This window comes from Xenopus laevis, chromosome 7S (assembly GCF_017654675.1).
Source record: "Xenopus laevis strain J_2021 chromosome 7S, Xenopus_laevis_v10.1, whole genome shotgun sequence".
NCBI classification, from domain to species: domain Eukaryota; kingdom Metazoa; phylum Chordata; class Amphibia; order Anura; family Pipidae; genus Xenopus; species Xenopus laevis.
This window is the reverse complement of record NC_054384.1, coordinates 92,784,457-92,903,681: the sequence shown is the minus strand read 5'-3', so window position 1 is coordinate 92,903,681 and position 119,225 is coordinate 92,784,457. Positions and strand designations below refer to the sequence as shown.

Below are 119,225 nucleotides of genomic sequence, written 5' to 3'. Positions count from 1 at the left end.
ATATAAATTACAGAAAAGTCCCGTATCCAGAAAACCCCAGGTCCCGAGCACTCCAGATAATATATCTCATACCTACTGTATATCACTATACACATACAATTTATACTAGCAAAATAAAACATAACCCTGTTTTCAAACTCTCTGCAGTTTTCATATAGATTTCAGCATTAGGTGTGTAAATTCTGTACAAAACTCTGCATCAATTGACTATAGCAAGATATAATAACATAATCTTTCATTTTCTAATAATACTGCAGAGCTGCAGCAGGGGAAGTGAAATGACTTCAGTAGAAATTCTCATCTTCCCCGTGCGACTCCTGCATTGCTTACACAGTCACTTCAGGTTCTGCCTGGTCCCCTGAGTCTTTTATCCTTGTACTGTGAGTACATGTGAACTGAATATTTAAATATACATTCCCCTTCTTTGTTGATATAATGCTTGACTGACTGTTTCGTTGTGTTTATATAGTGCACTGATACAACATAGAGCTGTCATGTAAATGACGTGTCTGGGACTAAATTTGAGAAGTCATGTGGCAATTCCAACTCACTTCTTTAGCCTTCTATCATCTGCAGTATTTATACAAAGGAAGTGGGTTAAACCAAAGCTGTATGTTCTGTATTTCTATTAATGAATGAGTAGGAAATAGTGTTTTTAGTCTTAAACATAAAGCATTTACATTAAGGAAAAATATATCGTAAAAGTGGTTTAGTGGGAAGTAATGGTACAGGTATGGGACCTGTTATCCAGAATTTCTGTAATATAGACCACCATTCCTTAAGTCTACTAAAAAGCATTGAAACATTAATTAAACCCAGTAGGACAAATAAGGATTAATTATATCTTAGTTAAGATCACGTACAAGGTACTGTTTTATTATTACCGACAAAAACAAAATTATTTTAAAACATGTTCATTGCTTGATTAAAATGGAGTGTATGGGGTATATTTATCAAAGAGTGAAGTTAATCCGCTAGCGTGAAACACCGCCTTTCTCCATTCATTTCTATGGGATTTTTAAAGGCGTATTTATCAAATGGTGAACTTTCACCCTTTAAAAAACCTTTAAAATCCCATAGAAATGAATGGAGAGAGGCGGTGTTTCACGCTAGCGGATTGCGGCGATCTTTAACTTCACTCTTTGATAAATATACCCCTATGAGAGATGGTCTTCCCGTAATTCGGATCTTTCTGTATATTGGCTTTCTGGATAACGGATCCCATACCTGTAGAAGAAAAGGATTTTCACCTCACTATATATTTCTGAACTTTAATGTATGAAAGCAATGACAAAGTGTCAGGGGTCTATCGGCTCAGAGTGCAGGGAAGTCCGGACCAAGGGATAAAGTTACTAAGCAGCGAAAATTTGGCAGCGATGGCTTCGCACCCATCGCTACACTTCGCCAGGCGAAAATGTGCTGGGACAGTGCTAATTTACTGAGATGCAAAGTTTCGTCCTGGCCGACGGACACTGGCGAATTATCGCTAGCGTTACTTCGGCAATGCCAGCAAATCAAAATGAAGATGTACTAGCGTTCAATTCTGCCTAGCGCAAATTCATTAGAGGTCTTGTGCTCAGGCTAATTTGTATCTGGCGGGAATTTAAAGTTGAATGGACGTCGTTCTGTTACATGACACTGATAATGTCCGGGGAACCTTAATAAAGTCAATAGAGTTGTTATAATGCCCTACACATGAACCCACTGTAATATAATGTTCCGTATGTTAGAAAAAATATTTTTTTAGGACTTTTGCAGCCTATCACCCTGAAAAAAAGGAAAAGACGCCAGCCTTTTTGGAACTTAGTTTTTCCACTAGAGAAGTGACGCCTGAGCCCGTTAGAAAATCGGCAAATCATCACACTGATATCACACGTCAGGCGCAACGCAATGACGTCAGTTCGCAGCGCTGGGCACCGCCATCTTGGACATGGAGCGGAGCGCTCCTGATACAAAGCTACCACATAATCCTGACATTCCACTAGATCTTCACTCACCCACAATAATATATTAAAACCCTGCAAAAGGCTCCTGTGGAAATGCTCCCTCTTTTAAGGTGGCCCGTCAAATGCATCCCAGTTTTGTGCCAGATGTAACACGTAGGTAATACCCATAGCGATCAACCACCAATCTTTCCCCGCCTATAAGAAAGTTGCTAAGATGGAGCAGAAGTACACTTACCCATACTAATGCATGTTTGTTAAACATCAATTTAATCAGGGATCTGCTATCCAGAATGCTTAGGACATGGGCCTTTCTGGAAAACGGATCTTTCGGTAATTTGGATCTCCATACCTCTCATGCTTTCAATTAGGATTAATTATTTCTTAGTTGGGATCAAGAACAAGGTACTGTTTTATTATTACAGAGAAAAAGGAAATCATTTTGATGGAGTCTGCCTTTTCAGAGCTTTCTGGATAATGGGTTTCTGGATAATGGATCCTATACCTGTATACAGAGCTGAGTTAATGCCCTACAAATGTGGTTGTATCACTTCCAGTCCCATAGTCTGTGTAGGTCTCCAAGTAGTAGCATTGTTACTGCAAATTGACCCGATCTTGGCTTCCATTGAGCATCCTTAGGAGAATGTTAATGTCTGTTACTCATCCAGAAAAGCACACCACCTCTTTTAATATGAATGACTTGACCATTAACAGACTCATGAAAGAGAAACAGAATCAGAGAGGGCCCATTGCCAACTCAGTCTGGTGGGATTGAATTGGCAGCTTTTATGATTATGGCCATAACTGCTGAATTATGTAATTATAAAGCAGCACAGAGAATCAGATATAACAATCAAATAACAATACTATAAAAATAGATACCGTGAAGCATAGAGCAGCACTAGTGATGGGCAAATTTGTCCCGTTTCGCTTCGCCACGAATTTTGTGAATTTCCAGTGAAAGTTGACGCCAGCAAAACGGCAATTTTGATGCCGGCGACAATTCGCTGCCATCAAAATGGGCACCGGCGTCAACTTTGATGCCAGCGCCCATTTTGACCCCGGCAAATTGTCAATGGGCGTCCGTTTATTGTCACCGGCGTCTAAATGGACGCCAGCATCGGAACCATCGCCGGCATTCGCTGTGAATTTGCGCCTGGAGAATACATTCGCCCATCACTAAGCAGCACACATATTGTGGATCTTTCCATTTCCCAGTACTTTTTCCTAATGGAGAAGGGACATTATCTTGTGGTTGGAGCTAATTATTGCATATTGTATGGTGTTTTTTTTTTTATTGAATTTTGGATTGTGTTGCTGAGCAATAAAAGAGTAAATCTGAACTTGGTGTTGTGTTTTTAGCTGTTGGGGAGTGCTGGGAATAGCTGGAGAGTTAGGCTTTGCATATGCTTTAGCAGCTGCTCTGTGTTTTTGAACACTGGAGAACTGAGATGTTACTTAAGTAAACAAGTAAAGAAGTTTAATGAATAGGGCCTGGCTTCTCATCTCCTACTGAACAGCACTAGGTGGCATCATATTCCAAGTCTACTTGATGGATACCAGACTGTTGTTTGCTGATAGATTCTGTGAGCTTAGCTCTGGAACAAGCAGAAATAGAAATGATCCAAAATGAAACATTAATCAAGACAGAAATGGGCTAATCAGCTGTTTAGCTAAAGTGCCATGGCACAAAATGTCACATCTAGAAGCAGTAAAGCAATATAACTGAGTTAAGTTCTTAATTAGTAATGTCACTCTGCGTCGGAAAAAAATATCTTCTGCCTGTCCTTTCTTGGAAACCCCCTACTTGAGCACATGAATATTCAGCTTTCAAGCCTGGGAAGCTACTCCCTGCTACACCTCCTTGATGAAGCACAAAGCTCCTCTTTCTATCTTCCCTCTCTGCCTTACTCTCCTAGGGAGTCTATAACAATTATATTCCTGCCACTCACTAGCCTCATACGTGGGGTCCCTGCTCCCCGACTTCCACACTAGAGGATCAGGTCCAACTTGGCTTTACTGGACCTTGGTGTACCCAGGCTCCCTGGAAACATCTGATGGGCCAGACACCAGGAGCCAAAGAGAAAAATCCACCCCTTCTCATTCACTATACCATAGGAAGTGGTCACAGGGCCTCCTGGCCAATAATACAACTATGCAAATTACAAGTAGCTACATGGGCATCCACCCAGCAACTAGGGAGATCAGGAAGTGCAGGGACAGTGCATTCCACAACCTCACTGTCCTCGCTGTGAAGAACCACCTACACTGCTTCAAATGAAAGTTATTTTACTCTAGTCTGAAAGGGTGGCCCTCATGGGGTGGGGTGATATAGTTGGATGGCTCTATGAAGTAGTAGCTACTCATTGTGGATGGCAGGTTAGAGTAAGCAGAGTCTAATAAAAAGGCCTATGTCTAGGTAAGAGCAAGATAGGGAGAGCCAAGGTCAGGACCAGGAATAGCAGCAGAGACAAAGGAACTACACAACAGGAACCTGACAGGGGCTGAGGAACAAGGAAGGAACCAGGCTGGGATCCAAGAAAAAAGCAGGAAAAAACTGGCTGGCTGGATCGGAGCTAGTGAGCTTAATGACCAAGCACCTGCTGTATTGTAGATATAGGCAAAGCTTATTTACGGTAGGCCCTTGATTACTAGAACCTGGCCTTAACAAGACTGGAGGTTGAGTCTGTGAAGATAAAGCAGGTAGCACACGCTTATCTGAATTACTAGTAAATTGAGACCAAAATCCTCCAGTGTTTCAACAGAGAAATGTATAATAACCGACAGGTTCTGACAAGTAGACATTCAAACAGCACTATCTGTAATTAAAATGATAACAGAGTCAATTTTCCAATACTTTTCCCCATGTCCATGTGTTTATAGCCAGCATTTCACCAATTTGACCCCTGCAGCCCCCCCCCCTTTGTACAACATGTAGGGGCAGATTTAGCAAGGGTCAAAGTGAATTCGAGGAAATTTTCAAAGTAAAAAAATTTGAAATTCAAAGTAATTTTTTGGATGCTGCGACCATCGAATAGGATACTACGGGGCAGATATACATAGGGTCGAATATCGAGGGTTAATTAACCCTCCAAATTCGACTGCCGAATGTAAATCCTTCGACTTCGAATATCGAAGGCAAAGGATTTACCGCAAATAGTTCGATTGAACGATCAAACGAAAAATCGTTCGATTCGAAGGATTTTAATCCATCGATCAAACGATTTTTCTTCGACCAAAAAATTGCTAGGAAACCTATGGGGACCTTCCCCCATAGGCTAACATTGCATCTCGGTAGGTTTTAGGTGGCGAAGTAGGGGGTCAAAGTTTTTTTTAAAGAGACAGTACTTCGATTATCGAATGGTCGAATAGTCGAAAGATTTTTAGTTAGAATCGTTCGATTTGAAGTCGAAGTCGTAGTCAAAGGTCGAAGTAGCCAATTCGATGGTCGAAGTAGCCAAAAAAATTTGAAATTCAAAGTTTTTTTTTTATTTTATTCCTTCACTCGAACTAAGTAAATGGGCCCCTACGACTTCGAATTTACTTTGAATATTCGACCAAATTAAACCTGCCGAAGTGCTATGTTAGCCTATGGGAACCGTCTACAGCATTTTTCTACGTTTTTTGAAGTCAAAGTAAAATCGTTCTATGGTACGTTAAAATCGTTCGAATAGTTCGATTCGAAGTATTTAATCGTTCGATCGAACGATTTTACTTCGACCGCAGAATACACACATTCGATGAAAAAATTTCGAATTCGATATTCGCATTCTAAGTATTTTAATTCCACCCTTGATAAATCTGCCCCCAAATGTCACAAAGGGAGTATCTCTTAAAACTGCAGTCCTAGAGTCTGAATGCATCACATTGACTGCGACTGCATTCCAATAATGCATTCCAGTAAGCTTAGGATGTTGCAATGCTACTAATGGACATTGACTAGAAATAATATTGGGATACATGAACATTGTGTTATTGTGCTTTTCCATTTGTGGACACATTTTGTGGATCATGCAGTGTGCGGTACAGGGCTGTGACTTGGCTATAGACATAACAATCTACTTAATCCATCGCTTGAAAAAAAAAAAGTACAAACATCTTAATTTCGGTGCAGTTTCCCACTGCTTTGTATAATAAGTACTGTTATCACTGCTGCAAGAGATTAAAGGTCAGCAGATACATTCCTTCCCATCAAGATTATGGACACTATGTTATCATTACAGATCTCTGTCCTTTCCCATTCAAGTGTCATGTGATCACCCCCTTAACCTCTTCTGTTTGTTTTACAAGGAGGCTAATTCCCAAATCAGTTGTTTGGAAGGTTTTCTCTTGTGTTTTTATTGCACTGGATTTATTTATCTAGTGCCTCGAGGGGACATAGCACCTTACAGAGAAAGGGGAAAAATGACCCTTTAATCTTTTCTAAGGAAACTGAAGCCTTGTAAAATGTTTTGGTAATATAACTTTAAAAAAATGTCTCATTTACTAGTTTTCTGCACCGGACTGGGTGCTAAAATTGCACATTTGGGCCTTATAAAATAAGAGCTTGCACCTGTGTGTGCTTGTGCCCACCACATTATGCCTGTTGAGCTTCAGTGGGTTTCTTTTTTCCGCTATTAAAATGCATATTATTAAAAGGGATGTAATGTTCCACTAAAACACTATTTCTTATGTCACAGTTGCGTGTCGCACCCAAATGCATGCAATTCACATATAGGGGCCAATTCACTAAGGGTCGAATATCGAGGGTTAATTAACCCTCGATATTCGACGGAATTAAAATCCTTCGACTTCGAATATCGAAGTCGAAGGATTTAGCGCAAATAGTGCGATCGAACGATCAAAGGATTATTCCTTCGATCGAACAATAAAATCCTTCGAATCGAACGATTCGAAGGATTTTAATCCAACGATCGAAGGAATATCCTTCAATCAAAAAAAGTTAGCCAAGCCTATGGGGACCTTCCCCATAGGCTAACGTTGACTTCGGTAGCTTTTAGATGGCGAACTAGGGGGTCGAAGTTTTTTTTAAAGAGACAGTACTTAGACTATCGAATGGTCGAATAGTCGAACGATTTTTACTTCGAATCCTTCGATTCGAATTCGTAGTCGTAGTCGGTCGAAGTAGCCCATTCGATGGTCGAAGTAGCCGAAAAAAAACTTTGAAATTCAAAGTTTTTTACCTTTGAATCCTTCACTCGAAATTAGTGAATCGGCCCCTTAATATTTTTAAATGTTTTAATTCATTCCGCCAGGTCACTTACCTCATTTACATGCCAAAAGAGGGGCTTATTTCTAACATAGTTTTTATTTTGGCAGCTTTTTTGTGACTTACACAATACACAGTCTTGCCCCACATTTCTTATACAAAGGAAACATACAAGGAATTCTTGACTCAAGGAAGGTGTCTGTTACAAAACCCTCCCAACATCTGAAAAATTGACAAATATATTAGCCACGCTAAGTGCAGCAATTTTTTGACCATGTCCATTTTATGGCCACACCTCCTAATCACCATGTCCATTTTACAACATTTTGGCAGGTTATGAAAGTTTGAACGCAAACATGGGAGTTTAGGGTCATGTTTTATTTGGTATAACAGTTTTGCTAATGAAGCTGAAATTGCCCTTTAAGCCGTGAGTCAGTTTCCCTAAGAGACCTGCTTATCTTAAATTGTTACTACTGTTTCTTTGCTTATCTTAAATTGTTACAAATCTGTCTGCCAGAAAGCCTTTAATTGTAATTACTGTAAGTTTCAGAAACTTTGTATCTATTTCTGGAGTCAGTGCAGGAAATCAAAGAGAAACACAGGAGTTTTTAATAAAAAGCAGGCTTAGCTGTCAAAATCAGAACTGTCCTGCAGAAAACTGGACTGTTGGGAAAAAACAGCCAGGATTGCTTTCAACATCCCCATGTTGGCTTCTGTATTAGTGATGGGTGAATTTCTCCCGTTTTGAGAAACGGGCAAAAACTTTGTGAAACGCCAGCGACAACTTCGACGCCGGCGACATTGGATGCTCATTTAAATCAATGGGCGTACGTTAATCGGCGTAACCATCTCTGGTGTCAAAGTTTTTTCGATGCCTGCGAATTTTGCGAATTTATTCGCCAGCGCCGAAACGCGGAGATTTACCGCGGATTCACGTCTGGCGAATAAATTCTCCATAAATTATTCAGACCTGTTCTCCAAAATGCTCCGGACCTGGTGTTTTCCTGATAAGGGGTCTTTCTGTAATTTTGAACATCATGCCTTTATTCTGCTAAAAAACATTTAAACATTAAGTAAACCCAATTTCATTATTTCCCCACCAATAAGGATTAATTATATCTTAGTTTGGATCAAGGTAGAAGATACTGTTTTATTATTAAAAGGAAAACAATTTTAAAAGTTAGAATGACTTGACTTGGAGTCTATGGGAGATGGCCTTCCCATAATTTGGAGTTTTCTTGATAACAGGTTTCTGGATAACAGATCCCATACCTGTAGTGGCATGTTGAGATCTGTCCTTAGGATATTGCGATGATATTAATGGACATTTACTTTTTTGACAGAAGTGACAAGACGGACCTACTTAGAAGAATACACAATGTATAGCGGTACTGAGCACTCCACCAGGGGCAGCAGAGAGCCTCAGAAGTTACTATTATGTCTATGGAGCACATGCAACTGATATGTCAGCTAATATCATGCCAATAGGGTGACAATGATCCAGTTCTGGATTTATTGAAACCTAATGCCTTTTTTCTTAAGTTTAATATGATATTAGGTCTCAAAACTGGCTGGAGTGGATCATTATCACCATAATGATTGTCAAGATTGTAAGCTCTATGGGGCCAACTTCCTAATGTGTCTTTTACTACATAGCATTTAAGTTCAGTGTCCTTATATAGAGTTTGTGTACTCTGTATATTTATTGTATCTATTATATGACTTGTCCTCCGGTTGTGTACTTTTATATATTATACTTTTATACATATTCTTATATATATATATATATATATATATATATACTTTAAAGCATTTAACAGCCCTTTACAAATAAAGTTATACATACATATATGGGGTTAGTTGACATCTCTGCTTTAGGCTGATGACACAGAGAATTCTGCAAATACTTGCCCAGAGCTTCTTAAAGCTAAATATTTTTTTCACTTTTAACTTTTATTATGATGTAGAGACTGACGTGGGAAATTTTCATTTTTTATTATTTGTGATTTTTGAGTTATTTAGCTTTTTTAAAGGTTCATAATTTTTTTCACTTTTAACTTTTATTATGATGTAGAGACTGACATTGTGGGAAATTTTCATTTTTTTATTATTTGTGATTTTTGAGTTATTTAGCTTTTTTAAAGGTTCATATTTTTTTTTCACTTTTAACTTTTATTATGATGTAGAGACTGACATTGTGGGAAATTTTCATTTTTTTATTATTTGTGATTTTTGAGTTATTTAGCTTTTTTAAAGGTTCATATTTTTTTCACTTTTAACTTTTATTATGATGAGACTGACATTGTGGGACATTTTCATTTTTTATTATTTGTGATTTTTGAGTTATTTAGCTTTTTTAAAGCTTCATATTTTTTTCACTTTTAACTTTTATTATGATGTAGAGACTGACATTGTGGGACATTCTAATTTTTTATCATTTGTGATTTGAGTTATTTAGCTTTTTTGTGATTTTTATTTAGCTTTTTTTGTGATTTTTGAGTTATTTAGCTTTTTATTCAGCAGCTCTACAGTTTGCAAGTTCAGCAATCCGGTTGCTAGTGTCCAATTTACCCTAGCAACCATGCAAGGATTTGAATTAGAGACTGGAATATGAATTGGAGAGGCCTGAATAGAAAGATGAGTAATAAAGACTAGTAATAACAATACATTTGTAGCCTTACAGAGCATTTGTTTTTAGATGGGGTCAGTGACCCCCATCTGAAAGCTGGAAAGCGTGAAAAGAAAGAAGAAAGCACATAATTCAAAAACTATATTAAAAAAAAAGAAAAAATGAAGACCAATTGAAAATGTGGTTATAATTGGCCTAAAAGTTATCCTAAACCTTTAAGTAATTGAGCCCATCAGATTTCTTGTTTGGAAACCGTTTGATACAAAACTATATTTATCTTTGATTATTGCAATAAACTGAAACATGTAGCTACAGATTTATATTTGTTTCCATCCTTCGGTTGTGGAGTAGAAACTGCTATAGTCATGAAGAGGATTCTTCTTCCTAAATGAAATGTGAAGTGGTCAGCATGAATAATCCATTGGAAGTTGAATGAGAAGTTCACTCTGTGTGGGCTAGGAGCAAACACTATAGAGAGAAGCATGTGTCCACTTGACCTCTCCATGGTGTTGACTCTCTAGCCTTTTGCATCTCCGTGCCATGTTTGTGTAGCTGTTTGTGAGCCCCTTTCATTCTGCCCAGCTTTGTTACTGCTGCCAAAAGTAGAAGTTGCCTAATAAGAGTGGGTTTGTGGGGCGGAAAGCTAAGTGTGAAACACAGCCTCTCGGGCTTAAAAAGGACTCTGTCAGGATTATGTAGTACCGTGGTGCATATTTGCCCCAGTGCAGTGACATGGAGAAATTAGCTTTGATTTGTTTTCACGCAAGTAGAATGAAAGGAAATCTCATTATTTACTGAAATGGGGAAAGTGTGGATCATGGTTTTACACAAAGCCTTTGTAATAAAGCCAAATTGGACCATTCATACTCATTCAGCATCACTACTCTTCTGATTTACAGTAGGCAAGTCTCTATCCTACTTGCTTCAACTGAGCCACTCTGTATAGATGAACCAACAACACTACATTTAACAAAAACTTTATTTTAGGATATTCAATAATACAAATGTCATCAATGTTCATCCATAATCACAATTTCTGTATAAGAAGTCAAATTGAGACAGTAACTCTAGAAACACTTTCCCAGCTTTTAAAGGAGAACTAAACCCTAGAAATGAATGTGGCTTTAAATGCCATTTTATATAATGACCTTATTGCTCAAGCCTAAGGTTTCAGCTTGTCAATAGCAGCAATGATACAGGACTTCAAACAGGGGGGTCACCATCTTGGAAAGTGCCTGCGACACTCACATGCTCAGTGGGCTCCTTAGGGATCATCACAAATTATAAAGCAGAAAATGAGGTTGGCCTGTAATATAAGCAGATGATACAGGGCTGATTATTAATCAGTATGATCACATACTATCCTCAACCATTGGCTCATTTGCCCCTCTACAGGTTAACCGTACACCTGCTCAGAACCCACAACCCTGGCTGAATTGACAAACCAGAAAAATAGATTGTATAATGTGAGAGCCCTTGATCTTCTGAGGATCTTACTAAATACAACAACATTAATGTCTTTTACAATCTATATGTGAACGTGGCCTGTAATGACTTACATTCTAGCCTGAGGGTAGTTAACCCTACCTATACACCTGCTAGTTTTTAGCACCCCGAAATGCTATAACATGTAGCTTTGTCAATGGGTCTTTTTTACCAGTACTTCATGCAACTTACAGTAGAAATTAATCCTTTAATCTTTTATGAAATAATATGTATTGGTTGAACTGAAGAAGCTGCTCGGATGAGTAGTGAAACGTCTTCAATGATTAATCAGCAAGTCCAGTTACTCTAGATTTACTTCTACTGGATATAATATGTATTGCATGTTACTGTCAAAGAAAACTGCCAAGAACAAATTCTGAATGCACAATTCTCCTTGTATCAGGATATTTGGAGAGTGCGCTGTTTGGATTTAGATTACTGAGCTAAACCTTTTACAACAGTGGTTTGCAGACATTTTGGAGTCAAGTGCCCCTTTGAAGCAGTGTATTTCCCTGAGTCCTACCATGGCTATTAAAAACGTATATGAAAACATCACAGTGTCATCCATAGTTCCAGGAATTACTATGACAGCATTTACTCTAAAATCTCACTCTTATGGACCTTGAAACTGGACTTCAGGAGAATTTAAAGGAACAGTTCAGGGTTAAAATAAAAACTGGGTAAATGGATAGGCTATGCAAAATAAAATATGTTTCTAATATAGTTAGTTAGTCAAAAATGTAATGTATAAAGGCTGAAGTGACTGGATGTCTAACATTACAGAACAGAACCCAACTTCCTGCTTTTCCGCTCACTAACTCTGAGTTTGTCAGCGACTTAAGGGGGGGGACAGTTATGACCCATGTGAACCCCCCCCTCAAGTCACTGATTGACTACTTCCTGGTAACCAATCAGTGGAACCCAAGAGAGCTGCAAAGCAGGAAGTAGTGTTCTGGCTATTATGTTAGACATCCAGTCACTCCAGCCTTTATACATTACATCTTTGACTAATTAACTATATTGAAAACATTTTTTATTTTGCACAGCTTATCTATTTATCCAGTTTTTTTTTTACACTGAACAATTCCTTTAATAGAGAAAAAAATAACATTCTTTCCAAATCTTTGCTAAATGGCATTTATTCTGGGTTTTGACTGATATGGATTGACATTTTCTTATTGTAGAGAATGAACTGCAGTTTGACTCTTAAATCATGTATTGTGATAGTACCAGTATGAGTGCCAGTATAGTAAGCCAGGGAAGAAAATAATTAACAGGCAAAACAGATGCCGTGTTGGCAGAGTAATGCAAAACTTGGCATTGGCTTCAATTATGATACCGCTGGCATCTTTCTTCTTTATCACCTTCTTTATCAGAACCATAAATGCAATTTTGCCTTGTTTGATTTTTTTTTACAAGCTGTGGTATAAATTCCCATGTCGTTATCAAGGTCAATGAGAATAATGACTAAAAGAAAAGAATAGCAAAGGAAAAAAAAAATTTTTTTGCAGCAATATCAACTATGAGCACATCAGTGCAATAAATAATGCATTGATATACATGAGTTTTAACTCATTGTGCAAAAACATATAGATGCTGCCATGGCTTATACAGAAAAAAAGTCATAAGAAGAACAACAGTTATGTGATGATTAGCTGATGTGATGATGGGCGAATTCGCAGCGAATTTCCATGTTTCGCCGCCGGCAAACAAATTCACGAATTTTGTGAATTTCACAGGAAATTCGTGGCGAATCGCATCCGGACGAATTCGCCCATCACTAGTGATGATTTTGCCTTTTGTAAAGTAAACATTTGGGGGCACATTTACTAATGGTCGAATATCGAGGGTTAATTACCGAATTTCCTACGATTGAACGATCGAAGGATTTTAATCCATCGATTGAACGATTTTCCTTCGATCAGAAATTTGTTAGGAAGCCTATGGGGACCTTCGACATATGATAACATTGATGTTATGTAGGTTTTAGGTGGCAAAGTAGTTGGTCGAAGTTTTTTTTTAAAGAGACAGTACTTCGACTATCGAATGGTCGAATAGTCGAATGATTTTTAGTTCGAATCGTTCGATTTGAAGTCAAAGTCGTAGTCGAAGTAGCCAAGTCGATGGTCGAAGTAGCCAAAAAAACATTTGAAATTCAAAGTATTTTTTCTTCTATTCCTTCACTCGAGCTAAGTAAATGTGCCCCTTTGTATTGCATATGATGGCTCAATGAGTCCATCTGAGCCTCAACAGATATTCCAAGTGTGTCTCAACACCACAAACAGAGTCGCTTGTTGTATGCAAAAGCTCATTTAGACAAGCCACAGTCATTTTGGAACAAAGTGCTTTAGACTGATGAGATAAAAATTTTGTTATTTCGTCACAACAAAAAGTGTTTGCATGGAGGAAGAAGAACACAGCATTCCAAGAAAAACACCCAATGTCAAATTAGGTGGAGGTTCCATCATGCTGTGGGGCTGTGGGACTAGTTCAGGAACTGGGGCCCCTTGTTAAAGTCGAGGATCAGATGAATTCAACCCAATATCAATATCAACAAATTCTTCAGGATAATGTTCAAGCATCAGCCACAAAGTTGAAGTTACGCAGGGGTTGGATATTTCAACCAGACAATGACCCTAAACTCACTTCAAAATCTACAAAGGCATTTATGGAGGGAGAAGTACAATATATCCCCCAACTTGAATATCATGGAAAATCTATGGGATGATTTGAAGCAGGCTGCCCATGCTCGAAAACCATAAAATGTAACTGAACTGGAGATATTTTGTATGGACGAATGGTCAACAATACCGCCATTCAGAATCCAGACACTCATCAAAGGCTATAGGAGGCGTCTAGAGGCTGTTACATTTGCAAAAGGAGGCTCAACTAAGTACTGATGTAATATCTCTGTTGGGGTGCCCAATTATGTCTAATTTTGTTATGATGCATATTGCATATTTTCTGTTAATCCAATAAACTTTATGTCACTTCTGAAATACTACTGTTTCCATAATGTTGTATATTAAAAGGAAGTTGCTACTTTGAAAGCTCAGCCAAAGATAAACAAAACTCCAAAGAATTAAAAGGGGTTCCCAAACTTTTTCATATGACTGTATCTTCATTTACAAAGAGCTAGCCATGCAGATCCCTTGCACCTCAGCCTCTTGGCATAAGACAAGAACTCAATGGAGGTAATTTATCAACACTGGGCAAATTTGCCCATAGGCAGTAACCCATGGCAACCAATCAAATTGCTGCATTCATTGTTCTACTTGCAGCTGGCTATAAAAAGCTAATCACTGATTGGTTGCTATGGTAACTGCCCATGGGCAAATTTGCACAGTGTTGATAAATGAGCCCCAATGTGAGGGGTAATACCTGCCATTTGTAGGTGTATAAGTATAGGACTCCCTGACACCTTGAGTCGTGCTGGACTCCTGACTTGCATGTTCTGCATACCAAAGAAACTCGTGCCCCATTCTGGCAGTGCAAAGTGTTGTGCTTATTGGTTCTAGGCAAGTGACAAAGTACAAAACAATGTGCTTTGTATCCATTTTTGTACTTTGCATGTATGTAGTAGAGATAGAACAGTGAGTAAATAGTAATGCTATACCCCTGCACTGAAAATAACTCTAATTTAGAATCAGGCAGAATTTCTAGGCAGAGCTCTAGCTTGCAAAATGGATGCAATGACCTTTAATAAAATTATTATATACTAACAGCCTGTCAAGTGCTTTTAGCATGAAACACAACTGGGGGTCATTTATCAAAACTGGGCAAGTTTGCACTTGGGCAGTAACTCATGGTAACCAATCAGATTGCTGCATTCATTGTTCTACTTGCAGCTGGCTTTAAAAAGCTAATAACTGATTGGTTGCTATAGGTAACTGCCCATGGGCAAATTTGCCCAGTGTTGATAAATGAGCCCCAATGCGTCAGAGGGATCAAGGCACAGAGTAACCATCCTTTGGCGCTTGATCTTAACACCCTGATGATAAGACTGGACAATGTGTTTTTTTGTTATGATACAGTGCCTTACTTTGCAACACTGAACATAGATTGAGAACAGACCCATGGGTGTACAATAATGGTCAAAGAAGGAGCACATATGCAGGCAGTATTTGGTTTTTGCATTATTAACATAAACTTCATACAACACACTAGAGATCCAGCAGGTACCATGAATGAAATACGTCTATTCTCAAGTGTGGTGAAACTGCCCAAATATACAGTATGATTTACTGTGAAACATGGCAGTTGGATATTCAGGAGCTCATCCCACGTGTGCCCAGGATTAAATAGTTTACAGATCAGACAGTTTTGCAAAAGGGATATGGATAGGTCTGAACAGGTGTGTTGTAAAATAGAGCTCTATTTGATATCTGTGTTTTGGAGAATGGCGTTATCTGAAGTTCTTTTACACAATGATTTATAAATACTGGAAGCTCAATCTTAGATCAAACAAAACACCTTGTAAATATTTAATAGAAATGGCCAATAAATCAGACAAGGATTTATAAGCACCTCTGGCTGCAGAGGATTATTGCTCAATAAATAAACTTGCATTTATGAAAAAAATCAAGGTTCTCTAGCAGGTGTCCTGAATATAAAAATACACAGAAGGCTTATAGCTACAGAAATGTGCTCTGTGGAAACATCGGTTAATGCTGAAGGTCAACATTAAAACTTCGAATTTCGACGTTTTTTTTGGGCTACTTCGACCTTCGACTACGACTTCGAATCAAAGGATTCGAAGTAAAAATCGTTCGACTATTCGACCATTCAATAGTCGAAGTACTGTCTCTTTAAAAAAAACTTCGACCCCCTAGTTCGGCTTGCCTAACTTTTTTTGATCGAAGGATATTCCTTCGATCGGTGGATTAAAATCCTTTGAATCGTTCGATTCGAAGGATTTTATCGTTCCATCGAAGGATTTAGCCTTCGATCGTTCGATCAAACTATCTGCGCTTAATCCTTCGAGCTTCGATATTGGAAGTCGAAGGATTTTAATTCCTAGCCGAATATCGAGGGTTAATTAACCCTCGATATTGACCCTTAGTGAATCGGCCCCCAAATGTAACTCTTATTAGTAGGCTGAAAAAAATGGGGTAATATGCAGCCCATAGCTGCCCATTTATGGTTTATGGACCAGAAGAGGTGTCAGTTTCGGCTCATGCTTACAAATCTCCCCAAGCTGCACTGTACAACTTAAAGGGGATCTATCATGAAAATTAAAATTTAATATAACTCCAGCATACTGAAATAAGAAACTTTCTAAATACAATCAATTAAACATTCTGTACCATTTTTGAAATAATCAAGTTTATCTTCACTATCCCTCTCTCAGCATCTGTTTCTCTCATTCTGTCTTCATTCAGGAGTTGGGTGAATGACCCAATATATCTTATCATGTCTCTCTATATGCAGAATTTGTGCAAAAGGCAATTATTTTTTTAGATTTTCTTTGTACTGGAATCAGTTATTTGAGTGATCTCTAATTCATCTGCTAGGAATGGGAGCCCCCCCTATAAGATATATGGGATCATTCATCTGACACCCAACTCCTACATGAAGAGAAAATAAAGAGAAACAGATGCTGAGAGAGGAATAGTGAATTTAAACTTGATTATTTCAGAAACAATGCAGAATATTTAATTGATTGTATTTAGAAAGTTTCTTACTTCATTGTGAAGAATTTTATATTACATTTTTACTTTCGTGATGGTTTCCCTTTAAAGGGGTTGTTCACCTTCGAGCTTCGAACTTTTAATATGATGTAGAAAGTGATATCCTGAGCCAATTTGCAATTGGTTTTAATTTTTATTTTCTGTGGTTTTTAAATTATTTAGCTTTTTATTCAGCAGCTCTCCAGTTTGCAATTTTAGCAATCTGGTTGCTAGGATCCAAATGACCCTAACAACCATGCACTGATTTGAATAAGAGACTGAAAGGTGGATTGGGGAAGCCTGACCACAAAGAGGAGTAATTAATAGTAGCAATAACAATACATTTGTAGCCTTACAGAGCATTTGTTTTTTAGATGAGGTCAATGACCCCCATTTGAAAGCTGAAAAGAATGAGAAGAAGAAGGCAAATAATTAAAAAACTATAAAAAATAAATAACGAAGACCAATTGAAAAGTTGCTTAGAAATAGCCATTCTATATCACACTAAAAGTTAAAATAAAGGTGAACCACCCGAGAATGTTAATGAAATATGTCTTAGTGAAATGCAGCTGTTACTTTGCCTTACTGTTTCAGTTGCTTTTTGGCAAAACAAATGGGCCTTGAGAATTTGCATATTTTAAATCCATATCTTTCATTATACTGTATATACAGTATGTTTGGTAGATCATTGCACACTGGTTTGTGTCATCTACAAAATACAAATACTACAAACTCTTCGAGTTACACTTTATTCAGTGTCAAACTGGGTCTGATTGACAGCCAATGTATGCAAAGTGTTCTTATACAGACAGTGATGCATCCAGAATAAATTAAGCTTATTGCAATTACTTTTGTATACTTTTTGCAGTCTTTTGTGAAGTGGCCTCATTTGAATTTATGACACCTTATGAGCAATTTAGATTACGGTAGGTGTGCTTGTTCTTTTTTTTTTGCTACCGGGTTTTAGATACTGGTGATAACAATTGCTCAAAAGTAACAAATCCAGGCTAAAGCAACATACTTATTAATAGTGATGGGCACATATGTCCGATTTTGCCTCGCCACGAATTTCGCAGCTGACGAAAAATTTGCAAAATGGTTATTTTGACAATGGTGACAATTCATCAATGGGCAGGCGTTTATTGTTGCCGGCGTCTAAATAGGCGCCGGCGTCAACATTTTTTTTGACTCCGGTGAATTTTCCTCCTAAATTCGCGAATGTATTCGCTGGTGGCAAAACAGGCAAATTCACGCCTGGCTAATAAATTCACCCATCACTACTTATTAAGAGTTATATGGAGAAGCAAGTATAAGCCTGTCTTCTGATAATAAATGGAAGACAGGTAATGGGTTTTGTACCTTGGATATGTTGTACATCACTTGGAAGCTCTTGAAGTGTTGGATACTGGAATATTACCTGGGAGTGTTCTAAAAATTTTGGACTCAAGGGCAATTGTCCACTGGAAATGCAAGAAACCAGGCGTTGCCTTATTGTTCTGTCTTTACCTGTAAATAATAATAATATTAATCACTTGGTATTATTACTATTATATACATTTCACAGGGCTGTTACAGACGAGTGTTTTTAGCTATGTTTTTCAATGGGGCTGTACTGTGCATGTAAGCGCCGAACACAGGGAAAATGCAACATGCTGCGTCCCAACCTGCATTCGGCGCTTACATGCGTCTGTGTGAGTACAGCCCCATTGAAAAGTATTAAGTGTATCTACTCCTGTGCAGCTCAAAAACGCCCATGTGTAAGGGCAGTTACTGTAGATAAACAGAAATTGTGGAGCCCATCAGTTTGGAAACCTCTTTGTCTGATATATTTTTGTATGACTTGTGTAGTTTGTGGATGACCCTATAAAGGCAGCAAAGACCAGCTGGAGGCACGACTTAGCTTAACATTTCCTCATATCATGGTTTAACCCTCAAGTCAGTTTAAATAAGGTATGTGAGTATGTGATTAAGGATAAGACAAGGCTTATGCCTATGATTAGTGCCTCGTTTTAAAGCTTCTAACATTATAATGGCATGAAATAGCAAACTACCAATTGCAGTGACTTATTGAACAACATTTGCATAAATAAAACCCTCTCCCAGACTGTTTATACTCCCCACTCAGCTACTCTGATAATCATAAAACCTTTCATTAAGGCACTTGCTGTCAGTAATCTAGTCAAGTGTATCAGACAGGTGGGAAGCAGTGGAACTGTCTGGTATTTGTAGCTATTACTCTTATGTGTAATTAGTTTAATGGAATTGCACTTGGAGAGCATTTTTTAGGAATCCTTTGGGAAAAAGGAAGGTACCACCAGCAGCAGGTGTAGCTTTTGAGGGTTTAGCCCATAATTACTGACATGGTTGCTTTATCATCTGGTGCTTTTCTATACCATGTCCAACAAAAAATATATATACAGTATATTCTTGCTTTGTTCTAAGTGAAAACAGCACATGTCCCATTTCCACAAGCTTTCTAAAACAAGGCAGGGTTACATAAATTAAAACTCATAAATTAACTTGACACCTCTTGGATATTGATATTTGATAAGGTTTGTTCTGATTTCAGTGCCCACCTGCTCCCAGGGTCCGGCGAACTCTGACACGGTCTGCAGTCAATTAATTAACCTGTGATCTTTTCTCCTGCTCTTAATGGCAAGTTAAGAACTATGAACCAAAAACTCATAAAACAGGGATAGAAAGCTGAGATTTATAGGCTGGGCTGTCTGCTCCGCTGTGAGTAGAAAAAGATGTTTCCTTTACAGGTGGGATAAAAAAGAGATGCAGCATGTTAGAGGCAGGGAACGGAAAAGGAAGTGTCGGTGACATGAAAGACTGTGCCCAGAAAATTTATATCTCGTCCAGCTAAAGGGCTGAGTATCAAACACCTTGATATTATTTATGGGTTCATGTGCTGATGTTTAATCTCTTGTGGAACTATAAGTTACAGTTCTTTAGTTTTAAAGAAACAGAGGAAAAGATTCTCATTATACAGGTATGCGACCTGTTATCCAGAATGCTCGGGACTTCCAGATAATGGGTCTTTCCATAATTTAGAGCTTCATCCCTTAAGTCTATTAGTAAATAATTTAAACATTAAATAAACACAAAAGGCTGGTTTTGCTTCCAATAAGCATTAATTATATCTTAGTTAGGATCAAGTACACAGCACTGTTTTATTATTACAGAGATAAAAATAAATAATTTGTAAAATTCTGCATTATTTGGATAAATGGAGTCTATGGGATATGGCCTTCCCATAAGGCGGAGCTTTCTGGATAATGGGTTTCCAGATAACGTAACCCATAGCTAGTGATGGGCGAATTTGCGCCGTTTGGCTTTGCAGAAAAATTCGCGAATTTTGCGAGAAATTTGCGAAACGGCGAAAAATTCACAAAACGGCGCCGGCGCCGTTTTTTATGCCGGCGCCCGTTTTTTAGAAAAAAAATGTCAGCGAATTTTCGCAGGCGTTTCGCGAATTTATTCACTGGCGGTGAATCGCGCAAATTTGCCGCGAATTCGCACCTGGCGAATAAATTCACCCATCACTACCCATAGCTGTACAGCAATGGAGAAATTCCCAGTATTTCAGCATCATTGTATGTAGCAAATTTTTTTCTTACCCACTTTAAGTTGTAGCTCAGTTCTCACTGCCACTGATGAATTCAAGGTTCTCTAATGCTGGACATAAACCATTGATTGCAGCATTTGTAGCAATGGCTGTTGAGTAAATGATGGAACCAGTGGATTTAGCCTGGGTTCAGTCTTGAATATGGCATCCATGTTTGGATTGGACACAGGTAGGACAGTAACTGTATATTCACAATTGGGCTAATTGCATGAATGTGATCACCCGTAACAACCAATTAAATATTTACTTTTATTTTCTAATTTACAGTGCTAAAAATAATGACTGTAATCTGTACGGTGTTATCTGACAATGATCTATAAGCACCTGATATATTTATAAACTATACTATTACTAATCATGTACAGTTGTCCCATTGTACTGAACTCCTTGTATAAGTGATTATAAAAAAAATACAATAACAGAAACAAAAACCTGCACAGATGTCTTGGCTCTTCTAAACCCCAGTGTATCTTTCACTAATGATATATAATAATAACAATCCATCTTGTCTCTTTTAATAGCAAGTGATCACCAACATCTGTTGTTACTGTTGAAGGCTCAATGCTGTACATCGTCAATGTAACCTGTGTACAACAGCAGCAAATAAATGGCAAAAGATTAAGGGCATCTGCACCATGATAATGTGAAGTGGAAATATGAATGTAATGCAAAAGGTTATTTTCTGCACAGAATATTCCATTTTCTTTAAAAAGAGCTGCCAGTTAATGGAAGATTAAAAGATTAGTCAGTGGATCCAAGGAGGTATAGTTTCCATAACAGCAAAAGCACTGCAGGTTGCCCAGCCCCCAATTCTATAGTTCCTTTATTTGTACAGGTATGGGATTCTTTATCCAGAAACCTCTTATACAAAAAGATCCAAATTATGGAAAGACCATATCCCATTGACTCAATTTTAATCAAATAATTCAACATTTTTAAATTGATTTCCTTGTGCCTTGTACTTGATCTTAACTAAGATGTAATGGATCCTTATTGGAGGTAAAACTCTTGCCTCCTTGCATTGCCCAAACACCGTCTTTTTACTTCATCCCTGTTAGATCATTATAATTTACTGTTGATTTATGGAATAGAGGAATAGGAAATGCCATATGCACTAAATGTTCTTAATTGAGCTTGAAGTTATATAAAATACCCCAAATTTGTATTTGCATATATGTCAATGTACTTGACCTTCCAGGGCAGAAAAGTCTCCACCAATCAGGCTTGTAGGTTTTTTTCTGGCCCCCATGAGCGTTGATTTGGCTTTGTTACATTTGTACAGCTGGAGCTGCATGTTATTTCCAATAACCAGGAACTGGAGAGAAGCAGACCAATTTATAACTATTCATCGCCAGTCTGTTTTTTTTCTGCTCTAACATGATACAAGCTACAGTGCAGATTTATCCACCGGTGAAAAGTCTTTATACTGTAGATCATTTTTGACACTGTAATTCTCTTTTCAATGCATGGGTTTATTTAGGCTGCGTCCTTAAAAGATCGGAGACTCAAGACTGTAATTTATCAACGTCTGCCTATTGTTTGCGCTACATTCATTAGTGTCACCCGCTCCTTCACATGCAAGCTTTTCCTTGGATGCAAATGTGCATTTAATGATGGAAAATAAACCACAAATGGCAATAAAAATGTATATTGTTATCTTGTCAATGGAATACCATTTTCTATACATGGTGTATTTTCATCTATTTAAACATGAAACCATTACAACCATTGCTAAGTGCCAATGTACAGGGGGTTACATCAGCCAGAAAAGTGTATATAGCATGCATTTCCCAGAGACAGTTCTTGGGTATATGTACAGTCACATCTGGTATAATTATCCATGCTATGGGAGGGAGTCAAGATAAAAGGAGTCAGTTTAACCATGTGCTTTTTTCCCTACCAGTTTGGATTATTAGAACTTTGTTGGGTGATCCTCTATCTATATATGTAGAGAATTTGCGGAGAATGTATCATCTGTTACCCCCAAAGGAAATTGCCTCTAAGGTATGGAGACTGGGTAAGTGTAATAGTTGTCACATCTGCCCATAACTGATCAACAGTCTCACAGTTTTACATCTGTGCCTTGTTGCGTCTGGGTTGGGACACATCATGGATCAAAATTTCATCTAAATGATGCAGCCAGGGCCGGACTGGGCCAACAGGACACTGGGAAACCCCTCCCCCCCGAAGACTGCCAGGAGGGCCCTTCATTTTGCAGCCTCAGTTGACCCCCAAAGCTTCAGTCCAACCCTGGATGCAGCTATTTGTATTGTATTATTTATCTCTAAAGCTTATGACACAAGGAGTGTTTGGACTAAAGACTGAAAGATGAAAGATGAGATGGTCAAAACAAACCTGCACTTTCATAGAAATTAGGGTGACTTGTATAAAAAGAAAAGCATTTTATATTCTGCTCTTGAAGGAGAAGGAAAGCTGAGATCCACGGGGGGTGCAAAATGTTAGGGCACCCTCCAAAGATTGTAATGACTTATCTGATACCCCAAGCTGGTGCTCCTGTTAGCTGAAAACTGCATTGGCCCAGGGCCCTTGCAAGCAAGTAATCCTCTTCCTCCCTTTTCCTTTCTTCAAAATCCAGCAGCTGACGCATGCAAAGTAGAGTAAAAAAAAAAACAGCTTTTATTAAAGGCTTTTATTAAAGTCCGACATTTAAATCTACTGTGCATGCGCGCCTGTGCGAAGAAAAAGGAAGGAAGAGGCCCCGGGTATCAAGTAAGTCATTACAATTCTTGGGGGTACCATAACATTTACCTCCCCCTTTTGATTGGACCTTTACTTCTCCCAGGATTTTACATCTGGCCCCAATGGGGATTGTCGCATGGAAAATTTAAAGAACTATATTATCTCCTGCACATCCCCAGTGTACCTGAACCAATGTGGGTGTGGTTGGGCAGCTTGCCACCCCTTAAAATCCTGCCTCCCTAGGCCTGGGCCTTGGTGGCCTTTCCACAAATCCGGACCTGCCTTCTCCTTTAAATGTTTAGTTAGCCAAGGATCCTGTATGTGCTGCACTGGCACATGGTAACATTATTGGTCTGTGGAATCTAACACAGACTCCAGGACACCCAAGCTCTGGGTCCCAAGCAGGTCCGGACTGAGAATTAAATCAGGCCCTGGCATTTCAGGTACACAGAGGCCAAATCAGCCCACATAGAGGCCCAAACAGCCCCCATCAGCCCACTAAATACTGACTTTCAATGGGACCTTATAGTAGCCCCTCTGGCATTTGCCAGAACCCACAGATTGCCAGTCCGGGCCTGGTCCCAAGGTAACCATTAGATCTTTCACCAACCTGGATAACAATATCATAAACCGACATGCATGAACTGAGGTATATGGGTGGGGTAAGAAATGGATGGTCACTAGGAACATAGGTGTTTGGGGATGGTGAAGAGAGATGTCTGTACTAATTTTTGCATAAAGACCCGGTTATGGAATCATTTCTAAAGCTACTTAAGGTAAAGTCCTACCATTTTGAGGTAAAACAGAAAGGTCATTGGGTCCCTTAGAACCCAAAATACCTACTGGAGATTAGAGACAAGATGGAAATGCAAGTGTATAATACTTGCTAGCTATTTTGTGGATATACTTTACATCAGGGATGTCCATCATCCAGCCCTTCAGCTGTTGCCAAACACCCTTGATTTATGTGATTTTTCCCCACCACATATGAGGGCTTCAGGCTTCTTACACTAGCAGGGCCCCTTCTGCCCTGACTATCTTTATATTAATATTTGACACCCAATGTGTTGGCTGGTAAGATGGATTTCTGCTTTTCTTTCACATTCTCAAATAGTATATTACCCAAGAGCTTTCCCACATCTGTTATGAATTATCAGATCACTGGAAAATTAGGACAAATCTGAAGGGTCAGCGAGTGAGGAAAGACCTAACTGAGACCAACTGCTTCAAGTCATTCATGCCATTCTTTTTGCTCTTTTCTTACCCTAATAGTTTTCACTGTACAAACGCACATCAAACGCAGGCACTGTGCCAGATTTAAGGCAGAGGAACGAGATATTTATAGGGCAGAAAGCACTTGCTGAGATGATATGAAACCAGGTGAGAAAGGATTTATGGTTAGATCGCTCTACAAATCAGATCCAACTCACAATGTAGAGAGGAAAATGTCTTACAGAGATTTGTTGTTCAGCAAATTAGGGCACATATTGGTATGTACAGACCACCACAAAATAAACCATTGAGTTCTTTCTCCTAAAGCCACATGCATACATATGGGCTGTATTGCAATGTGTTTTGATAGTCAGAGTGCATTTTTATAGATCCAAAAAGACAAGTAACTCTAGGGAATGTAAATGCCCCAAATACATTGTCTATAGGACCATATTTAAATTGGTTTGCAGAGTTTGGTCCAGTTCATAAAGATTAATCTGCAAATGAAATTTTGATAGGACTCTGAGTGCTTTTCTTTCCTATTCCTAATTATAGAGAACTTATAGAGCCCTAAAATATTACTGCAATGTTTTCATCTGTTCAGACCTGGCAAAATCCCCTTATTTCCTGTGGGAGGAACTTCTTTTAGGCAAAATTAGAGAAGAAATCATGGGCTTTTTATCATGTTTTGATCGTTCTGCCAAAGCTGTTTAAATGCTATATGAATAATCGGATTTCAGTTTTACCTTTTGAAATTTTCAAGTTTTAACAATAGCCATTTGCATGTGTAATGTTTGAAACTCATAGGAAAATTAGATTGTCAGCTCCATTGGGGGAGGGGCGTTGGGGTAGGGTATCAGTAAGGGCTTATGCGTTCTGTTGCTGATATAATTATATGAGGAAAGTTCTATCATGTGAGGAAACTGGCATCAGAAACACCTGTCAAAAATGAGAACAAACCCAACATTTCGACTCAACAGCCTTTGTCAAGAGAGAATTCCCCTTGATAAAGGCTAATTTGGTGAATCGTTGGAGTTCTCATTTTTGGCAGGCGTATCTGCTCCTTGTTTCTAGTGATGGGCGAATTTATTCGCCAGGCGCGAATTTGCGGCGAATTTGCGGCGAATTTGCGCGATTCGCCGCCAGTGAATAAATTTGCGAAACGCCCACGAAAATTCGCAGCAAAAATTCGGCAAAAACGGGCGCCGGCGTCAAAAACGGGCGCCGGCGTCAAAAAAACGGGTGCCGGCGCTGTTTCGCAAATTTTTTTGCCGTTTCGCTAATTTCGCGCAAAATTTGTGAATTTTTAGGCCTATGACTAAGTGCTGGGTAAGCATGAAACGCGTCAGGCGTGGAGAAATTATTGAGTTTATTGTTTCTTTCCTTGCCTTGGATAAACAATTGGGTGAAATGTATGTATATTTAACAATACTGTGCATTTATATATGTTTTTGACAAAATATTGTTTTGATTGACATATTGGCTTTATCTAGAGGAATCTTTTTTGTGATACCACAATTGTTTGCAATAACATTTTTTGTGTGTGTGCAAACCCAATATATAGAATAGTGTGTATTTGGTTACTCAGTGTGGGGCACCTTTGGGTTTTTGCACCTCATGTAACATATTATAAATATTTCCTTTATTGGTGTGCCTTCCACTGACCTATACTTATTGGGGAAAATATGGCATTCTTGATAAAGTGTAATCACTCTAGTTTTTATTGTTAATATTATTGCTATTTAAGCTATTTATGTTCATTTATAATGATAATGATCTATGTGATGTCATTTTCTCACCTCCTTTTGTTTTTTGTGTTTGTTTCAGCACAATTCAGTGCTGCTGGTCGTCTCTAGTCTAAGGATTTCTTTTTACCATGCACCATGCTTAAATACTGGAATGGATGCAACCAGTAAGAACATATAATATATATTATTGCCCCATACATTATAAATGCCACAGACTTATCCAGTACTCCCTCAACCGCCTTCCTTTCTATCCTCTGTTCTCTCCTCTATTTGCCTTTACCCTTGATCTGTTTTTTCAGTTGTTGTCATTGTTTACCTGACATAAGAGCTCTGAGAGTCAATATTATTAGAATTATTTAGATTTAACCGTTTGGTTTTTGTTCTCTACATTGTAAAGGCCAACAAAATCAATTAGACTCTATGTATCGGCTACTTCTAAAGAAGGAAAACTTAACAGAGATTAATTGGATTCCCCATCACAGATTTGTTGCATGTATGTATATTTTTATTTATATAGCACTACTTATGTAGGCAGCACTGTATAGTAGAACAATAAATCAAGAGAAAAAATCGAATACCATAATTAAATACAAATGAATACAAATTACAGTTGCATTAAAGATTACCAGATAAAACAGGGAGGAATTCCCTGCCCTGTAGAGTTTACAATCTAAGGGGTCATTGGTTATAAATGTTCACAATTTACTGAACATGTCACTCATTTTACTGATATCTGTTGCAGACAATTTGTTGTGAACTAATAATATATTTTAATTAAGTACAAATAATTAAGAACATGGGGTAGGCAGAAGAGGCACCTGCCTAGGGTGCAATTATAGGGGGCGCTGGGCAGGTACCTATTACAGTGTCTTATACCTACCCCTAGTCCATGTTCACTGCCCTCTGTTGCTCTCCCCCCTCCCCTCTGACGCTTGCTCTTTCCTCCCTCCCCTATCCTCACATCAGCTGCTGCCCATGCATGCGAAAATCGTGGTCGATGCATGCGTACATGGCGGGGGGCAAAGAGCTGGCCGGGTTGCTTAGGGCGCCCGGTCGGCTTGACCTGCTCCTAATTAAGTATCAAATTGCTTTGATTTGTTGCATTGAAAATTATCTGACTTTTTTGCAGCCATCTATAGGGAGTAGGGAGTAGTGATAAGCGAATCTGTCCCGAAACGGTGAAAACATTTGCAAAACGTTAAAGTCAATGAGGGTCATTTATTAACATTGGGCAAATTTGCCCATGGACAGTAACGCATGGCAACCAATCAAATTGCTCCATTCATTCATTCATCTTCTTCTTTAAAAAGCTAATCACTGATTGGTTGCTATAGGTATCTGCCCATGGTCAAATTTGCCCAGTGTTGATAAATGAGCCCCATTGGGTGTTAAATTTTTACGAGCACGACAAGTTTTTCTCACTCCAAATGCATTAAAGTCAATGGGCATTTTCTCTTGTGGCGACTTTTTTGTCTCAGCGACAGTTCTGTCTTGGTGACTTTTTTGCTGTGGCAAAAAATTTTTAAGGTGGATTTTTGCAAAAAAATTTGCAGATGGTGAAATGCAGAAATCTGCTGCAAATCCATGCCTTGCAAGAAAAATTTCGCTGATCACTAATAGGGAGCATATTAAAGTGTTATAGGATACAGGAAAGCCCAAATTTGGTTAAAACCACCCACCCGATTTCTGGTAGATTCTTCACTACAATGCCTTCTACCAAGTTGGTATAAAAACCCAGCCAAGTAGATTTTGATTTCAACCATCTTCACATTTTTTATATAGTTCATATCTTCCAGATGCCTTATCCAGATCAGAGATGAGTGAAGCATTTTATTGGATTATGAAATTCTACACATATCTGTGCCTGATTACTAGAGTAAAACATATTCATAGCCTATGAGTAAGTGCCCCAACAGGCACGAAACGCATTAGGTTTTTATGTCCTAATAAAAATTTTTTAATTTTTTAACTAAATTGCTTCTTTACTATTGGAGGTCCTCACATCTTTTTTGAAATATGGTTCTAAAACATATTCATCTTCGAATTTATTACATTAATCTCCCTATTTCAGTAGACTCTTCTTGCCCTTTGCCTTTACATGTAGGGATGGGGCCGTCTGAATGAGAAAACAGAGACAAACTGGAAGCTTAAAAAAGGAGCAAGTTGTTGCTAATATATTATATTCAGGAAAACACCTTGGTAGCTAGATAGAAGTTTAAAATATATTCTTTAGGTCTTCTCCCAATGCATCTGCAATTTCTGTGAGTTCCAGCGAATGCGCAGTTGTCACCAGGGCAGCCATCAGGGGGGGACAGGGGGAGAGTTGAATGGGGCCCGAGGGTAAGGGGGGCCTGACCACGCCACACTTACTTGATTAGCCGGGCCCCCCATCTTTCTGAGAGCTGCTGACTTCGGGAAGGCATGGACGTTTAAGGGGCCCTGGCCACCAATTTTCTCATAATGTGGGGGGGGGGGGGCTGGCCACCAATTTTTTTTCTCATGAGGGGTCCTAGCCACCAATATTTTTTAATGGGGGGGCCCTGGCCACAAATGTTTTTTTATCGGGGGCCCTGACCACTAATATCTTTTTATTTTTTATTAACATGTGGGAACCCTAGCCACCAATATTTTTTTTGTTTTTTTACTGTGTGGTGGGGGGCGGACCTGTGGGGTGGGAAGACCTGTAGGTGGGGCTTGCGGTGGGTCGAGCCCAGGGAATTTTGTGGTATGGGGCCCTGCGATTTCTGATGGCAGTCCTGGTTGTCACAAAACAGGAAACTGCTCCAACTGTGCATGCGCCAATCAGTCCCGAAGATTACTGAAGAGAAGAAGGTGGCACCCGTGAACTTCGCTGAAGAGAATATGCAAGGGCTAAGTAAAGAATTAGGGGCATTTGCCTGGGGTAGCAGCTACGCTGGGACGGAGGAGGGAGGGGGGGTCTATGTAGGGTAGAGGGGTAGGGGTTTTTTAATGTTAGGGTTTGCTTCTCCTTTAAAGTCAATGGGCATCAGAATATTTTTTTCTGGATGCGCTGGATTTTTCACCAGCAAATTGTCGCTGCAGTTTCGTGAATTAATTCACTTGCGGCGAAACACGGAAATTCGTGTCTGGCGAATTTATTCGCCCATCACTACATCAGACAAATAACTTAGATAAAATTAGATTCCTGCTGCAGACACCGGTGACATCTTCATACCTGAATGTATCAAGTGGTTCCAAATGAATACAACCCTTACAGATTGTGACATCACCACATGGCATCATATGAAGGGATTCATTATTCATTGCTAAGCACAAACATGGGTTTGTTCTGCAGTCGGCAGTGTCAACAGAAGGAATCTACAGTCTGATACTGTTAAAATATATGCAAATAAGTCAAATAATGTCTCGACATATGGTTTGTTCAACTGGGAATTATTAAGGCTGACATGAGCTCATCTTTCCAACTGTATATTTACAAAACCATCACCTATGCTAGTTTTCTCCCATCTGTCTTCCACTACCCCCCCCCCCTTCCAGACAGACACACACTACTTTAACTTTAGCCCTCCCCTCCTATGATGTAATTACTCCGAGGCTCTGAATGGCCCTACCAACCGGCTCCAGTATCAAATGAAACCAACTGTTCTGCATAGACTCGGCTCTCCAATCAACTCTGGGGGAAAAGAGGAATAAGCAGTTGAGGTGTGTGCTGCCCAGATCAAGCTCTGCATGTGTGTGTGTGTATGTGTGGCACACTCCTAGAGATGAAGTGAAAGAGGGGAAAACTTTAATTTCCAAGTATTAGCAGGGCTATGGGTGATTTACCCCAAATGACAGAAATTTAGAACAACTGCACTGGACACTTCAGCCAAAAACAGATGTCAACACAATGGTAAGTGACACAAATAATGTTTTGTCTTATTTACCCTTTGCCACATACTGATTGTCCTGATTTTTGCCCCCAATTTTAACCCTTTGGCTACTTCAGGCAGCTGTTTTTTTTTATTTTTTAAAGGTACTGCGTCACCTCTGGGGAATTCTGTGCCCTGTTCTATAAAATTAGGTAAAACAGTTAAATGTGTTTCAGACTAATTATATATGTCCCATTGGTTGCTAAAGTTATACTGCAAAATGACTGATCATGTTCTGAAAAGCTAGGGGGTTATTTACTAAACTCCAAATGCAAAAATCACAAAAAGTTTGTGATTTTTTTTTTATAAAATCGGACTTTTAAAAAATCACAATTTTTTCGGAATTTATTAAACCCGAGGATGGAAAAGTCAGAATCTGAAAATCCGGCATCTCAGACCTATCGACGTTGCATATGGGAGTCAATGGGAGAAGTCCCAATGATTTTTTTTTTTTTAAATAAAATTTTTATTGGTTTTATACATTGCAGACCACAAAACGAAAAAAAACAATCTCATGTCAGCATTTCAGAGAGAAACAAAACATAAAGTTGTAGTGGGTCTACGAGCAAACCACCCCAATGATTTTTTGATGTGCGCTTTGTTTCGTGCAATACCCCGAATTTTTTTGGGCAAAAATCTGAGTTTTCGGGTGAAAAATCCAAAATAATAGTGAAAATCAGATGAAAAATACGAAAAAAATCGCGAAAATCAGACTTTTTTCTGCAAAGCAAATTTTCGGGAAAATTTAAAAATAAAATAAAAAACCGGAGCAGATTTGATCGGAGTTTGTAGCAGAAAATATTGAAATAAATTCGGACTTTGATAAATAACTCCTTTTATGTAGAGGGTCATTAATACTTTCTGTTCCAGAAAGGTATTTAGAGCATAATAAATTAAATGTCATATTTCCCCTTTATTCTTTTAAACCGTGCTAAATTACCTATGCACATAAAACTAATACAGATATAGGCTTTATTAAGCATAATGCTTGGGACCTGGGGTTTCCAGATTACGGACTCATTCCTTAATTTGGATCTCCATATCTTAAGTCATTAAATAAACTCAATAGGATAGTTTTGCCACCGGCAGGGATTCATTTAACTTAATTAGCATCAAGTGCAAGGTTCTGGTTTATAATTACAGAGACATAGATAATCATTTTTAAAAATTAAAATTATTTGTTAAAAGTGGACCTTATGGAGGAGTCACTTACCGTTATTTGGAGCTTTTGGGTTTCCAGGTAAGGGATCCTATATCTGTACATCCCGAAAAGCAGGTGCGTTTATATCTGTATGTATGTATATTTTTATTTGTATAGCGATGCTTGAGAGCGAAGCACTGTACAGCAGAACAATAAATTAGTAGAACAAACAGGGGGGTCATTACAATAATAAATACAAGTACAAAATACAATACAAATAAATAAAAACAATACAGCTACAATAAAGATTAAGAGCTTAGTTTCAAGGAGACAAGAGGATGGAAATCCCTGCCCTGTAGAGTTTACAGTCTAAACGTGTATTCATATAACATGAATTCAGTATTGCTGTAGTATTAAAAATGGAGAATTAGAAACTATTATTATTATTAATAATAAAATGTATTATAATTAGCATGTGCAGTATACACATCTCCAGCTGTTACTGAGAAATATTTCAAGTTGTGGATGTATTGTAAACTTATGTAGTATTCGCCGTATTTAACTGCCCATGGAAGCATTAGGCAAAACCACAGACATTATCACAGCTTTGTCCGATACACAGGCGTGCGCTCAGATATACATCTTGCAGCCTGATCAGCAGACCATAGATTATTGTTTGTTTAGGGCTGACTCTTACCGAACATTCGTTTTTGAACTGCAGTAAAACTTTATTAAGTCCTCCCGTTGAAGTCTAAAGGTTTAAGCAAAGTCTGCTGGTGTCATTTATACATTAACTTCAATTACGTGGGGTAAACAGCTCTGTACACGTTGGGCGGATACTTGGAGAAAGGTGTATAGTGTTGCTTGTGCAACTACAATACTCAGGTTCTTTTATACTGGCTATTGTATTATTTTATAATACCCTTTAGACCCATCAGGCAGTTCAGGAATGAGCAGTGTATTTATTTACATAGGGCTACAAATCGACAAAGTTTACACGTATGTATATTTATTAAACAAAGTGTTACAGAATAAAAATATTATTGGAGGGCCCTGTTCACAGGAGCTTACAATCGTGCACATTTGAGATTAAGGATAATATAAAAGACCTCAGTTTATAATGCTGAATCATGTCGGACCGGTGAATAGATGTTTGTAGATTAAGCAAAGGCTACATAGAAGTCTAGATACATATTTCCAAGATCTTTCTGCGTGGGGACCAAGAACAAGGCCACACAGTGCCCTTGTAGGCTTGAAATGAGTAAAGGTGGTCATACACGGAGAGACCTGCTCGTTTGGCCAAGTCGAGCGGATCTCTCCCCGACCTTGAGGTGGGCAATATCGGGCTGATCCGATCGTGGGTCCTAGGGCCCAACGATCGGATCCTAAAGGTGGCTTTACGGCCGGTCGGATCGCAGGACCGCATCAACGAACAGATGCGGCCGCGATCCGATGGGATTTTTAGTCCCATCCGATCGAGATCTGGCCGACTTTCGGGGAAGCCCGTCGGGGGGCCTCATACACGGGCCAATAAGCTGCTGACTCGGTCTGTCGGCCTGTGTATGGCCACCATAAGGCTTTTTGTGAAATGTTATTGCTTTAAATAAACTTGCATCTGCATTTATCCAGTCTGTTAGATAAAAGACCTCAAGTATATAAATATATAGTGAATAAAGTACCCCACTTTGTAAAATACAAGGATATTCTAAGTTACCGAGGAGTTTCATGACCATATAAAAACACGAGGCCGAAGGTGACTTCTAATATCCTCATATTTTGCAAGAGGGGGTACTTTATTTATTATAATACACAAGTTTCAGTGAGTCATGTGACAGAAATGACATCAGAACTCACCGTTTATAACTGATGACATCAGAACTCACCGTTTATAAGGATATAATTTACAGGATATTCGTGGCCTTTGTGTATTATAAATATAGAATATAAAGCAAGCATTACAATAAGTATTTTGTCATCTGTGAGAATTCTTTCTGGGTGGGTTTAGACATAGCAGCACTATTTCCCAATCCATTGTGAAAGCTCACAGGTTAGAGAACACCTGCTCGCCTGCTGTCCATGCATTACAGGTAAACTCCGTTATCATATTGCAGTCCTCCCCAGAAAACTAGAGCTGCTCCTTTTGTAAAGTGGAAATGAATATGCTTTAAGACCATTAGCAATGAACTGTATTGAGTGTCAAATATGCTTAACTCTTTATTGTCTGGTCAAACGTTTGCAACACTGAAATGAGACAGACTTACACGTATGGCAGTGTGTATATCATAATGCAATCTTAAAAACAGTGGCAAATCTTGAATCAGCTGGAATCATGTAAATTTATAGAAATCAGATATTGTCTTATATTTAAGGTGTTGTGCATGTAACAATTGCGCATGAGTGTCCATAGAAATGTATAACAGGGCAAGTGCAGGAGTTTCTCAAGCTAAGGAAAGTTTTTTCTTTCTGAAGGTCTTTCCAGTCATCAGTGGTCTCCCAGCTGCTAAGTACAAGTCCCGGCTTTTGCCTCAATCTTCTGGGAGTTGTAGTTAAACAAAAGATTTGTTTTTCAGGTTAGGAGAATGTTTACAAACACAGTGTAGATGGCACTGTAAATGGCAATATAGTTTTATCCTCCACCTTTTGTAGAAGTTCAGATATCCATTAGTGATGGGCGAATAAATTCGACTGGCGCAAATTCGTGTTGAATTTGCACGTTTCGCCGCCGGCGAATAAGTTTGCGAAACTCCTGCAAAAAAAAATGTTTTTCAACACTATTCGGACACCCATTGACTTTAACGGCGACGTCAAAATTGACGCAGAAATTTTTCTAGGATTTTTGGTGCATTTTTCTGCAGAATGGGAGAAATTCGTCCATCACTAATATCCATGTTAAACACATTTCTGTTGGTTTTATAATCTCGGATTGTGGTGATAGGGGGGTCCAAGGCTTCGGGGGGGAGGCATTTTTTTATCCAGCTTACACATTTTAACAATTTATAGCCGTCCTAAGCTATTATTCAATTACAATGACCCAACAGCCTTCAGCAGAGGATGCTGGAAGCTGTAGTCCAGCTGGTGAACATATCAATGAAATCCTTGCTTTAAAATACCACAGCTGACATATCTTCATATTATAAAAACTCCCCCACAATTTCATTCCCTTCCCAGGAGTCACAAATAAAACTTTGCTGCAGGGGCCCGTGGTTCCCAAGCTGAGAAGTGGCCGGGGGGCTTTGCCTAAGAGCCAGTTAGGTTTTGAGGAGTTTGAATACAGCTATGGTTTCCAAAATATGTCCTGACAAAATGTTTATCAAATAAAAAAGGTCTAACAGCTACTGCAATAGAAGAAGCCAAACAGTTGCTGCTGGGGGGCCTTAGAAATCAGAAGGGGCCCAGACTGATGATCAGGTAACACATAAATACATTTTTAAGCAGCTGAGTTACTGGTTATACATTGTGCCATCACCTTTTCTTGCACCCAAGAGAGGAAAAACTAGTTTCTTTAAAAACCATGTTTTCTTTAAAAAATCAGGTTTGGGAGCGTATAACTGTTCCCTGTAACTAAACTTCTGAAGTGGATGGGAGTCTTTGTTGTGCTTCTAGGAAGGACACTCATTTACCGAGTGATTTCACAGCAGTTTAATCAGAACAATGTTGTGTAACTTAGTAACACTAGAGAGGTCCCAGAAATGATCCTGTTTCCTGCATATAAATTCCGCCGGCGTGTCCTTGCATTCGCTTACCCCCTGAGAAAGTCTACTGTAAGGGGGGACCGGCCGTTCACATTCAAAGGGTTCCACCCTCTTAAATCTTGGCAATGTTTCTAAACCTTGAACATGGCATTTTTCTTGCCTGGGCATTGACTCCTTTCAGAGGGAAAGAGAGTGACAGTTATACAAGTGCACCGGCCCCCCGTACACTGAGATCAGCCTAAAGTGGCTGGGGGTCCTGTAATGCAATTCAGGGAACTGTTACTGGCAGCGAGACGGGTCAGTGTTGGAGAAGTCTCTATTATGTTTGACCATCAGGGGAATGTAATAAAAGTCGGTAACGGAAAAACTATTTGCAATGCGAAAAGTAATGCCTTTGCGCCAACAAATTTTGCTTTACGCAAATTTAATGTAGCTTTTGCGAACCTGGAAACTGTTTAGCGAATTTTATAGTTTGCACCAATGCGCAGTAAATGTAATAAAACGTCTTACTGAAAAAGTCATTATGTTGCTCCAAAAGATTACGACACCTTCAAGCACTTCTTAAGAGTGCGCAATTAAAATTCACAATTAGGGATGCACCGACTCCATTTTTATGGATTCGACGAACCCCCGAATTCTTTGTGAAAGATTCGGCTGAATATCGAACTGAATCCAAACCCTAATTTGCATATGCAAATCAGTGAGGGGGAGGGAAAAATAGAGCTGCGCACAAAGTTTTTTTACTTCCTTGTTTTGTGACGAAAAGTCACATGATTTTAAGGATTCAGATTTGTTTTGGCCAGGCACAAGGATTCGGCCAAATACCGAACCGAATCCTGGATTCGGTGCATCCCTATTCGCTACGCGCAATTAAAATTCGCAATGCAATAACAGTTTAAGGAACAATACTAAATTGCGAGATGTAGATTTTTTTCCTTATTGATGCAAATTTTTTGCTCTTTGCAACTTTTATTACACTCCCCTCCCCCCCCCCCCCTTATGACTATTACACATGCCTTTGATGAGGCAGGTACTGGCTATTAGATTAAAATATACGGCTACACCAAAGGGACAGTACTTATCAAAGGTCGAGGTGAATTTTCGAATGAAAAAAATTTGAATTTCGAGCTATTTTTTTATGTACTTCGACTATGGGAATAGTCCAAATTCGATTTGAATTTAAAAAAAATTGAATATTGAAATTTATCACGTACTGTCTCTTTATAAATTCGACTTCGAATTGCTGTTTTAGCCTATGGGGGACCTCCTAGAACCTATTCGGAGTCAATTGGTGGAAAAATCAAAGTTTTTTTGGGGGAAAAACTTTGAATCGAATTCGTTCCGAATTCGAATGCGCTATTCCTTCGATTCGTAAGATTCTAATTCAGCCGAATAAGGACCTATTTGACCACAAAAAAAACTTCGACTTCATTTCGGTTGGTCTTTTTAAACTCGAATTTTGAAGTTTTTTCAATTCGAAATTCGACCCTTGATAAATATGCCCCTTATTGTTTACTGATAAACATATAGTAAACAAGCAAAACGAACACCTAGAAATCACACCTGGCCTGCTATTATTATGGCTCTTTTGTTAAAAAATGTTTCAGATTTTGCCATCACAGGACATAAAGCCCATGGTGTGTTTAGGGGTAGATTTTTAACAGTTCTGTAATTGGATAGTTTAGTAAATTCATTTTGCTCATATTATTTAGTAGGCAACACAGATACAAAAGGAAAACAGAAAAAGAATTGTATAAGCCAGCTGAAAGCACTAAGACACCTACTTTATTATTGTCCCCCTGTAAGAGCAGGGTACAACTGCCACTTGGCTGAGGATGATTAGATTTGTAGTTCTGCAAGGGCTGGAGGCTGGATATTTTTTACTAAAGAAGGTTTAAACAATATACAGGTATAACGGATTTCCGTAAATTTGGATCTTCATACCATAACTCTGCAAGAAAATCATGTAAACGTTAAGCAAACCCAATATGATTGTTTTGATTCCAATACAGGTATGGGATCCGTTATCCGGAAACCCAGATAAAAATTGTTGCGAGTCAAAATTATTCGGACGCCCGTTGACTTTAATGCATTTGGCCAAAATAGGTGTGCGTATAACAATTGTTGTGGGAGTCAAAATAATTTTGACGCCCATTGACTATACGTTTTGCAAAATTTTTGCCATTTCGCAAATTTTTTTGATGAATCGAAACTGGACAAATTCGCCCATCACTTATTAAAACTTTGAATGGATAAGCTAAAAAAAAACTGGTGCTATATACTGAATATTGGTTCATACTTGTGAATAAAGCTGTATTAAAAAGAAAATTCACCAAAAAGGCATGTCAACAATTTTTCCCATTTAATTTGGGAAATACCTTTAGCAAATAATGGAAAAGTCTAAATATAACAATCTCAAAAGAAATGTTCAGGCAGCTGAATGGTTTCCCATTACTGTAAGTTAATTTTAAGTAGAATGTTTGAAAGATATTTGCATTTAGCAGAATCCAGACTCATAATTGCCACCCTCTATATATTTAGATTATTTGCTTATTTTTTGTGAATTCTACACTGTTCAGTAATATTAGACAGTGCAGCAGATGAAATCCTTATTAAAATGGTTTTGGAGGAAACACAACATTTCTAACTATTTAGCTTAATGTGTATAATGGGATTGAAAAACTTTAGAAAGCATACTAAAATGGTTTATTCTCAGGGAATGCATTGCAACCCAATTTGGCTGTGAAAGCTGACAATTCTTATGCATTTTTAAAAAATGATTTCCTAAGGAGCAGTTAATGGGGATGAGGACTCATTGAGGTCCGTGTGTATTTGCACATTATCTTTGCAAGATTAGAAAAGATGGGAGCTGGAAATTAAATGAAAAGTCTGTAGATGAAATTGAAATATGGAAAACAATATATTTAAAATATTAACATGTTCTCAGTTTAAAAGCATTCTGCATATTATTCAAATAGTTAAAGACAAGCAGACCTTTTTTTTAGCTTTGTAGATAGACCCAAAGTCTAAAGACCCAGAGTGTGCACATTTTTTCTTTATGCATCACACAATACGGTATAGGATCCATTATCAGAAAAATTGCTATCCAGAAAGCTTTGAATTATGGGAAGTCATCTCCCATAGATTCCATTTTAAGCAAAAATTCAAATTTTTAAAAACGATTCCTTTTTATCTGTAATAATTAAACAGTACGTTGTTCTTGATAGTAACTGTGAAGTTTAAACCCATATTGGTGCCAAAACAACCCTAAAAAGTTTTTTTAATTTTTAAATTATTTAGCAGACACCTTATGGAGATCCAAATTAAGTAACGATCCGGAATCCGGAACACCCCAAGTCCAATGAATTCTGCATAATAGATCCTTTACCTGTATCAGTCATTTTACCTACAATAATTCCTTAGGGGCAGATTTATCAAGGGTCAAATTTCGAGTACATGGGATTTTGTAAAAACTTTTCATTTTCATTAAATTAATTTCAATTTAATTTCAATTTAATTTAATTTTAATTTCATTTCATTTTCATTTTCATTTAAATAAATTTTTAATTTTCAAAAAAATTTAATTTTTCTAATTCGGGTTGGGATCGACCCAAACTTGAATCAAATTCATTTTGCATTTTTTTAACAAAAATTTCAGGATGTCTACAAACAACTTGATTCCAGGATGTCCCCCATAGGCTAAAACAGCAATTCATCAGGATTAAGGTGGCGAATAGTCAAATTCAAATTCTTAAAGGGCCAGTACATGAGAAATTCCAAAATTCAAATTCAATTTTTTTTAAAAACTTGAATCTAATTTTTACTATTCTCTAGTCGAATTACACTAAAATAAACTCAAAAATGCTACTTTTTTAATTGAAAATTCGAATTTTCATTTCGACCCTTGATAAATCTGCCCCTTAATGGCACACTGAGTTAGTGCTGTACATAGAATGCTTGCAGCACAAAAATGTATTTATTTGAAAACCCGTTTGAGGTTAATGATCAAAGGAACTGTTTGCCATAAGTTCATTTATAGTTAGTTAACATGTATGTGGGGGAAAAAAATCTCTAGCTTAGGCAACAATCTTAGTTATATTCTGTTAATAGAGTATTGACTTACTTTACTGAACTAACAAGAGTTTATGCAACTTTTCTGAACAAGAGATTACTTGAAAGGGATGCTTGAATTTCCTCACTTTTAATAGACAAAAAAAAAAACCTTGAACATCTGGAGATAAAAACATGGCACCTGTGTATATTTGTTTTAAACTGACTTGCATCTTTATTCAATATGTGAACTTTACTGCTATTCAAGTAATAAATCTAGCACCACATTCCCATCCATTATTGCTACAGTACGGATATTTATCCTTATCCTTAGTGTCCAACATGCCTCACTAATGGGGGAATGTTACATGGAAAAAAATATGTGCAAAGCAGTGAATACATTTTTCCTTTGCATGAACTTGGTAAAGGTTTATAGAACCTGCCAAAGTATTGAGCACCAGTGGAAAAAGATTATGAATATTATGTAAATATTTCCCCTTTTGACTTAAAAACATTCTTCCTAGATTGCAATTGTTTTTTTGTTTACAGTTGACTTATCTTGCAGGTGTTCAGCAGAAAGAACTAGACAAGGGTTTACTGCCAAATATTCAGGACATTTTCTGTCTCAACAATTTTTCTTTTTGCCACCAAGCTAACTACCTGGAGATTTCTTTTATTTTAAATTGTAATTTTCCTCAAAATTTTAAAATATTAGGGGGTTAATTATCAAAGTCCGATTTTATCTCAACATTTCCTGCTACAAATCCGCTCTGCTTTTTTACGTTTATTTGTTACGTTTATTTGTTACATTTTCCCGAAAATTTGCTTTGCGGGAAAAAATTTGATTTTCATGATTTTTTGGATTTTTCGCCGAAAACTCAGATTTCTTATGCTTTTTTGACTGAAAACTCTGAAAAATTCTTGGTATTGCATGAAGCCCAGCGCACATCAAAAAATCATTGGGACTTCTCACATTGACTTAGGGGCCCATTTACTAAGGGTTGAAGTATATTCGAAGTGAATTTTCGAATTCAAAAACTTCGAATTTCTAAGTAATTTTTGGGTACTTCGACCATTGAATAGGCCAAAATCAGATTTGAATTGAAAAAACTTTGAATATTCGACCATTCAAAAATCAAAGTACTGTCTCCTTAAAAAACTTCGACTTTGACACTTCGCCACATTAAACCTGCCGAATTGCTATTTTAGCCTATGGGGACCTCCTAGAACCTATAGCCAGTATTTGGCTACGTTTTTAGAAGTCAAAGTTTTTTTTTTGAAAATCGTTCGTTCGGTTAAATTGTTAGAATCGTTCGATTTTAATGATTTCTACGTTCGATCAAGCGATTTGAATTCGATCGAAAACTGCTGAATTTAATTTAAAATTCGATGGTCGAATTTCAAAGTTTTACCACTTCAAAATTCGACCCTTAGTAAATGTGCCCTAAATGTATATGCAACCTCTACAGGTCTGAGATGCCAGATTTTCTGATTCTGACCTTTCCATCCTCGGGGTATAATAAATTCTGAAAAATTTGTGATTTTTTAAAAGTCCAATCTTATGAATAATCACAATTTTTTGGGGATTTTTGCATTTGGAGTTTAGTAAATAACCCCCATAGTTTTATGGTTAAAACACATATGGTATAAACTAATGTATAGAAACATTTGCTTACTACCTTTTATATTTCTGTGCATATATTCAAGTCAAGAAGATCCTAGAATTAAGTTATATTAAATTAACAATTTTTGTAAAAATAGAAGATGCTGAGTTGGAAGCATACACATTTAATAAGTTCAAGGGTATCATTTTTGTTCTTCCTTTCTCTTCATACAAGGGTGAAGTAGCCTGTGTAACTATAAGGAGTAGCTTTGGTGGGCCTTGTATTTATTTGCTTTCCTAGACGGTTTCATTTGTAGTTGCTCAACCTTCCCTTAGGAGTTTGGAGCTACAGTAGATAAGCCAAATATGCCTAGAACTTTCCATCTTACTCAGTAACTCATACTTTAGTTTTTATAAAATAAAAATGGAAATCTGGGGAAAAATAGAGTGAAAGAAAAAAAGAAAATGAAAAAGATAAGGAAAAGTAGTACTTTAGATTGTAGAGAAACAGGGTAAAGGGAGAATGAAATCACAAGGCAAGAGCAGAGTGAGAAAAGAGAGGAAGAAATGATTTGCTCTAATACTCACTGCATACATTATTTACAGCTATACATGTAAATGTGAGATTCCCTAAAATCTGACTCTGCTCATGTATCTCAAAATTCTCTATAGATAGTAGTTTCCAAAAATGTTTGTGGTTTTAGAGGTTTTCATATTTTTTCGTGCATAGTCCAGCTTTTTTTTTTTTGTTCGTACTTTTTATATTTGGCTCTATGAATAACTTTCATGGCACTCATGATTTCAGAGTAATAGAGTTTAAGCTTGGTTTCCTCTAACACTAAAAATATATTTTAGAGTCCAGATTTTCTTGAACATAAATTAATCTGGAACAGAAATAAACTGACTATTCGCAATTTGTTTCACCTCAATTAGTCTCTGAGGCACTAGGATGAATAATAATGGCTGCTTGGGAGGTTAAGTAATTACACAGAGGGCCAAGCTTTTGCTAGATCATGGAAACAAGGATATCTCTTTAATCACAATAGGATTATGTTGTCTGTATAGCAGCGGTACGTCCTTATCTCGGTATCAGATAATTTATATAATCTGAAAACAGGAACAGAACTGTCAACAGGTTATATTTACCCAATGGAATATAATAAATGAGGGCTTGTGATAACCTGCCAATAGCAACATTTTAGTTTTGCCCAAGCAGCCTCAGTAACCACTATGTATGTTAATATTAAAGCAACTCAAATATTACATCTATATATTCATTCCAAAATAGGCAAATCTCTAATTATAAAAATAAATTTGCAAACGCATTTATTGTTTTCAGTCATTAGAAGGTTGGCTAAGTATCTTGGGAATTGTAGTTAGTTATACTTGAAGAGCTGGCAGCTCAGATCATGGATAGTGATGGGCGAATTTGCGACATTTCGCTTCCCTGAAAAATTCGTGAATTTCCCGCGAAATTCGCGAAATGGCGGAAAATTTGCGAAATGCCGCCGGCGTCTCATTTTTGACGCCGGCGTCCGTTGTTTTTTTTATGCCGGCGACAATTTTTTTTTTTTTTACGACGGCAAATTTTCGCAAAAAGCTTTAATAAATAAATACATTTCCAACTAAAATGCAAATGCTGATACAATATTTAATGTTCACTGAAGGTAGTGGTAAGATGAGTTCCTTAGCCAGAAGGGAATTTGGCTCTCTTTACTAGATTATTGGTTTTAAAGAGCAGTACATGCTTATATGCACCATTTCAATATATGCAAAATAAATAGAACTTAACTTAAAACTTAAAAAGAATGGTATATTCTTCATAAAAACATATTTTCTTAGTAGTTTTAATTTAATTGTAAAGCAGTGGTGGATACTTGCTTTGCTTCCACAGTTACCGACATCCCTCTAATTAATTGAGTTCATTAAAATAGATATAATGACCTCTAAATAAACAACCCACTTCCTTCACTCATTTGTTGTGACACGTCTGGTGTAAGCATAAGAATAATCCATTATGCAGGGGATTTTCCTGTGCACTGGTAATCTAAAAATCAGTAGCTTCAATTTCTCTTTTTTTTGCACGGTTTAGTTTAAAAAAACAAAAAAAGGAAAGAAAACATATATTTTCTTAATTGAAAGTAGCCAGAATCATTGCACTTATTTTGAACAAGGGGGTAGCAGAGCCTCCCCAGAACATTATGGATGCCCTGTATAGTTATGTGCATATTCAATTTATCTCATTGTTTAATTTGATCCAAGGTTTAGTCCGGTATAATGGATATTTCTGGCAATAAATCATATACCAAACATGTAATACCTTCACATTTTCATTCTTTTCTTCAAGAAAAAAGTTTCCTAAGAAAACTTACTAATGAAAGAGTTTAAATCCAGCCCTGGAAGAAACAGATAGCAAGAAATAGGTTATACATTTGATTTCATCCCAAACAAGTATTTGAACAGGGATAAATGTTCAGAGAAAAGCATAAAAAGCACAGCTACATTTATTCAAATACACGCGGCTTGTTTTTATATGCATTTTGCCATGTGGTTCAAAGTTTTCTTTAAATGGATAATAAGGCTCTGTATGAAGCACAAGGAATTCCTTTGAATGCATATTTCTTTTTATAAAAATCAGTGTAAATTGCCAAGTTGCCTCTGCTGAGGAACCTTCCATGGCCACAATGGAAACTGAGTTGTTATACAGTATTGTGGTTTGTAGAATTTGTATCCTATACTCCTCACCTTTATTTTCCTAGTCTCTTTTCTTTACATACTATAACCTATTATTCCATCTATTTAGCTTCTTTGTTCTCATAGAAATAGGGAATGGCCATGAAATACGCCAAATGTTTAGCAGTTTTAAAACCCACCTGGGCCCACCGGGAGGTCTAACAGACAATTTCTTTAGTATGGCAGATATGACTCTTTTAAATATGGTCTGTATCAGTGAAAAGCCACACACGTGGTCCCTGACTACTCATAAAGGCCACCCACTATGCATCATCTCCTTAGTATGAGTGAAAATTTTGAGCATAATGGGCCTCCATTTGGTCCCCAGCCTGCCTTTTGTATGTCACACTATTATATTTATTTGATATTTAGCAATGACTCCTGGCCTATTTTTCTTGTATTAGTGCTGTTTTTAAAAAGAGTTTGCATAACTTTTAATACATTACTTTATTTGTAAACCAGTGGTTTTATATGTACTTTTAAACCATACATTATTAACATGTATTTATAGAGTAACAACATATGACACAGCGCTGTAAAGTAAATGAGTTTATACAACTATATCACTTGAATTACATATGTAGAACATATGGAGTTACGTACATCACAACCAATACAGGTACAAAAGGTGAGGAAGGTCCTGTGCAAAAGGGCTTACAATCTAAAGGGAATAAGACACAAGATATGGGAGTCATTTAACTCACTCATTTGGGATGGTTACTATTCAGTTGAAATACATACTTTGGGTTTGCATGAAAACCATGGCCGTTTAGTAAGGTGTCCCACAAAACTGCATCTTATAGGCATTTTATTAAAAGGAGAAATAACCCACACATGATGTTAAGTCCACACTGGCCCGCCTCCATTGTCCCACCTCCCTGCCTCCCCCATGCACAGTCTTACCCCTGAATTATTTTCCCTCTAGAAATAGTGACTGCAAATGCAGAGTGGGCACAGCGGAGTGTCTTCTTTCTCCCCTGCTTTCTTCTTCATGTCTTCTTTCTATTTCCGTCTATTTTGGCACATGCGCCATTGTCAAAACCCGAAAATTTACTGCAACTGCGCATGTGCCAACACGCCGCTCCATTCATGAAGATTACGGAAGAAAAGAAGATGGCACCCTTGAGTTCTGCTGCGCTCACTCTGCATGTGCAGTTGCTATTTCTAGAGGGAAAAGAATTCAAGGGTAAGACGGAGGGGGGTCAGTGGGGACTTAACTTTATAGGGGGGTTTCGTTCTCCTTTAAAGGGACAAGTGGTTATCTTGGATGGCTTCATTCCAGAGTCTAGTGTGCCAAATTCATACCCTGGCTGTCTGGCTTAATGTTTTTCTATTTCAACTCTGAAGGGCATTTGCAAGTGTTCTTTCACATGCATGGAATTTTCCCACACATGCACAATAATAGGCGGATTTAGGTTGGCAGCTTTGGCATCAAGATGGCAGAGACTCTAATGCACTTGCACAGCCCATCAACATGGAGAACAGTAACCATCTGTAGGTTATAGGAGAAATTGAGAACGGGGGAGAACTTTGTGTTGTTTTCATTAACTAGTCTGCCTAGGTAGCTCATTCAAATCTTCCTAGGGTGACAATCTTTTGTAATGGAATTGTTCTAATTTATACTATGTTTTTCTATGCATCAGTTATATAATAGATAATAATCCACCCAATTACCCTCCAGTCTCCACTGTGGGATTTCAAAAGCTAAGCAAACTTTCATCAAATTCAGTCAACATCAAAAAAGGGCATTTTGTCTGTGGGATCCTTCAATTTAGTCATACAGTGATATTAACTGTCTGTGAAGTCATAGAGAAACAGATATATTTTATCTTAAGCATTTTCTAGTTTTCTTTTAAATAAGCAGAGTGTACTTGGGAAAACTGGCAAAATATTCCAGTTTTTTTGTGCTGTGTTGAAGTAGAGAATCAATAAGAAAACAAATTAAAATGGTTCGTTTTCGATGCTAAATTCATAACTCTACAGATAAACTGTTTAAGGAAGAAACATGTGAATGTAGGAAACTATATTGTAGAAAAGAAGTCATTACAGGAAGTGCTGGTTAGAGGAATGATAATTCTAATTGGTTGTAAAAGTCTTTACAAAACCACACATTACTGTTTGAGGTTTTAGAGCAGGCTAAATCATTTGCCTTGAACAATTTGCTTGTTGGACATGGTTAGATAAATACTAAATCGTGTAGAACAATGTTGATCACAAATTAAATGGTGCAGCGGAAATATGATTCTATGGCTGTATCCATCTTCCAGAAATATCTACCAGCTCTGCTTTACTTCTTTTCCACTCGTCCAAGTGCTTGGGTCCCACAAAATATTACATCTTTCAACTGGCATGTCTTCATTCATTCAGTGTGTCAGTATGATCTATGGGTCATTCACACTGTAATATGTGTGTTTGTCAGTGGACAAGATTAAGCATTCCTCCCTCCAGCTGTAGATCCTAAATCTGTAATTCACTAGTGCAGTTTAAGAGTTTTCAGCATTGAGAAATGTGTTGGCTAAATAGCAGAATTAATGATTGTACAAATTCCTTTTATCCATGCCTGTTTAACCTGTTTTTGTATATAGTTACTGTGTATATACCAAGGCAACATTCTTTCTACAGGCACGTTTAAATATAAGAGTTTATATATTATTATTACTGTGATAAAATTTGTTCCTGTAGCTGAAGCACATAGACAATAGTATTTTCTAGTGATCGGTGAATTTGGGGGCTTCACCGAAAATGTATCTAATTTCCTGCGAAATTCATGAAATGCAGAAAAATTCGCTAAACGGCGCCAGCGTCTCGTTTTTGATGCCGGTGTCGTACGAATCATCGAACGATCGGACTTCCCCCATCTCCCGACCTGCCACTAACCATTCAGATCAAATAAAGTAGAAAAGAACAGATCAGCCGATGTTCTGCCCCTGACAGCAATCGTATGAAAGTTATGTCCGACAAAAGCTAGTGACAGTCTCCCACTATATTATTGGCAGCTGACAGAAATCTTTTAACCTGTCCGATCGACCAAACGCCCGATCTCCGCCGGACGAAAAATGGCGAAAAATGGCGGGAATCTCCACACACAGTCCGAATCCTTGATTCGCGTCTATGGCCAGCTTTACTTCCATGACGGCTACTTATTGACACAGGGCTTCTGACTGTTAACTCAGTGCATGTAAAGTGAAATAGTTTCCCTAAGGACATATAATGAGGGCATTATTTTTAACTGTACTTTGACAGTGAGTATGGATAATATTGCTCAGTGAATTGATACCCAAGAGTAATTTTTAATTTTTTAAAAAGTAAAACATATGGCTGTGAATGTGATACAAGTGCTAATGTCTACACATAAAACAAATGCATATAGCAGGAGAAAAAATTAATTGTCAATCTATCAACTTGAGGTTATTTGGTTAAGTAGAAATTGTCAGAATTCTTCAGAATCAGAATCACTTTTACTTTTTAAGCATTTACTTTCATTGAGATTTTTTTTGTCAATTACAATTCATTTCTTTTTCATTTGCTGATTCTATTAATAAAAAAAACAGGCCTGTTTATTTGAATTATAGAAAATATTTTTTTTTAAATAATTGCCAACAATAATTTTCAAAAACCCAGGCATAGTTCTTCCTTAAATGCTTACTCTTCTGCCTAAATTCATTACTCTTTTAAATGTATCCGATCAAGAAAATAAACGAGGCCATGAGATATGTCAGAAAAGTGTGTGATGTTTTATGGTTCCAGCAATTTAAATTCTAGCCGCTAGCCAAGAAGTTTTTTCAGATTTCCACTTCTTTTTCATTGATGACTTCTACATGCTGTTCTGCCCACTTAAACCTGAATAGATTTTATTTAAAGACATCAAATATGATAGGAAAAAGATGAAATAGAATAAAAGAACTTGCTATATGACAGGATCAGAGAATTCTAGCCAAGCAGACAATTCATTCCACCAATTGAATTCCAAAGAGCAAAAGGCAAAGGCGAAGAAAAATAGTCCAGACTAAAGATCTGTCACTGTTCAAAGGTTACCCAACCCTTTTATATTTCTCAAGGCATTGGAACTAGCCGTCTTTTCATTGGGACCAAACGGTTTACTTGCAAATTGCTAACTTTAATGCATATGAGTTATATCCACCTTTGTTTAGAGTACAATTATTATTATTATTATTTTTTTTTAAATTACAAAAATATTCAAGAGTTGCTAAATCAAAGTGCTATTCTTTTTGAATGAATGGCAGATGATGGCTTTTTTAGAAGTCACATTAAGAACACAGACAAAAAACTGGAATGTACATATTAATATACTCAGCCTGTGGTGCTCCGGGTATATTCCAGACCTATGGCATCAGAAACCAAAAGCTATCTGTACAATCAGTACCTTTATACCATAAGAAATAAAACTCTTTATTAGTACTTTATGCCAGCAGACATTATATAGGTAACCGAATAGGAGGTCTATGATTAGATTTAGAAAATAACTGCTCTATTACTGAAAAAAAAACAAGAGGGTTAAGTTATCTATAAGGAGAAATGTAGAGAGCTCCTTTTTGCAGTGTTTTGCAGTTTTTAGTTTTTATTGGCACAAAAACTCCATGATTTTATTTTAAACATGATGCATAATTCATATTTTGGGGGAGTAGTACTTAACGACTTTACTTTGGGATAGATACTTTAAGAATGAACTCTAAAGCAACTGGACTTTCAGAGTTTCTCAGAAGGTCCAGCTGCTTTAGACTTAAAGGACCAGTAACAGCAAACATTTTCTAAAAAAAATTAGTTAGTATGCTACGAAAAAAAGAAGCAAGCACTTTAAAATTGTTAAGTCTTTATTAAGAAACCGAAACTCCACTTGCGCTCCTCTTCAGAAACGGCGACAGGACGACGATCCATCGTGCAGCGCTCGGTTTCTCCTCCCCGGCTTTCTCCTATAAGGAAGGCAGGGAGTAGAAATGGAGTGTCGCACGAAGGATCGACGATTGCCTTTTCTGAAGAGGAGAGCAAGCAGAGTTTCAGTAAGTTATTTCTTAATAAACACTTAGCGACTTTAACGTTTAATATGTGTTGGTGTCTTTATTTTTTTTTTCTTTATTTTTTTGGAGCATACTAACAAATTTTTTAAAAAACATTTTTGCTGTTACTGGTCCTTTAACTTTACTAGATACGGTATATCATGACCTGGAAGAATGAGACTCTCCATACACATTGCTTCAGTGCTATTAGTCTGAGAAGATAAGAAGGTTAGGAAATTAGGGGGGGGGGACCTGTAATCATTATTCCTCATCCAGTATGCAAATACAGAAGAGGAGTGCGTATTGGCATTTCAGGTGGGTTTCAAGTGATTTCATTTAAAAACTACCATAGTTTTCCATGCACGCTAAGGTGGTTGATAAAAAAGTGCAGCTGGTAAAACAGTGACATGATATGCAGGGACCAATAATTGTGTCTTTTGACTAAACACGTTCCTCTGTTCCCTCTTTCAGTTGCTTCACTTCACTAATCTGTAGTAATCTGAGATTTTATTTACGAGATGCCTGGTCCATTTATTGCTCTCTAATGGACATATGTGTGGAACTTTATTTCTTTATGTTTTGCTATTGAATACAAAACTTCTGAACTTTTGGGATATTTATTCAAATCTGATTTTATTAGGTTTATGAGATCTAGCAATAAATAAATCCCTGAACCTGAATATATATCCAGCTTCTGGATCTATGGTGTCTGGTTAAAGAAATACTGACACCAGAAATTAAACCTTTTTTTACATCTATCATAACATTATCTTTGCACGCTATTTATTTTGCCTGATAAATTCACATTACCTATCTGATCCCCCATGTTCCTCTATGAGGGGGCTGCCATATATGTGCAGCAGTTGGTCGTTAGCATTAGAAACTAATTGACAGGTTTAGAAAGGACAATCAGGATGGCAAAAAAGTCAGGTTAAGGATCGTGATGGGTGAATTTGGTGCATTTCGATTCGCCGAAAAATTTGAAACAAAAAAATTAGCAAAACAATGCCGGTGTGTCGTTTTTGACGGCATCCGTTTTTTGGCCGCCGGCGCAGCACAGCGGTTTCACAAATGTATTCGCTGGCGGCAAATCGTGGGAATTCGCAGCGAATTCGCGCCTGGCGAATAAATTCGCCCATCACTAGTTAAGGAATTTCAAGTGACAATTACTTACAAAAGCAGCCCTATCAGCGAAAAACCATCAGCATGACCTATAGGTAACTTTTTATGAAGATTAACATTCTGAATTGAGAAAGGCAGTCAGATGATTAGTGAAACATCTTCAAGGAAAAAGAAAATACAGCAAGTGCAGTTGATTAGACTTATTACTGTAGATACACCATGACCTGGATGAATGAGAATCTTCACAGACCTTTTGAAGATTTTTTTTTTAATCTCTGTATCACTTTAATGGTTCTCAGACTTTTATGTTATGGATTTCTGTACGGGTATGGGACCTGTTATCCAGCATTCTCGGGATCTAGGGTTTTCCGGATAATGTAACTTTCTGTAATTTGGATCTTCATACCTTAAGGGGCTGATTCATCAAGGGTCGAATATCGAGGGTTAATTAACCCTCGATATTCGACTAGGAATTGAAATCCTTCGACTTGAATATCGAAGTCGAAGGATTTAGCGCAAATACTGCGATCGTACGATCGAAGGATTATTCCTTCGATCGAACAATTAAATCCTTCGAATCGAACGATTCGAAGGATTTTAATCCAACGATCGAAGGAATATCCTTCGATCAAAAAAATTTAGGAAAGCCTATGGGGACCTTCCCCATAGGCTAACATTGACTTCGGTAGCTTTTATCTGCCAAAGTAAAGTAGGGGGTCGAAGTTTTTTTTAAAGAGACAGTACTTCGACTATCGAATGGTCACATAGTCGAACGATTTTTACTTCGAATCCTTCGATTCGAAGTCGTAGTCGTAGTCGAAGGTCGAAGTAGCCCATTCGATGGTCGAAGTAGCCCAAAAAATACTTCGAAATTCAAAGTTTTTTTACTTCGAATCCTTCACTCGAATTTAGTGAATCGGCCCCTAAGTGTACTGGAAAATCATGTAAACATTAAATTAACCCAATAGGCTGGTTTTGCTTCCAATAAGGATTAATTATATCTTAGTTTGGATCAAATACAAGGTATTGTTTTATTATTACATAGAAAAAGGAAATCACTTTTACAAATGTGGATTATTTGGCTAAAATTTCCGTAATTCGGAGCATTCTGGATAATGGGTTTCTGGATAAAAGATAATGACATATTCTGAAGCATACCTAAACTATATACTCCATGGGGAAGTTCCTTTGTCCTGTGTCTCTTTACTTGAGCCTCTTAATCTTTGTTACTGTGTATATTTACTTTTATTTACTACAATGTTCATCACCTATTTCTGCTATTACTAAACTGTTTAAACTGTATAAACATATACAGCGCTGAGTATACAGTAGCAAGGTGTAAATAAATATATCCATCCATACAGGCATACATTCCTCTTCATGTTGCAGAAATGCCAGTGTTATTCTTTAACAATTTCCTTACAATTACACATATTTTATTTTCAACTCTGTAATGCATTCATAATTATATTCTGCTGTATTTACTGTATTAGCTGCGAAAATTGTGATTCTATTGCCCATAATTAGCAGCAATATAACTTTACTACTATGCGAGTCCCTAAGGAAAGACAAATATATTGTACTAAACAGATGTAATGATTATCCATGAATAAACAAATTTTAAAGCTCTAAAATTCATCTGCTACTTTATGGCTACATTGATTTTGTATGTTTTTCATATTTCTGCTTTTCCATTCCTGTTCTCGTCTTATTATAGATCAGCTGAAATATTGATCATTTTCCTCTTTCTTGAACCATTGAACTTCTTGATTTGTTGTCACCAAGTTGGTAGATGCAAGGACTCTCCTAGAACATTTCTAACATCTTATCTGCTCCTATCTGATAATCTCTCTAATATATTTGCTTGCAATACTGACCTACAGGTTGTTGCTTAAAGGAGAACTAAAGCCTAACTAAAGAAGTAGGTAGAAATGCTGTACATTATGTTTTGTGCTTCTGTAACAGCCCAAGTCAACCACAGGCCTTTAGCAGTAAAGATCTGTGTCTCCAAAGATGCCCCAGTAGCTCCCCATCTTCTTTTCTGCTGATTCACTGCACATGCTCTGTGCTGCTGTCACTTACTGAGCTTAGGGACCCACTCACAATATACAGTACACATAGAATAGAAATGTCACAATATAAGGCTGATTAGTAATTAATACAGATAATTACTACATGGCAGCACAGAAACCAGTACAATTAGCATCAGAATTTAATAATCAGCCCTGTAGCATCAGCTTATATTACAGACAAACCTCATTTTCTGCTGGATAATTAGTGACGAGCCCTAAGCTTAGCTTCTCAATAGAGATGTCGCGAACTGTTCGCCGGCGAACTTGTTCGCGCGAACATCGGGTGTTCGCGCTCGCCGGAAGTTCGCGAACGTCGCGCGACGTTCGCCATTTTGGGTTCGCCATTGTTGGCGCTTTTTTTTGCCCTCTCACCCCAGACCAGCAGGTACATGGCAGCCAATCAGGAAGCTCTCCCCTGGACCACTCCCCTTCCCTATAAAAACCGAAGCCCTGCAGCGTTTTTTCACTCTGCCTGTGTGTGCTGAAGAGATAGTGTAGGGAGAGAGCTGCTGCCTGTTAGTGATTTCAGGGACAGTTGAAAGTTTGCTGGCTAGTAATCGTTTTGATACTGCTCTGTTATTGGAGGGACAGAAGTCTGCAGGGGTTTGAGGGACATTTAAGCTTAGGTAGCTTTGCTGGCTAGTAATCTACCTTCTACTGCAGTGCTCTGTATGTAGCTGCAGTGGGCAGCTGTCCTGCTTCTGATCTCATCTGCTGACTGCTGCAATAACAGTAGTCCTTGTAAGGACTGCTTTTATTTATTTTTTTGTTGTTTTACTACTACTACTACTACTACTACTATAAGAGCCCAGTGCTATTAGTCTAGCAGTGTTGGGGAGTGGGACTGGTGTGCTAATCTGCTGCTCCTAGTAGTTCAGCAGCACCAACTTTAATTTTTTTTTTTTAATATTCATTTTTATTTTACTTTTTTTTATTTTACTACCGCTGTAGTAGTGTATAAGTTGACCTTTTAGGCATTATTTGCCCTGTAGGCATTATTTGCACACTGTTTTCTTCAACCCGCCATCGAGCTGTGTGACCTTGTTCACATTCTGTCTAAATATCCATAATATTACCGTCTCCAGAAAAAACACCGGAGTGACTTTTTTCAAGCAGCCATAATATATTTTACGTAATCCGTATCCATCGCTGTAGTAGTGTATAAGTTGACCTTGTAGGCATTGTTTGCCCAGTTTTTTTGGTCGCAGCCACTGAAGCACAGTTGCCAGAAAAAATATGCCATATAAATGCTGAAAATAGTCATTTTTTGCCATACGTTGACTCAACGTATATGGCAAAAAATTACTATTTTCAGCATTTATATGGCATATTTTTTCTGGCAACTGTGCTTCAGTGGCTGCGACCAAAAAAACTGGGCAAACAATGCCTACAAGGTCAACGTATGGCAAAAAATGACTATTTTCAGCATTTATATGGCATATTTTTTCTGGCAACTGTGCTTCAGTGGCTGCAACCAAAAAAACTGGGCAAACAATGTCTACAAGGTCAACGTATGGCGAAAAATGACTATTTTCAGCATTTATATGGCATATTTTTTCTGGCAACTGTGCTTCAGTGGCTGCGTCCAAAAAAACTGGGCAAACAATGCCTACAAGGTCAACGTATGGCAGTTGTTTAAAGAGAACAGTAGATTACTAGCCAGCAAAGCTACCTAAGCTAAAATGTCCCTCAAATCCCTGCAGACTTCTGTCCCTCCAATACAGAGCAGTATCAAGCAGATTACTAGCCAGCAAACTTACTATCATCTGTCCCTGAAATCACTAACAGCTCTCCCCCTACACTATCTCTTCCAAGCACACACAGGCAGATTTTTCAGATACATGACATGGGCAGGGACAAATACCTGCCTTTTCCACCCAAACTGGCCTAGGAATAACCAACTCGCTCACCATACATTTTATTTGTTGGAGTCTTTATGTCCACAGCTTTATTGCACAACAGATCATTTAACAATAGATAACACATATATCAATAACTGTTATATTAACAACATTATAAACATACAAATATGACAGTGAAATACCATTAACATTTTATCCTCTGCAAGGCCCCTGGCAATGGACCCAATTAGGTACATGCAATCGTTAAACCACCAGCCGCTTGTGCCTTCTAGCATGATGGGTACGCAGGACTGCATGCTACCCCCAATACAACATACCCTCCCAGAGACCACCGCTCTTAGAGAGGAACACCACCAACCAAGTTCTATTAACCAACTTGGTAAAACTCCACTTAATTAACTCTCCCCATTGCCAGGGACCCGCCGCCCGGCTGTGACAACGGGCTATTCCCTCTCATAACCTCTTGGTTAGTCAGCTCAATACTCACCATTCCACATCAACTTATCCTGTGCCCCACTACCCAGGCCACAATTGTGACAACTAGCACAAAGGGAAATACTAGGGAGGGAGGGTGGGACTCCTTTTCTCCTTCCAAAATGGATGCCCTCCTTAGCAGTTAGTGCTATACATCCCCTTATAACTCCACCCCCCAACTATGTCACTAACCCCCTACTAATCCCCTGCCAGGCAGCTTTGTCCCGCCCCTGTCATGCACCCTTTGCCAGCATGCACTGTCCTGGGGTTTCACTTTTTTGCCCTTGATCCCCCTCTGGCATGCCACTGTCCAGGTCGTTGCACCCTTTAAACAACTTTAAAATCATTTTTCTGGCCAGAAATGTCTTTTCTAGATGTTAAAGTTCGCCTTCCCATTGAAGTCTATGGGGTTCGCGAACCGTTCGCGAACCGCTCGCATTTTTGCGCAAGTTCGCGAATATGTTCGCGAACTTTTTTTCCGACGTTCGCTACATCCCTACTTCTCAACAGCTGCTCAGAGCCCACTGAGCATGTGAGTGTCACAGACACTTTCCAAGATGGTGACCCCCTGTGACAAGTTTGAAGTCCTGGATCATTGCTGCTATTGACAAACTGAAACTTTAGGCTGGTGCAATAAGTTCAGTAAATAAAATATGGTGTTTTTAGCCACATTCAATTTCAGGATTTAGTTCTCCTTTAACCCCACCACCAATTTTTAGACTCATCTCCCCTTCCTTGCTATTACTACTATAGACAACTATGACACCTTGCATACTTTGCATAGTTCAGTGTTTACCCAGTGCCCCTGGTTGGAACTCCATGCATTCTTTGTTTGGTGATGAATTGTGGAAGAAGACTTAAACACAGGCTGCTTTTATCCTCTACACATTTGTCCTTTTATGTCTTCACTCTGCACTTTTTCAGAAAAAACATCATTGCTATGTGATACAATAACAAATGATTTCCATGCTGCCTGATTTCTGTACCTTACCCTTACATTCCCATTCCACTAAATTCCACACCTGCAGCCACTCTCCTAAGTCTTTGCAGAACAATTGGCTCCTTTCACAAATACATTCCCAGTTTCCCATCTGTGTGACAGGTTGAAGTTTTTGGCTTATTTGAACCAAATTACTTCACATTGTAGGGCACATTTACTTAGGGTCGAATATTGAGGGTTAATTAACCCTCGATATTCGACTGTCGAAGTTATATCCTTCGACTTCGAATATCGAAGTCGAAGGATTTACTGCTATGCATTCAATCGAATGATTTGAAGGATTTTAATCCATCAATCGAACGAAATTCCTTCAATCAAAAAAAGCTTAGAAAGCATATGGGGACCTTCCCCATAGGCTTACATTGAGGTTCGGTAGGTTTTACTTGGCGAAGTAGGGGGTCGAAGTTTTTTTTTGTAGCTGTGTTGCCTACTAAATAATATAAGCAAAATGAATTTACTAAACTATCCAACTGTAAAAATCTACCCCCAAACACACCATGGGCTTTATGTCCTGTGATGGCAAAATCTAAAACATTTTTTAACAAAAGAGCCATAATAATAGCAGGCCAGATGTGATCTCTATGGGGCAAATTTACTTATGGTCGAATATCGAGGGTTACTTTACCCTCGATATTCGACTGTCGAAGTTAAATCCTTCGAATTCGAATATCGAAGTCGAAGGATTTACTGCAATTCTTTCGATCGAACGAAAAATCGTTCAATCGACCGATTAAATCCTTCGAATCGTTCGATTCTAAGGATTTTAATCCATCGATCGAATGATTTCTCTTCAACCCAAAAAAGATTGCAAAGCCTATGGGGACCTTTCCCATAGGCTAACATTGACTTCGGTAGGTTTTAGGTGGCGAACTAGAGGGTCGAAGTTTTTTTTAAAGAGACAGTACTTCGACTATCGAATGGTCGAATAGTTGAACGATTTTTAGTTCGAATCGTACCGTTCGAAGTCGTAGTCGAAGGTTGAAGTAGCCAATTCGATGGTCGAACTAGCCCAAAAAAAATGTTCGAAATTCAAAGTATTTTTTCTTCTATTCTTTCACTTGAGCTAAGTAAATGTGCCCCTAAATGTATGTACTGTGCGACTGTGCTTTGTTCTGGTGTTTGTTGAATATTTAATTTTAATTTTGTACTTTAAGTACAAGTTTGCCGGTTGTTGAGACCATTCCATTCAACTTCTCCATGTTTTGTCCATTTCCTTTACAAAATGTACAAACCTTTGTGACAGTCCACATAGGGGCTACAACATAGCCAATCACAGCCCTTATTTTACACCCCTAGTATGAAAGCTTGCATTGCTCCCCAACTCTTTCTACACTTGAATGTGGCTCACAGGTACAAAAAGGTTTGTTACCCCTGACCTAAGGCATAAGGACCTTTAAAATATTTTACTGCAGACATAATAAAAGTTTGTATATAATTTAAAAATTGAAGAGAAAGTACCCCACTAGCTTCAAAACTCGCTCAGCAGTCTCAAGTGATTTAAACCTTCCTAATTTAATTTAGTCACTAGTATGTGCAAGTTAGCTAATAACTTAAATATAGATACTAAAGTGCTTGTGCTATTGTTAAATCAATTAAAATTGATTATAAATTAATTAAATATTGGTAATACTATTCATTCAGTTCACTTTGAATTAAGGTGCAAGTGCTTAACAGTTAATGGATAATAATAATTTGATCCAGATTTAACCAAAATTCATAATATTGAAGGTGCTCAAAAGTGCTTAAATAGATTAAGGTTAAAAAAATTAATTAATTAGAGACCGCAATAAATAGGATAATTATTAAAAAACACACATTTGCTCAGGTTCAGAAATAAGTTAGAAATGGAAAAAGAAGGAGGTGGAGTTGTCCCAAATCTACTACCTAATTTGTTTCTATCCCTGGGACACCACAAAGTCAAAGAAGGCAGAGTACCCGGGACTGTGGTCTCAATTTTACTCTAGTCCTAAACTCGAAAAGAACTAAATAAGCCTAAAAACCACAAATCCACGGGCTCTTGTGAGCTTTAGTAACAGATAGATAAGCAGAGAGCTGAGCACTGGTTGAGGTTTGTAACCTCCCCACCCCCTCCACTACTTTGAAATCCAATCGACTGAGGTATAAAAGTTTTTGGTTTTAAAGTTTAAAGTTAAAAGGACTCGGAACGCCGACGCGCGTTTCGCAATAATGGCTTTGTCAAGGCCATTACGCCCGTGGATTTGTGGTTTTAATAATTATCCTATTTATTGCGGTCTCTAATTAATTAATTTTTTTAACCTTAATCTATTTAAGCACTTTTGAGCACCTTCAATATTATGAATTTTGGTTAAATCTGGATCAAATTATTATTATCCATTAACTGTTAAGCACTTGCACCTTAATTCAAAGTGATTGGGAAGGGGGAGATTACTAACCCCCAAAAATAGATACACTGTTGTGAAATAGAACTGGTTACAATTAAGAATATATATATCAATGTTTTTTGTAACTTTTATATAGAACTGAATGAATAGTATTACCAATATTTAATTAATTTATAATCAATTTTAATTGATTTAACAATAGCACAAGCACTTTAGTATCTATATTTAAGTTATTAGCTAACTTGCACATACTAGTGACTAAATTAAATTAGGAAGGTTTAAATCACTTGAGACTGCTGAGCGAGTTTTGAAGCTAGTGGGGTACTTTCTCTTCAATTTTTAAATTATTTACTGGCACTGACTTAGGTCAGACCTCAGCTTCTACCGCAGGGTAATTATATTCAATAAGGGATCACTTTTTGTTCGATTGAAAAGTTTGTATATATCATATACATCATATATTGTTTTTGCATCCAGACTGTTCATTAATTTTTAATGTTTTTGTAAAAGGATATTTTAATGCAATAAGTTTGCAAAAAAGAAGCAACCAAATGGGAATATTTTTCATGAGATTAAACAAAAAGATCAGTTATAAAGGTACAGTATTTGTCACAAGTGAAAAATAGTGATGGGAGAATTTTTCCCGTTTCGCTTCGATGAAAAATTTGAAATTTGAAAATTTTCACAAAAAAAACCTGAAAATCGAACATTTTACGATAAATCGTGAAAATCAGACATTGACTCGTGAGATTCGTGAATTTATTCTCCGGCGGCGAAATGCGGAAATTCGCCGTGAATTTGTGCCAGGCGAATTTATTTGCCCATGAAAAAGACTATTGCTAACGATAGTTTGGAAAGCTGTGTTTTCCTTTTGTTCTGGTCAACTCAAAAGGTACAGTTTCAGCACCGACCTCCTCCTAAACTTTCACCAGCCAACAGATGTATCATTTTCTTTACTGCAGAAGAAGTCACCCTGACCCTGAATGATGAAGAAAAAAAAAACATTAAAAGCAGAGAAATCAGTTGTTGTTATAAATCAAATAGAAGCAACACAGCAGCAAGGCTATAGGTGCTGGAAGAGATGTCTGTTATGTGCAAGACATGTTTCCAGGACAGCTCACTAGATCTGTGTTATTCTATTACCCAAACATCATTAAGTGATCAATAGGAGATATCACAACCAGCACCAACTTGCGTCTAAGATAAACAGTTTACACAATCACTTTATTTGCAGATCTGAGGTCTTTTAAAACTTCTTTGCTTTGACTGTATATCACACAGACAATGCTGTATGACTTGTTTTTTTAATGTGTGTAAGGCAGTAGAGTAGAGATGCGTGTAATCACTTTTGGCTTCCGTTGTTTTCTCGTCTGGGAAGGGTTTAAAGGACCAGAGCTTTATTTATATGTTTAGAAATTCTGTTAGTGAACGATACTAGTTTAAAAGAATTACCCATTCATTTATGTCCAGTGTTTGTGTGTATGTATAATACATATATGTATTATCCGGAAACGCATTATCCAGAAAGCTCTGAATTAGTGGAAAGCCATCTCCCATAGACTGCATTTAAAACAAATAATTCCCATTTTTCAATATGATTTTCTTTTTCTCTGTAATAATAAAACACATTGTACTTGATTTCCACTAAGATATAAATACTTTTATTGGAGGCAAAACAATTTTTATTGGTTTTATTTATGTTTAAATATTTTTTGATATGGTGATCCAAATTATGGAAAAATCCCTTATCTTGGAATGCTCAAGGTCTCTAGCATTTTGGATAACAGATCCTGTATAGATGGAGCTGATTCTATTGCTGTATCAGACACATCATTCAAAACCAAAAAAGGTGTGACTGTTAGTGATGTGCAAATAAAATCGCCAAATTGGTGTTGGATTTCCATGTTTCGCTGTAGGCAAATAAATTCGCAAAAATGCACAGGCGAACAATCTGCCACGTCGAAAAAATTTGGGCGCGCATCATAATAGTGGCGTCCGTAAACATTGTCCCGCATCAAAATGATTCGGACGCCCATTGACTTTAATACATTAAGCCAAAATAGGTATAACCATTGTCGAAATAGATGTGCATCAAAATAATTTTGATGCCCATTGCGTTTTGCTAATTTTTCGGGACAAATTCGCTAATCACTAGTGATTGTGCAATCTGTAGGCCACAATAATATTTGCTATCTAGATTCTGCTGACCCTGACAGAATGATACAACCTTAGTACAAGGACCTTCTGCTAAATATTTTATCGATTTATCTCGCCCAAGCAAGAGACATCTTCGAGGTACAATTAAAAAAAGTTGCAACAACTAGTAACCTATAACAACGATTGATTTTCTACTAGATGTTTTCTGCTGATGGGTTACTAGACCTGGTGCAAACGTATTTTCCTTAACCTCCATTGATATCTGTTTAGACTGTCTATATATTTAGATTTAGATTCTGTTGTTCATAGGCAGAAAAAAATGCTTTTTCTTAGTTTGAATAACATTCAGTAAGTCAGAGCACCTGGCCTAAAATCCTAAGAAGGCATCTTGCGTGGACTCTACATGGAATACAAAGGCATCCTTAAAAGTTCAGAGTTGAGAAAACAGAATGTTTGGCAGTGTTTTTGACTGTTATGAAGAAAGAACAGAAATGATTAGAATATGAGCAAGAGATGGTGATCAAAACATGCAATTTAAATTAATCAAAGACCCAGCAGCAAGGATTCAATAATGCAAAACTGGATGTTTAAATGGAGCAGACAGGGCACATTTATGGTGGCCATACACGGAGATATCCGCTTGTTTGGCGATGTCGCCAAACGAGTGGATCTCTCTCCGATATTTCCACCTTGAGGTGGGCAATATCGGGCTGATCCGATCGTGGGCCCTAGGGCCCAACGATCGTATTCTACCGAACAGGAACGCGTGGTCGGATCGCAGGACCGCATCAACGAACAGATGCGGGCGCGATCCGACGGGATTTTTAGTCCCATCCGATCGAGATCTGGCCAACTTTCGGCCAGATCTCGATCGGGGAAGCCCGTCGGGGGCCCCCATACACGGGCCAATAAGCTGCCGACTCGGTCTGTCGGCAGCTTTTATCGAAGTGAAGGATTAGAATAAAAAAATACTTCGAATTTCAAAGTTTTTTTTTAACTATTTCGACCATCGCATTGGCTACTTCGACCTTCGACTACGACTTTGAATCGAACGATTCGAACTAAAAATCGTTCGACTATTCGACCATTCGATAGTCGAAGTACTGTCTCTTTAAAAAAACTTCGACCACCTACTTCGCCATCTAAAACCTACCGAGCACCATTGTTAGCCTATGGGGAAGGTCGCCATAGTCTATCCTAGCTTTTTTTGATCGAAGGAAAATCGCTTGATCGATGGATTAAAATCCCTCGATTCAAAGGATTTAATCGTTTGATCTAACTATTTTTTCTTCGATCAAACTATTTGTGGTAAATCCTTCGACTTCGATATTTGTAGTCGAAGGATTTTACTTCGAGGGACAAACTATTTTTTCTTCGATCAAACTATTTGTGGTAAATCCTTCGACTTCGATATTTGTAGTCGAAGGATTTTACTTCGAGGGACGAATATCGAGGGTTAATTAACCCTCGATATTCGACCCTTAGTAAATGTGCCCCTATGGGTTGGTTAGGTTTCAAGCATCTGTAGCTATCTCCTGGTTTCCTTTGCAATCTCATTATATTTCTCAACTGAATGGCTTGGAGAGTAGCCACAGCAAAACATTACTAAGTGAAAAAAAAAAAACCTTTTGAAACAAATACACTGGATAGCGAGGAAATGAACCCATCTCTTTCCTCAAACAGCATGGGGGAACAGGAGTAAAGTTATAATGGAGCCAATTAACTACAATAAATAAAAAGAATGTAAATCTACCCTTGAGCTCAGCGTGAAAATTTGTATAATTTATAGCATGAGTAGAACTGGGAACAAAGTGCCCCAGTGTTGACTGAATGCCACCACCTCATTTCGTTTGTAGCGTTCAATTGCTCACCCAGCATGCTCCTTGTGTAAAAAATATGAACCATTTAAGTGTCTTTAACATGATTTGTCATTTGTATTCACTGGCTTTCTTTTAATCCTCTGCATGCGCTCTGGCCACTTACATTACGAAGAGTTAATTTACTTTAAAAAAAAAAAAAAGTGTAAAACAAATCTTTGTATAGAGAGCCAAGCCAAGCCAGCTGCTGGAGCCAGAATTCAAGTAAGATGTAAAAAACATAATATTATCTGATTGGGAGAGCTAATTAATTAGCTGACACGTCACTGTGTGTCCAGCACTATGAAATAAGGTCTGATTTTCAAAAAAAAAAATTAAACACAAGATTAAAAAAATATAAATATTTTGGAATAAAAAATGAAGCAAATATCAATTTTTTTCCTTCGGCTGTTTTCGGTTGGTGCACATCACTTGAGATGTTCTGTTCATATTGTACTTGAGGCTTGAGGCTAAGGGATATACCATTTATATTCAGTTCAAAATCATGAAGCATATTGTATAAGCCATATAGTTCCATGGAACTGAAAAACAATTAAAATAGTAAGGGGATTTGCAATAGGGGGTCTAGAAGGACTGCGCACAGGGACCCAATAAGGGGTGAATATGACCCTTTCCATTCAGTTTACAGGATTTTAACATAGAAGGAAGGTGGAAGGTGGAACTGTTGACAGAAGACCAAGAAGTAGTGATAGGCGAATAAATTCGGCAGGCGAGAATTCGCAGTGAAAATTCTCCGGCAAAAAAAACAGTCGCTTGTATAAAAATTGTTGCGCGTCAAAATGATTCGGTTGCCCAATATAAAAATTGTCGCAAAAATGAAGCGCGTAAAAATTATTTTAGCGCCCATTGACTTCAATCCGTTTTGCAAATTTTGCACTGTTTTGCGAATTGTTGAGCGACTAAATTATTCCGATGCCCATTGACTTTAATGCATTTAGACAAAATAGGCGTGCGTATAAAAATTGTCGCAGGCGTCAAAATCATTGCGTTTGTGAATTTTCGGACAAATTCGCCCATCACTACCAAGAAGTGATGAATAAGGCTTTTTGTTTAGTAAGAAGAATGGTCTAGTTCAATTTAGTATGTGCTCTACAAGACATTACAGTATGTATTAATGTGTGTATTTTTATTTATATGACACATCTGGAAAAAAGTGCTCTCATCCCATGTATTGTCATGTTAAGTAGTGATGGGCAAATTTGCGACGTTTCGCTTCGGCGAAAATTTCACGAAACGGCGCCAGCGTCTAGTTTTTTTGACGCCGGCGAATTTTTGCCGAGAATTTTCACGGGCGTTTCGCGAATTTATTCGCTGGTGGCGAATCGCGCAAATTCGCCGCGAATTCGCGCCTGGTGAATAAATTCGCCCATCACTAATGTCAAGTTATATTGTGCAGTAAAACTAAAATGACAGTTCTAGGAACCCTCAACCCGTATCTGATTAGCCTTTCTCATACTAAAGACTAATTGCAGAATGTCACATAATAGTAGAACTGTGATAGTCACTCCCTAACCATGGAATTAACTGTTTAGTGGTACCCATGGGCAGATCTTTGGAAGTGGCACAATAAAACCACAAATTTCCTTTTTTTTTAAAAAAATGCTTATTTATTGGGGTGAAGGATATACAGTATAACACAAGCTGATCAGTGTAGACATTAGGAAACAACTAATTATAATCACCACTCTTCCATTTAAATCTCCTTTTTGAAATGTAAATGTTTGGCTCATATCAGTATGCACATTGATACCCAGGGAGTTTTGATTCACCTCAGACAATATAGCTGGAAAAGAAACTTGGCAAGATATGAAACAGAGAGAAAAAAAATTGAAAAGGATATGGGGATTTTATTCTTTAAATTGATGGAAACAATGTGACCTCTTACAGGATGAATGTCTCAGAATAAATGATTTATCAGCTTAATTATCTCTGAATAAGCCATGGGACAGGCAAATAATAATCACCAATTTCACCACACACCCAACAAAGTCCACTCTGTGGTTTAAATACATCCTATAGTTTATCCAGTATATTTTGAGTATAATTAGAATACAGTATACAGTAAATAATTAGGAATATAAGAATATTATATAGATATGTCATGTTATTTTACTTGTAAAATTAATATTACATGCAGGGATCTTATTTGCAATAATTAACATTTTCAGTGCAAATTTTAGGAGAAATGGCACTTTTTTGAAAGTGCATATTTATGAAAAATGTGCATATTTAGGGGCAGATTTATCAACGGTCAAAGTGAATTTGAGGGAATTTTCGAAGTAAAAAAATTCGGAAAAATTTTTGGATACTACGACTTCGAATATACTTCAACTTCGATTCAAAGTAAAAATAATTTGAATATTCAACCATTCGATAATTGAAGTGCTGTCTCTTTAAAAAAAACTTTGACTTCAATACTTCGCCAAATTAAACCTGCCGAAGTGCTATGTTAGCCAATGGCGACCTTCTAGAGCAGTTCTGTAAATCGAAGGAAAATCCTTTGATCGATCGCTAAAATCGTTCGAATCGATTTCATCCGACAGTTGGATCAATGTAGTTGTAACATGCGATTTCTCCTTCACTTCCGTTTTCAGTAAAACATCCAACACGTCGCATGCGTTTAGTCGCATTGCGACGAGTCGGGTCAAAACGCATCATCGAGTCCTGCCCTTAGTGATCATCTAAAAGCCAGGACTTGGATTCATGACTTCTTTTCTTGCATGAATTATTTTCCATACGCTAATTTTCAACTTGCTTGGCTCTTGGTTTGTCACTATGGCACAATGAATAATAATAAGCGCTCTTTAGGGATTTCAAAGCCGTTTGAAGGAATAAATAATGGCTTCTTTGAACTAATGAGACTTTGAACTTGAGGGACACTTTTGTAAAGAGGAGATCAAAGAAAAATTTGCCGGCACAGTAGGGACTTAATGTGAAAAGGACAATTCATAACATAAAAAAAACAATTAGCAACACAATTAGGCTCCATAAATAACAAAGCAAATGGCGTCATGTCATCTTTTCTCTGTAGGCTAATTTCATAAGTGGAATGTGCCCCTAGTTCTCTGCTCTCCAGACATCACCAAAACAATATCTGATAAAACCCCTGAAAACTATGAAAGAGGAAATGTTTCACTGTACTCGACATAATCAGTTCTCTGACCATGTAATATATACCTGCTAGCTAGAATGTGTTAAGTAAATATTTTCATTAAAAATAAAAGTGTATTATAACGCATTTTAAAAAGGACACATTTTAAAGTACTCATGTTCTGTGAGTATGTGGCCTGAACTTGTTTTATTCCATAAAATATGTAATTCATAATGCAATAGCTTATTAATGCCTAATGTTATTTTCCCCTTTGTAAGAAACTCACTTATTTCAAAACATGGTGGTCCATCTGCATGTCAGTTACAGTAATGAAGCATTTTGTTTTTAAATCAGCACCAATATGTTTAAGCCGTTCAGAGCTTATTCATATTAAAAAAAAATCTGTTGGTGTCTTAATTTTAAAGTGAAACAGAGAAAGATACAGTAGTACACAAGTTTTGGATTCATCAAGTCCAGTTACATATAATAAATTGGGATTGTTTATCTTTGAGGCATAATGCTGAAATAAACATATATTATACCATTTTGGTGAATTGATTTTCTTTAATAACTACCCTTGATGTACCTTGTGTTAAGGAGGCCATACACAGGGAGATCTGGCGATGTTGCCAAACTAGCCGATTTCTCCCTGGTATGTCCACATTGAAGTGGGTGATATCGAGCTGATCCGATCGTAGGCCCTAGGGTCCAACGATCGGAATGGGGGCCAAACGGGCGGTCGGATCACAGGACCACATCAACTGAAAGATGCAGCCGCGATCCAACGGGATTTTTTAACCTGCACGATTGGCATCTGGCCGACTTTCAACCAGATATCGATCGTGGAAGCCCGTCAGATGGCTCCACACACGGGCCAATAAGCTGCCAACTCTGTAAATTTCAAGTGCATCCACTGCAGAGGTCCTGTAATGACTGACAGCTATAATAAAAAATATCATGCAGGTAGGGTACTGAATGAGCCAAATGGGTACAAAATGTGCATTACGAAGTAAGTATTAATAAAAGGTAGAAATCCAAGCCAGTTTAGTAAAAATTGACACAGAAGGTTGGCCATACGAGCACAGTTTCAGGTATGGATGCTCCGAATCGAGGATTCAGTTCGGAATTCCGCCAGGATTCAGCTTTTTTCAGCAGAGTTTCGATTTGGCTGAATCGTTCTGCCTGGCCGAACCAAATCGGAATCCTAATTTGCATTTGCAAATTAGGGGTGGGGAGGGAAATCATGTGACTTTTTGTCACAAATTAAGGAAGTAAAAAATATTCCCCCTTCCCAAACCTAATTTGCATATGCAAATTAGGATTCCAATTCGGTCCTGTATTGGGCAGAATCTTTCGTGAAGGATTCGGGGGTTCTGCTGAATCCAAAAAAGTGGATTCGTTGCATCCCTAGTTTCAGTTGAATTCATATCAGCCTGCGGATTCAAACTGCTATCCATGTACAGATATGGGACCTGTTCACCAAAATGCTAGGGACCTGGGGTTTTCTGGATAATGGATCGTCCATGCTAGAAAAAAATGTCAACCTTAAATAAACCCAATTGGATGGCTTTGCTTCTAGTAAGGATTAATAATTAAATCTTAGCTGGCTCAAGCACAAGTTACGGTTTTATTATTAAAGAGAAAAATGCCTACCTACAGTACCATGTAAGGCCTATTGTACACTAGGATATCTGTTATATTGCCTTCATTGTCAGCCAGTGACAAAACACCTGTATGCGCTGCATGCTACCATAAATAAAGAGCTTTTGATGCACCGTGGCAAGCTGTTTCACTCCATGATAAAAATGTCCCAGTGTCTCAGGATTTGCTTAGGATAAACTTAATGCAGTACACAGTAGATATGTCATAGAAAAAGAGCATCTAAGCTTTAAGAAAGATATTTCCATAATGAAGCATGTGTATATAAATACTGACCCTGAGTAAGGTAAAGATCATTTATCCACTCCCATGAGCCATTCACTGATTTAGCCACAAGAAAAAAAGATATCTTTTTAGTAGATCAATAACCATGTCCAAACTTCGTCTGTACTTAGGGGTTATTTATCAAGGTTTGAATTTATCTCAGTATTTCTAATATCTAACTCTGAGCAACTCTAAATTCCCAAATGGACCTTATTTATGAAGAAAAATGGCAGAAAAAATAGGGTCGGGCTTTTCCCAAATACTCCGAATTGAAAAACTAAGATTTTAGGAGTTTATTGCACCTAAACCCCCGAAATCATCGGCTATCGGTAGGAACATCAGCGCAGACACTGGGACCTTCCCCATTGACTTATACAGGACCTCGAGAGCTTTTACATGCTGGGGTTTCGGATTCAGAGTTTTTAGATCATCGGACTTTAATAAATCTCGAAAAATTTGTAGTTTTTTTTTTTTGCTCTGAAAACTAGGAATTATTCGAGGTTCAGATATTCGGAGCTTGATATAGAATGTTTAAGCCTGTAAGATACTTGGGGGCAAATTCACTAAAGGATGAAGCGCCTAACGCTAGCGTTAATTCGCTATCTTAGCGCATTTTCTTTAATTCGCTGATTCACTAACGGACGCTGGTGTAAATTCGCTAGTGTTACTTCGCACCCTTACGCCTGGCGAATTTGCGCAACGGACGTAACTACACATATTCACTGACGCGTGAATTTTTCTGAATGCTACCTTTTACGCCAGACTTCCTTCGCCACCTCAGACCAGGCGAAGTGCAATAGAGTAGATAAGGATTGCTTCAAAAAAAGTAAAAAATTTTTCTAAGTCCCAAAAAATGCTGCAGTTTTTTCTTTTTTTATGGGTGATAGGCTGAAAAAGATTGAAATTTTTTTTGGGGCTACTCTCCTTCCCCCCTACATTTCCTAACTCATGGCACCTTAACTATACAGTGGGCACATGTGTAGGGCAAAATAAAAATTTTATTTGCTGTTTTGAAGGTTTCCCAGGCTTGTGTAGTGCTGCTACATATACCTCCATTGTAACTTCAATTTGGCACCGTATGCAAATTAAGCATCGCTAGCGTAACTTCGCTTTGCTTGGCGAATTAACGCTAGCGCAACTTCGCAACCTTACGCTTCCCCCGAGCGCAACTTTGGATTATAGTGAATTTGCATAGTGCTGGCGAAAATACGCCTGGCGAAGTGCGGCTAAGCGGACGCTGGCGCAACTACGAATCTTAGTGAATTTGCCCCTTGGAGAGGTATAAGTGAACTGAAGAGTTTAATATGGTGGGGAATTGTTATCACTAACAGGGATAAAGAAATCAAACTCTGAAATGTTTTCAATTTCATATATGACACAGAATAGGCTAAAAAATGAATCAGTTTTTTAAAGATGATTTTCTAAAATGTGCTGCTACTATTTTAGATAATTCTCTAGAATGTGTCTACTAACAAAGCTCAAAGAAAATGCAATCTTTTTTATGTTATTCTTTTATATGAGTGAAGTTTTCTCAGAATTTGGTCCTGTTCATGCTTATTCAACATATACGTATGGGGTCAAATACATTCTCTGCAAAGAATAAAACACTTGAGTAGGAAGGCATACATGAAATGGGATAGAGAACAGATGGTGACACAGAGGGGAAGTTGGAAGCATTTGGGGCGGGAGGGGGGATAGCAGTCCCGAAGAATGAGAACTCCAGTACAATGCTAGTTCCAACTGTGCAAATAATATGGCTTTTCTAAACAGAATAAAAATCCAACAGGGCAATAGCAAAGGATAAAAAAAATGGACAGATTCATTATGAAAAAAAAGACATTTTCACACTACAAATTAACATCTTCCTAAATTCGTAAATCCCATCAGAGGGATTACATTCCATGTTGTCTTGTTCTTCCTACACTGTATCAGCAGAGTATTTAAATATAAATATCACAAGAAGGTCTTTCAGGAAAAAAATGTGTTAATTCAGCTGTTGGATGCTCTGCATTTGAACACATCTGCAGGTGTTTTGCCAAATGATGATTTCTATATATTTTTATAATTCTAGGATAGTTCTCAAAATTTCGTAAACACTTTGAATACTTAGGGCAGAGACACGCTTCTATTTCGGGAGATTAGTCGCCCAGCAATAAATCGCTTCTTCTTCAGGCGACTAATCTCCCCAAACTGACATCCAAGTGTCATCTTGCTGGTGTTGCCCGGCGACAAATAACTTCTTTTTGGGCGACTAATCTCCCGAAAAGCCGGCTAGAATCTAGATCGCTGGCCGGATAGCATTTGGAGCGCTTCGTTTTCCAAAGTTGCCTCACGAAGAAACTTCTGGTGACTTCGGAAAACGAAGCGCTCCGAGTGCCATCCCGTCGACGATTCCGAATCTAGCCAACGGGATGGCTTTTTGGGGAGATTAATCGCCCGAAGAAGAGGCATTTTGTCGCCAGGCGACTTAATCTCCCCGAATATTCACATGTGTCTCTGCCCTTAAAGTCAATCTTAGATTAGTGAAGAAATACAAAGAAACACCATAATTATATAAAATTTAAAAGCAAAAAGACAAAGAAAAGTTTTTTTAAGAAGTTAAGGAATCTTTGAATACCTCTAAATCCCAGCTTGCTTTGTACAATACAGTATTGATTTATAATATTGCCAAGATGGGACAGTCTGGGGTTATATAGTTAAACAAAATCAGCTTTTGCTTTCTTTGTGAATTTGATAATTGCTGGGTAGCTGGTATGCTTGCTAAAATAGATTAAACAATTCTTTTAAACCTGTGACTTTCAGACTCTCAATTAGGAATAAAACGTATTTTGTGTTTTTACTGTTCAGAAGCGAATGCAATTTAAAACAAATGCAAAACTCTGTAAAGAACTTCACAGGGAATTGTTCCTGCTAGTACCAATAAGTAGCAATGACCATATCGCACCTGTAATCCCTTAATATCCGAAAAAGTTTTTCAGGACAGTCTACAGCCCCCTGCAGCTCTCTTGCTTTACCAACCAATTCTTGAAACATTTCAGTTTTAGACACGACAAGGGACATAGAAGGTCCCATACTAAACCAGCAACTTAGCAGAATACTCAGACTAATATATTATTATATATTATATTACTAAAGCTGATGCAAGAATCGGCAATGTTTTATTATATTACAGCATCATTCATCATGTAAAGTAAGAGTAGAGTAAAAAAAAGTTGAGCACTTGTATAAATGCAAATTTTACCGATAGGGGATCCGTTATCCAGAAACCCATTATACAAAAAGCTCTGAATTACAGGAAGGCCTCCCATAGACTCTGTTTTCATCAAATAATTCTTTCTCCATTTTAATCATGAAACAGTACCTTGTACTTGATTCTAACTAAGATAAAATGTATCCTTATTAGAAGCAAAGCCATCCTATTGGATTTATTTAGGGAGTTATTTATTAAAGTCCAAATACTAAAAACTCGAAAAATTTTAGTTTTTATTTACAGGTATAGGATCCCTCATCCAAAAAACCCGATATCCAGAAAGCTCAGAATTACGGAATGGCTGTCTCCCATAGACTCCATTTTATCCAAATAATCCAAATTTTTAAGAATGATTTCCCTTTTCTCTGTGATAATAAAATGGTAGCTTGTACTTGATCCCAACTAAGATATAATAATTCATTATTGGAAGCAAAACCAGCCTATCGGGTTTATTTAATGTTTAAATGGATTTCTAGTAGACTTAAAGCATGAAAATCCAAATTAAGGAAAGATCCGTTATCCGTAAAACCCCAGGTCCCGAGCATTCTGGATAAAAGGTCCCATACCTGTACTATAAAAATCAAAATTTTTAGTGGAAAACAACCTCAAATGTTTCGAGATTTATTATACCCCGAGGCTGCAAAAAGTCCAAATCTGAAAATCCGCAATCTCAGACTTGCCAAGGAACTATATAAGTCAATGGGGGAGATCAGAAAAATGGGGGAGATCAGAAAAAAAGATACAATTCAAAATTAAATCGTGCTTTTTTATTTTTTATTAATAAATAAGGCCAAATCATGGATTTTAGTTTGGTCTGACTTTTTTAATCAGATAAATCAGATAAATTCGCATTCGGAACCCCCAAAATGTTTAAATAATTTTTTAGTCGGCTTAAGATATGTAGATCCAAATTAAAAAAGATCCCTTATCCGGAAAACCCCAAGTCCTTCTCTTGCAGCATAAAATCCATATGGCAATAGAGACAATTTTTGTGTCAGAATTTGATGTACATGTCAAAGAAAATAGATTGCATATGGAAAATAAATATTTGATTTTGCTGATCAAATCATTTTTTTTCCTGGCATACCAAATTCAAATTTCTTTGAAAAATATTTTTTTCCTGCCCATACCAAGACAAAGGGGGTTATTTATCAAAGCCTGAATTTATCTCAATTAAAAAACTCAGACCAAATCCGCACAGGTTTTTTTGTCTTATTTATTAATACACTTTCCCGAAAATTTTGTTTGGCATAATTTTGTTTTGTTTGTTTTGGAATTTTCAAGTTTTTTTCAGATTTTTCACCCTGAAAACTCTGATTTCTTATGCTTTTTGCCCGAAAACTCTGAAAACGTTGGGGTATTGCAGGAAACCCAGCGCACATCAAAAAATCATTGGGACTTCTCCCATTGACTTATATGTAACCTCGACAGGTCTGAGATGCCGGATTTTCTGATTCGGACTGTTCTATCCTCGGGGGTTTAATAAAATCCGAGAAATTCTTGATTTTTTTCACTAAAAATTTGGATTTTATACTAAGAAAACACAAATTTTTGACATTCTGAGTTAAGTGAATAACCTCCAATAACCTCCAAAGAGAAGCAGATCATTTTCACTGAAGTATTTATTTTAGTTTTTTTGCTTTAGATTAGTGCATTCCAGTACTTTGCGCTGGTGTTGGATGCTTTGAAGGAATTCGATAATCATCCTACTTTTATATTTCCTGAAGTCACAACCAACACATTAAGGTCATAGTTTGTTTTGGGATTGTTTGGATATGAAACACCTATTCCGATCACTCATTCCAGATTCCAGGTTCTATGTTCTGAAACAGCAGGCTTTTTGAATGCATCGCACTTACTATTTTCTTAAAGTCCTACAGCTATTTGGAGACCAACCTTCCTCTTTTTTTATCATCAGCACCACCTAAACTGCAAGATATATTTTATTATGAACCAAAAGTTCCCAGCATTAAATGGTCATATTATCAGACAGCAAAGGCAAGGAAATATACAGAAATGTTGCATTTATTGGACGCTTGAAATGCATGCAAACTGGGTAAAATAAACCAGCCTAACTTTAGCATAGTCTATTACAAAAAATCTAAAAGTGGTAATAGCTGGGACAAACTCAGACAGGAGAGGAAAGTATCTGTTTACATTAGGGGGTCGATTCACTAAGGGTCAAATATCGAGGGTTAATTAACCCTCTATATTCGACTAGGAATTAAAATCCTTTGAATATCGAAGTCGAAGGATTTAGCGCAGATATGTCGATCGAACGATCGAAGGCTAATTCCTTCGATCGAACGATTAATTCCTTCGAATCGAAAGATTCAAAGGATTTAAATCCAACGATTAAAGGAATATCCTTCGATCAAAAAAAGTTAGCCAAGCCTATGGGGACCTTCCCCATAGGCTAACATTGACTTCGGTAGCTTTTAGATGGCGAACTAGGGGGTCGAAGTTTTTTTTAAAGAGAAAGTACTTTGACTATCGAATGGTCGAATAGTCGAACGATTTTTACTTCGAATCCTGCAATTCGAAGTCGTAGTCGAAGGTCGAAGTATCCCATTCGATGGTCGAAGTAGCCCAAAAAAAACTTTGGAATTTGAAGTTTTTTAACTTCGAATCCTTCACTCGAAGTTAGTGAATCGGCCCCTTAATCAAACCCTGGCTGGAATCTCCTAAATAGTCTTGCACAGCATGCACAACTGTTTGCATCCCAGGGTTTCTGTGTAATTGTACAATTAGACAACACTCTTAAAACTTTTTTAGTTCATTTTCTTGATGAAAGAATAATAAAAAAAAGGCACACAGTTTTTCTGAATCCCCAGGGACGTCACTGGAAATATACATGAAACATACGCTCCAAGTTGCATTCATTGCCTTCTTGGATTTATGACTCGTAAAATAAACACAAGAAAGGATTTAGCATGGAGTAACTATAGCCATACTTTCATACAGCTACAGTGCAGGTGTCCTTTTAAGAAACGGAAAACAGCAGAAAACCTGCAAGACATATGTCTATATATATGTATGCGGTTTACAGCATTTGAATACCATCTGGCCCGCTGCTTTGGGTGGGTTGTTTACAACTGCTAGCAGTGTAGGTGGTAAGGATTAGCATGTGCCAGTTGTGATGGAGTAGCACAGGATGAGCAGGAAAAAAAAAGCCATAAATAAATCAGAAAGGAATCCACAAAGAAAAACACAAGGACAGTGTATAACTGGATGGGTGATGGATGTGCAAGGAGTAGAAGGGCTCCTGTTTAAGAAGTGTTGATGGAGGAATTCGATTTTAGGAGGTAGAAACGGTATGTTAAAAGGAGATGACCTTTCAAGTCCTCATGACCCTTCCTGGCTGCCTGGATTAGGGATTTGTACAAATGTTAATCCTGAACCAAATGAACATCACATTACAAATCTCCATTTTTTCCATAAATATGTCATAATACCCATTCCAGATGAATAGATTAGTGTTCTTAAGCTCGGGTGCACTGCCCCCAATTTAAAAATACATAAAATAAACTTTCTACCTTGACAGTGAAATAAGCATTGTGAAATTGATTGACATTAGCTATAACTAGTTATATTAACTATACTAAATTCTTACAAAAGGCTGAAACACTTGAGGGGACATCTATAAATTCTGTAGGTATGTGCAGAACACTTGGTTGACTTGAAAACCATATAAATTAAAGAAAGTGACTTTTTAAAGATATTTCTAATATTACGCCCTTATTATTCATTTAAGGTTGTTTCTATATTTTGGTTTGATTAATTTATGTTATCAGGCCCGGATTTGTGGCAATGCCACATAGGTCCGGGCCTAGGGCGGCAAAAAATAGGGGCAGCATGGCGCCCAGCCGCATTATGGGGACGTGTGCGTCCCCATTCAATTACACCAGCTGCGCCGGCGTTTTTTCGCCGGCGCGCTGGGAAGAGGAAGTGCGGGCGCTAGGACCGCGCAGCCGCCTGGTCGGACCGCGCGGCCTAGGGGCGGCCGGCACAGAAATCCGGCACTGTATGTTATTGTATGTTTTAAAGAATAATATGTAACAAAGGGTACTTTTGATATGCCAACACGATTAACCTTCATAGAAGTAGGTTGCTCGGTGCTAATAAATGTTTTACAGGGTCTTACCGTAAACTCTGAGAAAATTAAACTGAAAGGGGATGATTTATCAAAATACAAATACGAGTATTTAAATGAAAAAAGTCAGACCAAACTAGAATCCATGATTGGACCTTATTTATTATTAAAAAAGCACGAATTAATCAAATGCGATAAAATCAAGCAAAAACCCAAATCTGAGTTATTTCCCAAATCTCACGATTTTTCTGTCTTTTCCCTGAAAAGCCTTAATTTTTGGGATTTTCGATCTTATTCCAGCGCAGACTACAGAAACTTCCAAATAGGACAGGGACCTCTCCCATTGACTTATATATTCTACCTTGTTAGGGCTTAGATGCTGGATTTTCTGATTCTGACTTTTTGCAGCATCAGGCTTTACTAAATCCCGAAAAATTAAAGTTTTGTTTCCACTACAAATTCTGATTTTATAGTAAAAATTTTTTAACATTTTACATTCGGGCTTTAACAAATAACCCAAAAAGTCTTAATAAAGCTTTTCCATTAAATGTATCTAAATGCACCTACAGTATTAATGTTACTGGACCTAAAGAAATTGCACCTATTAATGTGATTGGACCTAAACAAAAGAGAATAAAACCAGGATTCATTATTATGGCCATTTAGGAGAATGATCACATGCATATGTCTAACTTAATATTTACATGCTGTTGCACATAAAATGTGGTTTGAAACTTTACATGAGGAAGAGGAAGAAAATAAGCAAAAACCATCAAGTTTTATATTTTTTCCCATAAAAATATTTCCAGTAATAGAGTTTGTATCTTATTCATAGGGCTGAGCACACCCAGGGAGATCCCAATGAAACATGAGAAGGTCAAAGATTACTTGAATAACAAATAGTAAGAAATCAAAGATCATCATGTCAGAGAGTGATTTGCATTGATTGCCATTCCTTTCTTTATTATTTTTGCTGCACAGTTTGCACTCAGCGGTCTTTGCAATGCATTTTATTTATTGTGTATACTGTTCATTTACACACATATTAATAGTATGTGTCTTCAGTGCAGTACCTTGGGACCAAGGGTCACCATTGCTACCAACACCTGCATGCCCACTTACTGACTCCCACTTGCATCAGTTATATGTCAATGCTCATGGGGGGTTTCAGAATGGAAATCAAATGGTTTGGAGGGGAGACTCGCTGCAAGTGTCCAGACCAGGGATTGTTCACTGAATTGTGGGGGGTACACCTGGGGGTCTTTACCAAGCCCCCCTGAAGTGGTAGGGTGGTTCTCCCTGAAGTGGTTCCCATGTAGTTACGCCACTGTGTGTCTTGAATCTCTTTATATTAATATAATTTTTTAAGTGGAATGGTGATTAGTGATGGGCAAATTTATTTACCAGACGCAAATTTGCTACAAATTTTTGTGTTCCAATTTTGACACTGCTGACAGTTTAGCGCGCGCCCAATGACTTTAATGCAATTGGACAAAAAAGCAGCTCGTCAAATTGACGCCAGCGTCAAAATTCGCGTTTCGTGAATTTTGCTGGAAATTCACAAATTTTCCTGGCAAAACAGAACAAATTCGCCCATCACTAATGGTGATACTAACCCTTCCTCTGCTTGTGATTTAATCAGGATAAGGGTACTTAAAGAAAAGTATTATTCCGTAACTTTAAACCCGAAAATGTATATACTTAGCCATTGATGGTTTGTCATTTTTTTTTTACTGACAAAGTAGGGCATATGTTATTGACAGGCAAATGGTTCATGAAAAAGTTGTGATTCCGTCTGTGAATATTTTAGATTTTATTTTGAGAAAAAAATTTTATTTAATTCTCAAAATTAAAAATTTTAATTCAAGCTGTGGTGGTTTTTATTAATAGTATATTTTGCTTAATTGGTAATAATGGGCTACTAAAACCACCTTTTTTTTGTATATTTGCATAAGATTTCAAGTACAAAAAAAAATAACATTTTTATGTAGGTGGAGGTAATCCTACTTTTCTAAAATTTCCTACATAGCAACCTTATCATGTAGATTTTCATTACAGGTTGTTTTTAAGGGGGACCACTATGGCTCCAAATAAAGAGGAACAAAGGCTGGATGGCCTTGCTGACTATTATCTTGTATATGATCTTATATGGCTAAACGTGGGAACATATGGTGGGTCATTTTGGTCTTTCTCCACTCATTCTGACCATTGCTATCTGTGTTGGGATTTTGTTCAACTATTCTTCATGACTTCCTAGCATCAATTAACAACTCTAAGGGAGGTCATGGTTCAAAATGATGTTGGAAAGGTCATTGGCCTGCTTAAACAATTCAATTCAACAACAATTCTGATTCAATCTGGCAATCCATAAATGTTGCCAATCTACACATGCTCTAATGGGCTGGGAGAATTGCTTGTTTAATACTGTGGGAGATGGAGCTGGCTATTTTTTGCATGGGGTTTGAATGGGTTTCTGCATGAAAGAACATACCAGTATATGTTGAGTAGATAGATGCATAGATAGATAGACAATAGATTGATTTAAAAAAAAAAAAAAAAAGACAGTAGCAGTATAGGGCATTGTATATAAAAATAAGACATACAAACATTTTGGAATTAAAATTTATAGAGCAAATACATTGTTCTTAATCTGTCAAGAATCATAAGACTGAAAACATCCCAAATTTATTTGATTCCAATAGCAGCAACACAGCCAAACAAAGGGCGGCAGGAATACTAGGTTAATGCACTGAGCTTGGGGTGCCCCATATAATGACACAAGATATGCGTGATGTTCCTGGGACACAAATCTATGCAAGGCTTTCTTCAGCAGCCAAGATTTTTGTTTTCGGCAAGAATTTTTTTTTTTAAAGTTGTTGCTACAGTAAAAAAAACAGGGAGCAATGGAGAAAAAGTATTTTTGGTAACTTTCTAATGGTATTTAAATGCTGCCAGCATTTTTGCCCATTTGATCCCAGCCTTAAAGTTTTGATTTAAGTCACCATTTACACTGTTGATACACTACAAGAAATAAATGGTAAATGGTTATGAATATGTAAAACCATTTGTTTTACAAAAGAAAAGAAAGAAATAAAGAAAGAGAGAGAGGAAGAAAGAAAGAAAGAAAGAAAGAAAGAAAGAAAGAAAGAAAGAAAGAAAGAAAGAAAGAAAGAAAGAAAGAAAGAAAGTTAAGAATTATGTCTGGGACTTAGATTTATATGCTTTGTGAGTCTATTTTATGAATGGAGTTGATTTCAAGGACACATTGCAGTTGCTCTGACTCAGTAGCTGCCACTGATTCTTTGATGTAGACAGACAATTTCTCACCCTACTGTTTTAGCTTTGGCAGTATTCAAATGCATAGCCACATTCCCACCATTTTAGTTTCCAGTGAATACTTTTCAAGTCCCCGTTGGTTACTGAATTCAGCCCCAGGTGTGGGAGAATCTCTTTAGCAGTGCCATGTAAATTGCTGCTGCTCACTGGACCATGTATGGCATACACACTGTGTGCGGAGCGGAACTGGAAGAATTAACATTGAAATCTACACACATGTTGGCATTCCCTTTGAAGAGAAGGGGGGTGTTATATTGTGTGAAACAAATTAGGCATTAGAAGAAACAGGATGGGGAAATGGGGAGAAGCATACAAACAATGGGCTTGCATCACACTTACATTAGGAGTTTCCTTAAAACAAATGCTTACAATGATGGAATGATCCCAACCATTTCTGGGTGAATGCTATGGATTGGTCCATTGTAGAAAAGAGAAAACAAGAGGAAAGAAAGAAAACAGTTCTAAGAAAGATGTAACTGGAAATAAAGGCAGGGCTTACAATGAGAAAAGCAAAGAAACAAAAGCAGTTCCGGGCCAGACAGACAAGGAATTTCTTGCTTCGTTTAACAGTGCCCTGCAGGGTTCTCCATAGGCTGCATCATGGTAGAGTTTGTATCATCAGAGATGGTGTCTCGGGAACACTGCATTATTCCAAAACCACTGTAAATAAAAGAGGACAATTGTTAGTTGCAGAGAAAGCCAAATGCACATTTTGTCTATAGTGCTGCAACAGGCCAGTGCCATAGTCTGATATCTCCTTGACTTCTCTAGAAGAGTTACTTGGGTGTCAGGTATTATCACTATGATTGTCGATATATGACTTAACGTATTAAACAAAATGTTTTTTCTAAGATGTGACCCCAAAAATGAGTACCTTGTGTGATCACAACAATCTTGTTAAATACAATGGAAAAAAACCTAGAATTTTTTGTGATTTATTAAGCCCCATTTATGAACAAAAAAACGACTCCATCCTAATGGCAGATGTCCCATTTGCAATTGGAAGATATCATGATCTGCATTGGATTTCATACAATAATAAGGTTTGTGGTTTTTGGGCGATAATCAGAAACATTTTAGTTTTCGTCCGGCAAATCTGAAAAAATTGGACAATTTGGATTTTTTTCACGATTTTATCGAGTTTTTTTTTCCGAGTTTTTCTGCACCAGATTTTTTCATGTTCATTTATTGATAAATAAGGAACAAAAACGTGGATGGGAGTTTGGTCAAAGTGGTTTTAAGAAAATAATGTTATATATTATAGTATAGTCCTGTGGAAAAGTAAACTATAAAAATTATAGTTATATTTACTGTTATCAATGTTAAAAATGTTAACTTTTGCAAAATTCAAGAGTTCCAGAGTCAGACATGGGGTTTTGAACATTTTGACAGTTTTCTTTTCAGCAGGGAATTATTTATTTCAGCCTTAAAGGGAAAATTGCTCAATGTCACAGTGGGGATTTCCTTACACCCAGAGAATGGTTGAACATGATGGATTTATGATGGATTTATGTATTTTTACCACTATAAATACATAATTAATGATGCAATTACATGTAATTGGGAAAGAACTCCAGGATTTCCAAACACAGCAAATACCGACGAAGTGCTGGTATATTTTAACAACTTCAGAACCAAATCTCTTTCCAGCAGCCATAGACATGTTTGGTTACACCTACACATTACAAAAATCCTCAGAGAAATCTTAATGATTCTGAAGCCAACTAAAAAGTTAGAGCCAATATTCTCATAAGAACTGCAACAGAAAGTGGAATCTTTGGTGGATTTTCCATTAGTATCACTAGAAATAAAATATAGAAGATTCACTGCCGCCATAATTAGATTTGTGCACTTGTAAATGTGACAAAGCTGGATTCCTGCCCAATTAACTTGGCAGCAAAACCAAACCTGAAACATTCATTGGGTTATTAATCAAAATCCGAATTTCTGATCTTTTAATTAAAAAAAGTCAGACCAAACTAGAATCTAGGATTTACCCTTATTTATCAATTTAAAGACTTTTTTGGATTGTTGCACGAAAATCTAGACTTTTTGGGGTTTATTCGGATTTTTGGGATTTGACGCTGGAAAAGTCAGAATTTTTCGGATAACGTCGGAAAAGCTCAAAATGTTCGAAATATCATATGAAACTAAGCAAATAGGACCTCTGCCATTCACTTATACAGGACCTTGACAAGTTGAAGATAGAGTATTTTCAGATTCAGACATTCTGCAGCCACGGGGTATAATAATTCTTGAAAAATTTTAGGTTTTTTTTCAACTAAAAATTCAGATTTTATAGTAAATAAACTCAAATTTTTCAAGTTTTTTTATTTCGACTTTAATAAATAACCCCCATGTGTATGAATACACAAGCCTATGGTCCCCTGATTGTATTTTTAACTTCCCTGCCACGATGTACAAAGTTCCTAGAAGTGCTACCTATGAAGCAAATCTTTTTGGTTACCATGTCAGAGCAGGATATTACTGTATAACCATCTCATACTCTATAGGAGGCAGGATTCTTTATAACTAGTGATGGGCGAATGTCTCCCGTTTCGCTTCGTGAAAAATTCGCAAAACGCCGAAAAATTTGTGAAAAATCGGGAAATCTGAAAGCTCATGAAAAAATCGTGGAATTCAAAAGTTTTCACGAAACAATCGAGCAATTCAAACGTTTTCACAAAAAAAATCGAGCAATTCGAAAGTTTTCACGAAAAAAACAAGCAATTCGAACGTTTTCACTATAAAATCTAGCAATTCGAACGTTTTCACTAAAAAAATCGAGCAATTCGAAAGTTTTCACGAAAAAATCAAGCAATTCGAACGTTTTCACTATAAAATCAAGCAATTCGAACATTTTCACTAAAAAAATTCGAGCAATTCGAAAGTGTTCATTGAAAAAACGTGAAAATCGGAAATGGACGCTGGCAAATTTTCACGGTTCACCGGCACAGTTTTGCGGGAAATTCGCTAATGTATTCGCCGGCTGTGAAAAGCGGAAATTCGCCATAAATTCGTGCCAGGCTAATTTATTCGTCCATCCCTATTTATAACTATAGGAAGCAGAGAAGAGAACCAGTCCCTTTACATTAAGGAGTGTCTAGATGTATAAGTTTTCCATAGTGCAGAGACACACTCGAAGATTCGGGGAGATTCTTCTTCGAGGAAATACTTCAATCAGATCGCTTCGTTTTCCGAAGTCTCCCGAAGTTGCCTCACGAGAAAACCTCGGGCGACTTTGGAAAATGAAGGGCTCCTAGTGCTATTCCACCGGCGATAGATTCTAGCAAGTGGGTAGGCTTTTCAGAGAGATTAGTTCCCCGAAGAAAAGGTTTGATGCCGGGGGACTAAATCTCCCTGAATCTTCACATGTGTCTCTGCCCTTATAGTTAGAGGCCTATTTATCAAAATTCTAATTTGTTAGGTTTAGAGTTTTTTTCTGTCCAATTAACTTGGCATTAAATCCAAACCTGAAACATTCAGTGGGTTATTAATCAAAATCCAAATTTCTGATTTTTTAATTAAAAAAAGTCAGACCAAACTAAAAATAATTTAAATTATTTGATTAAAGCAGACTTTATGGTAGTTGTCTTTCCTGTAATTCAGAACTTTCTGGATATTGGGTTTCTGGATAATACTGGAGATGGAGCTAAAAGCAAAACCCTTCTCTTATTATGACAACCACCGAGATAATTATGGCAGTGCCTGTGTTACTTCAAAAAGGCATGTCAGCACTTGGCCATTAAAACACCATGAGAGTTGTGTTTAAAACTCTGTGTTTTCAAATTGGATACAAATTAACCACAAAGTGGGAATGTGAAGGGGGAGCTGTCGTTGAGATTGTCCTGCTTTGTTTGTTGGTAAACTCTCTCAGTATGTGGCAAGTTTGATTGAAGCCTGTGATTAGACCTGGAGCTGTTTTTACAAGGTGTCCTTTCACCACTTTGTTCCCCGAGGAAACGTGTGTCTTTGTCAGCTTCGTCCTCATAGGATTGACACATTCAAAGAGAAAAAGCAAAATGGATTCTGTGTATTAATGGAGCCATCCACTGTGTATTAGTTAAGGAAACCAGGAATTAAAAAAATAAATCTAGTGCAAACATATGGACTGGATATATAACACACTTTAAAAATATTGCACTGATATATGTTAATTTTGTATAATTTAAAGGGGCTGTTCGCCTTTAAATTAACTTTTAATAAGATGTAGAGAGTGATATTCTGAGACAATTTGCAAGTGGTTTCATGTTTTATTGTTTGTGGTTTTGAGTTATTTAGTTTTTATTATTATTCAGCAAATGTGCAGTTTAAGCAACCATGCATTGATTTGAATAAGAGATTCAGTAGCGTAACTAGAGGGGGCGGGCCCTGGTGCGTGACGTGCAGCTGGGCCCCGCCCCCCTCCGTACGGCCGCATTTTCAGTGGTGTACGGGCTGCCGGGGGGGCCCTGAGGGGGTGCAGGCCCTGGACCGCTCGCACCCCCTGCTCCCCCGGTAGTTCCGCCACTTAAGAGATTAAAATATGAATAGGAGAGGCCTGAATAGAGAGATGGGTAATAACAAATAGCAATAACAATACATTTGTAGCCTTAAAGGGGTTGTTCACCTTTGAGATAACTTTCAGTATGATATAGAGTGTGATATTCTGAGATAATTTGCAATTGGTTTTCATTTTTAGTTATTTGTGGTTTTTGAGTTCTTTAGCTTTTTTTTCAGCAGCTCTCCAGTTTGCAATTTCAGCAATCTGGTTTCTAGGCTCCAAATTCCCCTAGCAACCATGCATTGATTTCAATAAGAGACTGGAATATGAACAGGAGAGGCCTGAATAGAAGGATCAGTAATAAAAAGTAACAATTACAATAAATGTGTTGCCTTACAGAGCATTTGTTTTTTTTAGAAGGGAGTCAGCGACGCCCATTTGAAAGCTGCAAAGAGTCAGAAGAAAAATGCAATTAACTATAAAACTATATAAAAAAAACATAATGAAAACCAATTGAAAAGTTGTGTAGAATTGGCCGTTCCATAACATAATAAAAGTTACCTTAAAGGTGAACCACCCCTTTAATTAACATTTATTTTTTAGATGGGGTAAGTGACCCCCATCATCGGCGTTTCAGGAGCCCTGATGCCGCCCCCCCTCTGCTCCATGCTGGCAACATTTTTTTTTCGATGCAGCCGAATTTTCGCTGCCGTTTCGCAAATTTATTCGCCATCGGCGAATCGAGCAAATTCGCCACGAATTCGCCCCAGGCGAATAAATTCGACCATCACTATTGTTCATTAATTGGGGCCTTAAAGGGCCAACTACACTCCAGGGCCCCCTAAACTAAACTATAGTTACACCCATGAAGGTAGAACCATGGTGTGTTCCTGCCACTGGTCATGTGTACTAAACTCTTGCTGTTTCACCAACCCTAGGTTGTGGGGACAGGAGGTTTACATGTACATATTAACTTTTCTTCAAACTTATTGATTATCTGTTATTTATATAGTCACATTTATACAGCACTCTGCAGAGATTATACATCATTCACATTAACCTCTGCCCCAGTGGAGCTTACAATCTAAGGTTCCCTATTACATTTACACACACTAGGACCAATGCTGGGATATGTTCCTTTTGATGCTATTTAACTGAACACCTACAAACCTAAGTTAGCCTAATACAGATGGTAAATGTAAAAACTTTTAGCTCATTATGAGGGGCCACTTAGTAGAATGGGAAAAGGAGAAGGATCTATTGATGACTTAAAAAGAACATCTTTATAAACTACCACTTAGGTTCTTCATATTCTGACTCTCACTGTTGGCAACTTAGAGAGAACCTTATGCTGACAGCAATTCTTATTTTCTGGATTGTATCAATAAACACAAAGGGGCCTATCCTTGAAGCAAGCTCGTTTCAAACATGAGAACCATATGTAAGAAATTAACAGATCAAGTTTTTCGGCTATGTGATCTTTATTTCAAATGTCTGGAACTAGATGTTGACCCCTAGCTTTTCTGTTTTCTCTGTGGCACTAATATCCCCACAAGACAACAGTTTAGTTCTGTGCCTAGCTGCAACTATATTCATGCATTCATAGTGGCGGTAGTTGCATTCCAAGGCTATCCAGATCAGTTAGTTCTGAACATTATAAATATTCACATAACAAAAAACATGCAATGCAGACTGAATTATAGATGCACTATGAACATGTTTGCTGGCATCTCCATCCTTCTCAAGAAATAATATTGAGTGAGTTCTTTAGAAACAGCGAACGGGTAATTTTCCTCAAATACAGTACAGATTTGGGATCCGTTATCCAGAAACCTGTTATACAGAAAGCTCCAAATTACAGAAAGGCCGTCTCCCATAGACTCCATTATCATCAAATAATCCAAAATTTAAAAATATTAAAAATGAATTCCTTTTTCTCTGTCGTTATAAATCAATACCTTGTACTTGATCTAAACTAAGATATAATTCATTCATCCAGCCTATTGGGTTTATTCAACCTTTAAGTGATTTTCTAGTAGACGTAAAGGGGTTGTTCCCCTTTGAATTAACTTTTAGTATGATGTCGAGAGGGATATTCTAAGCCAATTTGTAGTCGGTTTTCATTTTTATTATTTGTGTTTTTTGAGTTATTTAGCTTTTTATTCAGCAGCTCTCCAGTTTGTAATTTCAGCCATCTGGTTGCTAGGGTCCATATTTGACTAAGAGACTGGAATATTAATAGAAGAGGCCTATTTGAAAGCTGTAAGAAGTCAGAAGAATAAGGCAAATAAGTACAAAAACTATACAAAATAAATAATGAAGACCAAATGAATAGTGATGGGCAAATTTCTCCCATTTTGCTTCGGCGAATTTCCAGTAATGGCGAAAAGTTCATGATATGCGAAAATTGATGCCCGCGTCAATTTTGGACACAGGTCTGAAAAGTTGCTCGCGTCAATTTCGATGCAGGCGTTAAAGTCAATGGTGTTGATGCGGCAATTCTGACGCAAAAAATTTTCAGACGCACGTCCAAAATTTTTTGATGGCAGGGAATTTTCGCTGGAGTTTCGCAAATTTAGTTGCTGGCGACGAAACGCGGAAATTCGCCGCAAATTCGTGCTAGCCAAATTGAAAAGTTGCTTAGAATTGGCCATTCTACTACATAATAAAAGTTAATGTAAAGGTGAACCGCCTTTTAAGGTATAAAGATCCAAATTACAGAAAGATCCAATATCTGGGAAAATCTCAGGTCCCCAGCATTGTGGATAACAGGTCAAATACCTGTTTATAAACAATTTGCCCCTTGCATTTGATAAGCAATGCTCAGTAATGAGCAAATCTTTAGTCAAAATTCTGAGATTATGGTGGTAGATCATTGGCATGCACTGAAAGGCTACAAATTCTATCATGCATCTGGGGGGTAATTATTTAAAGGATTAATCGAAGAGGAGGCACTGCAGGCGGTAGATGTTTTACAGGGAATTGAATTGAGTTAGTCCACTGAAGGAACAGATGAAGTGTGCGGATAGCCCTTTTAAGTTATAATCAGGCATTATTGATGCGACAGAGACACAAAAATAAGAACAATAAAATATCTTGTGAAAACATGACTTGGATATGGTTGGCAACCCCAGTCTGAAATTCAAACCACAAAGGTTGCCAGAGGATTTAGCAAATATCACGCAACTGGTTCCTGGCTTGATTTTTATGCTCATTTTCCAATTCTAAAAGTGGATTGCCACTCATTGAAATCTAAAAGTATTCATGTAAAACATTCATCGCTTACATATATGTAAATGTGAATGAATTGGAATATGTAGAGAAGCTCTGTGGCTTTGGGGAGACATGACATTTACATTCAGAATTGTTAAAATTGTTAAATGTCACATTACATTATTGCGAGGAAGAGTTTTGCAGTTGAAACAACAGAGACTTGGAGATGCAGTGCGAAACGGATGAGAGACAGAATTATTTGTTTCATTGAGTCTACTATGCAGGGCTGGGAGGTTTCTCACATTAATATTCCTTTAATACGAGGCCAGTGCGTTTCACAGCCAAATGGGAATGTACACACTGCTTAAAGAGTGAAAAGAAATTAGCGATGGAAAGAAAATTAGACACACCACTTACTGCAAATACAATTAATGGTACATAGAGCCTTTAATTAGTATTCTAGGATACAAGTTTTTTAAACAAATAAATCACCTGTTATGGTTACTCCATCCTGTTTGTCCACCGCAACAATCATATGAACACTGTATATCATCAACGTAACCACAAACAATGCGTTAAACCAGTAAAATCAAATGTAATTAAATTTCCATCAGCTTAAGGCCCTTCTTAAACCTTTCTTATGAAGTTATATTTAATTACAGTGATATATATATATATATATATATATATATATATGATACACTAAATAATATAATAGTACGTACTAATTAAAGAGGAGTTTCATGTTAAATTAACTCTTAGTATGTTATAGGATGGCTAGTTCTAAGCAATTTTTAACTAGCCTTCATTTTTTCTTTGTTGTTTTTGAATTATTTGCCTTCTTCTTCTGACTCTTTCCTGCTTTCAAATGGAGGTCACTGACCCCATATAAAATAGTTGCTACTTTTAATTACTCATCTTTTTATTATTAGTAGTAGTTATTGCTACTTTTAATTACACATTGTTCTATTCAGGCCTCTTCTATTTATATCCCAGTCTCTTATTCAAATCAGTGCACAGATGCTATGGGAATTTCTATTCTACTTTTTAATGATGGGCGAATTTATTAGCCAGGCGCGAATTCGTGGCGAATTTGCGCAATTCACCACCAGCGAATAAATTCGTGAAAATTCGCCCGAAAAAATTCTTTTTTCGGGCGAATTTTTACGTCAAAAACGGGCGCTGGCGTCAAAAAACGGGCACCGGCGTCAAAAACAGGCATCGGCGGCAAAAACGAGACGCCGGCACAGTTTCGCAAATTGTACGCTGTTTCGTGAATTTCGCCAGAAATTCACAAATTTTTCAGCGAAGCGAAACGGCGCAAATTTGCCCATCACTACTACTTTTAACATTACTCCTCATTTATGAAGAAGAATAAAAGCTTAAAGGGGACCCGTCACCCAAAAAAAATAATTCCAAATCCTATTTAATCATGTTAGTTATGCAAAATTAACTTTAATTACACTGTAAAAATTATTTGAATCTTGTTTCCTTCTGTCTGGGAATTAATAATTATAGCAAGCAGGCAGGAGCCATTTTATGGACACTGTTATTAAGACAAGACTTGTATCAGCTCAAAATCTTGTTTGTGCATCAGAATGGGGGACCTGATGTCCATCCCCATGCCCTGGCTACACAATTAAATGGTTAAGGGATAGAGGGAATGTGTGGAAAGCAGTGACATCCAGGAAGTGCTGAATTAAAAGTGAAAATAATTGCCTTCTCCTCCTCTATGCCAAAGGCATAGAGGAGGGGCAGGCAATATTTGATTGACAGCATTTTTAAATGTGTTTACAACAGCTATGAATGCTTAAATAAAAAAAAAATATTTGGGTTTCATGTTTCGTTTGAAAAGGAGTTTTATTATACAGCTTTTTATGTCTGGGTGACAGGTCCACTTTAAGCAGCATTTTTTTGAATTGTAAATATCCACTTTCCAACCAATCACTATGCAAATGTATTTTGTCCCGGTTCACTAAAGGCCCCTTAGTAAAAGGTTTCCTGTCATTTTTTAATAAATGCAATAAACCCAGTTAACACTTAGTAGAGGAAATGGTTAATCACCAGGGATCTGCCAATTTAGTTTTTTCTTTATGGTTACTCTGGCCTGGACAATGTTCGAATGTTACTCATGGTTGTCTTCATGTGTTAAGGATTAAATTAAAATTCAAGTTCATTCTTTTTACTTAAAATATGTTTATTGCTTTTTTTTTTTTTTTTAGAATTCCTATAGTAAGACTGAACTTTGTCCTTGTGCAAATCTTTTATTTGTGACCTAAAAAAAAATGTGTTGCCTAAAATGATAAGAAATTCAAAACAAATGTTCGGCGGAATATCATGTTTCTTTCATTTCCCTTCTTTATTTTGTGATTCCGTCTCTTAATACATTCCCTGTAACATTGTAACATGCTGAATAGAAATTGCTATCCATTGAGCCCTTTCTTTCTGCACATCCTTCCACAAGTGTAATATTTATTAACTGATTTCTTTCTGTCTCAGGTAATGTTTCCAACATCCTGATTGCTCTGACATGCCTCGAATTCTGTGGGGTTTTATCCCTTTTTATATCATTTCCTTGCTGTGCCCGGTGCCCAGGGGACAGGAAAACAATTCTAATAAAGCTTCAACACATGGCGGGACTCCAGATGGCCCCTGTTATGATGCCAAACAGCGGCCAAAGTACTGCATCCCGGATTTTATCAACGTTGCTCTTGGACAAGAGGTAATTACTTCGAACACGTGTGGCCGAACGCCACAGAAACTCTGCTATTTTCTGGATTCAACCAATGTGACATCACGCAGGTGTCAACTGTGTGACCATAAAAACCCCGAGAACTCCTACCCACCCTCCTACATGACCGATACAGATGCCCAAACATGTTGGAAGTCAGAGAGTGGAATAACATTTCCCCAGAATGTCACATTAACTTTGCCACTGGGGCGTAGATTTGAATTGGTTTATGTTAGTTTACGTTTTTGCTCGCCTCGGCCAGACTCCATGGCAATCTATAAATCGATGGATTATGGTAAAACTTGGATTCCTTTCCAGTTCTACTCAACTCACTGTCGTCGTGTCTATGATCAGGCTACCACAAGTGCTATATCAAAACCCATGCAGCACGAAGCCACATGCACTGACTTCCAAACGGGGGTGAAACCTCTAACTAAAGGACTTGTAGCATTTATGCCTTTAGCCGGCCGCCCTTCGGCCCGCAGATTTGAGTATAGTCCTGTTCTACAAGACTGGGTAACTGCCACAGACATAAGGGTGGTGTTTAACCGTCTCCACCATGGAAAGAAAATGGGAATTCGAAGGAAAACAGCTTTCTATGGTGTTTCTGAAATCCAGGTTGGAGGAAGGTGTAAATGTAACGGCCACGCATCCCGCTGCACAGCCAGCAAGGAGGGACTTATGTGTGAATGTCAACACAATACACTTGGGCCAGAATGTGATGCCTGCAAACCATTTTATTATGACAGGCCTTGGCAGAGAGCAACGCCTAGCAATGCACACGAGTGTGTGGGTAAGTTATAACTGCCGAAATGAAATCATAAACATTAGCTCTTTCATTATGAAATATTAAGCAACTTTTCCAATAGACATTCGCTAAACATTTGCAGTGGTGATAAATTAATTTGAAAATAAAATTGCGACTGAAAGCCGTACTTATTGGTTCTTTGTGCACCAAAACAATAAAGCAAAAGTCATCTCTTTTAAAAAATAACACCATCAGATATTTTAAATTATTATATATTGGAGCCCCCTTAGTTCCGTACACATAAAAGCTCATTTATGGCGCATGGAAATGACTGCCAAATAACCATGTCTATAATCACCCTGGCTCAGAATGTAGCAATTTGCAACATATTAGATAAATTATAAACAAGAGAAGGGATGAAAAGTTGCACGTCTGGTGGTTCTTTTTCAGAGAATACTTTGAATGTTATTTATCACAGTCTGCACAAGTACAATGAGAACACAAATCTTTGCCGGATCCCCCAGAGCCGTTTTGCTGTGAATATAGTGCATAACAGCTCAGAGTCATGGACGCTTTATTTTGTAAGAAGACTGGAAATACAATGGGAGTAGAATTGTTTTCAATGTGGTGGAACTGGCAAATCTGGGACAATGAATAAAAGTGACATTTAGAAGTAAATCTATCTATCGCTCATCCATCCATCCATCCCTCTATCTATCTATCTGTCTGTCTGTCTGTCTGTCTGTCTGTCTGTTCGTCTGTCTGTCTGTCTATATCTCTCGCTATCTCTCTCGCTATCTATCTATCTATCTATCTATCTATCTATCTATCTATCTATCTATCTAGCATCTATCTATTTCTCATCTATCCATCTGTCCATCATCTATCTATCTATCTGTCTATCCATCCATCTGTCTGTCTGTCCGTCGGTCCGTCCGTCGGTCCGTCCGTCTCTCTCTCTCTCTTTCTCTCTATCATCTATCTATCTATCATCTATCTATCTATCTCTCACTATCTATCTATCTCTCACTATCTATCTATCTATCTATCTATCATCTATCTATCTATCTATCTCTCACTATCTATGTTTCTATCGATCGATCTATCTATCTATCTATCTATCTATCTATCTATCCCCCTATCATATATAGGCATATATATAAAGGAATGCTTTGTGCTATTCTGTTGAAGATGACAAAAGTCAAGCTTTTTCAGCTCATATAAATAATCCACCTGTATAATAATGAGCACATATAGTCATCTTGTAATCTGCTGCATGTGAAATGGAATGCTCACTCTGCATTATTCAAGTCAATCTGAGATTTCTTTCACTTATTTCTGCCTGTTCAGCTTGTGAGTGTAACTTACACTCTCACCGATGTCGCTTTAACATGGAGCTATACAAGCTCTCGGGTCGAAAGAGCGGAGGCGTCTGTCTCAACTGCCGGCACAACACTGCTGGTCGTCACTGCCACTACTGCAAGCAGGGCTACAAACGGGATCTGACCAAGCCTATCACCAGCAGGAAGGCATGCAAACGTGAGTATCTTTAGATGTTGCTTCAACTTAAAAGTAATGGTGGAAAAGAATTTGTGACCTTAAATTGTACAAAGTAAAAATAAAGTTAATAAATGTTTTAGATAAAATGTGTTGGTGTCAAGTCCATTATTGTTTGTATTAATATTTCTTTTTCTATGTTTTAAAAACATTTTGGTTTTCCATATAATGGATATTTCCATAATTTGGATCTTCATACCTTTAGTCTACTAGAAAATAACTTAAACATTAAATATACCCAATATTCCAATAAATATTACTTACTGTATATCTTAGCTGGGATCAAATGTATTGTACTGTTTTTTACTTGCAGTGTACTGTTTTATTATTAGAGAAATACAAAATAATTTTTAAAAATATGGATCATTTGGATAAATTGTAGTCTATGGGAGATGGCCATTCCATAATTCGGAGTTGTCTGGATAACAGGTTTCCAGATAACGGATCCCATACCTTTAGTAGTTGTTAAAAGTTTTCAGTTGGAGCGCCCTTGGAGGTCCATTCTTTGATCAGGACTCCCATTAGCAAGGTTGCAAATACAGGAACACATATCAGCCACTGGACATCAAATACAATTTAATCACAAATCACATCCTAATTGTTGGGCCTTTAGGAAGAATTAATACGCAGTCTCCCCAATTCTCACTCTTACTGACAATTACTGCCAAAATACAATTTAATCACAAATCACATCCTAATTGTTGGGCCTTTATAAGAATTAATAAGCAGTCTCCCCAATTCTCACTCTTACTGTTCACAGTTAGACCCCTGCCCTCCATCCAGTCCCAAGGATGAAGCAAAATTTAATTTGGAGAAGATCAAAAGGCTTGAGAATTTGGCTCATTTTAAGGAGTCACTTTACTAAAACAAGGCAATGGGGGTGAAAATGCAGAATAATAATTAGTGATGGGCAAATTTATTCGGCAGGTGTGAATTCGCTGCCAGCGAATACATTTGCGAATTTGCCTCAAGTTTTTTTGACGCCTGCGACGGAATCGACGCTGGTGACAATTTAGACGTTTGACGTTTCGCAAATTTTTGGACCATTTCGCGAATTTCGTTGGACATTTGCGTAATTCGTCGTGAAGCGAAACGGCAAATTTGCCCATCACTAGTTATAATGAATTGAAATATGAACTAGGCATGTTTAAAATATGTTTATGTTGTTCAACTCTTTCCTTTCCTGACTTATTAGATCACTGATGGATCAGGGATTTTGTATACTGTTGCCATTTGCACTAACCAAAGCAGTTGAATAGGAGACTCTTACACATCTATTAAAGGAACAGTTCAGTGTGAAAATAAAAACTGTGTAAATAGATAGGCTGTGCAAAATAAAAAATGTTTCTAATATAGTTAGTTAGCCAAAAATGTAATATATAAAGGCTGGAGTGAACAGATGTCTAATAAAACAGCCAGAATCCAACTTCCTGCTTTTCAGCTCTATAACTCTGATTTAGTCAGCCCTTGAAGAGGGGCCACATCGTACATTTCTTTTCAGTGGGTTTGTAATTGATCCTCAGCATTCAGTTCAGATTCAAAAGCAACAGATATGACCCATGTGGCCCCCCCTCAAGTCTCTGATTGGTTACTGCCTGGTAACCAGGGTAACCAGTCAGTGTAAACCAAGAGAGCTGAAAAGCAGGAAGTAGAGTCCTGACTGATATGTTCGACATCAAATCACTCCAGCCTTTATACATTACATTTTTGGCTAACTAACTATATTAGAAACTTTTTTTATTTTGCACTGCCTATCCATTTACCCAGTTTTTATTTTTACACTGAACAATTCCTTTAAGTTTGAAAGCAATTTATTTAAGTTCAGTGCCACAGCTTATTCATTTCAATTGCATTTGGATAACATAATCACTGGAAATTTCGTGACTTTTTGTCACAAAACAATGAAGTAAAAAATGTTTTCCCCTTCTCATCCTATTCGGATTCGGTTCGGTATTGGGCCGAATCTTCCGCGAAGGATTCGGGGGTTTGGCGAATCCAAAATAGTGGATTTGGTACATCGCTAATTTAGAACCCCGGTCACTGTTTGCCATGTATATTATTGATGCAGTTACAGTATTAATTCAGCCAAATGAAAATGTTTCTGTATTGAGGAATTAAAAGATGAATTAATCTCTTCCTCAGCTTGCCAGTGTCACCCAATAGGAGCAGTGAATGCAATGTGCAACCAAACCACGGGCCAGTGTCAGTGTAAAACCGGTGTGACTGGTCCGACCTGCAACCGCTGTGCCCCAGGATACCAGCAGAGTCAATCAGCCCATATGCCCTGCGTCCGTGAGTATCTTGTTACATATGCGCTGTTTCATTTATTTTCTTCATGTCTTGAGGGACATTGATCAATTACGTCTTTAATTTTAAATATACAAACTGATCTAGTGTAAAATTATCCTCAGTATCAAACGTTTTTCATATGATGTTTAGTTAAAGGGATGGTTCCCCTTTAAGTTAACTTTTAGTATGTTACAGAATGACCAAATCTAATCAACTTTTCAATTGGTCTTCATTATTTATTTTTTATCGTTTTTTAATTATTTGCCTTATTCATCTGACTCTTTCCAGGTTTCAAATGGGGGTCATTGATCCCATCTAAAAACAAATGCTCTGTAAAGTTAAACATTTATTGTTGTTGCTACTATTTATTCCTCGTCTTTCTATTCAGGCCCTCTCCTTTTCATATTCCAGTCTCTCGTTTAAATCATTGCATGGTTGCTAGGGTAATTTGGACCCTAGCAACCAGATGGCTGAAATTACAAACTGGAGAGCTGCTGAATAAAAAGCTAAATAACTCAAAAACCACAAATAATAAAAAATGAGAACCAATTGCAAATTGTCTCAGGATATCACACTCTACATCATACTAAAAGTTAACTCAAAGGTGAATAACTCCTTTAGACATCCCAGGGCACTGTCTTAATATTTGTATTTTTTTTCCCTCTCAGAGGGATAAATACATATCTAAGATATAAATGTAAATTCTATTGAACTTTCGCATTCAAATTTGATGTTTGTTGTAGTTGTGATAATTTCTGCAGTATTTCTGCGGCTGTCCATTTTCCATTGGCTTGTTTAATTTCAAATAAATAGAGGATTGCCAATTAAGAGTATATATAACCTCACCCATGAGCAGACACCCTGGCACATTGGAAAATGCATTTGAAGTCCATGGACAAACAAATCTGCACGGTCACAAGATAATTAACAAATCTCTTGTATGCCATGCAGCCTGCTCTCTGAAAAAGCATACTGAATTCCTATTTGTGTGTCATGTATGCATGTGACATGAATAATGCCTTAAAGGAATTGTTCAGTATAAAAATAAAAACTGGGTAACTAGATAAGCTGTGCAAAATAAATAATGTTTCTAATATAGTTAGTTAGCCAAAAATGTAATGTATAAAGGCTGGAGTGACTGGGTGTCTAACATAATAGCCAGAATACCTTTTCCTGCTTTGCAGCTCTCTTGGTTCACACTGATTGGTTACCAGGCAGAAACCAATCAGTGACTTGAGGGGGGACCACATGGGACATAACTTTTGCTTTTGAATCTGAGCTGAATGCTGAACTCACTGAACAGTTATGTCCCATGTGGTCCCCCTTCAAGTCGCTGACTAACTCAGAGTTAGAGAGCTGTAAAGCAGGTTGTGTTCTGTTCTGTTAGACATCCAGTCACTCCAGCCTTTAAACATTAAGGGTGTTGTTTACTAAACTCCAAATGCAAAAATCCCCAAAAATTTGTGATTTCTTAGTATAAAATCGGACTTTTAAAAAATCACGAATCTTTTGGAATTTATTATACCCCGAGGATGTAAAAAGTCAAAATCAGAAAATCCGGCATCTCAGACCTGTCGAGGTTGCATAAAAGTCAATGGGAGAAGTCCCAATGATTTTTTGCTGTGCACTGTGTTTCATGCAATACCACGAAGATTTCAGAGTTTTTGTGAAAAAAGCATACAAAGTCTGAGTTTTCAGGTGGAAAATCCCAAAAAATTTCAAAATTCAGATTTTTTTCCAGCAAACCACATTTTCAGGAAAATCGAATAATAAATAAGCGGAAAAAAACAGCGAAGATGTAATCAGAGTTTTTGACAGAACATGTTGAGATAAATTCGAACTTTGATAAATAACCCCCTAAGTTTTTGGCTAAATAACTATATTAGAAACATTTTTTATTTTGCACAGCCTATCCATTTACCCAGTTTTTATTTTACACTAAACTGTTAGTTTAAGAAATGTTCCCGCCATCGATAATCATATAATTATACCAAAGCAGTATTATACAGTTTTCTCAATGTATGTGTTATATTTACTGACTAAACAATAGGGATGCACCGAATCCACTATTTTGGATTGGGCCAACCCCCCGAATCCTTTGTGAACGATTCGGCCGAATACCGAACCGAATCCGAATCCTAATTTGCATATGCAAATTAGTGGTGGGAAGGGGTAAACATTTTTTACTTCTTTGTTTTGTGACAAAAAGTCATGTGATTTTCCTCCCCACCCCTAATTTGCATATGCAAATTAGGATTCGGATTTGGTTCGGCTGGGCAGAAGGTTTCGGCCAAATCCGAATCCAGCTGAAAAAGGCCGAAATCTGGCCGAATCCCGAACCGAATCCCTACTAAACAACCAACAGCCCAGAATGTTCCCAGGTAAAAACTCTATAACAGTAGAATATAAATGAAACGTTTAGACTTTTCCCAACGTTGTCAGGATAAAATGCTGACTAATATCTGTCACTAGTGATAAGTGGATTTATTCACCAGGCATAGATTCACAACAAACGTCTGCACTTCGCCACCTGCAAATTTTTTTCGCAAAACTGTGGCAAAAAATTGCCACGGAAACATTTGGTGCAACACAAAAGTTGTCATGTGTAAAAGTATTTGGCAATTATGTCTGCATTTGAGGCATATATTATCAACCCTGTTTCCCTTTGAAATTACCCTGGTTTATATAAAGTGAGATGAGAATTTATAAAACGATGTTTTCAATCTATATGACTATAAGGTATGAAAAAAATTTCCTTTTTGCAAACTATGAATGCACCAAATCTACCCATTTGGTATTTGACAATCCCCAAATTCTCCTTATCAGATTCGGGCGAATACTGAAACAAATCTAAATCCTCTGTACCACAGGAGGTGGAATTAGCTGTTGTGCGCATGAAGAGCATGTACAAACTGACGCACACGTGAAGCGTGCAGTGCAGATTTTTATCTTTATATAGGGTCTGGATTTAGTACGACCAGACTCTTGGATTCGGCCTAATCCAAATCCTACTAAAAAAATGCTCAGATTAGGCCAAATTCTGAACTAGGGTTCAGTTCATCTCTAGTGCAAATCATTTTTCCTTTATGCAAAGAAAACATTTGAAAACCTGTGAAAGCATTTAGCTACCCATCTGGCAGTGAAAACAAAATTGTAATTAAAGGGGAACTCCGGCTTCCAAACCAAAACTTGATAAAGAGGCCCACATAATATAGAAACCCCTAATATACCCATCACAGTTACCAGTTTGTTCAAAAAGTATGAATAAACGCCATTTTCTATGTTGAAATCCAGCTGTTTAACAGTTCTTCTCTTTCTGCATCATTTGAAATACTGGCAGGGAAGGACGGACTAAAACACTGATGTTACAAATTGTAAAAACTTCTCCACATCTTACAGACAACATGCAGGAACTACATAACCCACAATGCATTGCACTATGATGTTCTGTTCCTTATTGAAATCACTTGTGCAGGGAATTGTGGGGTTTGGAGGATGCAGGCTAAGGACAGATGGCTGTTGATACAAAGTAACAGTAGTCAGCCAGCTCAGCAAAGTAGTCAGACAGATCAGCAGGAGAGCAGGGGGCTAGGCTTAGGGAACTGTACCAAACCATTAAAAATCATGAAAAGTCAGCATTTTTTTTTAAATGATGTATATTGCAAAGTTGCTTGAAATTATGTTTACTTTTCAAAAAGCTTTATTATATGTATTATTATTATTTGTACACCTAAAATGATAAACCAACTTTAAGCGGGTCTTAACATTTTCCATTACTTATGGGGATTATTACATTGTGTACAGTCCCTAAATGTCATATTGTCTCTTCTGTTGTGTCTAGGAGTTCAAGAAGAGATGACAACTACAGCCAGTTATCCACATGAATGGAAAGCAGGGATAAACGGTACTTTGAAGATTGTTTTTAAATTCTTATTTTTATTATAACTGCATTGCAAATTAATTGAATTACATTAAAGAAATAAATGTTTGCATATTTGCACCATAGGTACAGAGTGCCAATCATATTGCAAGCCCTCCCATAGTCGTGTACATATGAACTTACGCAAGTATTGCAAGAAGGATTATGGTAAGTCTCAGAGTGATACAAGTATCACAATCACAATGTTCCACTTCTGTGTTAGAGCATTCTGTATAATGAATTGATTATAGTGGGTCATACTGTTCATCTGAAAGGTCATTGTGTGCAGTTGCTTCCTAGTTCCTTTTTATTCTAAAAGAACTTTGAAGACTTTTATATATAATTCCACCGCATTAAATAAACACATGAAAAGGTCATCAGTTCTGCTACAATAGAGTTTTGAAAGGGAGGGGTTTTACATAAAACATATCTTACACTTTAGGATTACATTGAATATTCTTGTTGATATAGACTGTTCATGGATACTACATTTCTAAAAGTAAAACCAAAACACAGGTGAGAAATGTGCAAAGGTTTTGAAACAAATCATACAATTAGGGGACATTGTTAGTACAGCTGAGGGATCTATTATCCAGAATTCTTTTTACCTGGGGTCTTCCAGATAAAGGGTTTCCACCATACATTAAAAGGCAGATTTCTCAACTTTAAAGGCAAACAAAGGAGAGCACTCACCCACACCTCGCTGTGTACCGACCTTGCCGTCTGTGCTGACACATGCACGCGCCTCCGGAAGACACGCTGGGAGCTGTATCGAATGGGTATCTAAATCACAGAGCACCAGGCAGCATTAAGGTCCTTTTAAAAAATCCAATTTTATTGATAATACATCATAAAACCAATGTTGAGCAACAGTGTGTCTAGCCCCACGTGAGCGTGGGGCTAGACACACTGTTGCTCAACATTGGTTTTTCTTTATCCATTTTTTCTTTATCTTAGGAGCAGATTTTCTTCCTCAGTGTCTATATAAAATGAAATGTGATAGATCTCCTGCTTATAATCTGAGAGTACTTTTTAGATGTAAATCCATGAATAGGGCAGAATAACTGAATTCCAAAGCTTTTATTTCATGCCCTTCTCTATTTGGGTCAGAGTCCTTCCCAGCAGGTCCTTTTCTTCATTCCCTAGGAACAGCCAGTATAAGATGACTGAAGGATCATCATTTCATAGGCTTAGCGAAAACAACATCTTTGGGGAAAAGTGGGGATATTAGGGTGGGAAACAAAGTGTGCGGTGAAAGGCAGAGCGTGTATGTGTGTGTGTGTGTGGGGGGTGACAGCCAACGGCTCAGACCAGGTCCTGCTGTGTTAGAAGAATGTTCTTTAAAAACACAAAGGGAATTATCTGCTTAAGCCGATTTCCTCTTCATGATTAGAAAGAATAGGAGCTAAAGATATTAAAAGAAAGTGAAAGCAGAGAAACGCGAGAACTGGGTTAGTAATTTTACTTTAGTATTTCAAATAATAATAAAAACATAATGTGAAAAAACAGATCTTATTTCGTTGCCTCTCAGTATCTTCCCACAAAAACTGTAAGGGCAGAGACACATGCTCAGATTCAGGGAGATTTAGTTGCCTGGTGATAAATCGGCTCTTCTTGGAGCACTTTGTTTTCCGAAGTTGCCCGAAGCTTCCTCGTGACGCAACTTCGGGCGTCTTCGGAAAACGAAGTGCACCAAGTGCCATCCCACCGGCGATTTAGATTCCAGCCGGCAGGAGGCAGTTCGGGTAGATTAGTCGCCCCGAAGAAGAGGTGATTTGTCGCTGGGCGACTAATCTCCCGAATCTGAGAGTGTGTCTCTGCCCTAAGAGGTGAGAGATGTTTTAGCCATGTGGGCCTTATTTTGATGACTACCAACCACACTACAGAATGTGTGCTATTAAAACTTATGATAAATGGAGGCCTGCAGAGGACCAGAGAGTTGTGTAGTAAAGGCCAGGCCCCTGCTGATAAAAGGAATGAAAGGCCCTCTAGTATGAGACACTAGCAACAGAAAAGAAGCCGTATTGATTCATCACCTTTGTGACATGTGCAATAAAACCAAACAGTCTTCAGACAAATGATGGCCATGGAGTAACTGTTGAAAGTAGAGCCAAGAGGCCACAGGTTAAGTGTGAGCAGCCACCCAAGGTGTTTAGACAAGAACCAGTGCAAATCCTCAAGGAGGGTGGCGAATATAAACACATAAGGCTGAATATAATGATGATGAACTAAACTTGTAAAAATATAAAAGTGCCATATATGTCACCATTTTACTGATCAGCATCACTGATTTTTTTTGCCTATTTTTCTTAATTCTGTGTCTGTGTTTTGTGTAAACCATATTTTTTTTTCAAACAATTTGCTATTTCCGTTTACTTTGATCTGATGTGCCATCTTTTTTAAATTTCTAATTTTTTCCATTTTTTCCTTGGTCCGCATATTGATCTCCCTTATGATTGATTAAGCCAACCAATGTCACATACAACAACATCACCCAAAAGTAAAAGTGGGCCATCTATCTGACCCAGTAAGAATGTATGTGGTGTCAACATACTGTATACCCACAATTTTTCAGATATGCTATGTTGGTTTAGTGGCTGTGAAATGCTACCTTAAATTAGCCATACATAACTGCCAAATCAGCCTCTTCAAATTAACTCAATAGTTTACAGGCCCTTCCTTTGTTGAAAATCATTTGGCTGCCCAATCTTCTACAAGATATCTTTTAAGAAATTTTAAGAATGCTTTCAGCTGACCCACTGACGTGGCCCACATATGCCCCCATTTGGTCCAGTCATTAGTCCAGGGACCAAAAAATTAGATCAATACATAGGTGGCCTAACTGGACAAACCAACCAAAATCCATTTTATTTTTAGCAACATCCTAAGTTTCCATAAATCAAAAACAGAACTGATATCTAACACTGGAAATAGATCTACCCACAGGGCCAATTACAGGCTAGAGTAAACTAGTAGTAGTTCTATAATTTGCAAAATTAGTGATATATTTCTTACTCCATATTTGCTTTACTTTTCCTTATCCCCACCATTTTCTTCTTCTTTTGCTCTAGGCCTTTTATCTTTATGTTCTTTATATATCAAAACATGAAACTAGAGTTCAGCAGTTCACCAGAGGAGTTTTTTGTCCCTCCTGATCCACTTAAATGGGATCTTTTCCCCCTCTGGTGAATTATTGAGAACTCTAGTTTCACTCTTTGATAAGTGTGCACTATTTCTCTATCTCCATACACCTTCACCTCATCTGTTTCTTAACCTCTAATCATGATCTCTTTGTATCTATTTCTCCCCTGATACTATGCAACATAATTATCAAAATGTGGAAATAGAGCTCACCATATTTTGCCAGTGGGAAATACATCTGCTCTATATACACTTGTATAGGAGTTTAAGAGGCATCATCAGCTAGAGCTCTATTTTCACTTAGAAATATGACCCGGTGCATCGACATGTCAGGAGCAAATCAAAGATGGCTGCACCCATGGTAGCGGCGTGGGTTCAGGCGCTGGTGCATTGACGTCAACGCGCAAACATGTGATGTCAGGAAGCTGCGTTTTGGCTCCAAATTCAAAATAAAAGGGCGCCGGTTCAATGCCCGATTATAGTATTTGTTTTAAGCATTCCTGGGTGTTCGTGTTTATTGTATTCCTGGACTTTTGACCCTGCCTGTACCTTGACTTTGCTATTTATCTGGCTGCCTATTGAACTACTGCCTGGATTTGACTACACTTATTCCTGATCCCTTGTCTGTTACCGCAAACTTGGACTTTTACCTAAAGCTTGGTCTGGACTTCCACCACAGTCCCCTGACACAACATTACCTGCCCCACATTTCTCTATAATTTTCCCTCATTTCTATTTTCCCCATTTCAATTACATAAATTTGATGTTACCCCATATGTATCTTTCACCTGGTAGATTTCACTGTTTCTACACCATTTCCAGTACAAAAGTTCTTCTTATTCCTGTCTTTCATAATCACCTTTTGATAGCTTTAGTCAGTTTGCTGTAGTTATATCACAAAAATATCTGATTGGTTCCAATGGGTTAATAAACCAGGGGGCCCTTTTTTGCCATGTTACTCATAAATCCATTAATCTGCATCACCCATGTCATAAAAAAAATACCTATCAAGCCATTCTTTAGAAAGCAAACAAAAAAACCTGCTAATCAAGTACACATTACTTCCCTCGTTTATCTCAGACCTGACATATTAACTAGAAGAAACTCCCATGCAGAAATTCACATTTTCCATCTAAAATCTCTGCCAGATGCCTTTCACATAAACAGAGTAAGCAATAAAGAGGATAAGTTAACGAATATACAATATAATGCAATCAGTATAGCATTAAGCTTATGTTTAAATAGTTGAGGCTCTATTTATTAACACAATTACATGATGTGCCCTTGTTTTCATTATGTTGGAATTATGGCAATGAATTAAAGTAATTTATGGGATTAATTTGGGATGTTTTCTGACAAAACAATGAAAGGTATGTAATGAACCGTCTGTCCTGCTGTTATCCACTGGGAAGTTTTTAAGGAGACTTATGGGGCAGGTGCAGTGTCTTATTAGAGACTGAAGTCATTACGAGACAGGAAAATGGTAAATCCAGTGGGATTAGGATTGGTTAGAAGTGGAGTCCCGGGGTTACTGGATTGCTGTTGGGGTTCAAGGGTCACATGTGAGCAAATATTTTCTTTTTCTTATTAGAAAATTTATACACACAAATAGATACACACACACATATATGCATTATGTGGATGTATATATATATATATATATATATATATATATATATATATATATATAACAAAGGAGAACCCAACTATAGAAAGCAAATGCCTGGGTGCTGGTTAAAAATTTTAAACAATTTAACAAAGAATACCGCGCAGGTCTTAGCAACAAAACAAAAGTGTTTTTATTGAAAATGCAACGTTCCGTGCACATAGAGTGACCTTCCTCAGGAACAAAAAAAAAAACAGAACTGCAAGAGACCCACTACTTACAAACCCTCAGTGCAAAAAATGGGCCAAAATGAGAAAGGTAATTATGGCAACCATAAAAAACTATAGAGACTGGCAACTCTATAGTACCTGTATAATACACTGTTCACTAGTGATGGGCAAATTTATTTGCGATTCGCCGCCAGCGAATATATTCGCAAAACGCCCGCGAAAATTCGCGGCAAAAATTCGCAGGCGTCAAAAAAAAAAATTTTTCTTTTGCTGCGTCGGAAAAAACGGACACCGGCGACGTTTCATGAATTTTTAACCATTTTGCGAATTTCGCACGAAATTCGCAAATTTTTCGGCGAAGCGAAACGGCGCAAATTCGCCCATCACTACTGTTCACTCTATGGCAGTGATCCCCAACCAGTAGCTCGCGAGCAACATGTTGCTCACCAACCCCTTGGATGTTGCTCCAAGTAGCCTCAAAGCAGGTGCTTATTTTTGAATTTCAGGCTTAGAGGCAAGTTTTGGTTTCATCAAAACCAGGTGTTCTGCCAAATAGAGCCTCCTGTAGGCTGCTAGTCCTCATAGGGGCTACCAAATAGCCAACCACAGCATTTATTTGACATCCCCATGGACTTTCTCATGCTTGTGTTGCTCTCCAACTCCTTTTACACTTAAATGTGGCTCACGAGTAAAAAAGGTTGGGGAACCCTGCTCTATGGCATGGGTGTCCAAAAAGTAGATTGGGATCTACCAGTAGATCTTTAGCTGGGGATCAGTAGATCTCAAGACATTGTCAATAAACAGCTTGACTAAATTGTCCTCCTGTTTCATGATTTTCATTCAGATATTTATTATGTTAAAGTTACATTAGAAATAATTGTTTGTTGAATATAACAATAAAAAGTTTCTCATAAATCAATATTCAAGTAATATTTTCCATTTAACAGAATGCCAACAATGCTTTTATGGATGTAGATCATAATAGGATAACATCACTAAAAAGTAGGCCTTACATTAGTAAAGTATGGGCACTCCTGCTCTATGGTATAGTCCAATCCATACTCTATGGTAGAATTCATCTCAGACTCTATGGTAAAATGCACCAATATTAACAATACAAAAAGAAAAAATGTATAGAAAGTGAAGTGTCCTAATTATGTGTGAGCATAGAGGAAAGAATCAAGTAAAAACAGTAAATAGTTAAAATAATAAAAAGCACTAAAACAAGTTATGCTGTACATCATGACAAGGTGGGTAAATCAAGTTTAACAGCTTGGCAAAAAGAATAAATAGAATAAATTATCAAAACAACACAAGTCAAATAATATCTGCCAGAAGCCGATACAGTAAGACTGATTAAAAATCAGAATAATCCTCCAAAATAGTATCCAAGTTTATCTGTTTAAATCTGGCTCCATTATCTTTGTCCCTGCAGCTGGAGTTGGAAACAATAAAGCTGATAAAGGCAAAAATAAAATCCAATAAAAATCTCTACACAGTCGCCAACTGCTCTACAGGGAAACAAACAAACCTGCTTGAGTTCTGAATGACTGGGAAGTAAGGCAGGGGCTCCCCCTGCTGTTCATAAGTATGATTGTTTCCCTGCAGACCAGTTAGGGACCATTGGACAATTCCTATCCACAGCAGTAAATGAAGGGAGAATTTCACTGCATACAGTCAGGTTTTATTAAAATAGTACACATTTTTTACTTAAAGTATATTGGAAATAGGTTTCTTTTTCATTAAAGAAAGTAAAAATGAGAATTAATTTTTTTTCCTTTACATGCCCTTTAACACCATGCCAGATCCAGCAGAGAACAAATATGCAAAGTGAAAGGTTGCACGAACAGATTTGAATGAAGAGCCTTTAATGGGATTTCTTTGCATTTATCTAAAAATATACATGCGGTATTTATAGTACACAAGCAGTGGCGTAAATAGAGTGCAACGGGCCGCCCTGCAAAATAAATCTTCAGAGGTGCCCAGCGACTCCCATTCTCCCGTCCACTTCCAGCCCTGCCCACTTCCAGCACTGACACCGCCCACTCTCCACCCAGATCACGCCCACTTTTTGCTATGTATCTCTGCTTCCCCGCCATAGGTAAGAGAGTGGCTGGGGAAGGGGGGGTCTTGTTAACTATAGAGGAAGCAGACCCAGCAGTCCTGCAGCAACTGCGGGGTCTGCTTCTTCTATAGTCACTGTACGTACAGGGTTTTGCAGGTCTACAATTTCCCAGTGTATGGTCACCTGCTCCTGCCAAAATTATATAGACTGAGCATGTGTTGTGCCTGGGACGTGAAGGGGGGAGGAGCATTGTATTAGATGAGTTCTATGAAATGATCTCTTGCTTCTGTTATATGTCTGGAGTGGCCATAAAGATTAATTGTGATCAAAATATTTTTTAAAACTAATCCAACCTTAAAATACAGGTATGGGATCTGTTATCCGGAAACCCATTATCCAGAATGTCCCGAATTATGTAAAGGTCATAGACTCCATTATAAATTAAATAATTCAAATTTTTAAAAATAATTTCTTTTTACTCTGTAATAATAAAACACTACCTTGTACTTGATCCCAATTAAGATATAATTAATCCGTATTGCAAGCAAAACCAGGTTATTTAATGTTTATATGATATTGTAGTAGACTTAAGTTATGAAGATCCAAATTATGAAAAGATACGGAAAACCCGAGCATTCTGGATATCAGGTCCCACACCTGTATTTGCAAGTGCAGTTGACATTTCTTAGACTAAAAACTCAGTTCCATCTAGTAGTTATTATTGTTGCTTTCTCTCATTGACAGTTCTTCGAGCTCAGCTCTTGTCTATGGAGAAGTCTGGAGAATGGTGGCAATTTACAGCTACTGTCCTTACAGTATACAGACAGCGCAGAGTGCCTATTCGCCGTGGGGACCAACCACTTTGGGTTCCAGATCGAGATCTGGCATGTGACTGTCTCAGAGTGCAAGTGGGAAAGTCCTATCTGATCATTGGCAACGATGAAGAATCTCCAGATCCGGCTCGTCTGATTTTAGATAAGAATAGCTTGTCCCTTCCTTGGCGAGATGTGTGGGGCCACAAACTGAGACACTTCCAGCAGCAAGAACGTCGCGGAAAATGCAGGGTGGGATAAATAGGCAAAGGGGACTTATATAGTTATACAGCAAGTTCAGAACTTTCCAGCTGCTATGAACTGCACACTGGGTATGCTTACTGTTGTAGTCCATATCAGCTGGAGAGCAGTAAGTCTGACATTAATATTCTACAGTGCTGAGGATCAGTCGTCTCACAACCAGAGATCATGTAGATTGAAACACTAACTGCTAGCTGCACTTGCACATAATGATATGTGTATTGCTACCTCGCTAATACAGAACTCATCAACTGGGAAATTTGGCTAAAACGCAGGCTAAACAGGCACCCTGACAATAAATCTCAAGTAGATAATGTGCTCCGAAGCTGCAGAATGATTATTTATATTCTGTGATCCCAGCAGGAAGTTAAGCTTCAGCATCCAGCAAATCATTTCCATTTGGTTTTCTTTCCATGTATGATGTAACACAATGTTTGTTCTTAAGAGTATTTTTATATATTTGTAGAAAAAAAATGATGCTGCTTTTCTCTTGTCTCAAATACAAATGACTGTACAATCGGTTAGTTATTGTGTGAGTTATTGGTATTTTATTAATTCTTTGATCTGCGCCGAGGGCGGGAGGGGGGTGTTTGGTATTGGCTTTCAAATGTTCTAATATAGTTGAGAATGTTGATGTTTTTTGGAACAAATAGCCTTGATAGCATCCAAACGGTCTGGTTAAAGAAGGATATGAGCATAGTCTTTAAATAAGATATGAGCCATTTTATTATAATGGTCTTTATTTGTTTTGTTTTTTAAACATGTTAAATGTTTTTTAGAAGAACCTCTTTGTCAATTTGGCACAAATGGGTATGGAGTAGGGGGAAGCAGATATTTGGATCCCCATTACACTAAGTGAGTGAACTGTTCCAATCTTTGTATTGCTCTTTGGGGGAAATTTGTCAGCACGAGCATTTCTAAGCGAACTTTCATTAGCGCTACTTTTTTCCTAAACTTTGTTATCAAACTTAAGGTGCCCATACACTGACAGATCCGCTCGTTTGGCAATGTCGCCAAACGAGCGGATCTCCCTCCGATATGCCCACCTTGAGGTGGGCAATATCGGGCTGATCCGATCGTGGGCCCTAGGGCCCAAACGATCGGATCCTAACGATGCCTTAACGAATAGATGCGGCCGCGATCCGACGGGATTTTCTGTCCCATCCGATCGAGATCTGGCCGACTTTCGGCCAGATCTCGATCGGTGAAGCCCGTCGGGGGGCCCCATACACGGGCCAATAAGCTGCCGACACGGTCTGTCGGCAGCTTTTATCGGCCCGTGTATGGCCACCTTTACTCTTACGTCAATTTAAAATTTAAATATGGCTGGTACATATAGGATATATATATATATATATATATATATATATATATATATATATATATATGTCTTTATTAGTGACGTTGGTGCAAATGTTTGAAGTGGCCACTTATTGTTACAAATGTCCAAGGAAGCAAAATAAAGACAAAAGTGATCCTCTCTTGTCCTAAACATGAGCCCACCCTAAAACAAATGTGGCATGACCCTCAAATGGTTAAAAACATTTTTTTTAAAAACAATTGAAAAGCTATTAAGCAGCTGTTGAGAAGCTAAGCTTTGGGGTCGTCTCAAATTATTAAGCAGATAATGAGGTTGGCCTGTAATATAAACTGATGCACCAGGGCTGATTATTAAATTCTGATGCTAATTGCACTGGTTTCTGTGCTGCCATGTAGTAATTATCTGTATTAATTACTAATCAGCCATATATTGTGACATTTCTATTCTATGTGTACTGTATATTGTGAGTGGGTCCCTAAGCTCAGTAAGTGACAGCAGCACAGAGCATGTGCCGTGAATCAGCAGAAAAGAAGATGGGGAGCTACTGGGGCATCTTTGGAGACACAGATCTTTACTGCTAAAGGGCTGTGGTTGCCTTGGGCTGGTACAGAAGCACAAAACATAATGTACAACATTTATATTCTACTTCTTAAGTTAGGCTTTAGTTCTCCTTTAAAGTGACAAATTCTAGACTTGAGTCCCTCTGCTTTTCATGGTGGGCGATGCATGGATCCTCTGGAAGGCAGACGGATTTGCCTTTTCAAATTCTACAGCAAAAACTATTCCCTTTTGTTCATAAAGCTAATCCTCTCTTCTGTACCTAACCTCATGATTCCCATTGTCCCCCCTTACAGGCCCAATAAATACAGAGTTGTTTACAATGGCCCCAGTCACAAGGGCAGGGGTGCTAAAGGGCACATTTATTTAGGTTGGTCCTATGGCAGTGGTAGTTTTATTTTCTGATTGGAAATTCGTCATGAGAAGCATAGTACTAAGGCTGTGAGTGCAAGTCAGCCCTGTCCTTATAGCTTGTTAAAAGACAGCACCCAACTTGCACATCTAAATAATACGCATGGGGGGATGGGTAGGGATGGGAGGGGGAGTGCCTATGTGCCTATGTGCCAGTATTGGGGTCTTAGGTTTAATTCCAGTAAGAAAACTATTTGCAAGGGATTGTATGTTCCCCATATACTTGTGTGGGTTTCCTGCCTGATAGAAGATGAAGTTGACCATTGTGTCTGAATGTAATAGGGAACACAGTTTGGCTGCTTGGTGCATCAGGTTCATTGAATGCTGGGACTTATAACTAAACAACAGATGGAAGGTCACAAGTTGGACGCCCCTGTGAGAGAATGAAACCATTATTTCTAAATATACTACCTTGTATATCCATTTAGTTCTAGGCATAGGCAGTCGTTTTAGTTGCCAAATGTATTGCGTCTTGGGATAAAAAGTGAAATTTGTATTTTGTATATATTAATATATCTGACTTCATATTTCAATTACATACCATAATAAGCTTAAATCTCCTTTATAAATAAAACTGCAACAGACATTTCTTCCACCAAGCCACGGCTAAGGCATTTGAATGAGCCTAGTGAGGTTACAAACATTTCTCAGGGTGCTCCAATTCTCCCATTTGTCTTTCTTTCTCCAGCATTTTCAGACAATTTTTAGTGTCCATTAAATCCATACTGTGAATACTTCTGAGGCATGTCAGCTGGACATGAAAATATGGTTTTTGTGTTGTCTGGAGCAATCTACAGCTGCATTCGCTTGAGTTTCCTTCTTCAAAAACTTGCAGCAATACCCTTAGCTTTCAATTGGTCCCTTGTGTATGAAGATGTGAAGGGGGGATATGTATCAAAGTCTTCAAAAACCAGCAAAAGAAATTTGTAATTCTGTAAGTGAGAAACCTTCTGACACATAAAGGCTTTTTGGATCTGTGAAATTTTTGGTGAAGGATTTCATTTTTACGTTATTGAGGATACAGCCTCATGCTCAGAAACTTCCAGATATGTGTTTTGTTCCGCTGTCTATCAAGCTAAGGGGAGGCTCACTTGAGCGTCATTCGGACATGCAAGTCAGGGAGTACGACAGTCGCAGTCCGCAGCAGGACTGTGTAACTTCTGTCTGCCCTATGGCAGGCAGTAAGGATAGGGCTGTACAACACCCACCGACACTGACATTTGCACCTCACGCTGGATTTTTTTATGTTGGACACAAGTACTTTTTAAATGAGCAATAAGGGGAGCACTTTTACTTTCATGAGAGGCATGTAGGTACCCCCCCCCACCCAAGTTGCCCAACTGAGTGAGAATGGGGGATACCAGCAGTAGATGTTAATGCCGCCTTTGTACTTGCTGACACTGGACTCTGCACCCCAAGGTGGGGTGCAGCCAGACCCCAGCCAGAAGTGACCTTGGAACACTAAGGGGGTTATTTACCAAACTTTGAATGCAGAAATCCCAAATATTTTTTGATTTTTTAGTATAACATCGGACTTTAAAAAATCACAAATTTTTCTGAATTTATTATCCATTCCAAGGACGGAAAGTCCGAATCAGAAAATCCAGCATCTCAGACCTGTCAAGGTTTCATATAAGTCAATAGGAGAAGTCGAATGATTTTTTGATGTGCGCTGTGTTTCATGCAATACCCTGAAGATTTCGGAGGTTTCAGGTAGAGATGTCGCGAACTGTTCGCCGGCGAACTTGTTCGCGCGAACATCGGGTGTTCGCGCTCGCCGGAAGTTCGCGAACGTCGCGCGACGTTCGCCATTTTGGGTTCGCCATTGTTGGCGCTTTTTTTTGCCCTCTCACCCCAGACCAGCAGGTACATGGCAGCCAATCAGGAAGCTCTCCCCTGGACCACTCCCCTTCCCTATAAAAACCGAAGCCCTGCAGCGTTTTTTCACTCTGCCTGTGTGTGCTGAAGAGATAGTGTAGGGAGAGAGCTGCTGCCTGTTAGTGATTTCAGGGACAGTTGAAAGTTTGCTGGCTAGTAATCGTTTTGATACTGCTCTGTTATTGGAGGGACAGAAGTCTGCAGGGGTTTGAGGGACATTTAAGCTTAGGTAGCTTTGCTGGCTAGTAATCTACCTTCTACTGCAGTGCTCTGTATGTAGCTGCAGTGGGCAGCTGTCCTGCTTCTGATCTCATCTGCTGACTGCTGCAATAACAGTAGTCCTTGTAAGGACTGCTTTTATTTATTTTTTTGTTGTTTTACTACTACTACTACTACTACTACTATAAGAGCCCAGTGCTATTAGTCTAGCAGTGTTGGGGAGTGGGACTGGTGTCCCTGAAATCACTAACAGCTCTCCCCCTACACTATCTCTTCCAAGCACACACAGGCAGATTTTTCAGATACATTTTTGCCCTTGATCCCCCTCTGGCATGCCACTGTCCAGGTCGTTGCACCCTTTAAACAACTTTAAAATCATTTTTCTGGCCAGAAATGTCTTTTCTAGATGTTAAAGTTCGCCTTCCCATTGAAGTCTATGGGGTTCGCGAACCGTTCGCGAACCGCTCGCATTTTTGCGCAAGTTCGCGAATATGTTCGCGAACTTTTTTTCCGACGTTCGCTACATCCCTAGTTTCAGGGAAAAAAGCATACAAAATCTGCGTTTCGGGTGGAAAAATCCCAAAAAATTGTGAAATTCTGACTTTTTCCTGAAAACCACATTTTCGGGAAAAATGTAATAATAAATAAGCGGAAAAAAACCCATTTGGATGTAATCTGAGTTTATGGCAGAACATGTTAAAATACATTTGGACTTTGATAAATAACCCCCTAGAGTGTACATGACTGATATGGGGCTGTTTCTTCCTTAATACTAGCCATGATGGAGACTTCCCCTGTCTATATTTGATTGGTGATAGGAACAGCTTCTTGCTATAGGTCTATATTGTGCCTCTACGTCACCCTATAGTTGGCCACAGACCAAACTATTGGATAAGCCCAATTTAGCCCAATTTATTCACTTACTTACATGTTAGTTTTCAGGCTCAGAAAAAGTGCACATGTGGTTGTAGTGCAAATAGGAAGAGAAAGGGAGCAGAAGGAAGGAACACAACAGGTGCATCAAGAACCCAAAATAGGAGAGCACTAAGGACCTCCAGGGGTGCAACTGGTAAATACAAAAGCTATTCCAAGCATTGAATCCCAATAAGTCCTGACCGTGTAAATATGTGCACTGGTGCTTCAACTTGATGGACTTTGCCTTTTTTTCAACCCAACATAACTATGTAACTGTGATATGCAACAAACAAAATAAGGCATTTTTGAGGATCATCTTCAGGTAAGAAAACATGAGTAAGTTCCTTGTGCTTTCTGCAAGTGATTGCTTTTACTATATTTTCAAACCAGCTTCAAAAACGGTCTTTTTTCCCTACAATTTGTTTTTTAAAAAAATAAAAATCTCACCACACGGTTGTTTCTTAGGAACTTTATAGACTTGGATGTTATGCTTGTTCAAGAAATCATCCAAGCCACTCTTAAAGGCATTAATAGAATCTGCCATCACAACATCACCCAGCAGAGCATTATCCAACCTTGATGCCCTCACTGTGAAGAACCACCTACATTGCTTCTGAAGAAAGTTCATTTCTTCAAGGTTAAAGGGAAGTCTTCTGGTTCTTTGTTCTTCTTTTTGTGAAAAAAAAGATCTCCCACTTGTCTATAATGTTCTCTAATGTGCTTGTAAAGAGTAATCATGCCCATTTGCAAGTGCCTTTTTTTCCAGAGAAAACAGCCCCAACTTTAACATCATAGTTGAACTCTTTCATCCCTCTTACCAGTTTAGTTGCACATCTTTGCACTCTCTCCAGCTCATTTATATTCTTTTTAAGGACCAGAGGCCAAAACTGCACTGCATACTCAAATTAGATACTTTATTTGCTTTAGTAACCACTGGCACTGCCTAGAATTACACCAATTTGTATCTATTAACTCAAGTTTATGTTATTTCTACCCAAGTGCATAACCTTCCACTAGTGATGAGCAAATGTTTTCACCAGGTATAGATTTGCTGTGAATTTTAGCATTTTGCCATCTGCAAATTCTTTTAATGAAACTGCAGAAAAAATCCGCCAAGAAAGATTTTGCCATGACAAAAAAGTCACCAAGACAAATTTGTCACTGAAACAAAAAAGAAGCCATAAGAAAAACTGCCCCTTGACTTTAATGCATTTGGAGTAAGAAAAAATTGTCACGCACGTAAAAATTTAGACTTCCATGCATTTTGCGAATTACTCAGGACAGATTCCCTTCATCACTACCTTGCACTTATAGACTAGCATTGATAGTTTTACTAGCATAAAGCTAGCATTTATTTTATTTATACAACTTGCATTTATCATCATTGAACCTTGTTTGCCAGGTTGCTGCCCAGTTTTCCAATTTAGTCAAATATCTCTGTAAAGTGGCAGAAGTCTTAACAATTTAATCAGTAACCATCTGTATGGTGCTATATCAAAAACTTTATCAGAGTAGATCACATCCAAGGCCATCCCAAGGTTTAGGTTCCTGCTCACCCCCTCACAGAAGGGAATTGCATTTGCAATATCTATTAATCATAAAACCATCCTGGCCCAAGCTCATAACCTTGTGATTTCAAATTTATTTTAGGATCATCTCCCTCATTACCCTTTCTTACCATCCATAACTTGAGAAATTGATTGAGACAGATTTTGGTCCCTTTAGGGCCCTACACCTGGGGGCACCTGACACCTAACAGGTGCTGCACACTTGAAGAAGAACTCCACTCTGGGACTTTCCTACCTTCCATGCCACACAGATTTATTTGGGTCAATTAAAAAGGAAGCATTAATTGATAGGGTCATCAGTTGTGTAAACAGATGGAAAATAACAGTTCAAAATGTCTGACAACCGTAGGAAATTCATGCGTTCCACTGCCCTAAGTCTAGTTGAATACATACAGATGAATCGGCATGTGTATCAGTATGATTATTACTATTGTTAACACTTTCCTTCCTTTCAGGAAAATGTTACTGACAGTCAGGTAATTGTTGTTAAATTGTGAATTGAAATAGCTCAAACTGAAAGGAATCCCTCGGACACCCCTAATCAATGTGTAATAAATCAGCGAAGTATTCTGACTACAGCATCTCTTGAAGCCAAGTGCCAGCGTAACATAAGACACTGTTTAACATGCAGCCTGATGCACAAAATGACTTTCATCAATTAAATGTAAATGTAAGTGCACTAGGCAAATCCATTATGGAAAAGGACCTTGGAGTCCTTGTAGATGATAAACTTGGCTGTAGCAAGCAATGCCAGTCCGCAGCATCAAGGGCAAATAAGGTCTTGAGCTGTATTAAAAGGGGCATAGAGTCAAGGGAGGAGGGGGTCATTCTTCCACTGTATAGAGCACTTGTAAGGCCCCATCTAGAATATGCCGTACAGTTTTGGTCTCCATCACTCAAACAGGACATTATTGTATTAGAGAGGGTACAGAGAAGGGCAACTAAGCTGGTAAAAGGTATTGGAAATCTTAGCTATGAGGATAGACTGGCCAAATTGGGGATGTTCATGCTGGAGAAGAGGTGCTTAAGGGGAGATATGATAACTATGTATAAATATATAAGGGGATCATATAATAATCTCTCTAATGCTTTATTTACCAGTAGGTCTTTTCAGCTGACACGAGGTCACCCATTCCGATTAGAAGAAAAGAGGTTCCGCCTAAATATTCGGAAGGGGTTTTTTACAGTGAGAGCTGTGAAGATGTGGAATTCTCTCCCTGAATCAGTGGTACAGGCTGATACATTAGATAGCTTTAAGAAGGGTTTGGATGGCTTTTTAGCAAGTAAGGGAATACAGGGTTATGGGAGATAGCTCATAGTACAAGTTGATTCAGGGACTAGTCCGATTGCCATTTTGGAGTCAGGAAGGAATTTTTCCCCCTCTAAGGCAAATTGTAGAGGCTTCAGATGGGTTTTTTTGCCTTCCTCTGGATCAACTGGCAGATAGGTAGTTAATAAAAAAAAAAAAGGTTGAACTCGATGGATATGTGTCTTTTTTCAACCTTACTTACAATTTTACTATGTTACTAAGTGATGAGCGAATAAATTTGGCAGGCGTGAATTCACGGTGTATTTCCGCGTTTCGCTGCCAGCGAATAAACTGCAGCAAAAATCTGAAGCGGCAAAAAAATTGGGTGCGCATCAGAATAGTCGCATATTTAAAAAATTGTTGCATGTCAAAATTATGCGGACGCCCATTGACTTTAATGCATTTGGACAAAATAGGCGCGCATATAAATTGTCAAAATAAACTTCAATACATTTCACAAATTTTTCGCCGTTTCGCGAATTTCGCTGTAAATTCGCCCATCACTAAAAGAGAGACATTTTTCCTTTAGCTGATGGGAAGGCAATGTTTTATTTACATTGTAGGTTATAAAATAAAAGACAGTAGGAGTCATTTAGGTCATTCGAATTTGCGTCCAGGGTCTGGCCATGCAGCACTGTATTCATGGAAAGGTGCAGGTCTCTGCCATCCATTTTTGAGAGCTGTAGCAAAGTGCTAAAACATAACAGAATAGCACCCTATTGCACTTTTTACCCTGTCCTGCACTAAATAAATAACTCCTATTACATCTGTTCAGTAGGGATGTAGCGAACTGTTCGCCGGCGAACTAGTTCGCGCGAACTTCGACTGTTCGCGTCCGCCGCAAGTTCGCGAACGTCGCGCGACGTTCGCCAATAGGCGTTCGCGTCAAAATCGTTCGACCATTCGACCATTCGGTCGCTAAAATCGAACGATTTTCGTTCGATTCGAACGAAAATCGTTCGATCGAACGATTAAAATCCTTCGATCGTTCGAATCGAACGATTTTCGGATGTTCGAAGTTCGCGAACAGTTCGCGAACTGTTCGCATTTTTTGCCGGTGTTCGCGAACGGCGTTCGCGAACACATACTCGGCGGTTCGCTACATCCCTACTGTTCAGGTGCAGAAACCCATAGCAACAAATATACAGGTACTATTTACTAGTCACCTGTTTGAATGTATCTAACATCTTATTGGTTGCTATGAATTACTGCTAATGGGCAAAATTAGGGCCTTTTATTACACATAAAGTTATGTGTAATAAGAATGAAACCTGGTCACAATAGTCAGAAAGCCAGATGTACCCACAAGGCCACCTGAATAGAGAAGAAATGCTAAATTGTCCATTGTCTGAAAGGATTGTCGGTCTTGAGTTTTCTAGCTGTTGTGGAATTCTCAGTATTGATAACTTGTACCAAAGAAATTATTCATTAGTACCAACCATGAAAATCTCTTTTGTAAAACAAAATGTCTGTCTGCAGTACTTGAATAGGTAAGTAAATGCAGGCTGCAGTGCCTAAGCACCTGGTGTCATTTCTTTGGGAAGTCTTTATTATGAGTGCAAAGGGTTGGTTCCAAATGAATTGTCTGGCTTTGAAAGCTGTAGGTTCAGGACAAATTCCTCAGTTTTGGAACTCCACTTGTCAAAAGGTGTACGATGAGAATGAGGTTGTTCAGAAATAATGTGTCTGTCAACGGAATGGCTTATATAAGTGATCTTCAACCCGTAGCTCGTGAGCAACATGTTGCTCTTCAACCCCGTGGCTGTTGCTCCCTGTAGCCTCAAAGCTGGAGCTTATTTTTGAATTTCGGGCTTGAAGGCAAGTTTTGGTTGTATAAAACCAGATGTACTGCCAAACAGAGCCTCGGTGTATGTTGACAATCCACATAGATGCTACCAAATGGCCAATCACAGCCCTTATTTGGCACCCCAAGAACATTTTTCATGCTTGTGTTGCTCCCCAACTCCTTTTAATTCTGAATGTTGCTCACGGGTTGAAAAGGTTGGGGATCCCTGGCTTATATCATAAAAATACATGCTCTGTGGGTGAAGACAATACATGGTAAACTATTTAGTATAGAGAAGGAAAGGAACCGACAGAGAAGATGAGTGGCAATTGCCGGTTTTAAACATCTAAAATGATTTTAAACTGTTGTAAAAGATGATTCTGTTCACTTACAAGAAGAGATGGGTCAAGTACTTTCAAGCAGAGAATTAAAGTGCATGGGGTGGCTTAGAATGTTTTAACTTTACTGCAGTGAGGAAGGTTCCAAGGCAGAAACCCAAGACCTTTTTATTTCACAAAAGCATTATTATAGTTTATTTATAGTCCTTATATTTATGTATTATGAACAATTCTTACACGGATCTGAATGGCTCTGCTTATTTGTATTTAGGTATCCATGCTACTGCCAGCGGGTTCTTGCCATTTGTACATGGCTCAAATCATGCAGATTGAAAATCAGTTATCTCAATGCACAGTTGGATATAGAACCTATGCATAGAGGTCTGGGTCCTGGATCATTACTTGCCACTGACATGAGAAGTTCTTTATAATGACAGATATGAATTTATTACCGTTTTAAGTTATTATTCATTATTATTTTTTTCACTCGCCCATCCCTCCAACACCCACATTATGAGTGGAGAAGAGCCATTGTTTGTGAGTTTGTTCGCCAATTTGTTACTCTCTGGTCATGGGGAAGTTCAAGTTAAACCCAGTTGTGTGTTTTGATTTCTTTAATAATTTCTTTCAAATAATTTGCATGTTTTTTTTTCATCTCAGGAGTTGAGATTCTCCTTTCCTTGGATTTTTTCCTGAGTGCTGTGCTCAATACGAATTTTGCCATTGGTTTCACCAGCCTTCCAGAGTGAAACATTTCTTCAAACTTATGCTGTGCACATCTTTTTGGAATTTTAACATTGGTTTGCTTAGTCTTCCGAAGTATTATCAATACATTCTATGAAATCAAGCCAACAATTCACCGTGAAAGATGAGCTGCAAGTAAACCAAAATATCTGAGCTGTATAAACAGAAAGGAGTTTAATAAATCAGAAAATATCTATATGGCTGAATTCCTGATTTTCAGATATTGCAACAATTGGAGGGATTTTTTTCCTGGCTGAACTTTTGGAAAACAGGGCATTACAGGAGTAAATATCACATGTACTTGACTAGCTGAATTAAAATTTCATCTCTCAAACTTTTGTTGTGGAGCGGAAAAAGAAGGGTCATTATTTTGCTCCACTTTGAAGGCACTTTCTCGTTTCCAGCAGGGTAGTGTCAGTAGCACAGATACAACAAACCATTGTGGATCTATTTAGGAATAAACAAATACTACAAGTGATAAGGATATTCTTTATTAGAGCCATAAGATATGGAGGATGAAATGTGCTTTCCTTAAACCTATTTACTGATAAATAATGATGACATCTGCTACAGTTATTATTTTTCAACATGAAATTAACAATTTAATTCCAAATATGCTGCTGCATGTTTTGTTGTGTTTATTTTGTAGAGGGCTTCCTGCAGTTAGAGAAAGCCTTTCGGTGGTGGGATAAAGTGGAACAGAGCAACCAAATCCCCTGTAACATGTGTCCAAGGTGATCCCTGTCTTGTTTCGGCTGACCGAGACAAATTTTATTTCAGCATGGGCTGCTCTGGCTCTTGGGCCGTGAAATCAGCATCTGTTCACAGAGGTCCTTAAGACTGTGCCAAATGACTTTTTAAACAGTGTCCTGTTACTGAGTTTTGGATCAGATAAACTACAAGCATTGAAAGCTTGTCGTGTCCCTCTATTGCTTCTGAGAGCAAGCAACTCCTAATTTGACCAATAATGTTCAACCAGCATCTTTGAATCCATATGGGTGACTGTTATTCATAAAGCGATTTCATATGAAAGTTTGATCTTAGCTACAAATCAAGGAAGGCATTTGAGAAAAATCTGAAAATTAAAATTGTAAGCGAAGCTTTTTCACACAGTTATCATGGCACATTAGTTATTTCATTAACTGTGTACTCCCACTAATGGTCCTATAATTGGGAGTTGCAGGGATAATTTATACTAAAAAATATGAAGTAAATAGTTGGATGGCTGGGATTTTTTTTAGTCATCTTTGACCTAGAAGCATCAAGAGACAACATCCAGAATGAAGTGACCACGTGTATGGTGAGGTTAGAGATAGCTAGAGGCAAGTAAGTTCACTATAGGAGTGAAAGTTAGAAAGGGCTAGCAAGCATGGATAGACTGTTTTCCCAATGAGGAGCCCCTGTGTAATTGTGCGCCAGTGTTAGGGACATAAGTAAGTAGCTGTAGGTTTAGTTAGAAGGAACCTACAGTGGAAGCTTGGGCACTGTACCTGGGGTCACGGTAGAGCAAGAGGGGATGGAGGACCTCCATGGAACAGCTAAGGGCACTTCATGCATACAATCCAGTGGGACAGGGGCCGTGGATGCTTTGGTGAAGTACGCTCTAGTTGTGTGTGTGTGGGAGAAGTTATTGTACAAGTATCATCCTGACAACCAGAGCCCTGGTCTTAAGGCTGCCTTCTCCAGGAGGTTGCTCATCAGTAAAGTGTGTTTGAGTTCATCACACTCATCGTAAAAGATGTCTACTTTTGTCAGCAAAGGTCCTGCATGTGTATTTTACAGTAATGGTTACAGTAATGGGTGTCCACCAGCCAAGGGTGGCCCCAATACACAAATAGAAAGATAAAAATGAAGGTTTCATATTAATGAGATTTCCATATCTTGTTATCCATGGGTAAAGGGAAAGCACCATGGAGTTCATTATCTTTGTCTACAAAAAGCACGTATGTATAGTGTGTGGCCATGTATACAATACAACTTAGAGTTTACTCCTAAGAAGGACACTGGTCATAACAAGGACACAGGAACCCTTAACCCCTCATTACTACTCCTGCCTCAGGGTTACATCTTGTTAGATATTTTAAAAACTAGAATGTTATATCTCTGCATGTAATGCAACAACCAGGGGACCAATAGGAAGATGATACCTCTAGGTATAACCAATTCAATATAGTCGCACCACACAGACAGTATAAGAAATACCATCTGGTGAAGCTCCACAGGACTCACAGTTAAATAGCACATGTAAAAGTACTCTTCGTTGAGGTTCTTCCGTCCTATAGCAGTTTCAGTCCCAATGCTTATATGCAACAAAGCAATATAAATGAGTAATTTTGGCCTTCTGACATTACACTGTAATCAAGCAGTGGGAGAGCTAACATAGAGCTGTGTATGTTTTTGCCATTTAAAGTAAGGTGTTTATACGCGCTAGCACGGAAAACATAAAGAACAGGGAGGCTGGTACACAGATTAGGCAGGATTCTCACGGCATCCATAACAGCTGTGGGCCACCCAGCCTAGAGGACTGAGGAAGACCTAGAGGATGAGGAGTTTACAGTTGGGTGGAAAAAGTAGAGGAGATCCCTTGGTTGAAGGGAGGGGGAATGGACACATTTTCTCTTTTCTTTATATCTATAATTATTACTTTAAAACCCCTATGTCATTCAGATAGAGAGATTAAGTTCACATTTCTGTTACTCAGACAGGTTAAGACAAGTAGTACATATCCTAGACAGGCAACAACAGCCGTAGGAATTACAAATAATCACGGCTATTTGATTGGCACATTCAAAACAATGAAGCACATTTTACTCCTCAAAACATTCTGTCACTCTAATAAACAGTGCAATGATTCTAAATATGCCCTTTATAAAACAACAAAGAAGATGACAGATGGAGACATGGGAATGCACTTGTGCTTGGCTCTGGGGGAAATCTTGTTATATGAAAAGAAATACATGCATGGAAAGAAATATATACAAGTAATCACCCCGTCCACATTATAATCAAAAGAACATTCACAGAACAGTCATTTTAACATGATATTTCCCTGTTGCATTTGTTGAAATGTTCCACTTCCCTGGGATAAAAGACTCCAGGACGCACAGCATTCGCCTTGGTCCCTTCTCAGCCAAATACAAATGTTAGCACTTAAAGGAGAACTAAAGCTTAATAAAGAAGTAGGCTAGAAATGTTGTACATCATGTTTTGGGCTTCTGTACCAGCCCAAGGCAACCACATCCCTTTAGCAGTAAAGATCTGTGTCCCCAAAGATGCCCCAGTAGCTCCACATCTTCTGTTCTGCTGATTCACTGCACATGCTCTGTGCTGCTGTCACATACTGAGCTTAGGGACTGACTCAAAATATACAGTACACATAGAATAGAAATGTCACAATATAAGGCTAATTAGTAATTAATACAGATAATGACAGCACAGAAACCAGTGCAATTAGCATCAGAATTTAATAATCAGCCCTGTAGCATCAGCTTATATTACAGGCCAACCTCATTTTCTGCTGGATAATTAGTGACAACCCCTAAACTTAGTCAGAGCCCACTGAGCATGTGAGTGTCACAGACACTTTCCAAGAGGGTGAACCCCTGTGACAAGTTTGAAGTCCTGGATCATTGCTGCTTTTGACAAGCTGAAACTTTAAGCTGGTGCAATAAGTTCAGTATATACAATAAGGCATTTTAGCCATATTCATTTTTAGGGTTTAGTTCTCATTTAAACAGTTATTTGTCATACCTGCCCATAGCATATGTTGGCTGATAATGACTTGTTAAGTTGGCGTGATCAATTCAACTTGTGGCAGCAATATATTTACACAGTGGGATTACTGTGGGGTTACCGAATTGATCAGAAAACAAATAATGCAAAGGGCAAAAATAGAATTTGCCATGTAATTTTATAAAGTTTCTAACCATCCAAAAGAGCCTGCATTTAGCAATCTGTCACTCAGTCATATTATATCATTAGTAATAATATGATCATGGTTAGTGATGGGCGAATTTATTTGGCAGGCGCAAATTCGTGGCAAATTCCTAGTATTCGCTGCCGGCGAATAAAATCACGAAACCGCCGCAAAATTTGCCAGCGAAAATTCGCCGGCGTCCTAGAAAATGGACGCTGGCGCTGTTTCACGTTT

At 37.9% G+C, this 119,225-nt stretch overlaps 1 protein-coding gene across 1 annotated transcript; it reads left to right on the top strand.

Moving 5' to 3' along the window:
* The first annotated feature begins 29,835 nt into the window (after positions 1 to 29,835).
* On the top strand, positions 29,836 to 104,547 carry ntn5.S (netrin 5 S homeolog). Its single transcript, XM_018228085.2, has 7 exons — positions 29,836 to 30,100; positions 87,169 to 88,193; positions 89,499 to 89,687; positions 91,848 to 91,997; positions 95,836 to 95,898; positions 96,001 to 96,081; positions 103,700 to 104,547. The coding sequence occupies exons 2-7, from the start codon at positions 87,200 to 87,202 to the stop codon at positions 104,026 to 104,028; spliced, it is 1,806 nt and encodes a 601-aa protein (XP_018083574.1). The 5' UTR covers positions 29,836 to 30,100; positions 87,169 to 87,199; the 3' UTR covers positions 104,029 to 104,547.
* Positions 104,548 to 119,225: the final 14,678 nt, after the last annotated feature.

Bases quoted from the DNA above. Each gene is read 5' to 3' on its own strand.
- ntn5.S (XM_018228085.2), top strand. From the start codon at position 87,200: ATGCCTCGAATTCTGTGGGGTTTTATCCCTTTTTATATCATTTCCTTG. The intron at 95,899-96,000 runs GTACTTTGAAGA...TTTGCACCATAG, and splicing joins ATGGAAAGCAGGGATAAACG to GTACAGAGTGCCAATCATAT. The intron at 96,082-103,699 runs GTAAGTCTCAGA...TCTCATTGACAG, and splicing joins GTATTGCAAGAAGGATTATG to TTCTTCGAGCTCAGCTCTTG.